At 44.9% G+C, this 116,232-nt stretch overlaps 1 protein-coding gene, 1 long non-coding RNA gene and 2 pseudogenes across 7 annotated transcripts; 1 reads left to right on the top strand and 3 right to left on the bottom strand.

The window, feature by feature from the left end:
* Window positions 1-2,238: 2,238 nt before the first annotated feature.
* On the bottom strand, window positions 2,239-3,921 carry LOC144298499 (interferon lambda-1 pseudogene; annotated as a pseudogene).
* Window positions 3,922-9,399: 5,478 nt separating this feature from the next.
* On the bottom strand, window positions 9,400-80,033 carry SLC9A8 (solute carrier family 9 member A8). 5 transcript variants are annotated; one of them, XR_013365433.1, is made up of 18 exons: window positions 79,783-80,030; window positions 79,270-79,317; window positions 77,682-77,860; window positions 71,011-71,091; window positions 56,921-56,979; window positions 51,204-51,287; window positions 46,390-46,491; window positions 45,227-45,261; window positions 40,181-40,324; window positions 34,309-34,447; window positions 32,727-32,832; window positions 25,256-25,372; window positions 22,938-23,020; window positions 20,379-20,490; window positions 16,689-16,909; window positions 14,905-15,051; window positions 13,726-14,010; window positions 9,400-13,610 (listed from the first exon to the last, which is right to left on the bottom strand). XR_013365433.1 is itself a non-coding variant. In XM_077873532.1 (17 exons), the coding sequence occupies exons 1-17, from the start codon at window positions 79,806-79,808 to the stop codon at window positions 13,903-13,905; spliced, it is 1,791 nt and encodes a 596-aa protein (XP_077729658.1). In that variant the 5' UTR covers window positions 79,809-80,030; the 3' UTR covers window positions 9,400-13,902. The 5 variants fall into 5 exon arrangements, 4 of the variants coding, with proteins under 4 accessions (XP_077729658.1, XP_077729659.1, XP_077729661.1 ...); XM_077873532.1 differs by having other exon boundaries at window positions 9,400-14,010; XM_077873533.1 differs by lacking the exon at window positions 79,270-79,317 and having other exon boundaries at window positions 9,400-14,010; window positions 79,783-80,033.
* On the top strand, window positions 78,488-86,107 carry LOC144298500 (uncharacterized). 2 transcript variants are annotated; one of them, XR_013365435.1, is made up of 3 exons: window positions 78,488-78,573; window positions 78,699-79,421; window positions 85,488-86,107. It is a non-coding gene; the product is annotated as an uncharacterized LOC144298500 (long non-coding RNA). The 2 variants fall into 2 exon arrangements; XR_013365434.1 differs by lacking the exons at window positions 78,488-78,573; window positions 78,699-79,421 and adding an exon at window positions 80,673-83,466.
* Window positions 86,108-103,630: 17,523 nt separating this feature from the next.
* LOC144298855 (glutathione S-transferase P pseudogene) lies at window positions 103,631-104,355 on the bottom strand (annotated as a pseudogene).
* Between the last annotated feature and the right edge of the window lie 11,877 nt (window positions 104,356-116,232).

Here is a 116,232-nt window from a genome sequence, read left to right as displayed (position 1 = left end):
CCCCTTGTAAGCTAGGTAGGTAGTGTTATGTATGATTCCCTTCTTACAGACGGGGAAACTGAGGCATGGCCAGTTCAGCCATGTTTCTCAGGAGTGGGACTCCAAACTCTAGGAGAAATTATTGGTGGTGATTGGCAGGCATTAAATAACATTGAAGGACATAATGAAAAAATTAATGACATCTTTAATTCTTTTGATCCATTTAAATGCCTTAAGGAGGAAGTTCTTATCGGGAAGACAAGTTCAGTGCTAGCTTGTCTGGACCAAAGAGGAAGGAGGTGTTAGGCACAGAGCCTCAGGCTGAATCTTAGCTAAGTAATCAGTTACTTTCTATTTGAAGCAGGTTGTACTGTTTTCCACCTACAGCAATGATAGATCACTTCAAAAATCAATTTAAGTGTTTTTTAAAAGCAAGATGTATGGCAAAAATCTTGAGGGCAGTATACAAGCGGCTGTGGTTCAAGACATCCAGGCTCAGTAGCAGCACGGTCTCCACATGATAGTGACCACTGCTGGGCTGGCCCTTCAAAGGCACCTCAGCCTTGTGAAATGAGCCCTCCTGCCACACCCAGCCTCTTCCAACGGCCTCAGGCCAAAGGCCCAAGTGTTGGGTTTGGTTTTAGCTACAACATAGGAGATGGCGCTGCTGGGAACGGCGGTTTCCTATAGGTGCACACCCAGCTCGGGGGAGCGGAGGAAGCCAGACACTCCTGCACCCAAAGCAGCGTGGTGACTTCAGAGCAGATTGCTTCATCTGTGAATATAAATGACAAGCATATTTAACATCATCAGGCCCACCAGCTGTCCGTTAGCTCTGCTGCCAGCTCTGAGCACCCATCTGTGGCGCCCCACATGCCTGATTACCAGTCTCAGAGGGATAAGGGCTGTGGCAGACATTTCAAATTCCTCTCACCCTTTCTCCCTTGGTAACAGAAGACCATGGTAAAGACTACCTTTCCCAGCTCTCCTGTGGCGAGGCATGGCTACATGGCTGTGTCTGGTCACTGGGACAGAGACGTGGTTTGTGTGTCTTCCAAGACGTGTTTTTCAAAGGATCTTGTCCTCCCACCCTGATCCTCCTTCCTGGCTGGAAGGGCTGTGCTGGCTGGAATGGGGCAGCCATGAAGACACTGAGGCGGAAGCCAAGGGAAGAGGGCAGGGTAGCAGTTGGAAGGGGCCAGGAAGCTTAGGTGCTTAGGAAGCTGCCATCAGACCCAGCCTGCCCTGCCCACCTCCAGAATTCTTATGTACAAGAGGAATGAGCTATTACTTTGCTTAATCCACATTTTCCCACTTTCTCATTTAAAAAACCTTTTTATTGGAGATCCCTGGGTGGCGCAGTGGTTTGGTGCCTGCCTTTGGCCCAGGGCACGATCCTGGAGACCCGGGATCGAATCCCATGTCGGGCTCCCGGTGCATGGAGCCTGCTTCTCCCTCTGCCTATGTCTCTGCCTCTCTCTCTCTGTGTGACTATCATAAATAAATAAAAATTTTAAAAAATAAAAAATAAATAAAAAACCTTTTTATTTACAAACTTCATGTACCTTGAACCTGGCTTCAACAATTTAACAGGTTTTTTGTTTTTTTTTTTTTAAGATTTTTATTTATTCATGAGAGACAGAGAGAGAGAGAGAGGCAGAGACACAGGCAGAGGGAGAAGCAGGCTCCATGCAGGGAGCCCGATGTGGGACTGGATCCCGGGTCTCCAGGATCACGCCCTGGGCTGAAGGCAGGCGCTAAACCACTGAGCGACCCAGGGATTCCCCAATTTAACAGTTTTACCAGGTTGCAGCCAACCTGGTTTCCTTTCTACCTGTCCATCCACTTCCCTCCTAAATTCCTTTGAAGCAAATTCCAGACATCTGTTTCACTTGTGAATATTTCAGTATGTGTATCTAAAAGACAAGGACTTCCATTTATTTATTTTTTAAAGTTTTATTTATTTAATCTCTACATCCATTGTGAGGCTCAAACTCACAACCCCAATAAGAGTCACCATGCTCCTCCGACTGAGCCAACTCAAGACAAGGACTTTTAAAACACCATACCATTATCACATCTAAGTTTTTAGAATTCTTTAATAGCGATGGTATGCAATGTTCTGATGTCCGGTTGCATAGAAATCCATATTTTAAAAACTATCAGTGCTCAAATAATTCTCCAAAATGCAATTGGTAGTTAGATCTTTAAATCACTTTTACCCTAAAGGCTGTCCCCACAGAGTATAGGGACCCCAGCTTTCTCTTTCTTTTCCTCTTGAAATGTTTTAGTTGAGCTGGATTTTTAGTCCTTCATAGTTTGTCAGAGATTGCATTTTGCTGACTGCAGCCTGCACTGTTGTTCAACACGTTCCGCTGTTTTCTCAGTCTCCAGAGTTGTGGCTCTTTTTTTTTTCTCCATTCTTTATATGCTGCATGTTGTACAAAAGTAGAAAAATAAACTTTACTTAGGGGTACAGGGCAGGGCTGCATAAATAAGGGGTTGAGAGGAAATAACTTAAGGCAAGGGTGAGGCTGGTGCCTGGATAAGGCCTGGGTCCCAGACGGGCTGGGGGCAGGTCCAGGTTCTCAGACGCACAGGTCTCTACTGGCAACACATTTCAGGTCCCGTGTGAGGAGGCGGAAGAGGTTGAACGTGATGGAGGCCTCGAGGCAGCCCTGGGACTCCTTGGGGGCCTTCTGGAGCCGGTGCAGCCAGTGGTGGAGGCGGCCGTGGGGCCTGGGGTCTGCTGTGGGCTGAGCCGGGACACAAGCCTGGAGCTCCGAGTGGATGTGGTGCAGCATGCGGAGGGGCTGGTCCAGGGTGACCCCCAGCGATGAGTCAGTCATGTTCTCCAGGACCTTCAGTGTCAAGTCTAGCTCAGCCTCCAAGGCCACAGGACGCTCCCAGGCCTGCAGGAGTCTCAGGTCCCTGGATCTAGGGAAGAGGCGAGAGCTGCAGCTCCAGTTCTTCCGGGAGAGCGACTCTTCCAAGGCATCCTTGGCCTTCTTGAAGGCTTCTAGCTCCCTGGGTGACAGAGACTGGAACCTGTCCATGTGGCAGCCCCTCCTGGTTGTGGTGGGTTTGGAAGTAGGGACAGGGCCGGCTCTGGTCAAGCCCAGCACCACGGTCACCAGCACCAGGACCCGAGCTGTAGCCATGGCCAACTCTCCTCTGCTTTCCCTGCCGCATGGCTCTGCTTTTAGCCAGGCTCACTGGGCAATCCCAGCTGAGGTATGTAAAGTGAAAAGGCAAATGAAAATTGGAATCTCCACAGGAGAGGCAGACACACGTAGGTGGGGCCAGTCCTGAACCAGGGGAGCACATGGGGCTGGGCGAGGCTGCCTGAGTCACAGAGACCAGGTATCCCACAAGTCCCTTCCCTGGACCTGTGCCGAGAAGGAAAGAGAAACTGAAATTCACTCATAGGAGGACGCCTGGTTTTGGAGAAGTCCCCGTGCCTGGACAATCTTCGGATTAGGACCCTCTGGGGCAGCCTTCAGCTAGCTGGCTTTGGGGAGCCCCGTACTGAGGCCGAGACCGGTAGAGGGACAGGAAAGTGGCTCCGGTGGGGTGCAGGCTGGAAGGTGCGGCAGAGAGGGCTTCCCTTTGAGGCACGTTTTGTTCACTGGGGTCCCCTTTGTCTACTTTCGCTTTGGTCACCTGTGCTTTCGGCGTCCTGTCCAAGAAATCCTTGCGAAACCCTGCGTCCCGAAACTCTTCCCTGTGTTTTCTTCTAGGAGTTTATAGCGTTAGGTCTTACATTTAGGTCTTTATTCCATTTTAAGTCTTACACGTGGTGAAAGGTAAGGGTCTAACTTCGATTTTTTGCATTTGGCTATCTAGTTCCTCCACCACCATTTGTTGAGGCCGTCCGTACTCCACTGTGTGTTCTTGACTGTCGTTGAAGCTAATTTGACCATATATGTGAGGGTTTATTTCTGGGCTCTATTCTGGTCTATAAATCTATCTTTATGCCAGTCCCATAGTATTTTGATTACCATAGCTTTGTATGTAATAGGATTTGAAATCGGGAAGTGTGAGAATCGAAAATTGTCTTTTTAAAGATTGTTTCAACTATTCAGGGGCCCTTGAGATCCAAGATAAATGTTAGGACTGTTTCTATTTCTGTAAAAAATGCCGTTGGTATTTTGATAGGGATTGCATTGAATTGGTAGAATGCTTTGGGTAGTATGGACAATGTTACGATACTAAGTCTTCTAACCCATGAACACAGGATGTCTTTCCCTTTATTTGTGTCTTCTTTTATTTCTTCCAGTAATGCCTTATAGTTTTCAGTGTACAAGTCTTTTGTTTCCTTGGTTAAGTTTATTTCTAAGTATTTTATTCTTTTTGATGCTATTGTGAATGGATTTGTTTTTGATTCCTTTTCAGATTGCTCATTGTGTATGGATAGAAGACAACTGATTTTTTATGTGTTAATTTTGTATCCTGCAAGTTGGTTAATTTCTTTTATTCTTTTTTTTTTTAAAGATTTTATTTATCCATGAGAGACACACACATAGAGGCAGAGACATAGGCAGGAGAAGCAGGCTCCCTGTGGGGGAGTCTGATGTGCGACTCGATCCCAGGACTCGGGGATCACAACCTGAGCCAAAGGCATAGACACTCAACCACTGAACCACCCAGGTGCCCTTATTTATTAGTTCTAACAGAGTTGTGTGTGTGTGTATGTGAAATGTTTAGGGTTTTCTACATATAAGATCATGCTGAGAACAGATACAGTTTTACCTCTTTCTTTCGAGTCTGGATGCCTTTTATTTCTTTTTCTTCCCTAATTGCTCTGGCTAAGACTTCCAGTTCTGTGTTGACTTCAAGTGGCAAGAGTGGGCATCCTTGCTTTGATCCTGATCTTAGAGGAAGAGTTTTCAGTCTTTCACCATTAAGTAGGATGTTCGCTGTGGCACATACACTTTCATATGTGGCATTTATTATGTTGAGGTAATTTCTTTCTATTCCTAGTTTATTAGAGTGTTTTTATCATGAATGTGTGTTGAAATTTGTTAAATTTTTTTTTCTGCATCAGTTGAGGCAACCATGTGGTTTTCGTCCTTCATTCTATAACTGAGGTACATCACACGGCAGTTGACTTTTAAGGCTTGCTCAGATTTGGGTCTGATTTGGGGGGAATAAGAATACTTCATAGATGTTGTATTCCTTCACCAGAAGGCATGTGATGTTGAATTTTCTCCCTTTGGAACAGTATCAGCCTTTAGAACTATTATTTGGTGCTTAGATCAGTCATTTCATTGGAAGTTGCAAAATGTAGATTGTTTTAGTATTCCTTTTGGCAACCAGAATACTTCTATAAAAAGAAACTTCCTTGTAGTGGTGTGACTCTACACATGTGATAAAATTGTATAGAACTAAACACACTCTCTCTCACAGGAGTACATGTAAAATTGATAGAATTTGAACAAGGTCTGTGGCTTGTACCAATGTCAGTTTCCCAGGTGTGATATTATTCTGTAGCTGTGCAAGATGTTACTACTGGGGAAACAGTGCAGGGTACACGAGGCCTTTTTGTATTATTTTTTTGCAACTTCCTGTAAGTTTATAATTATTTTTTTAGAAGAAAAAGAAACTGCCATTAGCTGTTACTTGACCATCAGGAGTAGTTTAAATGAGATAAATGCTTAATCATTTTTTATTACTATTTTTTTTTAAGCAAGCTCTTGGCCCAGTGTGGGGCTTGAATTCACAACTGGTATGAAGAGTCACATGGTCTACCAACTGAGCCAGCCAAGTGCCCCTCTTTGCCTTTATTTTTACTTAATGAGTTGATGCCTTAGGGTCCCCCAACAGTGACTATTTTTTAAAAAAGTATCATTAACTCATTGATTTCAGCATATGTGTCTATGTGTATATATATACATATACATATATATACATATATGTATATATATACATAATGTATATATATATTTAATTTCAGTATATTTTATTTTTTTTTAAGATTTTATTTATTTATTTATTCATGATAGTCACACAAAGAGAGAGAGAGGCAGAGACACAGGCAGAGGGAGAAGCAGGCTCCATGCAGGGAGCCTGACGTGGGATTCGATCCCGGGTCTCCAGGATCACGCCCTGGGCCAAAGGCAGGTGCCAAACCGCTGCGCCACCCAGGGATCCCCTATTTCAGTATATTTTAAATACTTTAGTTCTTTACATTATTGCTATTGATGCTCAGATTCCTGTCTTTGGCCAGTAGGGACCTCTTCCAGTCCTTCCTGAGTCCTTTTTTTTTTAAAGATTTTATTTATTTATTCATGAGAATACACAGAGAGCGAGAGGCAGAGACACAGGCAGAAGGAGAAGCAGGCTCCATGCAGGGAGCCCCACGTGGGACTCGATCCCGGGACTCCAGGATCACGCCCTGGGCTGAAGGTGGCGCTATACCGCTGAGCCACCCGGACTGCCCGCTTCTAGGTCTTTTTAATGAACAGAACTTACATTTTTTAAAAAACAAAATACATCATAAGTTCATATTTATACTTTAATTAAAATTTAGGACCAAGGGATTTTTTTACTTCACCTCTTTCCTAAGAATCTTGGTTCTCAAGGATTCTAGGAAAGCCATTACTGATTTTAATTTTGCCACCTATGACCAGACCTAATTTTGACTGAGAGGGAGTCTCAGTTACCCCCCCCCCGCCCCCCCCCCCCCCCCACATACAAGCGAGAAGGGGAGGGTAACTGCTTATCCACTTTCTTGGTGAGACACATTTCGCTTGTTTCCAATCAGGTGCTATTGCAAATATTCTCACGGGTATTTCCTGGTGCAAGAGTGTGTTAAGAATTTCTCTAGGGCAGGGGTGGGCAGGCCTTTTCTGTAAATGGCTAGGTAGTGAGTATTTTTGGCTTCGGGAGCCAAGAGGAAAAAAAAGTTATGTAGGTACTTACATAACAAGAGAGAAAAAATTTTCCATAATTTTTTTTAAGATTTCTAAAATTTATTTGAGAGAGAGACAGAGATAGCGAGACAGACCATGAGTGGGGTGACAAGGGAAAAGCAGACTCCCTACTGAGCAGGGAGCCCAACTCTGGGGTGGATCCTAGGACTCCAGGATCATGACCTGAGCCGAAGGCAGCCACTTAACAAACTGAACCACCCAGGCACCCCTTCCATAGATTTTCTTTTTTTTTTTTAAGATTTTATTTATCCATGAGGCACACACAGAGAGAGGCAGAGACATAGCCAGCAGGAAAAGCAGGCTCCCTGCAAGGAACCTGATGTGGGGCTCGATCCCACGACTCCAGGATCATGATCTGAGCCAAAGGCAGTTAGTTGCTCAACCACTGAGCCACTCAGCTCCCCCAATAGACTTTTAATTAAAAAATTAAAAGCTTTATTTATAGGCATTGAGATTCTAATTTCATATAGTTTTCAGGTCATGAAATGTTCTTTTGAATTTTTTTTCAACCATTTGGAGATGTTAACCATTCTTCACTCTCTGGTAGTACAGAGCGTAGGCAGGCAGGCTGGGGTTTGGTCCTCCGACAGTCGTCTGCTCCTGCTTGCTCTCCAGGGCATTGTCCTGGGAGGGGAATTCCTGGATTGAAGGGTGACAGATGTCTTTAAATTTTTTTTTAAATTTTTTATTTATTTATGATAGTCACACAGAGAGAGAGAGAGGCAGAGACATAGGCAGAGAGAGAGGCAGGCTCCATGCACCGGGAGCCCGATGTGGGATTCGATCCTGGGTCTCCAGGATCGCGTCCTGGGCCAAAGGCAGGCGCCAAACCGCTGCGCCACCCAGGGATCCCAGATGTCTTTAACTTTACTAGGCATTGCCAGATGCTTTTCTAAGTGATTCTCTCAGTTTGGACTCTCACCTCCGGTGACAGTGAGACTTCGTTTCCCGAGTGCTCTATCATATCAAATCTCTCCCCTTACTGCATTGCTCCTGTAGCTGTGGTTTCATTTGTTTTCATTTGTAATCACATTATGAAACGTGAAGATGCCGTGCAGTGTGTTCCTGAGTACTGAATGACTGTGCTTTCTGAAGGATAGGAAGGATATGCAAACAACAAGAGGTTTAGAGGTTTTAAGTTGCCATCATCCTTCCATTCAGAGAACCAAAAACTTGGCACCTGTTCTTCTGGACCGTTTCCTATTTATACACACACCATTAATTTAATTGTTAGAGGCTAATGCTATATATTATTGTTTTGGAATCTGTCTCCCTTCAGGAATTTGTATCCGTTATTTCTGCTGCAAGTGACATCCAGGGGATTATGGGGCCCTGACCTTTGTGTACGGCCCTCCCCCAGAGTTTTCTGGCCTCTAAGGAAAAACTCCCCTGCCCCGCTCCCTTCCACCCTGAGTGCTTCTCCTAGGAGTTGAGAAGAGGTTGAAATGTGAGCGAAAAATACCAGCTCCCTCTGGGGGGGCCACTTGAGATCCATTCTCCTTTTACTACCAGGACTCCCTTATCCAAGCTGACACTGCTTGGCACAGCTCCGTTGCCCGGCCTCCCCTGCAGCCAGCGGTGGCCTGAGAAGACTCCGCCACAGTCCCCCTCATTCCAGTGCCACCCATCATCACACTCACAGTTTGATTATGTAGAGAAACGATTCTCTGAACCCAGGTCTCCTCAAAGGTGGAAGAGGGAGCTGATGAAGGTGCGAGTGCCTCCCCCCACCCTGCGGCTCCCTGTCCCCGACCCCAGCAGCATGTCTGGGCACCGGGTTTGGCAGCCCGGGCACAGCTGGGTCCCAGGTGTGATCTAATCTCCCCACTTCCTTCTTCGGCTGGGGGTGGGGGAGCAGGAGTGGAAGGCGCGGAGAGGTCTAGCTCTGGCTTCCCTGCCGGAAGGCCCGCACCTGGCCTCAGCACAGGCTGTCCTACCTGCTTTCACTTTCTAGTACGTGTGTTTTTGGTCTGTGCCTGTTTCCGTAAGCAGCTTTGGGTGCCATGTGGAAGTATGAGGGGGCAAACAGACTCCAGGCGTCCTTCCGGCAGAGCGTGCCACCACCTTCCACCAGAGACACCTGCGGCTGTGTGGATTCAGAACCTGGAGGACGGACTGGCAAGTTCCTGCTTCCACAGCCTGGCAGAGGCGCATGAGGGCTCGTCTGCAGTCCCAGCAACGGGAGACCAGCAGCCCAGGGAGCTGTGGGGAAGACAGACTCTAGCAGCTGTGGGCTGGCTGGAAGCTGGGCCCATGCTAGACCCTTCTGCTTGGCCTCACATCCTCCTCACTAAGGGGCAGGGGCGGGGGCAGGGCAGGTATGACGCCCGGGGCCTGTCTGGTCCGAAGCCCACCGCGTGGCCTGGGCAACACGTCTGCCGCTGGTCCCCGGAGTCTGGTAGGTGCTGACACAGAGCAGAGTCCAGGAGAGTGGGACCCGTGTATTTGCAGTGCCACCTGAACACAAACACAGGAACTGCTCGGATCCAGCAGCATTCATTTTTATTTCTAAATAAATATCCAGTGACATTACTGTTTTCTGTTTCTGAATTCTTTACAGTCCAGTGAGATGAAGCAGGGGCTCCAGCACAGCAGCTCCTGTGCTCCCCCCCCTCCCGGCGGCCCACCTTCCCCTCCCCAGTCTGAAGCCCCATCAGGAAGAGCAGCAAATCATTTCTCAGGAACCAGGACCTAACAAATACCTCTCACAACTTACACATGGGAGGACAAAGAATAAGCCTGACCTTCTGAAAGGTCCTTAAAACAAAACAAAACAACAACAACAAAAAAACGGTACTTAAAAAAAAATCCTTCATTTTTATAAAGAAAATGAGTCAGAAGAATTCAAAGTTCTGATTAACCTTGAGAACAGATCAAGCTTGGCAGGGGCTGTTGTGGAGATGATGTGAAAGCCTTGGGGAAGCCATGAACCCCGAAACCTGGCAGCGAGCGAGGAGCCTTCCCCAGGTCTCTACTGGTTCCTTAGAACAGGGCTGGGGCTTCTAGAAGGGACTAGGAACATGAGGACATGGCTCTTCCACAGGGCTGACAGGCTCCTGGGAGCACAGGCCCACCAGGGTGACAGGGGACCTTTCTCTTGAGTGCCCGTCTGCATGTTCCCTGTCCGGTCAGGTGGCCCGGCTCCAGCAGCCGCACTCACCCTGAAGTCGGGCGAGCTCACACCGCAGCCTGGCACGACCAGCTCACCGGGAGAAAGGCCAGGTGTTTGTTTCCCTCTGGACCAAGTTGGCCAGTGGGATGGGGTGGCCCAGGGGAAACTTGTCAAGTCTTCTTCATTTGTCACATGGCCAATGGCCACAGAAGTTCCTCAATATCTAACTACTTGCGTGAGAGACGGCAGGAACCTAAGCAGGAGGGAGTGTGGCTACTTACTCTGTGTAAGTCTTCCCTTTCACTGGGAGTATTTTCATTTAAAACAAATTGCCTGGGGCTTTAGAGACTGAGTTCCTAGGAGAACAGCTTCTTAATGGTGTTGGCTGCCATATCGAGAACGAGAACGGTTCAGAGTTGGTTTCCTACACACGTCAACCAGCAAGAGAAACACAAGGTCTGCATTCTGGAGGGAAGGGGGGAGGATCACGGTGGCTTTTCTCTTTCTCTCTCTCGCTTTTAAAGTCCTAATTAATGGCAGATCATTGCTGCTGATTCTTCCTTGTGCTTGAATCAGGGACCAGTTCGGAGGCTTGCACCATTGACATCCATGACTTAGCTGACGAGAAGCCAGCCACCACCCTGCCTTACCCCCACTCTCCCCACCAAAGCAGAAATGGGATCCTGGATGTGGCCACCCTGCTGAGGACTCGGCCAAATGCACAAGCCCCTGGGATGTGAAGCTGAGACCTCACAGAGCAAGTCTTGCTGATGCCACCTCTGATGTAGGTTTCAAGGATAGGAGGGTCCCCTGCTCATCAATCTTTCCATATTTCATGGCACACAGAGGAATCTGCAGGCCAACCAGGACCTCTGTAGGCTAACTTGGGGTATTCTGGGGGAGCCAACATTCTGGGCCAGGCCCTGCCCCTGGGCCTTACCCAGGGCCTGGCCAGCACTTCTACTGTGAAGAGAGGTAGCTGGCCAGGGAGCAGGAGGTTTTTGGTTCTGCTGTTGGGCTATCTGAGCACCAGACTATGGAGCGGAGCCACCTTTCTCGTGCCTGGCCCTGGCTCAGCCCAGCCTAAAACTTGATCTCTGGGGACCTAAGATAAGCCCCCTCCTTGCCCTGTAACTCCCCACACCACAAGCCTCAGGGTATGGTTTTCCCAGGGATCCTACAATGACAGGGCTGCAGGGGGGAGCCTTGGGTGTGGGCCTTGTTGCCACATGGTTCCCCAAGACAAGCACGTCTTCTAAGTTCACTAAGCTGCCAGCTGCCTCAGAGGCACTCACAGACTTCACAGCGTTCACCCTCGCTCTGAAGTATGACCCTGTCTGTGTGCTATACCCCTCCTTCCCATGGGCTAGACCTAGAAGGAAATAAATCTGTGGGAAATTGTAGTTATGCTAAATATTTTTTTATCTATTAGGCATTTATTGCCCCCAAAAGTAGAATTATTAAGTATGCTAAAGGCAGCAGCAGCAGCAGCAGCAAACTTCTGATTTTCAAGCAAAGACACTTGAAAAAATCCACCAGGAAAATGTATCTCCATAGGCTCTGCAGGTGGCAATGGCAAAGGCCAAGAGACAGACGTGAGGAACGCGGGTTGCCCTTGTCCCCATAAGAATGGGCTCCAGCCTGCCAAAGCCTCACGTAGCCAGCAGGGGGCAGAAGAGCCTCTCAGGAGACCCAAGAGGTGCCAGGACCTGCCAGGAAAGGTGCCCCCCGGCCCACTAACCCAGGCCTAGGGGACCTTCCACTTTGAGGACTCTTCTCTACTACACTATCATTTTCAAGTCTCCGCTAAAAGTGGGAGGCGAGACCTGGTGACAGGGGGCAGTCTGAATTGAGAAGGTGTTTCCACTGCTTTATCTGTGAATTCACAGCCCCCGCCCCCCCTCCCCCCACATTTTCTGGGAAGCTATTGAGTTTGCAATGCAAGTTCCACTTCTGAGATCAGACCACGAACTTCAAAGGAGAAAGTAAATTATTTATGGATTGGAGAACACTCTAGTCTCGGATCCCTGCCCTCTTCCTCCTAGGTGTGGACAACCGTCTTCTCCTTTGACCTCTAAAAGTAGGAAATGATGGAGACAAGAATTATACATGGTATTGCTCCTCCCAGAAGGTATTAGGTGAAGTAAAATACTCCTGTTTGGCTTAAATTACGGAGCTAAAGGGGGAGGTTCCAAAAAGAGAAATGAACATATGTTAACCCTAGCAAGTACAGATTTACTTTTCATGCATAAGAAGGAAACCAAGTGCTTCCTGTCTGATTGGCCTCATACTTCCAGGAAAGGGGCCTGGTCGGGTGGGCTGGGCACCAGGGTCTCGGAGGGCTCTGCAGTCAGTTCTTCCTGACACCCAGGGCCATGCTGCCTGAGGCAGAAGGGAAGGAAACAGACCTGCTGCCAGCCCAGGGTCCATGCTGGCCCAGTGTTCCTCACACAGAACCAGGACACAACGAAACCACCCAAGAGGGTGCCGAGTCCCAAGGCAGGGACCCTGAGGTACCTAGGGGAGGTGCCACTGGCCCATAGATGGGCAAAGGCTAGTGGGTATGAGGTTTGATAAGGGAAGATGAGGAGCAGATGTGAAAGTGAGGAACTCCACTCCATCTGGATGTGACTAGCAGCTCCTCACCCTGGATAGCCAAGGGCTGGGACCACAGGGACAGGGCAGGGGGTGTGCGTGTGAGAGAGAGAGACATGTGCAAGCCTCTGTGAGCGAGTTCTGGGTGGGAGTGGCAGGGGAGGAGCACAGGGCACTGCTGCTCTGGCCCCTACTCAGGGCTTTGGTGAGCTGGGACCCAAGACGGTAAAGAACTGAACAGGGAAGAAGGAAATGCTGATTAGCAGTGAAGGTGGCAGCAGGCAAACAGTGGGCAGACCCCACAGAGCCCAGGAACTGGGGCCTCTGGACCAATGAGATCCACTGGGTGAGGGAGGGAGGTGACTGCCAGGCTCTCACTATGTAAAAGTGTAGGAATTTAAACTGAACTCCAAGACCACCGATGCCAGCTGCATAAGCTCTGTAACTCTAGCTTCTCCCTCCAGAGGGCGCTTTGACCCCACGGACTGGGCTAGCTCACCCCCAGAAACCCGATGCAGCTTCTAATGGGGTTCCTGAGAAGGACCCCTGTGTCCGGCTCCGCACCAGTGTAAACATTCACACTATTCCCAGAGGAGGGCAGCAGCTGCCTGCCACCCAGGGAGACAGCCCGCAAGGTGCCAGTCCGAGGTAAAGAAAAAAGGTCACTGGTTTTTCCTTTTCAGGGAGTGCAAGCAACAACTCAAAGGGAAGTGTGAGGTTTTCCGGATTTCTGAGCCCACCACTTAGGTCAGAACTGCTGCTGCTGAGACCAGAGGCACCTTGATGACCAAAGGGAAAGGGTGGCTGGCTCCCTGTACTGCTGAACAGACACCCATTTGGGCCACAGCAGGGACTCCTGTGAAGGCCGTGGCTGAGAACAGCAGAAGCTGCAAGCCAGGGCTCCCCCAGAACCCCCAGTCCTGGCAGGCTCCACGGCTGGTCACGGCTTTTCTTCTCAGGCACCTCAGCTCGTCAGAGGACTCTGCACCCTGGCCACAGAAGCAGAAGGGAAGGTTTACCTGGACGGTGGGTCCCTCTGGATCTGCGGGCTGGGAAGCAACAGAGCAGAGGTCTGGCTCGGGGAGGCCCGGGGACATGACCTACTTCAGAAGCAGACAGCTGGCTCCAAGGCCCAGGGACATCTGGTTTCAGAAGACCATGGCCTTTGCTTCACCCTGCTTCCATCTTCCCTGAGGCTGCGGCCAAATGCAGCATCTCCGGGGCCCCTGCTGAGCGTCTGTCCTGAGAGCCAAGAGGCCGCTGGGCGGGCGCCCTGCTCCATCACAGCAGCTCCTGCTCGTCATCTTCGGAGCCCGAGGGGCCCTGGCGCACCTCCTCATACCACTTGTTGGTGAGGGTTTTCATCTGGATGCGCCCATGGTGGAGGTCCTGGGGCAGGAGACACAAGTAAGCCCTGGTCAGTGGGTCTGGGTCAGGTCAAAGTTAGGAGGGGGAGCTGCCTGTACCTTGTGGGGGTGTGGGAGAGAGATGGGAGGAAGGGCACAGGGCCGCAGGCAACTTCAAAGTGTTAACCAACTAACTCAAGCTGGGATTCTTCTCTGGGGGGTGGAGAGGACAGGAGATGTCACTCAGAAACGGGAGTGGGAGGCAGGCTGGCGTGACGTTCAAAAACCTGGCTTCCGGGATCAGACACCCCTGGGCTCTGCTGCCACCTCTGCTGCGTCTTGGCTGTGTGACCTCAGGGCGGTTACTGCACCTCTCTGGGTCTCAGCCTTCCCAGCTGTCCAGCAAGAGAACAGCTGTAGCTACTACACAGGTTGTTGGGAAAATGACATGAAGCAATAATGAGAAACAGTCCCACAATGACAGAGACCATGACTGCCAGGGAGGAACACGGGCTCAGAAATGAAATGCAGCAGACCCAAGTTGGGCCCCCCAAGACTGTGTCACTCACAGTCCAGAGGCCAGCAGTCCCCAGGGGGATGGAACAACAGCCCTGAGCCTTGGGCCTCACTGTCTGAGGCCCCGGCATGTTTGAAATTTTCAGCTCCGATTCAGTAGCTGATCAATGTTCCGAGTCTATCATCCAGGAAAACCAAACTGTGTTAACAAGTCTATTATTAAACTCACACTACAAATGGCAGTGAGGGGGTAGCGAAGAGCAGATGCCGAGCCCCACAGCATATCCAGCTGCCGGCCCGGGAAGGGGGGTGTGGGGGAGGCGGCCCGACAGGTCCCTCTGCCCACCCACCGACGGCCCCACAGGGCCTGAGGGTGGAAGGCTAGGGACCCTGAGCCATGTGGTGCATGCTGGGGTCCCACCTCCTGAGTCAGCCGCCGCGTGAAGAAGGGGTTCAGGTACTTGGCGTCCAGCCACACGAAGCCTTTGAGGTCCTGCCGCCTGATGTAGTGGGCTTCATATTCCTCCTCCGTGAGCTCTGACAAGTGCTCTGACTCGATGGTGTTGCCCTGTGGCCGGAGGGAGGTTGTCAGCTGGCCTCTTCCTGGGAGCCCCTACCCCACCCAGCCTACCCAGCAGCCCTCCGCTTCTGGCCACCAGTGCCCCCAGCCCTAACTGTGCTTTCGAATCAGTGCAGGGCGTCTGTAGGTAGCAGAGCGCCTCCTGGGAGCCCTGAGGGAGGTGGAAAGGCTTGTGAAAATACAATGGATACCCAGAAATAAATCAGAATCATGAATAAATCAGAATTTATTTGTGGGCTGGGGTTTGGTCTGTAAGCTTTCCAAAGGTGATTCTAATGTGCATGCAGGACTGGGAATTGCCATTCTCGGTGATTTTGTTCCCAGCAAACTGAACAGGGCAGGCTCCTTTTGTCACTTATGCCTGCAGCTGCACTAGCTGTGGTTCTGTTCTGGGCAGGTGTTTGCCAGTCAATCGGTGGGGCTGGTGGTGTGTGTGGGGGCAATCTTGGTGGGAAGCAGAGAGGAATGAGAGTGACCACCCTCTGGCAGGACAGGTCTGCGAGGGTAGGAGGTCTCAGGGTCACTGGATTCATGCCAGCACAGCTCTAGCCCACTGCGGAGGAACAGCCCCACCCTCTGAAAGGAGGACCAAAGGCCACCAGGGTGTGAATGCAGGAGAAGCCCTGAGGCCACAGCCAAGTGGCCACCACTGGGGGGTTTGGGGGGAGGTGCAGCTGCGGGGGGTGGGGGGAGGCAGGGAGAATCACCCAGAAGGCTTGTGGTTTCAGAAAATGCAGCCCCCCCCCCCCCCGCCCCACAGGGTTCTCATTAGGCAGATCTGGGAAAGGGCTCAAGAATTCACATTTCTAACAAGCTCCCAGTGATGCTGCTGGTCCAGGGGCCTCCACCTTGAGAGCGCTGATGGAGAGCGTGATGGGTAAGAGCACAGACTATGGAGTCTGTGTGGCCTCTCTGTGCCTCCGTGCTCGTATCTGCAAAATGGGGATGAGCAGAGAGCACCTGCCTCCTGTGGGTGATCAGGGCGCCCTGGGACAGTAGGAGGAGAGCCTGTGGCACACAAAGCACTCCCTAAATAGCACAGCAGCTCCTCTTCCTCTGGACAAACATCCTGGTTCCCCTAAAGCCGGGCTTCAACAAGGGTGGCTGCAGGGTCGCAGGGCAGCGGCACCTGGCAACTTGCTAAAAATGCAAATTCTCTCTGGTCCCACCCAGCCCTGGAAAGCCCTAGAGCCACCACTGGTTCAGATACCCAGCAAAAAGTCTGAGAACCTATATTGGGGCTTTTGTTAAGAACAGACAAGAAAGCTGGAGGATGGGGGTGGTGGGAGAACAGCCTCTGTGAGAAGGTCCTGCTGAGCCAGCCCCCACTGTGACACCCCCTCTCCCCTGTGGACCTCTTTCCAGCAGGGCCTTGGCTGAGACATGGCTGCAGAGAGACCTGTGCTCCCCACTGAGAAAGTAGGCTGTGTCCCTTTCCCACCATGAGGCCAGAGGCTGGCAAACAACTCACAAGGAGCCTCAGGACTCCAACCTCCTTCTGAGGCTGGCAACTGGTATATGTGTGTGTAGGTGCTGAGATCGTCAAATCGTGTCTCATTTCCCCATTTCCTAGCTGCGGTGCAGACCAAGCCCCCATCCCATTCCCGGGCCCACGGGGCACTGACCATCTTCTCTGTCTTGCTGAGGTTGACGTCCTTCTTGTTCCTGCGGCGTGCCTTGGCGTCCTCAATGTCCATGAGGCGGATGAGGGGCATGGTGCTGCCGCCCAGCAGCAGGATGGTGAAGAGCACGATGATGATGGTGGTGGTGCCGATGAGCTGCCGCTTCTCCATGGGCTCCAGGTCCAGGTGCAGGCTCAGGGCGTAGGGGATGGCCCCTCGCAGGCCTGGGGGAAGAGAAGGGGGTATGAGGACATGCATAGGGCGGAGAGAGGAGAAGCCGCATCACTGACCGGGTGCTCTGGGGATACGGCCATGGCCCTGCATCACGCCAGTCGAACATTCTAACACACCCGACTAAAGAGGATGAGCTCCTCCTGTGAGGCTCTGGGGTGTAAGGAAAAGCAGGCCACAGAGAAGCGGGGCCTTAGCTCATCCCATTTCTCCTTCACAGGGTGGCCAAGCAGGTCAAATGAGGTGACCTGTCCAGGCCGTGATGCACTAGGTGTGCGTGCTTGTGTGAAGATTTACCCAGCTCAATGCTCACAAAAATACTAGCATGGACCAAGCCATCCCTGTGCATAGGTGCCAGGCCCTGTGCTAAGGGCTCCACATGTACAACCTTGCTGGAACTTCACAGGAGGCTGGTAAAGCAGGTCCTACAATTCTCCACCAGATATAGATGAGGAACCGAGACTGAGGGAATGAAGCGTCCTCCTGGGACCACACAGCCTTTCAGGCAACAGCCAAGGAAACAATTTATCCAAAGGCCCCTCGCTTCTGAAGATGCTACTCTTACACAGCTCCTGGCGGCATGACAGGCCCTGGGCTGCCCTGCTGCTGGCCAGAGGCTGTGGGGGAGCTGCGCCACTGCCTCTTCCTTACTTCCTGCTGTGGTGCCCAGCAAGGCTGCTGGCTCAGCTGAAGGCTGCACAGAGCCAGAGCTGGAGAGAGCATTTTCTAGGAAACCTCCTAACTTGCCTGGGGCCACACAGAGGGGAGCTTCCAGGAGGGGAGACCCCAGACAAGGACTTGTCACACGGTGAGTGCCAGAGAAGGGGAGAATGGGGCAAGGCACTCAGTGGAGGATCTGACCCAAACATGGAGGCTGGAGCATCACAGAATGAGGGGGCTCTGACCAAGCAGTGCAGGCCCAAGATAGGGACAAAGACAGGGGATGGAATTAAGAGAGACAAGGAGAGGGGAAGGGCACAGACGATGGCGGGATGTCCTAGGAGGGCTGTGCTACACGGTGGACGGGGCACAGGGTCTAGAATCCGGCTCCTGGGTTCACCACCTAGTGCCCTGCTTTCCGCCCAGTTGTCTCAGGCTGGAGCGATGGATTAAACTCCATCTCTCAACCTGTCACATGAGACTAAACACAGGGCCTGCCAGGTTGGTGGCCTGAGGAGGAAATGCTCAGCACAGGACAGATGTACATGCAGCAAATACGGAGTTAGCCATGCCTCTGCTGTAACACGCATTTCTCTGTTCTCCGTGGAAGGGGAACGCTGGCAAAGAAGAGGTTGGGCAGGAAGGCAAATTCAGTCCTAGACAACAAGATTGTGGTGTTTCCATGGCATCAAAGGAGGATTTCAACACGGGAGTCAAGATTTAAGAGCAAACAGCTTGGGCAGCCCAGGTGGCTCAGCGGTTTAGTGCCGCCTTCAGCCCAGGGCGTGATCCTGGAGACCCGGGATCAAGTCCCAAGTGGGGCTCCCTGCATGGAGCCTGCTTCTTCCTCTGCCTGTGTCTCTGCCTCTCTCTCTCTCTCTGTGTCTCTCATGAATAAATAAATAAATAAAATCTTTAAAAAAAAAAAAAAAAAGAGCAAACAGCTTTGGGAGTGTGGGAACTTGATGGAAGTGGAGGCCACATGATGGGTGGGCGTGTGAGAACACAAGAGCAGAAGCAGGCCTGGGGCTGAGTCCTGAAGAAGCCAGTGTTGAGGGTTTGGTAAAGGAGGAGGGGCAAGCCAAGGAAACCCCACAGGAAAAGGAAGGCAACCAGGAGCATGGCCTGGATGCCTAGGAAAGAAGATCTCCAGGCAGAAAGCAGGTCAGTAGAAAGAAGGAGCTCAAAGCCGAGGAGGCAGGCCAGATGAGGGCTGCCCTGTGCCCGCCAGGTTTTGGCTGCAAAAGGTTGCTTCGTGACCCGGGCAAGGCCAAGTTCAGGTCCATGAACAGGAGGTGAGGAAGTGGAGAAAGCAGGCGAGGACAGTCCATGTCAGGAGGTCTGGCAGCATTGGGAGACAGGAAGCAGCTGGAGGGGGTGTGCAGAGGGGTTTGGGTTGAAGTTGCTGGTTTTTTGCTGAGAAAGAAAAGAATCTTTAAGAGTTTCAATGATGATGTCTCAGTAGAGACAGAGTCTGAGGATCCAGGAAAGAGAGGGCAAAAGCCTGTGGCAAGAGGGCTCGGGATGGCCTGGGAGAAGCACCAGGGACCAATGGTCCTCACTGTTTAGAACAGCGCCCCATTCCCCACAGAGGCCTCTTCCCATGCCCACTTCTCCAAACAGCTCACGCTACTATGTAAAGTATCTGATACATTTCTGACATTTTCTTTGAAATTTTTAAGACCTTGGATCTACTACATTTTTTTTCTTCTTGGCAAAAAAGATTGAGCAAAAAGTTTCTCTTGCTATACATACATACATATCTCACACACACATACATATGTATATATTTTAAACAAGGCCTTTTGAAAGGGGAGACAAATCTGTGAGAAATTTACAGATACGCTGTTGGATAGAAAACAACTTATAAAGCACGTTGCTATACCCCAACCCACATGGAATATTTTAATTATAATATTTAAATAAGAAGGTACAAAGAACTGGATGTATTGCTCAAAAATAAATTTAAAGATGCCTAAGGATCCAGTGTGTTAGGAGCCAAAGATGAACTCATTCCCATCCTTTAAAAAGTAGAGGAATTTGCACAGAAACTTACAGTGTTCCAATCAATGCTGAGAACTCTGACTAAAGGAAAAAAATACCTAAACCTAGCCTGTCGTGCAAAAAAAGTTTCAACTTGAACTTTCTTTATTCTGAGCCCTACACTACTTGTAGGAAAAGTCAAAGCTGCTCCTTGTGCAACCTGCCCCAGGCTGCCCATCTGTCAAGAGGAACGTGAATAGACAGTAAATTCTGGCTCTGCCTCCTGTTGATACACAAACCCAAGTGAGTCCTTTGCCTTAAGCCTGGGCTTCCTCATGTGTAGAACAGATGCACATTACCCATTTATCTCACAGCATGGAGCCTGTGAGTAGTACTGTCTGGAAGGGGCTTGTCCGGACCCTGTTAACCAGGGGATTGTAGGATTTTTGCCTTATGAGGTGTGGCCGTTTTTCTTTTTGTTTAAAAATTTTATTTATTTGACAGAGAGAGAGGGAGAGAGCACAAGCAGGGGGAAGTGACAGGCAGAGGGAGTAGCAGGCTCCTCATGGAACCTGACACAGGGCTTGATCCCAGGACCCTGGGATTATGACCCGAACCGAAGGTAGACGCTTCACTAACTGAGCCACCCTGGCACCTTGAAGCGCTCCCATTTTCTTTTTCTTTTCTTCTTTTTTTTTTTTTTTTTGAGGCGCTCCCATTTTCAAAGGGCTCCAGCAGATAGCCACATGCACTCTCTATACAGCGTGTGCCTTTATAAGAGGCATTTTCCTTCCACTGTTCATTCAACATTGGACTTACCACTAAACCACATGATGAACATCATCTTCGGTGTGATTTTATGATCACGGAAGAAATTCAGGAGGTAGGAAAGAGGGAAAATGTTTACCGCTCTGCCAAACAGTACAAGTACCTGTGAAATAGCAACAAATGAAGTCTTAGACAGAAACCTCTGGTCTTTCAAGATGAAGCTTGTTGAAGCTAACACAGACCTTGTGACACACCCAGAATAAATGCAGCCTTCCCCTTGGCCATGAAAGACATGAATGATAATGCTAGGCAGAGACCCAGCTGGGGCATGTTGCTCTAGACGCTGGTTTCTATGAGTCTTGGAAAGGATCACACTTTGTACAGTATGTTGCCATGGCCAGGAAGAGAGGACTAACAAGTATTAAAGCCAGCTTTAGTTATGACAGTAGAACAAAACCAAATGCCAAGAGGCCATGCTAAAGTATCCAGAGACTAATTTAAGGGCAATCCCACTCTTTCCAAAGGTGCTCCACCATGGGACAGGCCCGAGCTAATCGTTTCCAATGGGCTAGCCCTGGAGGGACAGACAAGGCGTTCCTGCCTCTCCTATGGGCGCCCCACTCCTCAGGGAAAGGAGGAATGACTGAGAAGGACGTACACCTAATGCTCGTAAATGCTGCTCCTCAAGCAGAAGGAATGTGTAGGCAGGTTCTAGAAGGAGGTTACATGCACCCTGCCTGGACATTTGCTTGCCACAGCTTTGGGTTCCTACCCATCTCTACAGTCTTAACAAAATATAGCTTTAGGTAAGGTTTAAATCTTATTTAATTGGATGCCTAGAACTACTTATTAATTTGCTTTTTTCAACTTGGTTCTCACCATAACTAACCTAATAACATGTACACAATATACACATGTACACTTGGCAGGCTCTAAGTTTCAGGGGCAAGGAAATGGAGACAGAGGGTAAAGGACTGGTCTAAGAGGACCTAGGCAGGAAGTAGGGGAGCCATGTCCCAAACCCAGTCCGGTCTCCAAAGCCCGTGCCCTTGACCATGAGTGAGTCTAAGGTAATGCATCTGAACAGCACTAGCCACCTCTAGGAGCGGGAGGGAGCTCCCACTCCAACACATCTTCTCATTTTCCTTTTGTTCCCAGCCCACGGCTGAGGGAGCCACCTCCATTTTACCCACTGAAATCCAATCTTTCATCCCTGCACTTGTGTCTCAGGTTTGACCAAACGTGGCCCTTTTACCCAGGTACCACACTAAAGACCCTTACACTTTTGGGAAATGATTTTGGCTGTCCTCTTTTGTCCTGAAACTTGAGTTTGAAGGACAGATAACAGTGACAGAAGCAATGAGCTCTTGCTGACTGAGAGGGGGAAGCACCCCTACTGCAAGGAGAAACACTGTTTCCAGAGGATTCTTTAGCTTCTCCATGGCTCGGTTTCCCATGTGCCAAACAGGTAGGCCTCACTGGTTTGTACATGGTAGGTGACAGTGCTTAAAAAAGGTGTGCCTCTCCAATAGCTGGGTTCTGTTAAGTGGCGTTGGTAATAAAAGTTAACTGAAGATGAATTATGATAATTGATTGAGCAACAGTAAGGCGTGCTTCTCATGTGTCTTAAATTGAAGGTGGGTCTAAAAGGACAACAAAGATCGAGTTAGGGATTACAGCAAGAATCAGCAGGCAGCAGGCCCCTGGGAGACAAGCTCACAATGAGGGGAGAGACCTGGGAGCACCAGGCTAAATGCTCACAGGTCAGAAGCCATTCATGTCACTTTCATCAGATGCCTGAGGAAGCTGGACCTTTGTTTTAAATGCTAAACATTTATTTCCCCCAAAAGATTTGACTCTACTGTGAATGATCAAACTTTTCCTTTCCTATTTTAATTAGTTAATTTATGACTTAATTTGTTAGTTTATTAATTAGCTTAAATTAATATTTTAATTTGTCTCCTCTTGCTGCCCTGAGTCCAGGGATAAGCTTCCCAAACCTTCTGAATGGCAAGAATCACCTCGGACAACTGCTCTGGGTAAACCTCTGGGGAGGTAAGGGCCTGGTAATCTTTACTTTAAACAAGTGTCCACGGTTATGCTCAAAAATGGACACATCTGAAGAAGGCCACAGCAAGAAGTAAATATATGCATTATAGATTATTGAGAAAAAGTAGAAAAGGAAAAGAAATCATCCCAATTCTACAACCCCTGTGAACATTGTGCTATATTCTTTCACATGGTTTTTTCCTCTATGCATGACGTTTTTACATGGCTATGATCAAGTATGTATTAAATTCTGAAATCTGCGTTCACCACCTCACATAGAAACACAGGAACTTGTATGTTTTAGAGAAGATCATAACCTTTAAGGCCGTTTAAAATTCAAAAAGAAGCAAAAATTCTTTTCCAGGGATATTCATTCACTTAATTCCATCCCTCCTCCCTTTATTGTATGTTTATGATTTTTTTAACAAAAGAAACTTTAAACAGAAGAGTGTCTATGTAGCTGTTGACTTTGAGCAGTTAACAGTTACATAAATGAATCCAGAATATGTGGTTATTGATCTACAAAGAAGTAATTAAATAAAAAACAAGGAAAATACTTACTATGCACCAGATGACAAAGGAAATTTCAAACTTGTGAGGGAAACTAAAAATGGACAGGCCAAGAAATGCAAACACACATGTTTCTGAAACAAACCAAAGAATGGATTATTCAGCCCCAACTATTTTCTTCTAACATGGTACTCAATCATTAAAGCAAGCAAACATTTCATGTAAGTCAGAATCCACTATAACAACTTTGCTTATTTTCTGAAAAATCCTGCACCTGATGCCTCCTTGGTGGAACTTGTACTTCGATTCACTCATTCTTTTCTATCCCATGAGCCACATGTGCTTGCTTATTCAGAATCTCCTCATTTAATGAGCCAGCTGTCAAATACTCATGCAAATAAATACTCTCCAACCGGGGGAAGATGATAAATACATGAATCTGCCCATTTGTCACTGTTATTAGCGAGGATCCTGACTGCAGCAAAGTGGCAAAAATTCAGAGCAAATGACTGCAGATACCACATAACCAGTGTGGAAAGGGCCCTCGGTTAACTTCCTTACCAGGGCAGACAAAACTAAGTGAGTGACTTCACACATCTGATGCGGTCACAGATTTGGAAGAGGACTTGTACCCACAGGATCTGTAGGAAGAGAGGGGGATCTCCGACTCTTGGCTTCCATCCACGAGGCAGAGAGAGTCGGATCCCTACTCTCTGGCCAGCAAGCCCTTGTGTATCTTAAGAAAAAGCACCATATGAATTTCTAGCACTAAGCTCCCTGCTTACATCACAACATCCCCCAGAATAGGCTAATAATCAGGGAGACAAAGACTGTATTTTAAAAGAGTTGAACATCATAAAATAGGCTGCTTTAAAACATTTCAGCCATGTTTTTCTCTAAACACGTATCTTTTTAAAACAAGTCTGCAAGCCGGATAGTATACACACCCTTCTCCTCCTTGTATTTTTTCTTATCTAATATTTTTGTGATCTTTCCAAATCAGCTCATTCAGAACATATTTAGATCTATGTTATGCTTTTCCCTGGTGGCATAAATTTCACTATATTGATCTGTCATGGCTAATTGAACAAAACAAATCCTCTGTCAATGGACACTTAAGCTGCTTCTATTTCTGATGTTACCAGTTACGACAAATATCCAGGCTCAGTTCCTGAGGGTAGCACTGGAGGGTCAAAGAGCACACAGCTTTGAAACCCTGCCTGATGCTGCAATGACTGTACAAGAGATGGCATCAGTGCACATGCCTGTCAGCAAGGTCTGCTTTCCAAATGCCCATATCAGAAGTGGGTATTAGCAAACTTAAGATACGCCAATCTGATGAGTACAAAACAGACAGGTGTTTTGCTTTACATTCCTTTAACTGCGAGTATCAGGCTCAGAGACTTTAGCTAGGGCTCTGCGAGTGGGGGGCTGGGGTAAAAAGACCCCCTCGGCCAGGAAGAGACAGACCTGGATTCCAGACTCACTTCTTAGCTACAAGACTGAGGGCAAGTCATCTGAACTCTGGGCACCTGAGCGCCCTAAGGCTGCAGAAGGAAGCTTCTGCACAGCCTGCCCCTGCCTCCTAGGATGTGACGGTGTGGAACTGGTGCTGGAAAATGAGACGCACCCTACCACAGTGCCAGGGAGATGCTGGTGATGACAGCTGGGCACAGTTACCTGGTAGGCCAGTGGAAAGGGACCATGTGAGAGTGCATCCTTTGCTGCCAGATATAAACCAGGGACAAGGTAAGGGAGTACAGCAGAGTGTAGGGGAGCAAGAGCCCACGCTGGAACAGCTTCACAGAGAGAGTTCTTGTGGTGGACCCTGCCCAACAATGACTGTGCTGGCACACGAGCTCCCAAGTTACGCTCTTCGAGCCACTCTTGTGGAAAAGGGGCCTGTGGATATGCTGGGGAAATGCTATGATGTGTGTCAGCTCACAATGCTCTTGCAGTCCCCAAACTGAAACTGCATTTCCCCCAAGATTTTCCAGATTCTTGTTGACTGTTGGGTCTTGTCCTAGCTAACTCTCACCGATGCCAATGCCAGGGAATACATTTTTGGAAATGTCACTTTACAACATTACAAACATAGGAGTCTCCAAAATTCATAATTAGTAGTTCTTACTGTTTATGGTTTTAAAATTGCAGGCATCAAATGTTCTAGAAAGTTATCAGGAGTTAGGTTTACATTACAGAATCTGAAAGCCAGAGTAATAAACAAAAGATAAGGGAGTGCAGTATCTGGCTTGAAGGAATTCTGCTGCCTCTCCTGCCAGGGGAAGGCTGGGCAGCCTCCCGAAACGGTGTAGCAGAACAAAGGCTGTGGGCAGGCCTGCGCAGGACCACACAGAGGCAGAACTCACCGCACAAGAAGGCCACGGTCCGGAGGGTCTGCTGCATGAGGATCTGGGTGACTGGGGACAGGTTATGGTGCGTGTAGTGGGACATCACAATGCCCGAGAACAGGATGGCCATGATGCCTAGAGAGAGACCAAGAGGGAAAGCAGAGAGACATGAACAGCACAGAAGAGCACCTGCTATTTGATACACAAATAATATCGTATATTTTCTGCAGGTCACTGGACCCTACAGTGTTACATATATTCAGAAAAGGAAAAGAAAAAGCGAAGAAAGTACTACCTGAGGCCTCCTGGAGGCTGCAGAGAAATGCTACAGGCCCCCTATCACTGGCAGCAACCTTACCAGCTGGGTGATCTCAGGCCAACCTTCTTTACCTCTCCAAGCCTCAGCTCTCTCTTCTGGGCAGGGGACTAACAGCAGCTTCTCGTGGACCTGCCAAGGGGGTACTGGGAACAAGTGACTCTCACCCACAGACAGAAACAGGGCAGGTGAATCACTCTTGGGGCAGAAAGGGAGCGTAAGAATTGGGATGTAGAGACTGCATGGACTTTCATTTCTTTTCTAATTTTCACCTTAATCACCATAATCTTTTATTTTTTATTTTTTTAAAGATTTGTTTATTTATTCATAAGAGCCACAGAGAGAGAGAGAGAGAGAAAGAAAGAGAGAGACAGAGACATAGGCAGAGGGAGAAGCAGGCTCCCCTCAGGGATCCTGATGTGGGACTTGATCCTGGGATCATGCCCTGAGCTGATGGCAGATGCTCAACCGCTGATCCGTCCAGGCGTCCCCTACCATAATCTTTTAGATTACAAAGAGGAGTGACTAAAAAAGGATATGTGTCCTTTCCTGAAAGCTCTTCACGAGAGTCCACACCTATTGCCCACTGCCCCGATCATTCCCACAGTGCTTTGTGTGGATGGGTTCGTCTGTTACTGCTGCTCTGCCTCGGCAGCAGCAAAGGGGTCTCACTGTCATGTAAGGAAGCTGAGATGTTTATAAAGTCATTAAGTAAGCTGCTAAAATGGATTACAAGTGAAAATTTATAAGAAAAGTTGTAGCTCACGCCTGCCACTCTAGTGACAGGGATGAATGGCTGACTCGCCACTTAGAAAAGGGATGAAAACCACTGAACTGTAGTAGAGACATTGCAAGAGCTCAGCTTGCATTCTCAATACCATTCCCACAGGGGTAGGCCTGCCACCTTGTGTGACCCACCAGGCACTGCGAGCCTGTAGATGGGAGGCCTAAGTGGTGACCAATCTTCCTTCTAGCTTTTTGAGAGATACTACAAAGCTGTTTCTTATGGGAAATCTCCCAGCTTTTATTTATTATTATTTTACCTTTCTTTTTCTCCCAGCTTTTAATGATGGCAACTAACTCAAATGTTAACAAAATTTCTGTATAGATAAACAAACCACCTCTGGAGGCTGAATTTGGACTCTATGAAAATGGGTCCTCTGGCCAAAGCAAGAGTAAACAGCCAGCCACCACATTTTACCCTGGGTTAGTCTAAGATCAGAGCATCTCTTGAGTTCTGAGGTTTAAAGGAAAGAGTCAGCAGCATCAGAAGTGGGTGCAAAGGCCCAAGGGACAGTTCAAGTGTCTGCCCTATGAGCCGTCTCTCAGCAAAGGTGGCTTCTCCATTACCCAGACTACCCTTATCCACTGTAGCTGCCACCACACAGGCTGTAAAAACACCAGTGGATAAATGGTGTAAACAGGCTCACTTGTAGAGATAAAAGACATTGGTATTTTTTTTTTAAGATTATTTATTTATTTGAGAGAGAGACAGAGAGACAGAGAGCAAGTGAGTGAGAACAAGTAGGAGACAGAGACAAAGGGAGCAGCATACTCCCTGCTGAGCAGGGAGCCTGATGGGAGTTCAATCCCAGGACCCCAAGATCACGATCTGAGCCAAAGGCAGATGTTTAATTGAAGGAAAGAAGGGAGGGAAGGAGGGAAGAAATCCATTTCTAGTCTCAGTTAAATCCATTATTTTAAATGTAATGAACAATGATGATGAATAGACTCAAGTCCAAAGGCAGAAGGTGAAGGGTGGTCCTATCAAGGTATAACTTCCACTGTATTGTACCTTCCTGTGGGTAAAATATGAATTTCCTGAAGGCTGGATCAAATCACAGTTAGTTTTCTTTGTTAATTACCTCAAAATAAACCCATTTTTCTATAAAACATCCAGACTCAGAGGTAGAGTAAGAGACTCTCCATTCACACCACCTCGCCCCAAATTAAGTTTCTGATACAGGTTGCCAGTTCTTTTCCTAAGCCATAAATCTGTCTTTAAAAGGCAATGAATAGGAGGATCACATTATGTATGCAGCATGGATTATCAGCAGAGGGATTTTTAAAAGACCTCCAACACTTACCTGCCTTTGCACACATAACAGAATCCCAACTCCTGCCCAGGACTAGAGAACTCTGTGGGCCGGGGTCCCCGCCCCTCTGTCCCAGCCACGATGGACCTCTGCTCCTCCTGGAGTGTGCCAAGCTATCTCATGGCAATATGGGAGGTCAAGCACTGCTCAGGAATCATGCCCTGGGCCCTCCCTCCCTTGGCTGCCTCCTTCTCACCATACAAGCCTTAGCTCATGCACCACCTATTTGAGGAGACCTTCCTGACCCCCTGCTGCAGGACACACCTGCCCCCATGCTACTCTCTATCACAGTGCTCTGATTTCTCTCCTTCCTGTCACTTCTTCACGCCCTGAAAATTATGGTATGTGTTTGCTTACTTGCTTCCCATCTTTCTTCAGCAGTTGGGAACCTGATCTGGTCTTGTTTATGAAGGACAGCCCCAGTACCAAGGACAGTTCTCAGCCCAGGGTTGAATGGATGGATAAATGGTTATCCACTTTCTTTCTTAAAACTTAGCAATATATCTTGGGAGTTCTTTCCACGGCAATACAAATAGGTTAAGTTCACTTAGTGGCTGCACAGGATTCCATAGTAAGAGCCTACCCAAACTTATGTAATCTTTCTCTCCTGTAAATGAACATGTAGTTGCTTCCAGTTTTTTTCCCATAGGCAGTGCCACAAATAAAGGACTCCCCTGGCTGTGTACCTGTGTACACGAGGACTGCACACTCACACTTTCTACCTTTGGCCTACGTCTTCCCAACTTGGCACAATGTGTTATATCCTGGTCAATCTTGCAGATTCACCCTTCAACCTCCAAGTCCCATCCTCTGTGACTCGCCATGACAGTGGTCGCTCTGCTCCAATCCATGGCAAAGGTGGGGTCTAGTTATCCTAGAATCTTTAGAGCCAGAGGGCAAAGTGGCCCCTGAAACTGGCCTCAATAAACAGAATAATTACTGTTGATAGAGTTAGAAAAGATTCTGAAAAGGGCTAACACTTACTAACTCATAATTAGAGGGAGAATTTTTTTTTAATTTATTTTTTATTGGTGTTCATTTACTAACATACAGAATAACACCCAGTGCCCGTCACCCATTCACTCCCACCCCCCGCCCTCCTCCCCTTCTACCACCCCTAGTTCGTTTCCCAGAGTTAGCAGTCTTTACGTTCTGTCTCCCTTTCTGATATTTCCCACACATTTCTTCCCCCTTCCCTTATATTCTAGAGGGAGAATTTAATTTGCTGTTGAAGCCAGTATGTTTGTGAGAGGGAAAGGGGGTATTATTAGTTTACATGTTGGGGGTACTAGGGCCAGTAGGGTATGTGGTCACCCCAGCATGCCTCTGTCAGAGCTCTTACTTGCATCCTTCCCTTTAATCCTCACCACGAGCCTCGGGGTGGCTCTTTTATAACATCCATTTCATGAGGAGGAAGTAGATGCTCAGAGTAGATAAGTCAGTTGTGTGAGGTTACACAGCTAACGAGAGACGGGGCTGGGATTTAAACCCAGGTCTGTCTGGCATCCTTAACTGCTGTGTCCTAAACATATGGTTTGGGTGTGAGTTGGGAGGACAGCATCCTGCTCCCTGTTCTTGGGAACTGCTCACTCAGTCATTTGTGACAGGAATAGTGCAGCATGAGAAGGAAGGGGGGACATCACCTTTCCCGCTGTGTTCTCACAGCAGGACTAGAAGGTCCTCCCAACACACCCGGGCTATCCTAACCTTGTCTGTGAACCCAAAAGACAAACAGGGGCAGAGCCCAGCCAATCGCCTAGACATGGCCAAGCGTGCCCTTGGCTTGCGTGTGCTGAATTTGGCTCATGTAGCAAAGGTCCTTAAAGAAGTGAAACCCGACAAACAGAAAACACAGTTTCTTGGAAGACAAGAAAAACACACCCTTGTTTTAATCACAAATTTGAAATGGATGCACAAAATACATCTTTGCCAACCAGGTACTCAGCGTTCATCTCAAAGGGGTGTGGAGCAATTTAGAAAAACAGAGGTAAAAATAGCTAGGCTAAAGCCAAATGACTCAAAGGTAATATTTATGTAAGTGCCAAAATTCGGGACAGATAAGAGAAGGAACTTGATGACAGATACCACGATGAAATTACCCAAGAGAACTGGCTTGGGAACAAATCAAACTAAGAACAAACAAAACCATAAGATTTATAACGAGTTCTCCAGTGAAAATGGCCAGAGTCCTCTCTGCTTCCTCCTTGGCAGGATCTGCTCGCAGAGTACCCATATGTGATTCTAGAGAGTGACCTGCGGGCAGGAGATTTCTGCTCAACAGTCATTAAAAACCACTGGGGACTTCCACTTTGCTAGGCAGACTGCTGTCCTGCCATAAAAAACTAGAAAACCTGCTAGAAGATGTGAAACGAAACTGTTTTCCGATGTTGGGTACTGCAGGATAGGATCTCGGAAGGGAAACATTCCTGACAGAAGGGAAACAAAGTGGCCACTTCTGCTCCAGGCCCCAGCCCAGCTTCTGCCCTGACATAGCTTCCAGGTTGAGGCTTAGGGAGGGGAACTCCAAAACCAAGCCCAGCAGGGTTGGTCCAGCTAAGAGGAGACAGGTGAAAGGAATAGGCCAACATTCCTTTCGAGGGACTCAAAGCAGTCATAATACCAGGAGGGGGAAAAAAAAAAAAATACAGGAGGAAGGGCCACAAAGAAACAGAGCTCTGGAGAGCTACCATAGCATCCCCCTGAATCTTGTACTGTACTGGTCTGTCCATGTGAGGGGTGAGATTCCAAGAAGTTAGGGAGACAGCCACTAAAAAAGAATAGGCCAACAATTCTTGAAGCAGACACAGGGCTGGTAAGTTTGTGTTTGCCCAGGCCAGAGTGAGGTAACCTTGTAATAGATGAGCCAGGAGGGAGAGGCCTCGGTAGGGCACTGTGTTACCTCTGGGCCTGCCGACAAAGTCAAAAAATCAACCCCAAAGGGATTAAAGTGATTCTGAGAAACTCAGATACACAGCAGAAGAAAACCCCAAATTCTGCGAAGAATACAGTAAAATCTAGTATTCAACAACATCATAAAATTTACAATGACTGGTATTCAATCAAAAACTATTAAGCAAGCAAAGAACAGGAAAATATGACTTATAAGCAGAAGAAAAGTGAACTGACCAAAGACAACCTAGAATTGACAGAGATGATGGAATTAGCAAAGGAGGATTTACAGCAGCTGTTATACACATGCTCCATGTGCTCAAGAACGTAGACAGTAGGGCAGCCCGGGTGGCTCAGTGGTTTAGTGCTGCCTTCAGTCCAGGGCGCGAACCTGGAGACCCAGGATCGAGTCCCACATCAGGCTCCCTGAATGGAGCCTGCTTGTGTCTCTGCCTCTCTCTCTCTGTCTCTCATGAATAAATAAATAAAATCTTAAAAAAAAAAAAAAAAAAGTAGACAATCACGAACATGGATCTCTCTCTGTCTCTCATGAATAAATAAATAAAATCTTAAAAAAAAAGTAGACAATCATGAACATGGAGAGAAATGGATGATACAAAAATGACTTAAAGGAGGGGCACCTGGGTGGCTCAGCGGTTGAGCGCCTGCTTCTGGCCCAGGGTGTGATCCTGGAGTCCCGGGATCGAGTCCCACATCAGGCTCTCTGCATGGGGCCTGCTTCTCCCTCTGCCTCTGTGTGTCTCATGAATAGATAAATAAAATATTTTTAAAAAAATGACTTAAGGGGAACTCCTGTAGATGAATACTATAATATTTGAAGTGGAAAATACACTGGATGCAACTAACAGGACAGTGGGTGTAGCAGAAAAAAAGATCTGTGAACATAAAGACATAGCAAAAGAAACCAGGCAAAGTAAAGCACAAACACCAAAGATTGAAAACAATTAAAAAGGCCAAGTGTATTATGGGATGACAGTATATTGTTGATCATTTCAGTAACTGAAGTTTCAACAGGAGAAGAGATGGGAGAACACAAAAAAGTGTTTAAAGAAATGGGTAAAAATTTCCCAAATTCGTGAAAAGCTATAACTTCATAAAGGATAAACCCAAGAAGCTCAATGAACTCCAAGTAGAATATAAAGAGGACTATTCCAAAGTCCATCAAAATCAAATTGCCACACAACTATCAAAATGGCTAAACTTTAAAAAATTAAAATAAGTGTTGATGAGGACAGGAAGTAGCTGGAACTCTCTCATGCATTCTTGTGGGGATGCAAAATGGTCCAGTCATTTTGGAGAACAGCAGGCAGTTTCTAATAAATACTCACTGTATCACCCAGCCACCTCACTCTTAGGTATTTATCCAAGATAAATGAAAATATGCATACATGTTCGTAGCTAAAATCTGGAAAAACTCAAATCTCCTTCAAATGAATGAATAAAATGTAGTGCAGTAAGAGTGTATAAGCTACTGACAAGTGCAAAACCATGGATGTCTCTCAACAACATTACTATAACTAAAAGAAAGGAGACACAAAAGTCTATATACTACGTGATTTCATTTGTAGGACATTCTGGAAAAGGCAAAACTATAGTGATAGAATGCAGCTCAATAGGGGCTCGGGGGCAGGCCAGGGGATTGACTGGCCCTTGGCGGTCTGACCCCATCCTTTGAGTGAAGGCTCTTTAGATGCCATATTCTGGGAAAGAGGCACCACTGGATGAGTATTTTGATCTCTGCTACAGGACAGTGGGTGAAGAGAAAACATGACCATGACAACACCGAGACCCTGAATCCAGCCAGACCTGAGTTGACCCAGGTCAAGGGTCAGTAAATCCCCTTTGTTGCTTAAGCTTTTGGGAGTTGTGACTGTCTCTTGTGATTGAAAGAGACCCCACTGGGATGCCTGGGTGGCTCAGCAGGTTAAGCATTTGCCAATGGCTCAGGGCAGGATCCTGGAGTCCCTGGATGAGTCCCACATCAGGCTCCCTTCAGGGAGCCTGCTTCTCCCTCTGCCAGTGTCTCTGCCTTTCCCTCTCTCTGTCTCTCATGAATAAATAAATAAAATCTTAAAAAAAAAAAAAAGGGACCCCACTGATCTAACCTCTTTCACCAGGCAGGACAACATGCCATCAACCCCAGCAGTTCAACGTTTCTGTCACTTACCCGAGAGCGAGATTCCTTCTGCGAGCCCATAAGGAAGATAAGCAAAAATGATCATCATGCCAAACTCCAAGGAAGGCGTTTTCCTCAAGTCAATATGCTTTAGCACGTAAATAACAGTTGTCAAGGAAAAAGAACCAACGGACAGTTGATGGGAGATGTAGACAAGTCACAAAACTGCTGCCTTCCAAATATATAGGGTAAGCAACGGATGTGAAAGGCTTTTGAACATCCCAGGGTAACACATGAAAATCTGTTTTTTTTTTTTTTTTCCTTTTGCAGGCAGACTGTTTTAAGAAAGGGAATCGGACAAAACACCAACAACTGTAAATTCCTGAGACAAATGGTGGGGATTTATAAATGAAAATCAACGTAAGTAACTCATTTAAAAATGCTGACTTGAAAGGCTGACAATGTGCCAGAGCTACGGGGGCAAAGCTGGGGTTGCTGGGGCAAAGCTGAGGAAGCAGCCAGAATGAGGACAGCCCATGCTACCAGGAGGGCCTGGGCTTCCGGGGCTGCATCACCCTTTATCCCCTTCCTCTGACGTCTGATGAGACAGCTGATGGAGTGGCCAGAACTCTGGGGTAAAGTGCCCCACTGAAGGACCTTCTTTCTTTCCTATTCCTGGAGATTTCTAAACTCCTGCTCCTATGAAAGGAGAGTCTTCTCTCTATTCAAATACAGCCCACACGCCTATGCTGGGACTCACTGAGCCCATCTACTTGGCTTCATCACCGCCGAAGGTTCTCCATCCTCCCTCCCCTTAGAGAAAGATGAATATGGAGGAAAATACTGAACTAGAAAAAGTTCTTTTCCATTCTGTTTATGGTATAATATGAGAAGCTGTCAGCCAACAATAGAGCCTTTAGACTTCTGGACAAAGGAGGTGAAGGAAAATTCAATAGGACGGCAGACAAGCATGCCTGTCATAGGCAAGGGTGGCTCTTCCGGCCATCTGTGGACCAAACTGCTCATGGAGGAGGGCCAGGTGGCCAACTCCCTGAGACGCAGGCTTGGGCTCCCACAGAAATGGTCTGGTGCCTGTTCCTATTTTAAACATGATGAATTTTCTACAGCGATGAAGGTGTCATTGGCCTTAATGAGCCTCCTTCCTCCTCTGGCTGGAACAGCAAGTGTATGGGCTGTTGAACAACGCAATCCAGCGTGAATACCTTGGATGGACCCACTTTGCAAGTCTCTTTTCTGGACCTCCAGATAATCACTTTCAGTGGGATAATAAAGACTTTCTCAATTTAGTATTTTCAGAGGAAATTAATTTCCAGTTTTCTGACTATGAAAAAGGAGACAGTGGAAACGGAAAATCTTCTCTACTGAGAAGCAAGCTCCAATGGTGTGTGTGATCAAGACACTCTGAAAAGTGAGGCCCTAAACTGTACACGTCACATCTAAAAGTGGTTGGGTGTTAATGAAAGTGCTCCCCAAGCCAAAACCATGTAAAGGTCCTTCAAATGCAGCCTTACACTAAAACTGGCCTCTTAAGCAAGGGGGTGGAAATGGCTGGAAATGAATCTAATTATGAAAATCTTCTCAGCCATGCTAGTTCATCATATTAAAAGGATATTAATGCAGAGATTAAGCCAGTGAGAGTGCCGAGTGCTGCTGAGCCAAAGAACATTTTGAGGAAGTAGCCAAGGGCTTGTAAAAATGTTTGCCACCCACTGACATCTGACATATTTTTCCTTGTTAAACCTTCAGCTGTGCTAGGAAATAAAAGAAAAACAGAAAGAAGTTAAAATGTTATAGACAAAGTTATTAGAAATCAACTAAAACCCAAAACTGATTTTTTGCTTATGTGCTCCTTCATTCCTTCTGCCACTGGGCTGGGCCACTTATTGGTTCACCTACTTTGTGAACTACCACCTACTGTGTTACCTTCCAGGGTGGGGGGTAGGGGGCAGGGGTATGTGTGGGAGGGTGTTTCAGGGAGGAGAGCAGAGGACCTGCTCTGCAGGGGCTCCTTCAGCCTGGTAAGGAATATGAACAAGGCGGAAACAAATGACCACCTCGGGGAAGGGCAAAGGGCTGCAGAAACACAGGGTGGGCATCTAACTCAGCCGGGTGGTGCCCAAAGGAGTTTTCTCATGACATGCCGGCTGGCTTCAGAATTGGAAAAAAGAAGAGTTCACAGGTGAAGAAATGAGGGCAAGTGCCGCCAGCAGAGGGAACAGCGCGTGCAGAGCCAGGGAGCCCATTCTGGGAGCATTCAATTCCACACATTAGTAGAGGTAGAGCCCAGGAACGGGCCGGGGAGGGGAGGCGAACAACAGCAAGAGATAAGGCCAGAGCGGCTGTCATGGCAGACCTGTGAGAGGCCAGGAACCAAGGTCAGGAGTGGCTTTTGCATCCCGAAGGCCCTAGCGAGCCATGGGGAGTGCTTCCGGTGGTGGCAGGCCCTGTGATAAAACCTAGAATTGAAGTGACGGCAGGAACTCCGAGAGTAAGGGCTGAGGGAGTGGACTTAAGAAGACTGTTAGGAAGAAGAACTGAAAGGATTTTCCTTTCGGGATCACAAAACAGGAAAATGTCAGAAACCATTAAATTCAATTAATGGTTTTATCCTCAAAGGGAAAACCATTATACCCTGACGATGGAGTTACTCTCATTAAAGATCCTCCTAATGGATCCTACCTTCAGATGACCTCTCAAATCCATCCACTTCTCTCCCTCTCTCTCCTTACCATCCTCCGTCCTGGGCCTTATGTCTCAGGGCTCTTTCTAAACATCCTTGTCTTCCTAGGGACCAACCCATTCTCCACTTACTGGCCGTTAAAATGTACTATCTGATTGGGTTACTGGCCTGTCCAAACCCATCAACCCATCTACTGCTTTTTAGAAGGAAGCCCAGTCTAGGGGATCCCTGGGTGGCGCAGCGGTTTGGCGCCTGCCTTTGGCCCAGGGCGCGATCCTGGAGACTTGGGATCGAGTCCCACATCGGGCTCCCGGTGCATGAAGCCTGCTGTGTCTCTGCCTCTCTCTCTCTCTCTCTCTCTGTGACTATAATAAATAAATAAAAATTAAAAAAAAAAAAAAAAAAAAAAGGAAGCCCAGTCTAAGCAACACTTGACTCCGTCCACCATATATCATGACCCCATCTCCTCCTCATCCAGGGAGGGCCCCAATGTTATGGTGGGCACCCCTCTGTAGGTCACTTTTTACTGCTCCCTGACCCTAGTTAACTCCCCAGTTTGTTCCTCAGAACCCACTGTCAGTGTCACTTCCCTGGGGACACCTGCTCTGACCCCTTCACATATTATAGGCTCCCCTGGTGCTTGACTTCATGGCAAGTGCCAACGTTGTCATTCACATGTCCATCTCGATCATCATTACGCGTCCAGGGCCTAAGGCAGAGCCTGGTATGCAAAGACACTCAGTACAGTTTTGCTGGATCAGTAAACAAAACAAAGAATTGTCCATAAAAATATTTAGCTTCTTTAATCAGCGTTTCATGAATTGGTATAATTTCAAAGCAGGATAATCTCTGATAAGAGGACAGCTTGGTCAAATAATCTCAGAAAATTTTCAGCAGTGATTCACAGCTGTAGTATAATAATGGTTCTGAAAAGTCCCACAAAAAAAGAAATCTAACTTTTTTCACATAAACGTTTTCTAAACTCACTTGAATGCACAACGTCCTCCATCCCTTTCTTTCCCAACAGACCATATAGGTTAATACCCCACCTTGAGGAGTGCTGAGAACCAACAAGGGTTCTCACTGGACAAGTGTTTTTGAAGGCTAAACTCACCCATAGTTCCCAAACAGATCTGTAGGCCACTTGCACATAGTGCCCAGCCCCCACCCCTTAGAGCTGCCACGGCTGGTTCACCTGGTTCACCGGTTGGGGCCACTGCTTTCTTTTCATGCAGAGGCTCCATGGAAGTGTCTCACTGGTGAGGCTGCACTAAAGGATAGCAGCAGATGAAGGACAGAGGCCAATGGTTTCTGAACTCAGGGTAACTGAAAGTAGAATCTGGACTCTTTCTGGCCTGGTAAATTTCTACATATTTTGTTTCTCACACTTAAAAGAAAACAAGACAATGCTGCGTCAGGATCCATCTCATTAGTTTACACTGCAGCTAGAGAGCACAAAAAGGTTTCCTCTACAGCAATCGTTATAAGAATAAATGGTCATACTAACAAATCAAAGCTAAAACTAATAAAGTCAATGAAAAAACAGAAGATAGCTTTCTTGCACTTATGAAAATGAAAACATCGAAAAAGGGGTATAATTCATTCACATATTCAGTTGCAAATATAAATGTGTCAGGTCACTTGGAAAGTGATCATTTATGAAGTAGACTCTGAAATAAGACATAATTCTACCTTCTGACCAAGCAAAGCTGACAACAATCCCCTCTGTACTGCTCTCTCGCCCCCTCAAAACAGGCAGGCCTACCATGCCCCCTCTGCCTCTCCAATCTGAAAACGCCTACTGGCTCACAAGACAGCTTGGCTGAGAAGCCTCACTCCAATCCCTCAGAGAGTCTGTCTCCCTCTTGTACTCAAGGCACTGTGCTCACCTCTCTGTGAGCATCCTTCTTCTACCTTGGACTGACCTTGGCAAGTCCAGCTGGCCTCTGAGCAATAGAGGGCCTTCACCAGATGCTGAGAGTGGACAGCCAGCCTGTAGCACACCCACCCCAGCCTAGAGACCAGCAGTGGTGAGGTGGGGGCTGGACACTATATATGCATATGGCCCACACATCCAGTTTTGGGAACTGTCATCACAGGCGATCTTGGCCTTCAAAAACACTTTTCTAGAAAGAAACTCTGGCTGGTTACAGTGACTCCATGATTTCACATTTTCAAAAGAAAATAGCTCCTCAGGACGCCTGGATGGCTCAGCGGTTGAGTGTCTTCCTTTGGCTCAGGGCATGATCCTGGAATCCCATGATCAAGTCCCACATCGGGCTCCCTGCATGGAGCCTGCGTCTCCCTCTGTGTCTCTGCCTCTCTCTCCCTGTGTCTCTCATGAATAATAAAAAAATAAAATAAAATAAAATAAAATAAAATAAATAAAAAAATAAAATAAAATAAAATAAAATAAAATAAAATAAATAAAATAAGATAAGATAAAATAAAATAAAATAAAATAAAATAAAATAAAATAAAATAAAATAAAATAAAGAAAATAGCTCCTCATCCTTAACCTTCTTGTGGCAAAGAGTCCTGGAAAAGTTCAGAAAACATCCTAATTCTGATGAATTTTTGAAAACAAAACAAATTAGAGACAAAGCAGTCGTGTTGAGCTCCTAATGTGTAAAAATAACTCATGATATCACCACCAATTTGGACAAAATACTTCACTGCAAATGTTCAATACGTGCAGCCAGGACATGAGACAAAAGACAAAACCCAAAAGTTAAAGGCTTTCAGGGTAGATCTTAAATTAGAAAAAATATTGCCATCAGATTTTTATTTTTATTTTTTTATTTTTTTTAAAAGTTTATTTATTTATGATAGTCACACAGAGAGAGAGAGAGAGGCAGAGACACAGGCAGAGGGAGAAGCAGGCTCCATGCACCGGGAGCCCGACGTGGGATTCGATCCCGGGTCTCCAGGATCGCGCCCTGGGCCAAAGGCAGGCGCCAAACCGCTGCGCCACCCAGGGATCCCCGCCATCAGATTTTTAAAAGGTCTTATAGGCATGATGTATGATAACTGCCTAATAAAGCTCCAGAAATTTTTGTCAAGAGAAACATGAAAAAGCCAAAAGTGGGGAACTTGCTAAACTGATCACAGTAAGTTCATAGAAAGGAATACTCTGTAACCAGTAAAATGAGGTTATGGACAATTATTTTTCAACTCTGCTCAATGGAAGAGTTATAATACAGTATATGGGGTATAAGCCCATCTCTACAAAATGTGTGTATACTTCCAAATTGTCAACTATAATTATCTCTGGATAGTAATAATGCATGTACTCTCTCTCCCTGTTTTCTAAATTTTATATAAAGAAATGTATTACTTTTAGAATAACAAAAATATTTTAAAGTTTTTTGTTTGTTTTAAGGTCTGCTAAGCACCTCTTGCAATTAAACAACATTTGGTAAAGTTCTTCCTGCAAAAGTGGGACAAAACTAAGACAAACACAGGAAACAGTAAATGGGGGACAGGCAAAGAAGAGGAAAGGACCTAACATGAACTTATGTCCGGTGCTTTTCACACAGCATCGTATTTATTCAATCCTCGAATCCAATCCTAGGCTGGGGCATTATCACCTTCACTTTACTGCTGGGAAACACATAGCTCAGAAGGGTAAAGGAGCTGACCCAGGGTCACACAGCTGTTAAGTGGCATCAATGGGACTTGAACCCAGGTCAGCCTGATTCCAAAACCTGAGTTCAGGTTCCTTCCACTATAAAACATCATTTTATTCCGACATAAAAATTCAGAATGTCGTCTGTAATAAAGCTTTTAAGAAAATGCTGACTACAACAGAGTGGCTATGCTTAGCCAGGAACCCCTCAACAAAAGAAGTCAAGTCAGTATTCAGATCATGGAAAGTCTATTCTTTTTTTTTTTTTTTTTTTTTGAAAGTCTATTCTTTAGCAGAACACAGACTGGCTCCTAAAATTCTCTTAGCCCATCTTGAAACACTGTCCAGGGCTCTTTTCTCCAATTGCTTTGACTGTCTGTGCCTTCTCTGTTTTTGGTAAAACTGTCTGGGTCTTTCGCCCATACATGCTAATGAATGAATACCACAAAAGACAAGGAAAAGAGGAAGACAAGGACAAGAGCCCTGTGTCAGATAAATGCATCTGAGATGATCTTAGATTCATTTCTTTTTCTCAATGGCTTCTTGACATTTTAGGATTCATCTATAATTTCTCAGATCCTATCAACAAGGGTGGTAATACCCATGAACATTTGAAAGAGATTTACAGTTTCCAAAGTAGCTTTCACACAATAGCATCTCAAGTTGGGATGCCTGTTAGTATCACTAGCTTATTTTACAGCTGTGAAAAGGAAGGTGATGTGCAATAACTCCTCACTGGGAGAGCAGGGTCTCTGGTCTACTGCTTTTGTCTGCACCGAGGCTGTCCAAACATAGATCCCTCAACCGGCTGCTCCCTCATCATTTGTGGAGCCAATTAAGAACCTAAGTTCTCAGAACTACCCCAGATCAACTGAATCAGAAGCTGAGAGTGGGGCTTGGGACTACTCTGGTTAATACGCACCCCCAGGGACACTGACAAGAAGCTGAACTTGAAAGCACTGCTGAAAGGTAGGTCCTAAAAGGCAGGTTCGCCTCTGATCAGCCTGGGCCCTGACAGTATTGCTGGGGTGCCTCAGGGCCTGTCAGGACAGAAGATGTAGGATCGTGTGAACCCATCACCTAGAGGACAAGCAGCTGTACACGCAGCTGCATGGGAACATTTGTCCTTCTGATACAAGGGCACTTGAATGCCATCCCCAAAGAAAGGATACTCACTTGGTGAGGACAATGGAGACTGCATCATTGAGAATACTCTCTCCAAAAACCAGCATGTTGAGCACTGGGTCCACGTGAAGGGCATTGAAAATAGCAATAGTGGCCACTGGATCGACAGCAGAAATCAGGGAGCCAAATGCAAAGCTGGAAGAAGAGAAAAGGAAGGGGTCATTCAGAATGCTTTATCACTCGGCCCACAAAATAAACAGCAAAGCCAGAGACTGTACTTGGTATAACATGTTGGTGCACACTGGAGCTGAAGTAACGACAGGAGAAGGTGTCTTCTCTCCCACTTACGGTATCTGCTGGCAGACCCTGTGCCAAAGGCAGTAAAGGCCCACACCACAGGCAGTTGTTAGGAACGGCCTGCTTTCCCACCACGAGTCCTAGGACTTTACTGGATTGATAATGGCTGGGAGGACTTTTGCTTAAAATATACTACAGACATCCCAGCCTTCCTTGTCAGAGCAGCCTGAAGCATGATGGCCCAGGGGGGCCTCCCCTACAGGGCCCATGAACCAGAGGTGTGACCTCTGCCTTTCCCCTTGCCACCAGAGTGCCACCTGTGACTGATCATACCTGCCACTTAGATTTGCAACATAGTCAATAGTCAGCAGCAACTCTGGCGTCCTTCAAGGGGATGGACTGTAGACACCAATGCCAGCGCTGCCCCCCCCCAGACCAGCAGCGCCCCCTAATGGTGCCCAGGAAGGTGTCATTCTCTCCAACAAAGAGGTATTAATTGCCTGAAATGTTTCAGGCACCGAGGCCAATAATGACAGCTAACATTTATGTCCCAAGCACTGTTCTGAGCACTCACTACTCCACAGAGCTCACCACTCCCATGTGGGGTGGTACTATTACCACCCTGATTACATAAGAGAAAACTGAGGGGCAATGAGGTTAAGTAACTTGTTCGGGGTCAGACAGCAGTTAAGAAGTGGCAGAGCCAGGATCCAAACCCAGGCCGTCTGGCTCAGAGTCCGTACTCCTGACTGCTACACTGGATACAACAGCACCCAGAGACCAAGGCCAATTTGGAAAATAGCAAGTGTTACATGGAAGATCAGAGTGACCTGGCGGGGGCAGGGGGACAGGCCACTTAAGAGTGGCTGGTCAGAAAAGGCCTCTCTGAAGAGATGACACTTATTTAAACAAGCATCTACGAGACAAGAAGCAGATGGCAAGCCAGGATCTGGGGACAGAGACAGCAGTAAGCTGCTTCTGAGGTGGGAGTAAGCTTGATGGCCTGAGAAATAGAAAGGTAAGCATGGCAGCAGCTCCTGAGGGTGAGTGGCAGGAGATGTCAGAAGCTGGCAGGCGAGGCAGGGCCTCATGGGCCACCTCAGGAGCCTGGAAGATCTATTCACTCCACCTGTTTGTCTTTTTACCCCGAAGAGTTCTTGTGTGCCTTCCAATCCCCTCAAACAACATGCCTAGCACTGCTTTCTTTCTAGCTCAGCAGACAGATGAGGTCTGCCCCCTTCCACAACAAAACAGGGACCCCCAAGGGGGCAGACCTGGGTAGAGAAGGAAGCCAGAGACTAGCCACCTCTGTTTCCTGCCCTCTCACCACGCTTGGGAAGGGGGAGCAACTCACCCGGAACAGGCGGCAGGCTCTGCCCACTGTAGCTTCCCCAGCAGCCCTGCGCAATCACGTGAGTCTGGGCTCAGGCAGAGCAGAGCCAGTGGGAGGAGAGGCCTAGTTGCCTTGGCCAGCTACAGTTTGCTCTATAAGTCAATAATCTGGCAGCTCCCTGTGTTTGATTAATGTGAACTCGTGCAGGATAGCCCGCTTACCTCAAGGACAGCCTCTGGATCCCAAGTTGAGGAGCAGAGCCCGAAAGACAGTCTCAAGTCTCAGTTCAGAGCTCAGTTCCACACTTGCCCCGTCCTCACAGAGGTTGTCACATGTCACCTGCCTCTCGCCCTCACTGTGAGTGCCCAGGGAGTGAGTCCCAGGATCTGTACTGAGTATGGCCTAGAGATATTTGTGGAAGGCAGGCAGGAGGGGGGGAAGGAGGAAGGCGAGGGGGAGGAGGAAAGGTAACACCACCAGATGACTGCCAACCTGGGGGGCCCTGTTCCACTGGCAGCCGACTTTGAGGCCCTCCTGCTGCATTCTCGACATGGAGCTTGTCTCTTCTCCTTGTCTTTAATTCCCACTCTCCTCACTTGGGGCAAAACACCAAGGGCCTCAAGGGAAAAGAAGGTCTAAAAAGCATATTCTGAATGCCCCAAAGACAAAGGCGAGGGAGGGGGAACCTGGGAGCCTTTGATGGCCTGTGCGTTGGGGGGTGTGGCTCCACTGGCCCTTCCCTCCATTCCGGGGGACAGTGCGGCTGAGCAGACAGCCACGGTTCTCTGCTCTGCATCCACACCCCTGGTTTTGGTAACAGCACCCCAATTTTCCTTTGGGGAGCCTCCCCTCCCCGCACAGAGTTGCATGGGGCTCTAGGAGCAGGCAGGGGACCCTACTTTGGTCCAAGAGGGCCACCACCGGGCATTCCACCAGGTCATTGGGAATCAGGTTGGCCCTCGGGCAGAGCTGGCTAGAGTGGGGGCAACATGAGCCCAGAGCCATCAGCGCTACCACGTGGGACAAGTGGGACCAAGGATGAAGCTGGTTGGAAGAGTGCACAGAGACATGATGGGAGGAGAGATCCCTGGATGGCATGGACCCCAGGGTGCCGTCATGCTGGAAGCCATCATTCCAGGACACTTCAGTTCTCTGAGCCAACAACCCTTTCCCCCACACACAAAAACTAGTTGTGTTGGGTTTCAGTTGTACTAAGAGAGGCCCAGTGCCATCCTTTGTCACAGTCCCTGTAGCAACCTGAACTGAAACCAGAGCAGGAACCAGCAGAAACTGATGAATGGACAGTGAGATAGGCGGATGGAAAGATCTGGGTTAAAGCAAATGCAGTGAGACAGTAATTGCAGAGTCCAGGAGGTGGTCATTTGGGTGTCCACGGGTGTATGCTTTGCCTTTCCTCTACGTTTGAAATTTTCATAATAAAAAGTTGGGCAGAAATGCTTTGCACAAGTCATAGAACGCATTTAGCTTGGGTTGGGGGGGGGGGATCTATATCGGGACAGAGCCCTCTGGGCAGTGAGCATGACACGTCTCAAGTATGAATGACCCAACTCTTTGAGGTCGGAGTCTCAGGAGTCATGTCATTGTGCCATCAGCTGCTCTCCTCCTCACTGTCATGGCTGGTCCTTGAAAGGCCAGGAGCTAAAAGTCCAACTTAAAATGTGTTCCTGGGGCACCTGAGTGGGTAAAGCATCTGCCTTCAGCTCAGGTCATAATCTCAGGGTCCTAGGATCGAGCCCCACTTCAGACTCCCTGCTCAGCGGGGAGTCTGCTTCTCCCTCTCCCTCTGTGCTCTCTCTCTCTCTCTCAAATAAATAAATTAAATCTTAAATGCTACAATAAAATATTACATGCAACAGTTATTTTTATGTTTTCTATTGTGCAGAAGTCTGTGGGTATTATGTTTGACTTAGATGGCATTTTGAAAAATTGACTAAGTTGTCAACATTTAAAAACTAGAAAATTCACTATAAAATCTGGAAATCTGGCTTCTTGTGAAAAAAAAATTTTTTTTAATATTTAGTAATTTGGGGATCATTTTCTCACATGGTGATTACTAGGTAGAGCTGAGAAGTGGCTGTCCCCTTCAAACAGGGTGCACTGTTAGGGTCACCACTGTGGCCACCCCTAGACGCACAGTGGCAGGTCCCTCTGGTAAGCACTCGGCCAGGCCCCATGGCTGTGTGGGTTTGTGACTGCTAGCTAATTTTTCCCAGAGTATCCCCTATCTGGGGGGCAGTCACTTTCTAACAGGAAAGAGAGTATCTCCACATGGAGAAGAAAAACCCTACCTGGCTCTTATTCTGCTTTTCTAAGGGACAATTCTTTTCTCTACCTGAATGTCCCAATAAACATTGGTTCAATTCAATTGCATAAGAATTTATCAAGCAGTTTTTGGATCTCTAACCGGTTGCCCCAGAACAGGCTGAAGGACAGAATACTGTGACATTTCCTTTACATGACTGGTAGGGGCATTTCTTCTCACTTGCAAAATACTTACAAAATGCAGGGCCTTGGTTCTGCTTTATACTTCCAGCTCCTTATGGAATAGGAATGTGACTTTTGCTACTTGTTTATATATCAGGACTATCTTATAACAACAAAAACTCCAAAATTTATGTTCCCGGTAGAAAGATGGGATTGGACTGACTGTTAGCAGAGGCACATTTCCCATGAAAACTAGTCCCCAAGTTACTGAAGGCTGAAAGCTCCAGCCAGCTTGACGGGAGAGATCCGGGACTGAGAACTCAGCCCTGCTTTCTGCCCCCAGCCATACTCCAGGAGCAAGTGCCGATGGTGCAAAAACACAGACCAAGGCCATACACACACTGGACTTCTCAGAGGGGAAACCAGGCCTCACTCTGCTTGTGTACTTTTTTAGCACTAGATCTGGTACTATCCACGAGACAGTGGCCTAGGCTGTTTCTTGCTAAGTTGATTCTGGAAATTCCTGGGCTGCACTTTGAGACAACAGCTCTCAATGGAGCCATAGTAGAGCCCTTGGCCCTGCCTATTTCCCCCACCCTGCCCCATGCCTGGCTTGGCGGGAATCCCAGAAAAAAGATACCCCTCACTCCCCACCCTATCCTTCATCTATCAAGAGGACAACTTTTCATTGTGGCCACTGAAAACATTCAGAAATTAGTTGAAGATGATTCTGGATAATAAAAGATGCACTGTGCGGTGTTGAAATTAACTGACCAGAGTTATCCTCTGCAAAGCTTAAATTAAATCAATTATTTCCATCAGCAATGCTCTGACTAGAGATCTTCAAAATTCCACAATATAGTTTTGATTCATTTCACAGCCACAAGTTACTTTGGCAGAAATCACCAGCAAAACAAAAAGAGAGACTGAATAGAGAAATACCACACCCAGGAATCAATGTGGAGAAAACTATCCCCAGTCTGAAAAGCAGTCACACGGGTGTGACAGTATGAAAGATTTACCTGTCTGTCATGTTGAGTTTAGAGATTACATCAGCCTGTAAAATAAAACACACAAACACACAGACACAAAAAAAACCCCCTGGAGAACAGCCAAGAAGATTAAAATGTCCATTAGTGCTTTATTAGAAACTAATAAGGACATTAATCTTCAGTCCCCAAACCACTTGAAAAATAAAGAAAACTCCAAAGTTTTAGTTTAAGCATGCATTCAACCATTATACAACAAAAGTACGGAAAAGAATACTACATTTTTCAAGCCAAATTAAGTACAGTTTTCTTCTCTTAAGTTTATTCCCATTTGATGCTAGAAGCTAGAAGCAATGAAGAAGGCTGCATGACAGACAGATTTATTTCTGGTGCTACTGAGGCAGCAGTATAGGGGACAATCAGATGCAGTGGGCTTTGGCCAATAGCTACCCACAGAAGCAAACATATCTGACACACACACAAGAAGCCTGCCAGTCACCCAGTTGCCTGAGCCTTAAGCTTTTAGTTTACAGAACCGGGGCAGGCAAACTTGCTGCAAGTGACCATAAAGGAAAAGAACTCTGACGTGCATAGGCATGCAGAATGCAAAACTACAGATTTTACCTTTCTGGGTAGATTTGGTTTAAATTAATTCAAATTAATTTGTATTTGAAGTACAGAGTGTCCAACTGATGACACTGGGAATTGGTTTAGCAATGGTGGAAAATCCAGAGTATATAATTCTATGGGTGGACAACTTAGAATTGAGTGAACATATTCAGAATCAAGTGTGATTTTAAAAACACAAATTTTTGTTAAGAAACAGTATTTAATCCTGATTCAGTCTACTTGATAACACAACTGAAGACCTATAATCTGAAGACCTTGATGGTATATATTCTACTTTAGTTTTAGTATTCTGTCTTAAGAAATTAATGGTTTGCAAATAAGATAAAAAAAACTTTTGGGGATTATGGAGAAGATTCACTCAATTCCAGACACCAATGCTCTTCGAGGACACTTAGAAACAATTTCAGCATGCCTTTATTGTGCCTCGTAGGAGTTTGGCTTTCCTTCCAGGACAGCATTTAACCTTGAACGTGAAACCCGGCCCCACAAGATGTTCCTACCCCACCTCCCTGTACTAGCTCAAAGAATATAAGTTTTTCAGAATTTTTCAAAGATGTTTTTCTTACCTGACCCAGAAAATAAATTCCTCCACCTACTACAAAAGCGGAAATTGCTGTACCGAAGACAGCAAACAGGGTGATGGAACCAATATTTTGAAAGAAGTTACCCTGTTGGAAAGAGTAGAAATAAGAGGACTGCTTAGGGAAGCTGGTCCAGTCAATGAAGGCATACACCCCTCCCCTGGCCCTCTGTACACGTCTGATTCTCTGCAAAAGACCACCCACCTGGTTTGGCAAGCTGGTAACCTGGGAGTCTTCCCTCGCCCCCCATCTAATGCAGAGCCAGGTGCTGTGTGGTGTCACCTTCTCCACGTCACTCACATCACTACAACCCTTGTGCAAGCTGATAATGCCTCTCCCCTGGACCGCTGCAATAGCATTAACAATCTCAACCAGTGCTGGCCCCTTGCCCTTTACTCTTCAAGGCCTTCCAGAATGATCTTTGGAAAAGCCAAACCTGATTGTGCTATTGCTACCTTCACTCTCTGCCACTTGGAATGCAGCTAAAATCCAACCAAAGCCTAGATGGTTCTACCCCTATGAAGCCCTCTAATTTCCCCTTTGTTCTCTGGGTTCTAGTCACACTGGTAGCTTTTGGTTCTTGGAACATGTCATGCTCCCTGGGCTTGGGCCACTCTTTCTTCCTCCTTGCTCAGTGAACTTAAATCATCCTAAGGTCTTAGGGCAGTCTGGCTCTTCCTGAGGGAAGCCTGCTCTGATCCCTCACCCAGGTCAGATTCTATTCTATGCTCTCAGTGAACAATCACCCTCTCCTGGTAACACACGACATGGCTGAAATCTTGCATTCATTTATAGAACTATTTGACTAATGTCTGTCTTTCCCACTAAACTATATAGGCTCAGTGGAGGTGGGGGGGTGGGGGGAATGACCACATCTGCTTTTACACAACATAGTTACTGGTATAATACCTGTCAGATGGAAGATGCCCAATGAATAGGAAGGAAGGAATTAACCTTTCATATTTCATGTCTGATCAAAGTCCAAAGCTTATACAATTATAATTTTTTAATTAATTTTAAGAAGGTGCATACTTCTTAAAAAAGATTTTAGGTAATCTCTATACCCAACATGGTCTTAACCCTGAGATCAAGAGTCACATGCTCCACTGACTAGAGCCAGCCAGGTGCCCCAGAAAAGATGCGTTATTATAAAGCATGTCAAGATAATAGATTACGTGATTAGAAAATCCTGTTTGCTGTCCAGGACTTTCAAATAATCTTATTTTACTCTAGGGGCTCCTGGGTGGCTCAGTCGATTAAGTGTCTCCCTTTAGCTCAGGTCATGATCCCAGGGTCCTGGGATCAAATCTCATACAGGGCTTCCTGCTCAGTGGGGAATCTGCTTCTCCTTCCCCCCAGTCCCTCTCCTCACTCATTTTCTCTCTCAAATAAATAAATAAATAAAATCTTTAAAAAAATAATAATTCTATTATACTCTCAGTATCTTCTTCAAATATGACAGATAAAATATATTTCCATCTATACCTCATAACATTTAAGAAAAAAATATTTGAGTCCTACTACCATGGTAATTTCCATAAAAAAATTTCTAAAAGCTACTTATTAGAATCCTGTGGGCTCCACTTAGGAACAATACCAAGGATCCCTAAAACTTGACTGTGGGCACAGACAAGGAATCTCATCTTTTTGCTTAACTAACACACCAGAGACAACAGGAACTGCTATTTTATTTTACTTATTTTTTAAGTTTACTTTTAGTAATCTCTATACCCAACATGGGGCTCAAACTCATGACTCAAACCGAGATTAAGAGTCACATGCTTTACCAACTGGGCCAGACACCCCCAGGAACTGCTATTTTATCTATTTTTTTAAAGATTTATTTACTTTGGAGAGAGACCATGTGTGCATGAGCCAGCAGGGGGTGGGGGTGGGGGTGGCCAGAGGGAGTGGGAGAGAGAATCTCAAGCAGACTGCACTGAACACAGAGCCAGATATGGAGCTTGAACCACTGCTCCAAGATCATGACTGAAGCCAAAACCAAGAGTTGGACGCTCTTCTGATTGAGCTGGTCAGGTATGCCAGGGAAGTGCTATTTTGTTTTTTTGTTTTTTTTTTAAGATTTTATTTAATTATTTATTCATGAGAGATACGGAGAGAGAGAGAGAGAGAGAGGGGGGCAAAGACACAGGCAGAGGGAGAAGCAGGCTCCATGCAGGGAGCCCGGTGTGGGCCTAGATCCCAGGTCTCCAGGATCACGCCCTGGGCTGAAAGCGGCGCTAAACCGCTGAGCCACCACTGAGCCACTGGGGCTGCCCGGAAGTGGTATTTTGAAGCTCACTTCAAAAGTATGCCCCAGTTTAATACTGGTGGCCCCACCAAGCCCATCTCCTTCAGGAAGCTGCTTTGCTTCATTCATTGCAATCTGATTTGGCCACCCATGATCTGACATTCAATTACTTTGTTTGGTATATCAATCTACCATACACAAAGAACCTTAAAATAACTAGGGCAAACACAATGATTTGTTTTTTTCTAAACTAAAGGCTTTCCTCTGAGTTTTTCTTTGCAAGGAGCTGATTTATTTTGTTGTTAAAATAGATTAAATTAAGTCTTGATCTGTTTATAGGAATCTAATGCTGATATAATTTATGTAGTTGCTTAATATTAATCTGGATATGGAAATTTTACCCAAATTCAAGTTACTATTCAAGAACTTCCCTTTCCTACATAATGTAAATTTATGTTTCTCTTTCAGATAACTAATGGCCTATTCTTTATGTGATATTAATAATTTTAAAGAACCAATAGCCACCTGTCTAATGCATATTAATTGATGGTAATCTTACTGAAATTTTTATTCCAAGTCCAAATTTACATCAACAAATACAACAAGGGCAGCCCTGGTAGCGCAGCGGTTTAGTGCCGCCTGCAGCCCAGGGTGTGATCCTGGAGACCCAGGATCGAGTCCCACATCAGGCTCCTTACATGGAGCCTGCTTCTCCCTCTGCCTGTGTCTCTGCCTCTCTCTCTGTGTGTGTTTCTCATGAATAAATAAATAAATCTTAAAAAAAAAAAACAAAACAAAACAAATACAACAATATCAAGGACATCCAGAGTCAATTTCCTATCTTCTTTGGGGAGGGCAGGAAGTGAACAGAAATCTCTTGAATTCACATTGCTAAGTCACATTAATCCCTTTCTCATAATTGTCACATTTTCTGCTGGAAAGCCATCTTTCTTTTTCTAAGAAACTACTATTTTCCCTAAATTTTAGAACAAATTTATCTCCCTTCCAAAAAATTAGAAAATAAAAATTTTATATGCTCTAATACAGTAATCAAAGGGTCAGCTTTTAAGTAAAATCCAAATCAATCACCTCAACATTGTTTTGAAATATTTTCATAATCTGCTTATAGTTAAGATTTGTTTATAAAATGAAAAAATGAAAGACGTTGACTTTTTAATTCCTTCTTACTCATTTCTTTTTAAATTATCCAAGGTCAGTAATAGTTTATAAGTCTTGGGAATTTTTTTTTTTTTTTACATTAAGCTTCCTTTTTACTTTTTCTTTGAATAGCTACACAATAACAGTTTAAACTGAATCCTGACTGAACATTTTAGAATTTGGACTGTACATTTTATGCTTTAGAATCCAGGTGGAAAATTAAAGATTTAATTAATATGTTTTAACTAAAACTCTCATGACAAATTTAACTCTTGAGTTTAATAAGCTATTAAAAACAACACTGATTATATTAATAATAGATAATGTTAATAACAAGCACCCTCACCAATCATTTATTGTGATGGGTGACGCTTTGCAAACATTCCTTCATCTAGTGCAAACCTTCAAACAACCTGAGAAGTAGAATTTTAGGGGTTTTTTCATTTTGTTTTTAATTTTGACTTTACTCAGAAGACACCTGTAGGGGGCAGCGCGTGATTAGACCTACATCTCTCTGAAAGTCCAGGCTCTGTTTTCTTCAAGGCTAGGCCAAACCTTCCAGCCTTCACAATTTTTAATCACATTCACAAAATAACTGATGTATTACTAACATTTCAAGTTGAATACCCTTTTATTTTTAAAACTAAATATATTTAAGGAAAACTCATAGGCCAAAAAACAACATCCCAAACACCCCCTTTCCTTCCCCCCTACACATATATACAATACAAATCAGCTTAAAAGTTAGAAGCTCTGGCCCAGGCAGAAAGGGTCCCATTGGAAGCCAGAGGACAGAGACTAGAAATGCTGGGGCAAAGCAGGGAAGCGGGCAGAGGCCAGAGAGGCTGCTGCCCAGGCCAAGGAGCCAAGGATGGGCAGGGGAACTGTGGGACTAGGTAATGGGCCAGAAGGAGACTGGGAGTGAGGGGCTATCAGCAGGGAGCTGAGGCCCAGGGCAGGACACTGAGAGAGGATACAATGAAGGAGGCAGAGGGGCCCCACACTGCAAGCTGAAAGAATCAAAAGGCCTGAGGCACATGTCTCTGTTGTCCCAGGACAGTCTCTGTCCAACAAGAGGAGTCAATGTATCGTCTGTACACCACATAAAACCACTTTGGTGATCACTTCCTAGGCAAAGTAATCCTTTATGGAAAATGCTAATTAATAAGCCACACTGCCTGAAGCCATGAGAGCAACTCACTGACCATATATATATTGTCTGCTCTTCTCCCTATGTCAGGCAGTGCAGTCCAGCTTCTACCATGTACCCCAGGGTGTTCATGCTGAGCCACTGCAGCTAGGTCAAAACCAGCCTTTTAAAGAGCTTGCCTTACTAACATGGCAGCTACCTAGACTGGTCCTAAAGGACCAATGCATGCCTGAGTCTTACCTTGTGTAATGAATATCCTGACTCAAATATAATAGGAGGAAGCAAGAGGAGGAAAAACATATTTGGACGAAACATTTCTTCTTCCTGTAAATATAAAATGGGTATTTTCAGAAGCATAGAATTTGTATAGTTACAAAATAAATCCATCAGTAAAGAGCCAAAATAATTGTTCTCTTAGGCCCAGTGGAAGCATGCAATGTTTAAAAGAGTACCTGATGATAAAACCAGGCAGAAGAAACCAAAAACACAACAAAACCTGCATTAAGAAATGCAGGACAGGGGGATCCCTGGGTGGCTCAATGTTTTAGCACCAGCCTTCAGCCCAGGGTGTGATCCTGGGGTCCCGGGATAGAGTTCCATGTCGGGCTCCCTGCATGGGGCCTGCTTCTCCCCCTGCCTGTGTCTTTGCCCCTCTCTCTCTCTCTCTCTCTCCCTCATGAATAAATAAACAAAATCTTAAAAAAAGGAAAGAAAGAAAGAAAGAAAGAAAGAAAGAAAGGAAGAAAGGAAGAAAGGAAGAAAGGAAGAAAGGAAGAAAGGAAGAAAGGAAGAAAGGAAGAAAGGAAGAAAGGAAGAAAGGAAGAAAGGAAGAAAGGAAGAAAGGAAGAAAGGAAGAAAGGAAGAAAGGAAGAAAGGAAGAAAGGAAGAAAGGAAGAAAGGAAGAAAGGAAGAAAGGAAGAAAGGAAGAAAGGAAGAAAGGAGAAAGAAAGAAAGAAAGAAAGAAAGAAAGAAAGAAAGAAAGAAAGAAAGAAATACAGGACAAGTGATTTTAAGAGGTGACCAGCAAGAGAACCCACAGGATGAACTGCTTCTAAACACACAGTATATGCTTTCCATTCTTTTAAAAAATTTTTACAGAAAGAGGGGGAAGGAGCAGAGGGAGAGGGAGAAAGAGAATCTGAAGCAGGCTCCACGCCCAGCACTGAACCCAATGTGGGGCATGATCTCATGACCCTGAGATCATGACCTAAGGCAAAATCAAGAGGCAGATGCTTAACCTATTGAGCCATCCAGGCTCCCCTGCTTTTCATTCTTTACTAAGGAAAGAAAGTTAATTTTAATACAGAAAACATTTCAATTAAAATAGAACACTTTAAAAAATAAGTCCACAAATCGAAATCCTCTGGAAAAAAGGTAACGGTTAAGGCCCTAAAACAATCCACTTGAAGAAAGAGTAAACTCTGTGTTTAAAACAACCCAGCCTTTTCTCTGCCTGTCACAGACAACCGTGACAGAGATTTTCCTAAATCTGGGACTATGACAGAACAGTTTCCACCTGATGCCCTTGTTACTGGGGACACAGCTATAAAGCAAGGCCCTTGCCATACTTCAGATTCAAATATTAAGTACCATTAGGAAAGGTATTTCTAGAATATGGCCATCTTTGGAGGAATGAAATGATAATTCCATTTTCTATATTAGTATCTCTAATTGTTGGTGTATTGGGGGAAAAATTCGTATTGGTCCTCAAATCCAAAATGACCACACGTAATATAAAGTCTACTTACTATACTTAATTGTAAAATTAGGCCCCCTTTCACATGAGAGTTTTCATGCCACAGTCAGATTTCTTGTCCAAATCCCTGTTTAAAAGAATGGCTAAGTGTATTCTTACAAATGTACAGCTGTTACCATAAAGACGAAAATAACATTCAAAGGCTCAAAATAGAAAGCAAATGACTTCTGAAAATGCCTTATTAAGTCTTAAAATAACTGCCTGTGCAACAAGCTCATGACTCAGACTGGGACCATGTGAAAAGAAATGGGCCGATTTCTGTGTTTTGTGGGGCAACCTATTCTCAGGATATATGTGCGGTGGGACCGCCATATAGATTCTTTTGGAGTTTCAGAAACTGACCTTCTACCTTGGCCCCGGGGAAAAAAAGAGAACCCACCTGCAGTGGGTTGCACGGGTTTTACAGGCTTAATTCATGTCCACTTGGAACCCCAGAATGTGACCTTCTTTGAAAATAGGGTCTTTGCAGATGTAATTAAGGGAAGAGTCCAAAGGAGATCAGACTGGATTAGAGTGGGCCCAAAACCCAATGACAGTGTCCTTACAAGAGATAGGAAAGGACACACAGACACAGAGGAGGAGGACATGTGAAGACAGGGATGAGAAACAGGTTATGCTGCCACAGCCAAGGAACACTTGGGACCATCAGAAGCGGCAAAAGCCAATCACTGAGCCTGGATTTGCTCCCCAGAGGGAACACAGCTCTGCCAACACCTTGATTTCAGATTTCTGGTCCCCAGAACTATGGAAGAATAATCTCTGTGGTCTTAAGCCCCCCAGTTTTGCTACACCAGCCACAGGAAATACACATCCTACCTTACAATGAACAGTGTTACAGAAAGATCCCAGGTTCTTTTGGCAACATCTTCCCCAAAATGATATGAGGTAATTTTAGATGGTACCTGAGCAGTGTATGTCAAATACCACAGACCTGTCAGACTGAAAAAACCTCTTTTGATTCTTTTCCAGTCCCAATGAACTCAGACACCACAGGTTGGAGTTAGGGCGTGTAAAGCCTCTCTCCAATATGCTGATCGCCCTTTTATTTAACAGAGCAGGCTTGACCTCAGAGGCTTCAGCAGGCATCTGTATTACTTTGTTTTTATCATATTTATTTATAAAAACAATACTGGTTTCCCACAGTATTATAACCTGGTACTATAGTGTCTCCTTTAAAATAAATGTATATAGTATACCAGTGTTCACAGGAGCATTATCCACAATAGCCAAAAGGTAAGAACAACCCAGCAGCCCATCAACAGATGAATGGATAAACAAAGTGTGGTGTATACCTACAAAAGAGTATTATTCAGCCACAAAAAGGAAGGAAATTCTGACACATGCTACAGTATGAATGAACCCTAAAAACATCACTTTAAGTAAAATAAACCAAACACAAAAGGACAAATGTTGTATGATTCCACGTACATAAGGTACCTAAAGTATGTAAATTCATAAAGATAGAAAGTAGAATAGAGGGTTCCTAAAAAAACAGAAAATACTAAACAAAAAAAGAAAAAAAGAAAGAGCAGAATAGACTGTGGGCGGGGGGGACTAGGGAGTTTTTTACCAGGTAGAGTTTCTGTCTGGGATGATAAAACACTTCTGGAAATAGATAATGTGATGATTATACAACATTGTGAATGTATTCAGCTACTGAAACATATACCTAAAAATAGCTAAAATGATATATTTTATGTTAAATATACTTCACCACAACAAAAGCCTTTACAACAATCTGCTACAATATATATAAATATATATGTAAAAACCAAGTTGCTTTCAAGAAATAAATATTTAAGTATATGACAATACAGGTGGAAGGCAGGCCCAGACAGACAGTCTGGCAATAGAACTGCGCGGAGAGAACACCAAACTCCTTGTTTTTTCTTATCTCCCCCTGCTTCCTGCAGCATTCGGTTTCCAAACAGGTGTCCTGCTTCCTGCTTCGGCTTTCCACAAACACCTGTTCCTCCAGGAAGCCTGGCCCAAATGTCCTGGCCTAGAAACCTTCCCCTTCTCTGAGGTCAAGCCCAAATTGGATGGCTCTTTGGGCACTTCGTTACATTCACCACCCAACTGTGGTTTACTTGCCTGGGCTATTAAATATACTATTATTTAACATCCATTGAAAAATAAATTCAACAAAATTGACGCATATAAAACTGAAAATGGAGGACAATCTCCCCTCCTTCCCCCTGTCCCCACTACTCAGAACAGGGGTCACCAACTCAAGTGGTTCCCCAGGCCACACAACATTCCCCAGGGAGCAACTGCTGGATCTCTGCAGGGCGGCATGTGGGCCTGATGTTAAGAGTTTCTGCTTCTTCAAGGGAAGCTAGAAATTCAGGTTTTTATGTGAAATTTCCAGCATTTTATATAGATTGGCAATATTTTAAAATAAAACAATTTCTAATTGTTTAAAATCAATTCCAATTTTGAGCAACTGATTTTAATTCAAACAAAATGTGTTAGGAGGTTCCCTCTACACACCAGGCTGTATGTAGGAGTAGAGAAAGGATTACGGTCCCCTGCCCTAAAACTAGCCACTGTGAGAGTGATTAACATTAACCAGTTGTAGTAGGGCAGAGATTGGGCAGGCCCCACTGAAGTACAGTGGGGCCTGCTCAGTCTCTTCCCCAGCTGGAGGGAGATCTATAATAGCAAGAGCTCAATGTGTATTTTGAGAATCCATTTAATACATGCAATATTTCCTGAATATTATTTATAACAGTTTCAAATTATGTTTTAAGTCAGTCTATGTGGCTTGTTTTGCAAATTTTATGCTCTATAGTTTCATAGGTAAATTAATCCTAGCATCTAGGAGCTGAATCAAAATAGGAGGGGTTTGAAAAAAAAAAAAATAGGAGGGGTTTGGATGTGATAAATTTTTGCTACAAAATATTCTTTAATGTTTTGAAATTAACCTTATTTCCCTCCACACAATTTTTTTATATGTTTTTAATTTTGATTTTTTTTTTTAAGACTTGACACAGAGAGACAGAGCACAAACAGGGGGAGCAGCAGGCAGAGGGAAAGGGAGAAGCAGGTTCCCTGCTACAGACTTTTTAAAGCTCTGTACTCAACATGGATGCACTAGTTTAGGTTGAAATTTGAGTTTCAATTAGTTCTTGTACCATAAGATGATACTCACATGCTGACTTCTGTGTGAACACGCTGGTACGAATGCCCACACAACATGGTATAGTGGAGAGAATACAGAATACACAGGGCCAGAGGGTCTGGCCATAAGGCTCAACTCAGCCACTTTCTGGCTCTTTGATGTTGGACATGTCTCAACCTCTCTGTGGTCACTTTCTTCATTCATGAAAACACAGTGATGATAATATGTGGTCAATTTACCTCACATGGTTGACATGAGGACAACACGAGCTACAGTATAGAAAGCATTCTGTAAGCTCTACAGGGCTGGACAAATCTGTTTTATTGTTAGCTGGCAACAATAACCACTGATTGATATTTAATGCTAATTAAAGATTTCCTCCCCAGACAGCAGCAGGTGAGTCTAAGATTATGCAAATGAAATTAAGTAACAAAACATGACACCAGGTGCTCCCACATTAACTTGAAGCAGTGTGAGACTCAAGCTTTTTCTTTTTTTTAGATTTTATTTATTTATTCATGATAGACATACAAAGAGAGAGAGGCAGAGACACAGGCGGAGGGAAGAAGCAGGCTCCATGCCGGGAGCCTGATGTGGGATTCGATCCCGGGGCTCCAGGATCACACCCTGGGCCAAAGGCAGGCGCTAAACCACCGAGCCACCCAGGGATCCCCAAACTTTTTTTAAAAAGTCAGATGTTGGGATGCCTGGGTGGCTCAGCAGTTGAGCATCTGCCTTCGGCTCAGGGCATGATCCTGGAGTCCCGAGATGGAGTCCCACATCGGGCTCCCTGCATGGAGCCTGCTTCTCCCTCTGCCCATGTCTCTGCCTCTCTCTCTCTGTGTCTCTCATGAATAAATAAAATCTTAAAAAAAAAAGTCAGATGTAAAGATATCAACCCTAATCCAACGGAATGTTAAAAAATTAGTGGGACAATATAAAGTTTACTGATAGTCATGTAATGATAAGCCATCATAACTAACCATCAGTGTTACTAAAATTAAAGATAATCAATAAAAATTGTAAGTATGTTCAAAAATCAACAAGCAAAAAAAAAAAATCAACAGGCAAACCTACCTTCCAATTTGCCAACTTTTTGAACTCTATAATTTTTATTACTGCTCCCATGAGAATACCTAGAAGAGAAAACATAAAGTTTGACATAACTTATGATATGAGAAAGATTACTCAGGTTTATTTTCCTAGAAAAACTGATTATTACGTCTTTAAATAGCTTTTATGGATTTCCGCAAGTTTTCGATCTGAAAACCTAAGAATGGAGATCAATGTGAAGTTCCGAGTCACATCTTAGACAAACATACTATAATGAAGTCAACAATGGCAGTGGGGGGGGCATGCAGCTTGGTAACAAAAAGCTTGACTGAACAAGCCCTAAGGACAGTCTGCTGGGCACAGGAGATTTAACTGGTCAGTTTTGGTACACCCACTCATTTTCAATGTGAAATGACAGAAAGCTCACATGCCAAGTTTCCTCTATACTGCTTATTCTTATCATTTCTGAACAAGAGTCTGAGATCACTTTCTTAGATTCAGATGGCAGTTCTAGGCAGAGTATTTAGTTAGAGATAAAACCCCAATGCTAAAAATAACCTAAAGTAAAAATTCTGTGAAATTCCTGGAACAAAACAGACCATCTAAGTTCAGGCATGTTTCCTTAAGGCTGACAGGCTCATTATTCTCTCATAAAGAACCTACCAAAAATAATTCTCAAAGAAGCATCACGGGTACAATTTATGATGGCTCTGTTACTCACTAGATAAATGATTTTTAACCCTGTTGACTCATCAGAATCATCATGGGAACTTTTTATAAAATAAAGACACCTGAGCAGCACTCTGGACCTACTAAATCACAATCTCTGGTAGGGGCTGATTCAAAGCAAGCCTAAAGGCCACTGTCCTAGACCCTAAAAGTCAAAGACATCTCCCCCGCCTCCTGCCCAGAGGAAGGAGCTTTTCCCCACGAACAACAGAAAGATGAAACACACTTTGTTACTATGTCTGATGGGGGTGGGAGGAAGAGACAATACTAGAACAGAGAAGTTTATCAGGAAAAGGAAGTGCACATCACTCACTTCTGTGGGGGAGGGGGTTGCAGGTGGAGAGGAGATAAGTTTAACTTTATAAACCTCTATACTATCTGAATTGTTCCATATTGTTAAAACTATAATAACATTACTCTGAAAAAGAGACCAAGACAAAATAGATCTGGGGTGTAAAGAGAGTCAATGAATCTATTTTTGAAATAGAAGTTGTCTATTCACTTGCCAGGTGGCATGAAAGCACTGATTCCAAACTCTCCAGATAGAGCTTCCCAATTGCTTTTTTCTTACCTTTTCAAATTGTGTATATATTTAAGGACTTTTTAATACAATTGTTTATTAACCAAATAGCTCATGAATACATTGTAAAATGTTGTAAATAAAAGTCCCTTTTGATGAGATCCCACCCCCCATTGCCACCTTAGTGCTTTCTCTTCCTGCCCCAAGGTAAGCAACCATCTTGAGGAGTTTGGGAAACATTCTATCAGATCATTCTCTAGCCTCTGACATGTTTATATTTAACATACAGTACTGTGTTTATGTACATATGGCACACCTGTGTGTATTTATATAAAATTTACAGTATGTAATGTGTCATTCTACTATTTGCTATTTTGCTCAGTGTTAAATCCTGGGAGATGCACTCAGGGATTATTACATATAGATCGGCCTCATTCCTTTGAACAGCTCTGTAGCATAGCATAAAAATGCCATACATTTAACAGATATTTCTCCAAAGAAGACATACAAATGGCCAACAAGCACATGAAAAGACGCTTAACATTGTTAGGGTAATGCTAATCAAAACCACAATGAGATAGCTCTTCACACTCCTAGAATAAAAAGACAGGAAAGCAAGCACTGGCAAGGGTTCAGGGAAGCAGGAGCTTTCATTCAGATATTGCTGGTAGGAATGTAAAATGGCGTGGTTGCTGTGACAAAAACAGTTTGGCAATTCCTGAAAAAGTGAGAGTTACCATATGACCTGCAACTCCACCCAAGAGCCCAGAAAACATATGCTTTTATAGGAACTTGTACACGGATGTTCATTAGCACCATTATTCACAGTAGTCCAAAGGTGGAAGCAACGCAAATGTTCATCAACTGATGAACAGAGAAACAAAATGTATATTCACACAATGGAATATTATCTGGCAATTTAAAAAAATGGGGCACTGATCTATGCTACAACGTAGATGAGTCTTGAAAACATGCTAAGTAGGGATGCCTGGGTGGCTCAGCGGTTGAGCGCCTCCCTTTGGCCCAGAGCATGATCCTGGGGTCCCAGGATTGAGTCCCACGTCAGACTTCCTGCATGGAGCCTGCTTCTCTCTCTGCCTGTGTCTCTGCCTTCTCTGTGAGTCTCTCATGAATAAATAAAATGTTAAAAAAAAAAAAAGAAAGAAAGAAAACATGCTACGTAATAGGGGCCAGGCACAAAAGACACATATTTTGTGATCCATTTGTACAAAACATGCAGAATAGGCAAATCTATAGAGACAGAAATGGTTGCTTTGGACTGGGGAGGATGGTTTGGGGCTCATAGCTAAAGGGAAAGGGGTTTCTTTTGGGGATGATGAAAATTTTCTAAAATCAATTGTTGTGATAGCTGTACAATCTGTGAATATACTAAAACCCACTGAACAGTACACTTAAAATGAGTAACTTGTATCATATGTGAATTATATCTCAATAAATCTGTTATTTAAAAAAAGGCCACAGATTATATGATTCCATGTATACAAAATGTGTGGAATAGGCAAGTCTACAGAGGCAGGAAGGAGGTTGGTGGTTGCCAAGGGAAGGGGAAAGGAGAGAATGGGGAATGACTGCTAATAGGTAGAGGGTTTCCTTTTGCAGTGATGAAAATGTTCTGTAATTAGATAGTGGTGATGGTTGCACAGTCCTGTGAATATACTAAAAGGCACTGAATTGTATGCCTTAAAACTGTGAAGTTTACAGTATGTGAATTATACTTTAATTTTTTTTAAAGTCACAATTTTTTTTTTAACCATTCAGCAAATAATAGCTGTCTCCAACTGTTTGCTGTTAACAGTGGTCCTGCAACGAACACAATGGTTCAGGCTGCTTTGTGTAAGTGTTTCCAGAGGGCAGATCCAGAGACAGTGAAAGGCTTGAACATTTTTATCTCTTGAAAATGTTGCCAAATTGTCCTCCGAAGTGGTTGCACCAATTTACACTGCTGCTCCAGAGCATTCATTCCCACATTCTCAGCAACCCTGGACAGTCATCAGACTAAACATTTCTGCCCCACGGGATGGTCAAGAAGTTGTTACATTGTTTCACTTTGCATTGGCAGTTAATCTGCATTCAGTAATCATTCCTGATTACTAGAGAAGCTGAACCTCTTCACGGTTTCAGATTTCATTTTCAAAGCTAGTGTTTTTCTGCTCTACTAAAACTTCAACTTTCTCCTTCCCTTGTAAATGTATAATACCATGGTTAGTGCTTTGTAATTACATATGAAACAGCTGCATTCGAAAATCATTATTCTTTTTAAAAGATTTATTTATTTATTCATGAGAGACATAGAGTCAGAGACATAGGCAGAGGGAGAAGCAGGCTCCCCTCGGGGAGCCTGGTGCGGGACTGGATCCTAGGACTCTGGGATCACGCCCTGAGCCAAAGGCAGATGCTCATCCACTGAGCCACCCAGGCGTCCCATGAAAATCATTATTCATAATTATCTATTATATCTATCGATTATAATCATTATCATTCTATTGCCTAAGCTTGCTTCTATATTATTATTTATGAGGCACTAGAAAGCTTTGTAAAATACAATGTGATATTATCACTACTACTGTTACTACTATTTCCTGAGCAATCCTTTCTAGATGTCCTAGGACTAAAATATCATGCAGCCTGAGATTAGCAACTTTCTCTTTTGAGACTAAGGTTCCAAGTTAGGTCAAATCAATCTACTCTCCAGGAGGAATTCCTACCACACAACTAGCTACCAGATGGAAATAATGCCCTAGTTACAATTTTGTATATTCTTACCAGTAAAAAGAATGTAAGCATATATAATCTCAAGTTATAAATTTTTATCTCTTACTAAAAAGCACTGCTACTATATTAATATATTTGAAAGTGTACACACAAAACAGATTGTAAAAGAATGAAATTAAATAGAAACTCAAGGGACGTCTGGGTGGCTCAGTGGTTGAGCATCTGCCTTTGGCTCAGGTTGTGATCTGGGGTTGTGGGATCAAGTCCTGCATCAGGCTACCAATGGGGAGCCTGCTTCTCCCTCTGCCTATGTCTCTGCCTCTCTCTCTCTCTGTGTCTCTCATGAATAAATAAAATCTTTTTAAAAAATAAAATAAATAAAATAAAATAAAACAGAAACTCAAGTTCTTACATTTTCTTCTGCCCCCAATAGATTCTGATGCACACATCTCATTATGGACATCACTGTATTAACTAAAAACATTGGGAGCAATTCATAATTATTTGTTGACCCCCTTCTCCTACGATTTGTCACTTTAAATTATTTCTAATCCTCAAGAGAATGTTTCAGGTAGGCTCAGAGTGTTGAAGTAACCTGTGTGATGGCTCAGGGCCAGCAAGGGACACTGGACATCCTAACACTTCATGATGCTAAGACAGAGGCAGACTATACTGCCCCAGCCTGTCTGCATAGCTGTTATAGCCTATGAACCCTCACCTCTCTCCCAGGGTGCTCTGCCCTACCACCATCACTGTGCAATGTTCCTAACAATGTTACAGGAAAAATGCTTAAGATATCTTAAGGATGATAATCAGGTTGCAAAACAGAATGTAGAACATGATCTTAATTCCCTTAAAGAGTAGATATATATGTACATATATATATTTATTTGCCCTATGTTAAAAAGAGACACACACACACACTTTACATCCAGACACTGTGCTGATGTATAAGATACACATTATTTTAGTTCATTCTCACAACTACCCTGCAAGGCGATAAACCATAATAATATAGATAATATTAAGAGCAGCAGCTAATAGTCATTGATTACTTAGCAAGTCGGCATTATACTAAGTGAATTCTATGCATTACCCTGCTCAGTATCTGCAATTCCAGGAAGTGAAGACACTGTCACCTGCATTTTATAGATAAGGAAACTAAGGCTAAGGCCCAGCACCACTTATCTAGTAAATAGCAGGTCCAGAATTAAGAATGAATTATTACATCTTTATTTAATTATGTAACAGATGTACGTAATACAAAATTTAAAAGCTACAAAAGAATATTCTGTGAAAACTTGAGACCCTGGGCTTTTTCTCAGGATTTTGCTATCTGAGTAAATACATGATTCCCCATGGGTTGGGGCATCCAGAGCACAAACCCCTGAAAGAGGGATTGCTGGGTCAAGGGTACAGGCATTTTTAATTCTCTTTCCACTGGGCCCATCTGTGGGAGCCGCTGAGAATGCTGGCTGCTAAGTGCTCGCAGCTGTCCCCTACTCTGGAAAAATGCCCTCAGCTGCCAAGAGGCACCTTCTCAGGAGGTTACACCCACCCCACACCAATTCATAGACAATGACTGACAGGGTGGTGGGAGTCCAACTCCCTCTCTTTAAAGAGGGACAACCATGGTGTGGGTTCTAGTCCCTGGGCCTTCCTGGTGAGGCTAAGGCCAGACTGAAGCTGAGATCCGGCCTGGTGTTTGGCTCTTTCTCCTCCTGAAGTCTGGTTTACTTCCTTTCTTGCAGATTTGTTCGAGCACCCCTCCATAAATTACATGTCCCCAGCCCTGTCTCAGACTCTGCTTTCAGGCAGCCAACTTAAGACAACTGGTTTCAGGAGCGGAGTGGCTCTAGGAGGCAAATTTGAAAGGTGCTGTACTCTGGAGTTGGATAGCTCAGCAGCCAGCTGGCCATGAGGACCCCAGCACGGTGGTCAATCCCGATGGTTACTCCCAGGGGCAGCAGTACCACTGCTAGGGCTCCCTTGTGATGGACTGGGTCAGACACTGGGTGGGAAGCAGTGGCTCAGGCAGTGCCTGTGGTGTTGGAGAGGTGTGGGGAACATAAGAGCAGTGGAGTTGTGTGGTGGCTGCGGAAGGCCACTGATCTTTTGAAGAGAGAAAATGATAGGCTTAGACAATCACAACTTAAAAGCAAAGGGTGAGCGTCAGAGGGCTTCCCTGGCAACATGTAAGCAGACCCTCATCTCCTGCAGCTGGAGGGTTTCTAGAGCTAAAGATCAGGCCTGGGACTTAAGTGCAAGAGTGGCAGATCTCCCAAGAAAGCTGCACTCGAGAAGGAACATCCATGCCTTCTCCTGCCAGGCCTGCTAAGGAAGAAGTGGGACTTTGTGACCTGGGTAAGTTACCCAGGGGAGATGCACACAAGCACCTTCAGCCCACAGATTCTTGGAGACCGTCTGGTGGCAGAAGTGCTCCAACCTCCCTGCTGGAATACAGAGTTCTGCAGGCTATTTCACGATTACAGACGAGCCCCAGATAAGTCGAGCGCCTTATGTTAACTCCTGCTTTGTCATAACCTAGTCCCAAAGGACCCAGACCATATGTACCCCAGGACAACATGCTGATCCACTAGACTGTGGACATCACGTTAACCTGATACAATAAGCAAGAAGTGGCAAGTAGATGTCTTGGTAAGACACACAGGCTTCAGAGGATAGAAAGTTTCAGGGGCCTGCCCATCTGGCAAGCTGTTAGGGGTCAAGTGGTCTGGAGCATGACAGGACATTGTCTCCAAGTAAAGGACAAGATTTACACCTTCCACCTCCCACCACTAAGAAAGCAGTGCAATGCCTGGTAGGCCTCCTCCAGGTTTGGAGAAAACTACTTCAATCATTTACTGGTTTGTGGGAGGCTGACAGTCTTTTTTTTGGGGGGGGGGGCAGAAGAGAGGCCCTGCAGCAGGTCCAGCTGCAGTTTAAGCAGCTCTGCTGCTTTTGCATACCATCTATGGTATGGTACTAGAATGATCTATGGTAGAATGGTATGGTATGTGACATCTCAGGCAAGTCGCAATAGGAGGGCTGCTCAGCATAGTTCCCTAGGGTTCTGAAGCAAGGTCCTGCCATTTGCAGCAATTTGAAAACCACCTGAGGAGAAAACGCAAAATGCTCTTGGCATGCTATGGGGCCCTGGTACAGACAGAGTATCTAGACATGGGACATCAGATGCTCATGTGCTCAGAACTGTCCTTTAGAAGTAGGTTGCCATAACTACTCAGTTTGGGGGCTGGGTGGGCTGAGCAGCAATGTGTTGAAAGATGAAAGTGTAACATTACACACTGAGGCTTGTGCAGGTCTACAGGGCGCGAGCACAGGTGCGTGAACAGGCACCACAGGCCTCTGTGTCCTCCACAGCTGTTACGTCAACATCTCTCTCTCAGTGCTTACTTCTTGATGGGAGTTCTTCAAGACCAGCTGACAGAGGAAAAAGCACTCAAGCTTGGTTCATGGAAGATTCAGCCAGCCTCTCACCTCAGTCACTTCAGTGTTTATGCAATGGGTTCATGATCACAGACACTACAATGGGAGCTGTGCAGGGGCTCAACAGCACGAACTCCTCCTCACTATGGCTGCTCCAGCTACTACCATTGCTGGATGGATGGCTGGACAGCCACATAGACCAGCACCTATCCCCTGATGTGGTTCCATCCCTTGTGAAGACCAGCTAGCTACATGATGGCAGCTCGATTACCTCAGACCTCTTCCACCCTGGAAGGGGTGGTAGTTCATACTGACTGAGACTGGATGCATGCTGGCTGGATGTCCTTTGGCTAGTGCCATTGTCCAATGGTCCACAAATGTCCAAGCCACCGAAGTGGGATACTGCATAACAATGGGTAAACCAAGAGATTCACTTTATGGGAAAAAAAGATGCAGCAGTAGGCATGTGACCATGGATTCCATAATAGTCATATACCATGTAACACTCCATCCAGAAGCTGCCAGCCAGCCAGAGCTGTAACCAGGTCTTTTTTTTTTTTTAATTTTTATTTATTTATTCATGAGAGACACAGACACAGACACAGACACACACACACACACACACAGAGGCAGAGACACTGGCAAAGGGAGAAGCAGGCTCCATGCAGAGAGCCCGATGTGGGACCCGATCCTGAGACTCCAGGATCACGCCCTGAACTGAAGGCAGGCACTAAACTGCTGAGCCACCCAGGGATCCCCTGTAACAGGGTCTCTTAAAGAAGCTGAGGCACCAGCTTGGAGATGACATCCTGTGAAGAACGGAGCTCTCCCCCAGATTGCAATTTACTCCTCAAACCAAGGGCCATTTTAGGGCGGTATATCCCCAAGGATAAGCATGGGTATAGCACACAGTGGGTAAAGTAGGAGTGGCCCCACTCAACATCACTCTCAGGGACTCACTTGGGAATGGACAGTCCTATTTGGGGAATTTCTGCTTCCTTAGCCTGAAACTTTAGGCTCAGGGGGTTGAAAGGTCCTGGCTCCCAGAAGGTAACATTTCCACCAGGGTTCACATTGTAAGAGTTACAATGGCAGCTGCCTGGTCCCTTTGGGCTCCTTGAGCCAATAGACCAGCATGCCTAGAAACAGGCAACCATATTGGCAGGGATAATTGACCCTGATCATCATGAGGAGACAGGTCTGCTACTATATGAGGCAAAAGAAATATAGTTACTTATATTATACTCTTTTAGCCAAATGATTTTTTGAAAATGTTTTTAGCACATTTTGTCAGCTGTAATTATAGAACCAAGTTATATTATCATAAGGTAATTTTGAAAATCCAATCCTTGATTTTGCCACCTATTCTATTCAAAGATACTCTAAAAGAAGTCCTACCAGTTTGGATTAGAATCCATACTTCAGGGCTGTTTGTTTTCTGGGGAAAGCCTGTTTTATATGTTTTGTTTTTAAAGTAGCTCACATTTTCAGAGGAACATTATTCCTTTTTCCACCAAAAAGGAGAACATTTAGGTGGTGAAGGAGGAAATTCAAGAAATCAGCCAAATATAGCAACTTTCAGAATACAATTACTTAACAATCTTTCTTATTCTAAATTTGAGCTTATCTCCCTACTCTGGCGTAACTGGAAGATTGAAGTATAAAATACAACATACGGATGATAAAATGTTCCACTAAGAGAAGGAGACCATAAAACTAGGAAAGTCCAAACAAGACTCCAGGAAAAAAAAGGGAGTTATTCCAGACCAAGCACACATTTAGTTCACAGCAGTAAAAGAACAACAGGAGTTCCAAGAGGACCTCATCACTTCTGACCCATACATCCAGGAACTAATAAAAATCTGTGCTAGCACTCTTCCTTGGAATGCAACAGCCCTGAAAATCCTGAGCTTAATGTGACCATTTTGTCAATTTGACAACCAATTTTGGCCTCTGCCTCTAAGACCACTACTCTAACACCAGCAAATGAATGCCTGTTTCTTCTCTAATGAAAATCATGGCACTGCAGATTCAGTGAGAGTTCCCTGTGAGCCGCTGTAAGCTGCGTCAGCACTGGTTAAACTTTAATAGTCTAAAAAGGAACAGAAATTGTTACAGCTAGGATTCTCCCTTTGTCTTAAAAAAACTTTTTTTTTTTTTTTAAGAACTTAAGTACAATTAGAATATCATTACTACATCTGCTTTTTCCTGAATTACTTTTAGTCAATAACTCAGGGACTGAGTGATTTTTCATTCCTTTCTACTCAATTAAAGGAGCACTCGATAAAGAAATCTAAAATCTTATAGTTAAAACAAGAATGAGTTAATAAAACTAAAGGCACACAGTTAAAAAGGTGATGACAAAGGAGCACTTCGGTGTTTCCTAGTCAATGATTCCATCAAATCTGGGTTTCCTAATTATCAGCGTATTGGCATTTGGATGGGGCAAATTTTCAGTCCGTATCTGACCCCTTCCGACTTTTCCTCTAAAAATATGTTGGGGGGGGGTGGGAATCTCCTGTTTTGCTACTGGAAAGATTGTAAGCACTAGCAGATAGTAAGCAGTACAATTATTTCATTTTTATTCATTATAAATTCAGCCCAAAATAGCCAATCAGCACCAATAAAAGTAAATATGTGAACTTAATATGTTCACATATCTTAATATGGAAAGGGTGGTAAAAAGGAAAGAACACAAAAATGATAAAAACTCAAACCAAGTAAGGTCATCTAATCTCCACATATATGCCTACAAATGGTTTGGAAGAGAACGAAGCCTAATAATAAAAATAGCTGAAGTTATCAATGAAAAGGATTTTTCTTTTTCTGTATAGTTCTTTGTGCAAAAAAAAAAAAAAGGGGGGGGGGGTTTAAAGGCCTAAGCTACAGAATTCCCTAAGTATAGAAAGTATCCAAAAGCTTTGAAGAAGGGTCAAGGAAATATCTTTAGAATTTCATGCTGATACTTTTTTATAAAGAATGAGAAAAGTTGGGATGCCTGGATGGCTCAGTCGGTTAAGTGTCTGCCTTTGGCTCAGGTCATGAGTCTAGGGTCCTGATCATGTTGGCGGAAAAAAAAAAAAAAAATCCATGCTTAGCAGGGGGTCTGCTTCTGTCTCTGCCCCACACCATGCTCATGTTCTCTTCTCTCTGAAATAAATAAAATCTTTAAAAAAAAAGAGAGAAAAGTCTGGAGATTCATCTGAAAATACAATAAAATAGAAGGGGAAAATGTGCTTTTAAAGGCAGACAGTCCTTTTTTATATCAACTTTTTTTTTTTTTTTTAAGATTTTATTTATTTATTCATGAGAGACACAGAGAGAGAGGCAGAGACTTAGGCAGAGGGAGAAGCAGGTTCCTGTGGGGAACCTGATTTGGGACTTGATCCCAGGACCTTAGGACCCCAGGATCACAACCTGAGCCAAAGATAGACAGACGCTCAACCACTTACCCATCCAGGTGCCCCAGGAACTCTGAATGTTTAACATCAAAGGCTAATCATGTCTCTACATGACTGCAAACTGAAAAGCAACTCTGGGTTAGAAGAGGTAGGCTGGGAGAGTTTATCCCTGAAAGAAAGAAAACCTTTTTCTCTGGCAGCTTCATCCAGATTCTTTTTGGCACAAAACTTGGAAATTATTGAAATGGGGGATATCTCAATATTTTGTTACACTTTGCTCTAATAAGAGAAAAAAAGTTTTCCTTCAATTCACATGGTTTTATGAAATACAGAACTATTTTGATAGCTTTGTCAGCATTTCTAAGTTCTAACCAAACGTCCTCTAACATAATAAAAAATATTTTCTGGACCCCAGCACTCTCCCTGGAACCGTTCTCAGCATTCCAATCACCTGAGTTAGCTACCGGAAGTTTTGAAAGCAAGACTTACTTCCCATCAACCTTCCCATGACCTAGCTGTACATGCTACGTTATTTCTGCTCTATCAGTGAAGAAAGAAACCCTGTGGATAGAGACCCTTGGCCAATCCCCAACACCATTCCGTCCTGTCCAGGCTAGGGAGGCTATGAGGTCAGAGTTCATCCTACAACTTCTGGTGGAAAGAGGGAGAAGAGGAGGCTACTTTTCCCACTGTGATTGCTATGGTAAGGAGAGCAGGCCTGAAGCTAGGGTTCAGGAGAGAGCCTGCCTGAGAGTGAAGCCAAAACAAAGGGAAGGAAGCACTGTTGAAAAATAAAGAAAAACAGTCCAAGAGACTTGATCCAGCTAAGTCTGAAGCTAGTGCTACCTGTAGGTTTTCGGTTCCAGGGGCCACTGTGTATGCAACTCCACCCCCACCAATTTTTTTTCTTTGAATCAATTTCAATTAATATTGTCCCTTAAATAGGAAGAGTCCTGTATCAGTTAAGATGCTTTTAGCTGCAAGTAAAAGGACACCCACATAAAAATGGCTTAAGCCACAGATGTTTGTTATTTCATATAACAGGCAGCTCTAGAACTATCAATTCAACAAAAACAACACTGCAGTCAAGAATCCAGGTTTCCCATCTGTCCCCTTGGCAATCCTTAGGATTCTGGATTTTGTCTTTGAGCCACAGTGATTACAAGACATCTACCAGTGCTCCAGGCATTATATCCTCACATGACAGCATCAGAGGTATGGGAAATTTTCTTAGCGGAGAGGATAAAGTACACTCTACCTCAGCACTTCACTGTGGTCTCACAGGCCAGAACAGGGTTTCCCACTGCCTCGCTGCCTTCACCCTGTACAACCAATGGTAAAGGGGAATGGAATTATCATGATGGCATAAAGACCAGTCTTGACCTGGATGGGCCTATCTTTCTTCAGTGCACTGTGGCAAGATACCTGATCAAAATTAGAGTTCTATTTTCAAGGAAGAAGGGGGACATGGCTCTTGGGTAGGCAACCAACAATGTCTGCTGTAACTCCTAATACAAGCACTGGTGTTCGCTGACCTGCACTTTTTTTTTTTTCTTTTTTTTTTTTTTTTTTCATTTATTTATGATAGTCACACAGAGAGAGAGAGGCAGAGACACAGGCAGAGGGAGAAGCAGGCTCCATGCACCGGGAGCCTGACGTGGGATTTGATCCCGGGTCTCCAGGATCGCGCCCTGGGCCAAAGGCAGGCGCTAAACCGCTGCGCCACCCAGGGATCCCCGCTGACCTGCATTTACCCAAACATTCAAAGAGTGAAGAACATGACATTCCAAACCAAATTATAAGAACCATCGTTTCCATGTGCATAATACCTAAATGCATACCAACTATAGTTCTTATTCTGAGAAACTATGAAAACTGACCACAAAACTGTACACTCCTTGGAGTCATGTTTTAAGTCTTTACTGAATGTCCCTGAATAGGTTATTAGTTGTATAGGTTACATTCAATGTTCCTGATAGCAGGAAAAGGATGTTAATAAACGATCATCCCATTCTTAGAGCTCGAAAACTATCTTGTTAGTGAAGGTTGTTCGAATCTGCCAGGATGTGCAGCTCAAGAGCCTGCTAAATAGAGAACAGGAATTCGAGTAAAATTGTTTTTCAATTATTTACTGAAGATCAGTACTACCCAGTGGTGTCTCTTCCTTAAGATATGGCATCACTAGGGAGTTATGAGGCTTATGTGAGGGGGCAATGCAAAAGATCATGGGCAAGAACCTGGCACTTAGTAGAAACATGAGGCCCAGGGGAAACACAGGAGGAGCTGAACCAGGGTAGTAGGAATGCAGATGGTGACAAAAGAAGGTGAATCAAAGTCTGAATGTTCCATCTCCAAAGCTAACCTAAACCATCGCTGTACTGTAAAATTATTACTAAATATGCTAAATAAGACTCACAAGGCAAAGAAAATTAAGTAGAGCATCAGTGGAGATAAGGAAAAATTAAATATCATTAGTAGGCAAGTGGAAACTAGTAAGAGTAACTACAATATCACAAACTGATGAATGTCTTAGCTGACCTTAGTGAAAACTTATATACTATGCCTTAAGTACCCCCACCCACATTTTCATCTTGATTTTAATACTTACTGAAAAGTAAGGTCCCTGCACTTTCATTAACCATTTCAATTAACTTTCATGTAAGCTTGTATCTATTATGATACCGAAATAGTATCGGTAGATACTAAATTAGCCTCTAGAGGCTAATTATCTTTTTTCTTTTAATATTTATTATTGGAGGACAGTTGACATACAGAGGCTAATTATCTTAACAATTAATTGCTGCAGGAAACAAGAGAGAAATGTAAGTGAGGTAGAATGGAATGCTCCAGAAGACTTTAGATCTGACTGACATGGAAGTGAGCCACTTCTCCTTCCTAAACCATAAAGTGAGAGACCCTTCAGGTTGTAAAATTCAATGACCCTAAGAATTAAGCATCAATTGCTTGCCTTAGTTGAGTTGCAGGTCTGCACAGCCTAGTAACACAGTCAATGTGCCCCAAAGGTAGTTCTAGAAGCAGAAAGGCCTTTGAGTAATATGGGGGGGGGGGGGGTTCTACGGGACTTTTAGGAGGTCATCACCCCTCTCTGAGCTATAGTGTCCTCATCTGTAAAATGGGATCATAATACCCTCATGACAGATGGCAGTGAGGATTTAAATGAAATCAGGAATATATCATATCTCATGTGGTTCCTGGCACTAGGGAGGCACTCAAAAAATGGTATTGTTACTGCTTTTCTTATAGGATCACTGATAAGCACTTACCTAAAGAAACAACAGCAACGCTCTCTGGCAAGAAATGTAATCTGTATCGGATCAGTAAATGCACCAATATGATGCAGATAGCTGCAGGGAAAAAATAAGACATTGTTAAAACAGCACAATTTTAAGTTCAAAGCCATGGTTACTTCTGGGGGGTGCTGCCAGGAAAATGTACAAGGGACAGTGACACAAACTGCAGTTGTATTTTCAATCTCTTATTTCTTAACCTGGAAACAGATTCACAGTGTTTATAGCATTGTCTCCATATTTCTTCATATGCCTGGACTACTTTGTTTTCCAGTGGTCACTGAAAGAGCAACAGATATCTTCAGTTTTTCTAGCCTGTTAAGCCTTCTACAATCATTTCTTCAAATCTCTCTGATTCTAAGAAATGGTCAACTTTTTTGAAGTAATCAACTAGAAAACTTGAATGGTGAGAAGGAAGTCAATGAAATCAATCACTTTTATGTAAAAATAACTGCAACATAACATGTTGACACAAAGTATTTTGCTACCATGTGGTTGGTTCTCTTTGAATACAGAAGGAAGTGAGAATGTTGTATAAAGAGGACAAAGTAAGTACTTTGAGCTGATGATGAGAACAGCAAGAGCAAAAGATGGGGTGCCTGCTTCTTGGCTGGGGGACCAGGACTCCCACTGGTTGAGGGCTGCGCATGAGCCAGGCGCTACACTGAGCACTTCCCAAACACTGTCTCATTTGGCCTCCAACACCCCTCCTAACTATTATTATCATAATCTCCTTTGATTATAGATGTAAAAACAGAGGCTTCAAGAGGTCATGTCATTCATAGGTACTGCAGGATTGAGCCCAATGCCAACCCTGTGCTCTTAACCAGAGGCACCCACCACCTCCCACTCAATTGCCTTTGTTCCTCAGTCACCAAAATAAGAATAATGTCTGACTTTTCTCATGGAGGTGTTGTCATGAAAGAAAAGAAAGGAAACAAAAGGATGTGAAACTGTTTGAAAGAGGGGAGCCTGGGTGGCTGGGTCAGTTAAGCATATGCCTTTGGCTTGGGTCATGATCTTAGGGTCCTAGGATTGAGCCCTGCATTGGGCTCCCTGTTCAATAGGGAGTCTGCTTCTCCCTCTCCCTTTGCCCCTCCCCGCCAACTCGAGTTCTCTCTCACTAACTGCTCTCTCTTTCTGTCTCAAATAAATAAATAAAAAATCTTAAAACAAAACAAAACCCTGTTTGAAAGAAGTATTTCTGGACACCCCCCACCCAAAGCATACCTTCACATAAATAATTCCTAAATGTAATTTCATGGTCCAAATCCAAATGTGCATGTCTCCTTCTTTTATTATGCACCTAGGTGGTATACCATCTCATTAATCACAGTATTATCTTAACAGCACTAAAAATAATTGTTGCTTTTTTTATAAAAGGAAACGTTTAAACAATCTGCAGGGCGGTTAAGTGGCCACCCTCAGAGCCTGCACTGACAAACCAGATATCTTTAGGCCCACCAAAAACCACCAGGTGGCTAGAAAAAGGAAACAGTTGTACATAGAGAAATTTTGTCCTCCTTTCATTCTGTGCTTTAAGCTATCAATCTGTGGTGTTATTTTATTATAAATATTTAACTTAGTTAGAAAAATCCTACATTAAATAGTAAGAGCAAGAAAAAAATGTTCTAAGGCATAAGCACAACATGTGACCAGTGAGCAGGCCTATTGTCTAAAAAGGCAGGCACATAAGTAGACCGAATATAGATCTAGGGAGTTCATTCAGTTTCTGTTCTTTTTTTGCACCATGCTAGATGAAAAAATTAATTTAAAAAGCTTATTGTGGGCAGCCCTGGTGGCTTAGTGGTTTAGCGCCGCCTTCAGCCCGGGACATGATCCTAGAGACCCGGAGTCAAGTCCCACATCGGGCTCCCTGCATGGAGCCTGCTTCTCCCTCTGCCTGTGTCTCTGTCTCTCTCTGTCTCTCATGAATAAATAAAATCTTAAAAAAATAAAATAAAAAAAGCTTATTGTAATAAATCAAACATCAATTTGTACCTTTAAGAGCAAAGGGGAAGGATGCCTTGGTGGTTTAGTAGGACCCTCAACTCTCAGGGTCATGAGATCAAGCCCTGCATCTCTCTCCCTCTCCTTCTGCACTTCCCCTCTGTCTCTCTCTAAAAAAAAAAAAAAAAAAAAAAAAAAAAAAAAAAAAGCAAAGGGGAAAAACCTATCTCTAACAGAGATAACTAAATATGAGGTTCATGAATGCCAGGTAATGGTCCTCAGCCACTTAAAAGAATGAAGTATGAAAAGACCCACAGAATGGATGAGAATATTTGTAAATCATTTATCTGATAAGGGTCTAGTAACCAGAATACATAAAGAACTCTTACAACTCAACAACAAAAAGACAAACAATACAATTTAAGAAATGGGCCAAGAACCAGAATAGCCATCTCTTTGAAGATACAAATGGCCAATAAGCACATGAAAAGATGCTCAATGTCACTGATCATTAGAAAAATGCAAATCAAGACCATGAGCTACAACTTTACACCAACTAAGATGGCCATCATTAAAAAACAAAACAAAACACAATCAAAAATAACAAGGGTTAGGGGCAGCCTGGGTGGCTCAGTGGTTTAGAGCTGCCTTCACCCCAGGGTGTGACCCTGGAGACCCAAGAGGTATGGAGCCTGCCTCTCCCTCTGCTGTGCCTCTGCCTCTCTCTCTCTCTCTCTCTCTGTCTCCTATGATTAAATAAATAAAAAAATCTTTAAAAATTTTTTAAAAAGTAAAAAATAACAAGGATTGGCAAGGAAGTAGAGATCCTGGAACACTAGGAAATATAACATGGTACAGAGTTTGGAAATTCCTGAGAAAGCTATACATAGAATAACCATTTAACCCAGCAGCTCCACTCCTGAGTATGTATCCAAGAGAAATAAATATATGTCTACACAAAAACCTGTATACAAATGTCGACAGCAGCACTATTCACAACAGCCAAAATGTAGAAATAACCCAAACATCCATCAATTGATGAATGGATAAACATAATGTGGTTTATCTACACAAGAGATTATTATTCACCCATAACAATGAATGCACTTCTAACACATGCTATCAACCTTGAAGATACAATGCTAACTGAAAGAAAACAGATATAAAAGGCCACATATTGTATGATTCTATTTGCCTGAAATATTCTGAGTAGGCAAATTCCTAGGGATAGAAAGCAAAATAGTGTTTACTAGAGACTGGGGGTGGGGAAAATAGGGAATGACTGCTTTTAATGGGTACTGGGTTTCCCTTTAGGGTGATGAGAACATTCTGGAACTAGATAGTCGTGGTGGTTGCACAACATTGTAAGTGTACTAAATGCCACTGAATCGTACACTGTAAAATGGTTAAAATGGTATATATTTTATGTTTAACACATATACATTCTTTAAAAGAAAAAAAACATCAAGTAGATACAAAAAACAGTAACATAAAAAGACCTCCAAGACATTCTGCAAGATGAAAAAGCAAGTTATAGGATCTTACTTATATTAAAACAAACAAAATCCAAGCTATCTAAGCTCTATGTACCTGTATATGTGAATGTGCTTATGAACGTATATTTGCATATACACATACAAGTACACGTTTTCAAGGATATTTGAGAAAAAAACAAGAAAAGACAAAAGCTTCCATGCGGTATGGAGGACAGGGATACCACAAGTTAATATGCTTCTAAATGTTCATGCCCAAAGTAATAATTATGGAAACTATATTAAAACATAGGTATATCAATTTTAATAACTCCATTAAACTTAATGGCCCATAAAATGTATCATACAATGCTAATTGTTAACTCAATAAAAATGACTCACCATTGTTTCTTCAGACTCAAAGATCAGCAAGGGTTAAGTGTAAGTCAAATGATTTCAAGCTTCTAAAGTCAAAAGTAACTAGAGTAATCAGAGTTTTATCATCCTTCCTCAAAAAAAGGGGAGCACACACTGTAATCCTCTGACAAGCTTATAAGACATAAATTACACTTTCATTTGACTTGACTAAAATAGTAAAAAGGGGCATCCCAGTGGCTCAGTAGGTTAAGTGTCTGCCTTTAGCTCAGGTCTTGATCTCATAGGTCTTGGGCTGTAGTTACGCTGAGCAGAGAGCCTGCTTCTCCCTCCCCTTCTGCCTACTGCTCCCCGTTTGTGCTCTGTCTCTGTCAAATAAATAAAATATATATATATATAAAAGAAAATAGTATTTTCCTAAAAGATGTGCAGTGGGGAGTCTGCTTCCCCCTCTCCCTCTGCCCCTCTCGCCACTTGTGCTTATGCACTCTCCTTCTCTCAAGTAAATAAATAATCTCTAAAAAATAATAAACAAAAGTGGTTAAATGTGTTCCAGGTTGGGAGTTCCTGAAATTTAGAATAAACTATGACTAGTAGTTTCAATTCACTGCAGTTCATGTATTTAGTGAGTTAGAAGATATCCATTAGCTGTAAACTTTTTTATACTTTATCAGATATATATTGTCTGGACATCTAACATATGAGATATATAATGTTGTTGATAACACACAGGAAAAAAGCAAAAATGCCTTCAAATTTATTGAAAAAGAAAGCATTCCATTCTGCTAACACATACTGACTTACACGTAAAAAGTGGAGATACCAATTCAGACTGCCAACAGTCTGACGAGGTGAAAACAAAACCCATCTGATGCTAGTGTGACTCTAGAGTCTAGGTTTATGATCTGTTTGAAATGACAATCCAAGTAAAATACACAGCACTCATAAATACAGTTCAGACCTTTCCAGCCCCAAAGATGTGTTACCACTGCACAGGGTTTTGCCAGGATTAAAAAGTACTAACAACCTGCTTCGTGGTTTCTGTCAGAAACTAACCTTCATTGCTCCACACCCTGAAAATCACCTTGAAAGTCTGACTTACCACTTTTTATCTTCCCGTGAAAACAAAGTCACTACAAAACAAAAGTTTGCATCCAGGCCCGCCTTGTATGCTATCCTACCATATCAAACTGACAACAATGTACAGAGGCTAATAATACTCGTCCTTCAGGATTAAGGATTCAGGTACTAAAGACTTCTTGATCAAGAAAAGAACTGCTAAAAAAAAAAAAAACAAAAAAGAAAACAAAACTGCTTTTCTTTATATTCAGCTACTATCACAGAGGAAAAAGGAAAAAAAAGAAGAGTCCTTGATTGTTGAAGGAATCCCCTAGATGCAGAATTCAACTACCTTCACCAGGTACACAATTACTTGAGCATATCAGGTCCGTATGGGAGACTTCATGCTTGTGGTTTGTGTACTTTTTCAGTATTCCACTTAAAAGTCGTGTGTGTGTGTCTTTTTTTTTAAAGTAGGCTCTTCACCCAGCGTGGGCTTGAAACTCACAACCGTGAGCACAAGACCTGAGACCAAGAGTTGGATGCTCAATCAATTGAGCCATGTAGGTGCCCCCAATTTAAAGGTTTTTTAGAATCTGTGAGAGATAAGGCTGAGTCCTGGGACTTTAAATCAAGTGATTGGTTTATTAAAATTATTTGGCCATTAGCAGAATCCAAATATAAATATGAAATAAGTTCTAGTTTTCTTCAAAAAAGTCCTCAATGACATCAGTGAAATGCTCTGCACCTTTTAATCCAGTTGTACTTCCTAGTCCTCTGAAGAGACCTAATTTAATTCAAAATATGGCTCAGTATCATTAAAGAAAAACAAAATGTAAATATGCCAACTTCACTCTTCCAGGAAGAGTTTGGATTTGGGCCAAGTTTCAAGCTATTTCTTCCTTAGCTAGTCCAAAGTGGTTGTCCAGTTTCAACTGGCTTTTCTTGTCTAAGACAGCTGTCTACAGTCTCGAGGAGGCATCTAATGTATTGCCTTTTACCAAAACTTCTCAACTGATGTCTGGCAACCCAAATGTTAATCTCTAGTCTCCCCAGAAACGAGGCATGTCAATTGCTTAATCTCTCTGGGCCTAAATTTTCTCACCCGTTACTGGAGGAGGATGAACAGAACGAGACTTTTAAGTTTGAGAGTGAATCTGTTCAAAGAAAAATACTACATAAGTAAACAACAGCGTAGGTGGTATACAGATATGGGAAAAAATCATACTATGGTTGATGGGAGATAAAGGGTAAGGAAAGGGGTGTTGGATTTTTTACTCAGCAACAAAACCTTTAATTAAGCAAAATTTACATGGAAGCCTAATAGATAGGAGACCAAATGCTGCTCTGGTCAGAAAGTCAGATGCTCTCCCATTTGACTTAGCCCACCTCCTGCTATTACTACCACCACCTACACACACACACACACACACACACACGTGCACGTGCGCGCGCACACACGCACACACACTCATGAGCAGGGTTTGAAATCCACTAAGCTAGAAGAAGTTCAAGGTTCTTTCCGGGTCAAAAATCCCTTCTTCCAAATGACATCTAAGATACTACTATATAAAGAGCTCTTCAGAATTGCTAAGCTCGATGATTTAGAAAGAAAAAGGAGCACGCTGTTGTGATGTTACGAACTAACTTATCATTGTCCCTCAGTGTCTGATGTCAAACCAAATGGAAGGAAGGCTTGATATTACGTAAATGGTGGCTTAGACAGGGTTGACCTTCTAGATAACACACACAGACACTCAAGATGGCAGATGAGGGTGTCTCCACATTCACCTAGGACGAGGAGGCTGAAGAAGATGGTCATGCCGCTTGACTGTTCCTCCTGCTGAGCCTGCTCCCCTGTTTGCACAGGGAGAATGGGCTTGGCAGGGGTCGGGAGCACCAGTTTCGTAGTGACAACCAGGGTGGTGTGGAGGGTGACATTGAAACCTTCGTGAGTTGTGTTAGGAAACCTGTTGGACACAAAAAGCAGCAGGATTAGTTAAAGGGAAAAGGGCCCCAAGTGTCAACACATATACACAAACAGAAGGAGAACCTGCACAGAGGATGACGGGATTCACAACTCTTACAACCACCAGGCAGGCCTAAGAGAGACACTGATTCAGAGAATTCTTGCCTGCCATAGCAGGAGAGTACCAGGGTCTTCAGGTGCTCTGAACACAGCCACTCAGAGAACAGCAACAAGGGGGAGCCAGGGCCCATGTAGACACAAAACACTGCCTGCTCTTTGGCATTTAATGAGGGATTTAAATGGAGACAAACTGAAGTCTCATCACATTCCAGGATCCAGCGCTATTTACTTGGCGCCGTTATTTCTCCTATTTACTTTCTTTTCCTTGAATTATAGCAGCAGGTTGAAGAAGCCACCCAAATTTACCCAATTGTTGATTTTGGTCGGAACACCCCACCCCGCTTTACAGAATCCTTCTCAGATTTCTAAAGGCTCAAATGTAACCTCCTCTGTAATACTGCACCCACCCCACCTCTTATGTTCCTCCCAGTGCACACTCCGCACTTTGGGGTGGGACTGTTGTAAACTAGGGCAATATTCATATAATAACCATTGCAACTGTGATCATAACAGCTCATGTTTATTGAGTCAATGCTTCACTCCAGGAACAAGGTCACCTACAACCTCTCATTTAATGGGCCCACCAGGCCTGAGGTGGGCACTATTCCTTTCACTTTTTCACCCATGAATAACTGAAGCTCAGAGGGGTTGTGTAACCTGCCCAGTATCTCAATTAACCGGTGGCAGAATCAGGTTTGAGACCAATCGTGTAATCACAGGGCCACTGCTTTATGCTGCGGATGCCCAGGTTGGTGTCTTGTCAATGGTGCATGTGCTGAGCAAGTAGGAAATGAAAGGACCACCCAGCCAGCCGAGACACATCTGCAAAGATGTCAGGTGAGGGAGTCTGAATTCAACCACGGGGGGTTCCTTGCTACTGTTTTTACAAACCGGCTCATACAGGTAGGGCATCTATATAGCATGAAACAGGTTGTGCCCGGCGGATACAGAGACGGGCTAAAGAGTGGTCCTGGCGGGTAAGTACCTGGAGGACACGGGACCCCTTGCCCCCATCCCTGCCTCATCTTGTACACCTAGCCCCCCTCACTCTTTCTGTTCCAGCCATCCTGCCTGTCTTTCTGCTCCTCAAAGACATGAAGCTCTTTCTTGCTTCTAGCCTTTTGCACTTGCCTGTTCCCTCTCCCAACCCTCCTTCTCATCATCAAAGTTTCGACAGGCACGTCACTTTCTGCTAAGGGGACTCCCCCATCCTAACACTGCCATTTCCTTTTAGAGCTCTGACACCACCTCGCCTGCGTGCGGTCTTTTCCCCACTAGAATGGAAACTACCTGAGGGCAGCTCCTGGTCGGCCTCCTTCACTACTATGTGCCCACGGCCTGGAATAGAGTAAATGGCCAACAGTTAACGAATGAATGAAACTCAGTGGAGGAAACAGATGCGAAAAATGACCGTTACGGTGGAAGAGGAGGCGATTGGCTAAGTGTGGGGGTGGGGGTGGGGGTGGGAGACTTCCTGGAGGAGGCGGCGGAGCTCTCCCTAATCATCAGAAGATCGAAAACCGGGGAAGCGGAATTTGGGTTTCGGTTTCCGCCAGGCGCCTTTCGAGGCCTGCCCTGGGCTGTCGAGTCCCGGCACCAGGATCCGACCCCCAGGAGGCTGCGGGGCCGGGCTGGGCCCAGGCCCGTCCCTCCCGCCCTCCTCGCTGGCGCCGGCAGGGTCAGTCCCGGCCAACCGACACAAGCAGCTCCGCCTTTCGGGGCCGGAGGGCGGCCCGAGGCGCTCGCTGTCACCCGCCGGGGCCCAGCCCCGCCGCCTCCGCCGCCCGGGAAAAGCCCACTCACTCCTCTTCCGCCATCTTCTCCCCCATCCTGCGGAGCCTCCAAGACCACCGAGTTCGGAGCCAGGGGCTAGCTGGGACCGCTTTTGCTTCCGGCTTCCGCTGGAGGCGCGGGCCGGCCGGCGAGCGGGGGGCGGGGCCTCGGCCGTGAGCGGGCGGCCCTTCTGGCCCTTCGTCTCTGTGGCCTGAAGGTGGGAGGACCCGGCCCCGGCGATTTTAGGACGCCTGACCTCCTTGGGCCCCCTGACCTCCTGGCCTCGTGAAGTTTCGGCTTCTCTTCATCGCAGGGCGGAGAACCTTTGAGCGAAACTCCTGTGAAGTCATCGTGACTCACCCTGAGAGCAAGCACTCTCCACCCAGTGTCCAGGACTTGGCTAGAAGGAAGCTTCTAGTCTAGGCTGTGCAGAGGGACCCCGGGGTACACATTCCTGTCCGAGCCCCAGTCTTCCTCCTTGCAAAGAGGACTAGCCACCTGGTTCTTGCAGAATTGTGCTGTACTCTATGTGCAAACATTTACTGAATGCTGACTATATGCCCATCGTTAGTGGGGGCGCCCGGGTGGCTCAGTTGATTAAGCCTCTGACTTGATTTGCACTCAGCTCAGGATCTCAGGGTGGTGGGATCCAGCCCCGCCTGGGGCTCTGCCTTTAGCTGGGAATCTGCTTTTCTCCCTCTGCCCCACCCCCTGCTCACGCTCTCTTTCCCTAAAAAAAAAAATCTTAAAAAAAAAAAAAAAAATAATAGGTGATGATGATGCTCTAGGCTTGGATCATTCACTAATTCTTTCACTGAGTCAACAAATACTCTTTACACACGTGTATGTGCCTAGCTGTGGTTTGTGGCCTACGGGATACAGGAGGGAAGGAACATGGCTTGTTGGGGGGGGGGGGGGGGAAGAGGGACCCCATCAGGAGGGCTCCTACTCTTGGGTAAGGCTTTTGAATATGACACCACCTCCTTCCTTGCTCCAAGCCATCATATCTCGTAACAGCTGTTGTAGCTGCCTGAACTGTAAACTGTCTCACTGGCTCTGCTGGCTGCTCCTTGTGGTCTTCCACACAGTGGGCCCCAATGATCCTGGGAAAAAAAAAAATGTTTTTTTTAAGTTTTTTATTTATTTGAGTCATCCTTACACCCAACATGAGGCTTCAGCTCTCGACCCCGAGATCGAGTCACATGCTCTTCCAAATGAGCCAGCCACATGCCCAGCCTAGTGATTCTTTAAAACCCCAGTCATTACCCTACTTAAATTAAAACCACTGGTGGGGCACTTGTGTGGCTCAGTGGTTAATTGGGTTAAGCATCTGCCTTCAGCTCAGTTCATGATCCCAGGGTCCTGGAATAGAGCCCTGGTTCAGGCTCCCCATCTAGCAGGGAGTCTGCTTCTCCTTTTGTCCCTTCCCTCCCCTCCAGTTGTGAAATCTGAAATAAAGAAAATCTTTAAAAATAATAATAATAGGGACGCCTGGGTGGCTTAGTGGTTGAGCGTCTGCCTTTGGCTTAAGGCATGATCCCAGGGTCCTAGGATCAAGTCCTGCATCTGCCTCCCCATAAGGAGCCTGCTTCTGCCTATGTCTCTGTCTCTCTCTTTCTCATGAATAAATAAAATATTTTTTTAAAAAAAATAATAATAACCATAGGGGCACCTGGGTGACTCAGTCAGTTAAGTGTCTGCCTTCAGCTCAAATCATTATCCTCAGGGTCCTGGGATCAAGCCCTGCATCGGGCTTGCCGCTCAGCGGTAGCCTGCTCCTCCCTCTCCCTCCACCTCACTACCTGCTTGTGCTCTCTCTCTCTATTATTATTATGATAATAGTAAAATAAAACCTCCACTGGCTTCTAGTCTCAATCAAAGAAAAAAGACTTGGAGAACCCACAGGACTCAACAACCCAGTCCCCTTTACCCCTCTGAGGCCCCCTTTACCCGTCTGAGTTCAATCCACTTTCCCCCCTCCTGCATGTTTTTTGCTGTGGTCACAGTGGCTTCCTCTGTGTGCTTGAAACACATCAGGAACACTTCCACCTCTGTACTTGCTCAGGCCTTTGTCTAGAATACTCCACTTGTGAGTTGCCCCTTGGATCTCACCTTTTACCATTTTTGGGCTTTTTATTTAACCCTTACCTTATTCATTACACATATGCTGACCACCCTGTTTAAAATACCAAACCCCATCTCCTTCCTTTAGTTATTTTTCTCCATGACACCTAACATATTGTATGTTTTACTTCTACATTGGCTTATTGTCCTCCCTCTAGGAGGATATAAACTTCCTGAGTGCAGAGGTTTTAGTCTGTTTTGTTCTGTTTTATCTCCTGTGTCTAGAACAGCACCTAGCACATAGTAGATACTCAATAATAAATGATCATTGAACAAATAAAGAAGTGAGTTAACTCTAGAAGTGCTAGGAAACAGAGGATTTTGAGGAGTGTTCTGACCTGACTTTTATCGGGACCCCTTTGCTTGCTTGTGGGGAGTTGGGTAGTTGGCAGCCCTCTGACAGCTTAAGAGGCTTTTGCGCTAATCTGGGTGAGAAGTGATGGCAGTTTGGATTAAGGTGATGTCTTGGAGATGACAGGAACGTTTGGCTTCTCTGGGTGTATATTGAAGGCAGCATTTGCTGAGGGACTGTGTTGTCTAAAGGAAAGAGAGGAGTCAAGGATGATTTCAAGGATTTGGCTCTGAAGAACTGGGTGGAGACAAGATCTGTCTGGCTCCTACCCAGAATCTTCTGCCATCTAGACTCTCTTAGAGCTGTTGTCACAGCTAACTGAGGGAATGTGCTTAGGATCAGGCAATGTTTATTGAGTTCTTCCTGTAGGTGTGGTGCTGAGCTATTGTTTCCTTAATTCTGTACTTTTGTAGTTGTTGTTTTGAGGGAGATACTATCGTATCTATAAACGGAAGCCACCTGCCTGAAATCACACACGGGGGAAATGTTGAGGCTGGGATTCAGAGTCTGTGTTTTTACCAAGTATCCCTTGTAGCTCTCCACCACCTGAATTTCTCTGGCTCTAAAATAGGGCCAACACCTCATTTCTCTCCTTTATCACAGAGCCTGGCAGAAATGAACTGGCTCAGAGAAGATTCAGAGTCAGGTTCTCTTCTGAGTCTTCTCTCAGAAGACCCCTGGCTGGAGTCTGGCCCCTGCAAACTGGGGGTAGGATTTTTTGTATCAAGCTGCCAGCTGTAGGGCCACTCAGGATGAAAGCAGCTTCCTGAATTCTCTGAGGGCTGCCCCATTCTACCTGGCATTCCACCCACTGCCTTTGCCACAGATCCTGTTATCAGGGCCAGTTTTGTGACGCTCATTGGCATGCTGCCAAATAGGAGTCTATAGAACACCTACCCTTGGGCCTGAGGGCAAATCCCAGGCCCTTCTCACCTATTCCTGGGAACCAATCTAAAATCATTACTCCCAGAAAGGCAAACAAAGCTATTCAACACACAGATCCTGGGCTCCTGTGCTGTGCCAGGCCGAAAAGAGGCTAGAACAGGTCCTGGTTGAGTCCCATAAGTTTTTTTTTAGGATTTTATTTATTTATTCATGAGAGACACAGAGAGAGAGGCAGAGACATAGGTAGAGGGAGAAGTAGGTTCCCTGCAGGGAACACGATGTGGGACTTGACCCCAGGACCCCGGGATCACCACCTGAGCCGAAGACAGACGCTCAATCACTGAGCCATCCAGGTGACCGCCCCCCCCCATCATAATTTTTGACAGAGCCCCTCTTTGGAAGGCTGTTACAGGATTAGAGAGAAGCTCTTACCTTAGTTCTCTGTTCTTTCTGCCTTCCTACCCCCAACCTTCCTCTTTCTTGCCATTCCGGTCTCAGCTTAAATGTTATCTCCTCAGGGAGGGCCTCCCTGACCACTCAGCCTAAAGCAAGAGCCAGCAAACTTTTTCTGTACTGAGCCAGACCGTAAATAGTTTAGGTTTTGTGGGCATTCAGATCTCTGTTGCAACAATCTGACTCTGCCTTTGCAGTGGGAAAGCAACCTTAGATGATTTAAATAAGTATGGCTTTGTTTCAATAAAACTTCATGGATATTGAGATTTGAATTTCTTGGCATTTTCATGGTACTTGTTTTCAACCATTTGGAAACATGGAAACTATTCCCAGCTCACAAGCCATTACATAGAGGGTGGCAGGCTGATTTGCCCCTGGGGGGTGGGGCTGCTGACCCCAGTATGAAGTGTTAAACATAAGTGTTTCTGAGGCACTTATCATGGTCAGATTTTTTCCCCTTTCCTTTCCTCCCTCCCTTCTTTCCTTCCTTCTTCTTTTTTCCTTCCTGAGTTTATCATCCTGTTTCCTCCAGTTAGATCTAAGCCCCCTGGAAGCAGAGAGATTGTATCTCTCTTCTGCCTTTCTTCCATTCCTTACCTCTTCTAACTTAAAAAAAAAAAAAGATTTTATTGATTTAGAGAGAGAGCATAAGCACGAGCACAAGGGCGGTGTGTAGGGGTGGAAGGGCAGAGGGGGAGGGAGAGGGACAAGCAGACTCTGTGCTGAGTGTGGAGCATGACACTGGGCTCGGATCCCATGACCCCAAGGTTGTGACCCAAGTCCAAACCAAGTCAGATGCTTAACCGACTGCACCAGCCAGGCACCTTCTAACATTTCTTGAACCCTTACTCTGTACCAGGCATTGCTCAAGTGCATTATGCTCAGTGACTTATTTAATCAGTATAATAACCTAGGAGGTATTCTGATTAGCGCAATTTTACAGATGTGGAAACTTGATGTCTTGTTCCTCACTCTTTTCCCAGAGCTTAGAAAACCTGAAGCTGTCAACAAAACAAGGGGCCCAACGAAAGCTTTCAATGAATTTGGTATTTCATGTATTTTAAAAAGGGAATCAAAGTGGTTCCCATGTATGTTACTCAGGGTTCAATCAGAATAGAAGAACCAGTAGGAGATATATATTAAGAGACATATTAGAGGAATTTTCCAAACCAACTACATTTATTATCTTTGTGTTCTATTGGGAGGAAGTATTATGGGGTTAAACTCAGGGTGTTGTCATGGCTGCCTTCCTTCTGGAGACTTTAGGGGAGAATCTGCTTTCTTGCCTTTTCCAGCTTCTAGAGGCTGTCCACATCCTATAGCTTGTGGGCACTTCTACCACCTTCAAAGCCAACAATGGCATCACTCTAACCTCTGATTTGGTCATTTCATCTTCTCTGGCTCTGACTTTCCTTCCTTCGTTCTTTGAGAAGGAGCTTTGTGATTACATTGAGCCCATCTGGATAATCCAGAATGATCTCCCCATCTCAAGGGCAACTGATTAGCAACCTTAATTCCCCCTTTTCACGTAACATAACATTTGCAGAATCCAGAGATTAGCAAGTGGATGTCATTGGGAGGCCATTATTCTGCTTAACGCACCATGAGAAAAAGAAAATCTGTGTTGACCTTCCCTTTATGTTTATTGTTTAGTATTGTTTCACATGGATTTACATATGAGTCGGGGCTAATTTTTCAATGCCTATGAATTTAATATTTTAATCTGGCAGGTAACGGGTACTACAATTACTAGGTGAAAATGAAAAGGTTGGGTTTGTAGAATTCAGTGGAATCAGGTGCAACAGATACTCCTGAGAGAGTTTGTGAAAAAATACAGATTCCAGGCCTATCACTGACTTACTGGATCTCAGATGTGGGGCCTGGGAATCTGAGTTTCTTTTTTCGCTCTCTCCCAAAACAGACTCTGCTGGTGCCTGCTCAAGAGGTTACTCTTGGAGAGTCCTACTGCTGCCCACAGGCTTCCTCTCAACACACCACAAGCCAGCACAAGTGAATGCTTCCAGAACAGCCCTCAACCAGTGACTGGTGCAAGTAGAGGATAAATACCCCCATTCCCTCACCCAGAGGGGTGGGACAAGTCTGAAATGTCTGTTCTAGACACAGGTACCCAGTAGGGTTAAGCTCAAGCTGCCTGCAGGGGCAACCTGCTTGACAACATACCTACACATGGCTGATATAAACATTCAAGAGTATGACTTTGTTTTGAAAATCTGCTTTGAGGATAACTCATGAGTTTTGACCCATGATGATTTCATTATAGTTTTTTTTCCTTTTTTTTTTTTTTTTTAAGTGATCTCTGTGACCAACATGGGGCTCGAACTCACGACCTCAGGATCAAGAATCCTATACTCTACTGACTGAGCCAGCCAGGCATCTCCACAGTTTCTGCTTTGAGACAGGATTTACTTAGGGAGTGTTTTAGAATTTCCTACTTACTGAGTGTTTGTGTAAATTTTTTATCCCTTTCTAATTTTGTTATATTTTTGCCAGGTGATATAAACTAACATTTTTTTGCTTTTATGATTTTGCAGAGATTTTTTTCCTTTTAAAGATTTTATTTATTTATTTGAGGAGAAGAGAGACATGAGCGGGGGGTGGGGGGGTGGCGGGGGGAGGTAGGGCCAGAGAGAGAGAGATAAGTAGATTCCCCACTGATCAGGGAGCCCTATGTGGGACTCGATCCCAGGATCCTGGGATCTTGAGCAGAGCTGAAGGTAGATGCTTAACCCAACCAGGCACCCCAAGATTCATTTTTTTTAAAGCATAAGCCCTCAAGGATAAGGGAATAGGAGAGGAGAGAGACAACGGTAAGAACATTTTGGAGAAGAGAAAGAAGGCAGGTTTAAATGGCTCAACAGAATTGAGAAAATCCAATCCTCAGGCAGCAGAGAGGAAAGCCACAGGCCACCCTGATTTACACCCCTGTCCCAGAAAACCCTCCAAAAGGCTCTGGAATTGGTGACACTAGGTGCCTCTGAAAGTAAAATTAAAATGGGAGTGGGAGGTGGGTGGTGGAGAGGAGGGTGTGAAAATAAAGGAAATTGGGTAAAAAGAAGCAGATTTTCATGTCCTCCCAGCCCCCAACTGAATCTAGGCAACTGGGCACCTACTCAGGTAAAAGGCTAGAGGTCTATGCTGTGGAGACAATAAAACAGGAGTGTGTCTGGACTTGCACACCTCAGCATGCTTTAGGGCAGCGGCACTATGTTAAAAGTGAAAGATTCACTGGACGCTAGTCCTGGGGCTGCTATAAGGAATTACCACAAACTGTGGGGTGTCACAATAGAAACACATTCTGTCACAGTCCTGGAGGTCTGAAATCAAAGTGTCAGCAGGGACATGCTCCTTCCAGAAATTCTAGAAGAGAATCCATTCCTTGTCATTCCTATTTTGGTGGCTGTTGGCATTCCTTGGCTTGTGGTCTTATCTCTTTCTGCTCCATGTATCTGATCTCCCTCTACCTCTTTCTTATGAGGATGCCTGTGATGGTGCTTAGGGCCCACTTGGATAGTCCAGGATTATCTCATCTCCAGATCCTTAACCTGACTGCAAAGATAGAGAACATTCCCGGGTTCCAGAGATTTGACGTGGATGTCTTTTTGTGGACCATTTTCTGGCCTGCATGCTGAATGCCCTACTCTAGTCTTTCCCTAAACCTGCAGAGCTGGCCCCACTGCTCACATCCAGAGCAGCCAGGCAAATTGGATATAGTGTCCCTACTCACATGGCCCCAGAACTAGGCCAGCCAGGCCATTCATTCCATTCCAGGCAGGAGACTAGGAGAGTCTGCTCCAGAAAATCTGCCTAGACCCAGAGGAATAACCTAAAGATATTTTGACATCAGGGGTCCCTAATAAAGCTCATTGTCATAGCTAAAGTCAACAGCCCCCTTTCCAACATACACAATAATCAGCTTCTTGACTCCCTGCACTTAAACATGAACAGAAAATGAAGAAATATTAGACACCAAGGATAGCCTCTTACTTAAAAATTTGAGACTAAAACAATAGAGAAAAGTAACTAGAGAAAACAGAAATAATGCAAGAGAAAAAAAAACTTCTCAGAGAGCAACCCTGAAGGAAGAACAAGATGCTATAAAAAAGAAATATTTTGAGAACAAAGAGGGGCTCTTGGGAATTAAAAGAATGACACTAGAAATTTTTTAAATGTAATAAAAGGGTTGGAAGATAAATTTGAGGATTTGTCTCAGTAGGACAAACAGACAAAAATAGCAAAATAGGAGAGAAAGGATAAGATGTTTAGGGGACCAGTCTAAAAAATCCCACAGCTGAAAAGTAGGCACTATCTCAAAAAAGAAGAGAAACAGAATGGGGAGGATTCATGGATAAAATAATTCACAAAAATTCTCCAAAACTCAGGACATGAGTTTTCAGACTGAAAGAGTTTACTGAGTGCCCAGCATGTTGGATAAAAATAAATGCATAGCAAGGACATCATCATGAAATTTCAAAATACAAAGAACAAACTTCCAGAAGAGGTGGTGGTGAGGAATAGGTCACATGTTAAGCACTGAGGTCAGAGCAACTTTAGAGTTTTCAACCAAAACTTGGAAGCAAGAAGATGATGGAGTAATACCTTCAAAATTCTGAATGAAAAGGATTTCCAACCTGGAATTCCATACCCAGCCAAGCAATCATCAAGGGAGCAAATAGAATAAACACATTTTTCAGACATGGAAAGTCACAAAATTTCTGTTTCCCAACATCCTTCCTCAGGATGTTTTTCTGCAGAAAGCTGTGCCACCAAAAGGGGGGAATCAGACAAAGGATAATAAGACACATGACCCAGGAAACGGAAACCCAACACAACAGACAAACGAACGGCATCCCCAGAAGATGATAAAAGGAGATCCCAGATGACAGATGGGATACCAATGGGTACCAGTTCCAGTTACCAGCAGGTCTAAAGGCTCCAGAGAGATTTCTTCCAGAAGATAAATGGATAGAATTTCTGAAGCATTGGAAGGTGTTGAGAGGACACTTGGACGGTGGCACAGTTTGGAGTCGAACTGGTAACAAATACTGAGAAAGTTAGGTTGGCTTGGGGTTGGGAGTAGGGAACAAAACAATTATTAACTCAAAGAAAAATAAAAAGCTGTTCAGGAAAGCAAAGGACATCCTAGTTTACTGTGGAGCTCAGCTGTGCATGGCATTTACATAGTCACAATTATGTAAATAGTGAATATTGATCCCACCAAAATTACCATAGAGAATGGGGGATGGGAAGGGTGTGCCTCTCTGCTGGGGCCAAGAATGGGAAGGGAAAGACAGCAGAAACCTCGAATCCTATAGTGGGCAAGCAGGTTATACTGAAAACTGAAAAAAAAAAATTAGAAGTGGAAATAGAAGCATGTTATTGAGAGATATGGAATTAAACATCGAAAAGTCAGCTAAATAAAAGTGGTCAAAGTGGTTGTGTTTGGGGAGAGGGAAATGAGAGTAGGTGCCAAGTGAAGATTTCTGTTTTTAGAAAATGTGACTTCCATTTATGTGACAAAATAACCTTGATACAAATCAAATCTAAAGCCAAATAATAATAAAAAGGACAGGAATAATATGTGTTGAAATGTTGTTTTGATTAATGGTCGTCTCTGAATTTTGGCGCGGGGGTATTTTATTTCCTTATTTGTTTTTTTTTTTTTTTAACAGTTTTGTTCTGCAAATGATATAGAGTGTGAAAAAAAATACAAGAGAAAAGAAGATATTTTTAAATGGGAGAGAGAAAAAAGGCATGCCCGGGGGCAGCCTGGAAACTAGGGTTTCCATCTGTCACCAGGTCACAAAGTGGGGACAGTTGGAAGGATACAAGAGTGAAGGGGTGAGGGGTGGGGGAGGAAGACTTGACAGAGCTTGGTGACTCACGGAACAGGGAGGTGAGGCAGTGTCAAAGACAGACGTATCAAATAACCATGGCCTTGACTTCTTGTTTTTAAATAAATATGACAAGCTGGCATATTGCTAATTTATGAAAGCTGACTGGCAGTTCCTGAGTGTTTCCAGTCTTGGGCACAGTGTCAAAGGGCTTTGCTTACATTTTCTGCCTCTATTCTCACTTGTCTGCTATTTACTTTACGTAGCTGTCCTTTGGAAGCATTTATCAGATCAAGTTACTCTCCTGCTCGAACCATTCCATGGCTCCTCATTTTACTGGGAACAAAACCCAAACTCTTCTTAGTGGCTCTCAGGGCCTGGTTTGGCCTGCTTCCTGGCCCTGCAGGAGTCTCTGATACCCCCTCTTATACCCTTTCTACCAAACCCAACTCACTGGGCTCCAGCTCCACTCGCTCAGCTGCTCCTTGAACATGCCAAACTTGTCCCTGCCTCAGGACCTTTGCACAAACTGATCCTTCACCTATCTTCTTCCAGATACTTTTATAACTGCCTCCTAGTCATAATTCAGGTCCCATCACCACTGTCACTCCCTCAAAGGGGCCTTCAGCAACCACCTTGCCACCTTGCCCCAACCAGTTATTATTTTTCTCTCTTGGCCTCATTGCACATAGCACTATGCATCATATATGCTGCTTCTTTCACTTTTTAAAAATGTTTTAAGGGCAGCCCAGGTGGCTCAGTGATTTAGCGCCACCTTTGGCTCAGGGCGTGATCCTGGAGACCCGGGATCAAGTCCCACGTCGGGCTCCCTGCATGGAGCCTGCTTCTTCTCCCTCTGTCTGTCTCTGCCTCTCTTTCTCTTTGTGTCTCTCATGAATAAATAAATAAAATCTTTTTTAAAAATTAAAATGTTTTAAGAATTATTATTTTGACATAATTCGCTTAGTGTAAACTTTACCCTTTACAAGTGTACAATTCAATGGCATTTACTATATTTGTTATATTGTGCGTTCACAATGTTATCTGATTCCCAAATGTTTCCACTGCCCCATCAATAAATCCTGTGCCCGTTAGCAGTCATCCTCACTCCCCAATTCCTGTGGCAAGCACTAATCTATTTCTGTCTGTATGGATTTGCCTGTCTGAACATTTCATAGAAATGGAATCATGTATGTGGCATTTTGTGTCTGGCTTCTTTCTCTTAGCATAAGATTCTGTTTCTTTTTAAAAACTTACTTCCTTATTCATCCCCATTAAACTCTCAGGAGCTCTAATACCTAGAAGAGTGTCCAGCATAAGTCATTAAATATGGATTAAGCATCTCTTATGGGCTATGCACACAGTTGCACAAAAAATCCTCTCCAGGGAAACTTTCTCTACCCTCTGTTTATCTCCCAGTAATCTTCAAGTCTCCCCTAGTACCTCCCCAGGGTGGGTGATGGGCTAAGGGTTAGTGGGCTGGTTTGGGGAAAGTCTACCCTTTCCTGGCTCGGGAGACATGGTCGAGCTCTTCTAGAAAGCAACACTTCACACCAGCACGGTGGTCCCCACCAAGACTGAAACAAAAGAAAAATCCCAGTGAATACCTGTTTCTAAGGGGGTTCCCTGTCCTTTTGGTTCTTATTCAAGACAAATCTGTGCAGTTAAGATACTCATCTCCACCAACAGCAAGCAAGGAAACGTCTCGGATCTCAGTCCTATGATCACAGGAAATTGAATTTTCCCAACCACCTGGATGAACCTGGAAGAGGATTCTTCCCAGAGCTTCCAGATGAGGAACAGACAGACAGAAACCTGCCATCTTGACCTCAGCCTGTGAGACCCGAGGCATAGAACACAGCAGAGCCTGCATGGGCTTAGGACCTAAGAATTCTGAGCTGGATGTTTAAGGAAAAAATCTGCCTTGTGCTTCCGGTCCCCAGCTGAAGGCAGGCTTGCTTTGAGGACCCCAGGACTGGCTGGCTGAGACGGACCAATGGGTAGATAGAGAGTACCATTAGAATAAGAGCGGAGAATCCAGACAGTGCAGCTGGTTCAAATCCCAGCACTGAGGCTTATGACCTCACCTTGTCATCTTGGGCAAGTTAGCCCTCTAGTGCCTCAGTTTCCCCAGGTATGTATTTCAGGATATCATTTTGGATTAAGTCAGCCTCCTATTCATAGTGTTTAGAAGCATGCCTGGGATATGATAAATACTTTATAGATGTTTTGCAAATAAAAGTAACCCCCAGACCAATATTTGTGTACATAATGGGGTGACTACTTCCAAGTGGTGCTGGAACCATTTACTGCTTCTCTTTGATTAGAAATACTGGTTGGGAGGGGCACCTGGGTGGCTCAGTTGGTTAAGCCTCCAACTCTTGATTTCAGCTCAGGTCATGATCTCAGGGTTGTGAGATCAAGCCCTGTGTTGAGCTCCCCGTTTAGTAGGGAGCCTGCTTAAAAATTCTCTCTCCCTCTCCTGCTCCTCTCCCTGCTTCTCTCTCTCTCTTCTTCTCTCAAAATAACTACACCTTTAAGAAAAGAAAAGAAAGAAATGCTGGTTGTGGTGATATCTTACCTCATTTGAAGACCAAAAGGGAAATTCTTCTCTATTTCCTAAATAGGGGAGAATTAGAAAAATCCCAATTATCCATTAATAGACAGTAAATACAGATACTGAAAATGATGATTCATATCATCATCAGTGATGATGTTGAAAGAAGCCTGCCCTCTGCCTTGACCATGTAGTGTAGTAGTTAGATTCACAGGCCTTGAAGCTAGACCCCAGCTTGGCCACCTACAGCTGTGTGAACTTGGCTGAATCACTTAATTGCTCTGTGTTTCAGTTTCCCCCTCTGTAAAATGGGGTTGATCATAGTGCTTATCACACAGAACTATTAGGATAACATGAGTTAATACACAGAGAGCAATGAAAACATTCATTGTAGATACTTAATAAATTTTAGTGATTACTGTTGAATAAGAATAGCACAAATTCACACTAGTGTTTATTTTTTATTTATTTATTTATTAATTTTTTTATTTATTCATGATAGGCACACAGTGAGAGAGAGAGAGAGGCAGAGACACAGGCAGAGGGAGAAGCAGGCTCCATGCACCCGGAGCCTGACGTGGGATTCGATCCCGGATCTCCAGGATCACGCCCTGGGCCAAAGGCAGGCGCCAAACCGCTGCGCCACCCAGGGATCCCTCACACTAGTGTTTAAATATATGTCTGAGTTGAAAAAAATCTACGAGATAATTTATAAAATGCTCTAAGATCGACTGTTTATCACTTTTCATGCTTTTCTGTATTGTCTGAAATTGTAAAATAATAACAATTCAATACTACTTTTGTAATTAGAAAAAAAAGCTTTTAATTCCATTTGGGAGTGGAGCGCTTAATTAACAACTCCGCACTCCAGAGTTGAGGTGATCACTGCATTATTATTATTTATTTATTTTTTTTGTCCTCACCTTTGTGTGTTTGAGGACTGTTTTGCCTGGGAAATTCTTGCTAGAACATGAAGTCACCCATGTCTGCTCACATCCTCTCTCTGTGAATCGGGATGAGCCTGTTAAAGCCTGGGAGGTTCTCCATCCCCATGCCCTACTCTGTGTCACGGGGGAGGAGGTACTGACCCACCCAAACCCTGGTTCATTTGGCCCACTTGCCCGTCCTTCCTTCCTTCCTTCCTTCCTTCCTTCCTTCCTTCCTTCCTTCCTTCCTTCCCCGCTTCCTCCCTTCCTTCCTTTCTTCCTTCCTTCCTTCTTTCCTTCCTTCCTCTCTCTCTCTCTCTCTTTTTTATAAATATTTTATTTATGTATCTATTTGAGAGACAGAGTGGGGCAAGGGGCACAGGAAGAGAGAGATAGAGAGAGAGACAAGCAGACTCCCCCCCTGAGCCGTGAGTCCAATCCAGGCTCGACCTGGGGCTTGACTCCAGGACCCTGAGATGGTGACCTGAAGTCAGACGCTTAACCCAACTGAACCACCCAGGCAGCCCCATTTGGCTTTTTATTTCATTCACAATTATTCAACAGGGCTTGAAAGCAAACATGGCCCACCCAATCAATAGTATTCCATGCATTTGAATAAAAGATTGAGGCAGATTCATTATCTATTACCCTGAAAAGAAGTTTGTGATCAGACTGTTCAGTTAAATGAACCAACTATAGAATATTTATTCAACAAATAGATATTGAGTATTTAGCTACTCTGTTCAAGGCACTGGAGACACAGCACTTATAAGTAGAGAAAAGTCCCTGCTCTCATAGAGCTGACAATCTACAAGAAGAGAAAGACAGTATACAAATAAACAAAATAAGTTAATTTGGGTAATGAAAAATGCTGTGATGCAAGAAAGTAGGACAAAGGTGGAACTACTAAGTGGGGTGATCATGGAAGGCCTCTCTGAGGAGGTGGCATTTGAATTGAAAATGTACAGTGTGATTCCATTTTCATAAAAGTATTCCTCTATGTATGTGTATATGTCTGTTTATTAAAGCATAGGAAAAATAGTCTGGAGGGACACTCACCAGACTGTTTGCACCTTTAGCTCATTACTTCTAGAGTTCTATTCTATTTGTTGACCTGAACAAAATTCTCAGGACACCAAGCTTATTTGGACAGGCATGGTCCTACCCTCAGAGGACTACCTCTTTCTCTGATTCTCCAACTTAACGGGGCTAGACTGCACTATGAACTCATCATTGCAAGTAACAGAACCTCCTAGTTTAAAGCAGAAGTGGTGTACCTGGTTCAGGCATGGTTGGATTCAGGAGTTCTGCAGTGTCAACAGGCCTCTGCCTCTCTCATCTTCCATCTCTGCTCCCTCTTCTGTTGGTTTCAGTTTCAGTCAGGCTCTTCCCAAGAGGTGACCAAGAATATCCAGCACTTCCTAGCTTCTGCTCTAGCTCAGCAATCCTAGAGACAAAAGAGAGCACCCTTTTCCTGGGCAAAACCATCAGAATTCTGGAGCTGCCTATCATTGATATATTTTGCATCACATGTGTTCCCTGAACCAATCACACTGGCCTGGTTGGGGGTGATGCAGGTATCTAGGTGAGGATAACACATCCCCACCTGGAGTCAGAAGGAGGAATGTCCCTCACTTGGACCACATCTACTGGAAGGAAAAGGTCTACCCAAATTGCTACTGGAAAGTCAAAAACAAAACACAACAAAACAAACAAAAAAACTCCAGCACAGATTGAGCATTAACTATTTGCCACACAATAATGACATGGCATAGGAGCTCTTATAATTTCCATTTTACATAGTACAATTGAAGGTCAGCAACTTTTATAAGGTCACACTGCTGAGAAGTGGAGAAACTGTTTAATTGAAATCTGTCTGATGTCCAAGACCTCAAATGGTGATGACGATGATAATTACAGTAATAAGAACTACTGTTTATTGAATATCCAGTGTGTGCTAAGCTTTGCAAGCATGATCTCATTCCATTCCCTCTGTAACTCTTTAAGGTTGGGAGGACTGTGCAGGTGATTCCTTGACCTCCGTTTCCACCCAATCTAGTACCCAATTAGTCTGAGCCAATCATAGAATTGCATCCCTTTGCCAGAGACTGGTTCAAAAATGGGCATGTGACCCAAATCTGGCCAATGCGAAACAAGGAGACATCTGCCAGGGAAGTTCTTCCTTGCTCTTCCAGCAAAGGATCTGAAAGGGAACCTATTTTGCAACTGGACATGAAAGAGGATGCCTGTGACCCTGATAGCTCTTGGCAAGTCATCTTGTGCTCACGAGGCAGAGCAACCTTAGAATGATACCAACTTGGGTCAGCAGAACAAAGAGATGGAGAGAACCTGGGTCCTTGATGATAGCATTAGGCTGCTAGATCTATCACTGTCTTGTAGTTGGCCTGAGCTGGATATCCTGTAAGGAGTGGCAGGGTAGCCTGTCCTGGCTAGGATACTTTGAATTTAATTAGCTGCTTCTTTCTAGTGAAAGACATTCTAATTGGTTTAGTATGGATTTTTAAAATCTGTATTAAACAGATGGGGAAACAGAGGCTAAGAGAGATCAAGTGAGTTGCCCAAGGTAGCACAGGGAGTAGGCTCTGAGCCAGGGTTTGTCTGATTCCAAACTCATCAAGCAGTCGTTTCCCATACAGTAGTAGCTTTCCTTCTGCTGGATGCTTTTTAAGTGCCCTAACACTGAATCCTCATAACCACCCTGTGAAGTAAGTGCTTTTATTATTCCCATTTTGCTGATCGGAAACATCCGTGGGAGAAGGGAGGCTGTTTAGCAGATAGGCTTTTGGATCTGAAGCTTTGCTTTTAGGTTTATGATTCAGAGCCAAGGGCAGACAGTGGTCAGGTGGAAGGGAATGGGGGTGGGAGTGGGAAGTAAGGAAATCCTGGAGGTTGCAAAATGCTGGGGTCTTGTTTCAATCCCGCTGAAGTGTTGAACCAGGAGGATTGGAAAATAGAGCCTCAAACTCACCTGTCCTCTCTCAGGGTTGGCTCCTAATTTTAAATTTGAGTAAAAAAAAAAATACATGTAGGGAATACATCACCACTTCAGAAAAAATGGCAATATAGTCACATAGTAAGCTAACAAAATTCAAAAATCTTACCCATACTCCAGCTGTGTAAGCTGGATAGTCCATGGCTAGTCAGGAAAGCCTCTCTGAGGAGGTGGCATTTGAGCTGAGGCCTGAAGAATGAGATGGAGTTGCCATGGGAAGAGTGTTCCAGGCAGAGGTAATAGCACGTGCAAAGACCCTGAGATGAGAGTGAAGTTGGCTGACTAAAGGGACAGGAGGGCGCCCAGTGGAGTTCACAAGAAGCAAGGAGAGGATATAGGGGAGATAAACCATAGTTAGATCACAGAGGAGAAAGTGGGTTTGGGGCCAGGGAGCTGCTCATGTATCCAGCACACAGATGACAGGCCAATAATATAAGCAGATGTATTAGTAATCACCATGAAGCTTCTGGGAGGAGAAGAGGGTGTGGGACTCTGCCAGTTTGGTCCAGGACATTGTTACCAAGAGCCTATCCTCTGCCAAGCTCTGCCTGGAGTTCTGGACTCCAGGATCATCTGCTTCAAAGATCAGAAATTCAGGAGCAGCCAAGGCTAAAAAAGGCATTTTTTCCCCCAAAGAGGACACCTGACTCGCCAACAAATGGATGGAAAGATCCTCAAGGTCTCTCCAAAGTAGGCAATGAAAGTTCAAAAACTTACTGATGTTTCACAGCCAGAGACAAGAATTTGAAAATTAAAAAATACCAAAGGACAGAAGAGTGGTTAACGGCCTCTCTGGGTTCACACCACACTCTGGCCATTCCTAGCTGAGTGACTTGGGGCTAGTTACTCCACTTCTCTGTGCCTCCATTTCTCTATCTATCAAATGGGAATGATAATTGTTTTTACCTCAAAATTTCCTGGGAGGGTTACAGGAGTTATTTCATGTTAAATGCCAGAGAGTGTCTGGCACATAATCAGTGCCATATATGATAGTGGTGTATTATTATTGGTGAGGAAGTGGGGAAATGGGAACTCTCGTACACTGTGGTTTGGCACACTGAAATGCATGCTCTGTGTGAAAGTCACCCCATTTCCAGATATCCACCCTAGAGAAGCTCTAGAAGAAGATGGGTGTGGGTGTGGTAGCTTCACCCCATGATAGGCCAGAAGTGGAGTCAACTGGATAGGTGTCAGTGGGTAAGTAAACAGTGACATACTCCCGTAAAGGAATTCCAGTGAGCAGTAAAATGAATAATCTAGATTGAAATAGGTCTTTATGATGTTGAATGAGAAAAAAAACTTTCAAAAGCAAATTCTTAGTACAAGACTGTTTATGTAAATGGTAAAGCCACAAGACATTTTATTTCATGTCTATGTAATAGCAGGGGTGATTTTGAAAGATTTATCAATTGGCACGATCCAGGCACCCACCAGTCAGAACAGAGAGTGACCATGGGGATCCCGATGGGCAGGCCATGGTTCCCATTGGTCCTAGGATAAAGATGTAGCTCCTCTGTCCTCACCAGCTCTCCTATCCTCCTGTCCCTTTTCTGACCATTCTGTTGCTTATAAACTCTGTGACATCAGGCAAGTTGATTAATCTCTCTGGGCTTCAGCTTTTTCATGTGTACGATGAGAATAATGGTTGAAAAAGCATAGTTTCCCACGTGCCAAATATTCAGTATAATCCTCATAATAACACTTTGTGGTAAGTTCTCTTATTAGCCCCATTGTGCATATGTGGAAGCTGAGGCATAGAGAGAAGTCTGAGAAACTTGCTCTTGTTCCGTAGAGCTTGATTTATAGAATTGTTTCAAATAGATACTAAGTGATAATGTCAAGAGCTTAGAAAAAGGTCTGTCATGAATAAGTGTTCAATAAATGTTAGCAGTTGTTATTATGTCACTGCCCTGCTCATGTGTCTTTGGTGGGTCACATTGCCCTTAGAAGACAGTTGAACTTCTTGACATGGACTACAAAGTCAGGGGCTGTTCCCTTCTCACCCATCTACCTCTTACCCCCCTGTTTCCCCTTGTTCACTGTCCTCCAGCCATCTGGCCTTCTCTCAATTCCTCCCACAACTCTCACCTTTCCTGCCACTGGACCTTTGCACAAGATGTTGCCCCTTGCCTGAAATGCTGTTCCCTCCTGCTCTTCTTTTACCTGGTTAGCCCTTCACAAGTGACATACAAAAAAAAAAAAAAAAAGTGACATACAGTGAGACCTCTTTCAGGAGACCCTACTGGAAAGGATTAAATCTTCCTAGTCTATGTTCTCATAATTTCTAAAATTTCCCTTAAATAATGCTTTCCCCTCCTGGAATTATTTCATTCATGTTGACTTTATCATTGTTGTGAGCCTATGACAGGCACTACAGACCTGCCTATCCTACTCTATCCCAATCCCATTCTAACATGGTTTCCTGTACTACAAAGGCTAAAAAGTGAAAAAATATATTTCCCAGACATCCTTGCAACAAACAGGAGTGATTTATGTGACCTGGGATACCCTGGTGAAGCCCTAGAGACAAACACAAGCTTTGGGATGCCAAGTTGTGACATCTTCAGGCAAGCACAATGGTAGGAGTATCTGGTCCTTCTAGGGAATAGTGGGGGGGTGGTGTCCCATCAGCCAATCCCTAGCTGCTTGAGTCCTGAGTTGAGGTAGCAGGCAGTAGTGACATTTCTGTTGGAACAGCTCAGCAATGAGAGTGGGTATTTCTCCTGGCTCTGGTGCTTCTATCTATGCCATTTATGGTTGTTTGGCATCAGGGTACTTCTTGAAACCTTTAATAAATCCCTTTCTGCTTAAGCTGGCTCTAATTGATTCTATTGTTTTCAATTCAGTACATAAGCACTCCATGGATATTGGTTGAATGAATGAATGAATGAATGGTGACCTCTTAGGAACCTTCCTGTTCCCGTTGCTTTTATCCCCAGAGGTAACGTCACAGGCCTTGGATGTGTACTGTTCCTACAAAGGTCAGGGGCGTGAAGACCGTGGAATGTCTTATCACTGGCAGGACAGAACAGTGAGGTCTTACACATGAAAGAGAGTCTGCGAGGGAGCTGGGGCCCTATCTGGGGCGGCGGGGAGGAGGGAGAGGAGGGGTGGGGGTGCGGGTGCGGTGGGGCTGGCTAGGGCCTCAGCATGCATGGGCTCAGGGAAAGGCTGAAGTGAGAAGGGAACAGGCGACGTGGGTCACTGAGCTGTCCCAGGGCCAGCCAGGGGCATTTTTTTTCTTCTCAGGGCCCTTTCTGCTTTGTATACCAGCAGGCCAGTGTGTGCGCTGCTTAACAGCTGAAAAAAGCAAGTTGTTAAGAGGCAAATGTGTCCAAAGAATGCTTGAACTATGTGTCAGCCAGAGCACTTTTGACTGTGAGTACAGAAAGTGATTTTAGGAAATGCTGAGGTTGGGTTCCCACAGAAGCAGATCTGAGACAAGGATGTGTGTGCGAAGAATTTATTTACAACATGATCATCGCAGGTGGGATCCCTGGTGGGGGAATCAGGGAGTGAGACAGGGCAGAGAAGAAGCAATAATGAGGTAGGTTACTGAAGCTCAAGCCCCTCTGTGGAACTCCAGGACTCAGAGTAGAATGGACTCAGAGTAGAATGGTCCTCAGAATCATCCACCCGAGGCTCAGGGGAATAGGGGTATTTATCCACCAGCTCCTGTCAGTCCTGGTAAGGCTGCTCATAGGGACGGTGGGCCCCCCACATTCTTAGCCTGTTTGTATTAATCTCATGTGGGAACAAAGGCCTCTGACAGAGAGCCCCGGGGTTGGAGATTGGCAGCCGCCGGGTCGTTGAGCATCACCATGACAAGTGCCAAGGGGATTTGGGCAGAGGACCAACATCATCTGCTATGCAACATCATCTGCCATGGTGACGTCAGCCAAAACAGAGCCATATGGACTCCGGGAGAATAACATGTACAAGGATGCTCTGGCTTCAGGTACAGCTAGCTAGACTCAGGGGTTCGTCAGTTCTCAGAGCTGAGTCTCACTGTCTCCCTAGTGGTCACCTTGAACTTCAGGCCCTCATCACACTCTTCCAGAACAGCAGAAAGAAAACAGGGCAATGCCAGTGATTCTAAAACCCGAGGACTGGCTTACTGGTCCACGTGGGGTGTGTGCCCATCCCTGAACCAATCCCTGTGGGCAGAGGGGTGAGGTGTTGTTTGGCCAGCTTAGGGCACCTGGCCTGCCCTGGAGCCAAGGATGGAGTTTGCCCCACATGCTTCACAGGGTTAGGGAGTAGAGAAGGGGGCTTTTGGGTGCTGTTACCAGAGATTGGGAACTTGATTCTGAGTAGATAACACCAAGAGGACAGATGTCGTCCAACACTCTCCCACCACCATGCAGAGATGAGAACCACACCCCAGACGGGTAGGAATTTGTCCAAGGTCACTCATTCTGACAACGGCAACCTGGCTTCTGTCTTTATTTATTTATTTGAAAGAGAGAGAGAGAGAGAGAGAGAGAGAAAGTGAGCACAAGCACCAGGGGAGTGGCAGAGGGAGGGGGAGACGCAGGCTCCCTGCTGAGCAGCGAGCCCAGCTCGGGGCTCAATCTTAGGACCCTGAGATCATGACCTGAACCAAAGGCAGACGGCTTAATCACTTAACTGATTGAGCCACCCAGGCGCCTTCTCAGTAGTTATATTTGAAAGATGCACATAAATGCTAGGTCCTGACACCACCCTGCACTGGACTTTGGAATCAATACAATAAAGTTTGTTTTTTGCTTTTATTTTAAAGATTTCATTTATTTATTCACGAGAGACACACAGACAGAGGCAGACACAGGCAGAGGGAGAAGCAGGCTCCTCGCAGGGAGCCCGATGTGATGAGAGATGAGACTCCATCCCAGACCCGGATCATGCCCTGAGCCAAAGGTAGACACTCAACCACTGAGCCACCCAGGTGCCCTACCTGCACCTAGGAATAAAGTTTAAATCTTTATTCTCGTGCCTTCCTGGGCTGTGCAACTTTAGATAAGTTACTTAACCTCCCTGAATCCCGCCTTCATCATCTGTGAAGCAGGGATAAGGGTATATTCCTCATTCAAGGGCTGGGAAAATCAAATAAAGCACAAGCACAATGTTCAGCTTAAGCGAGTGTTCAATAAATGGTCATTTTATCAATAAGAAATGTGTAGGTAACATATAAGAAAATGACTCAGAGGTCAGATAGACCTGGGTTCAAATACAGACTCTTCACTTCGTAGCTGAACAAATTATTTAAGCTCTCCATGCCTTAGTCTGTGACTTGGAAGCAATAACAGTTGCATCCCACAGAATGGTTTTGAGGCTTCAAGGAATGGCTGGTACGCTGAAACCAGCCAAACAGAGTTATTAGGTTCCCCTTTCACATGGAGTTTCTGGAGAAGAGGTGAGGTCAAAAGGCCATTGCTACAAACATAATGTCATGCAAAGAAGTAATAAAAGAACTAGTGCTGGATGATGCCATTACGTGAAGTGAAAAAACAGGCAAAAATAACCATTGGTGTTGGAAATCAGGGTTATAGTTACTGTTGAGGGTGGTGGCAGAGACTGGAAAGGGTCTTCTAAGGAACCAGGTATATTCTGTTCCTTGGTCTAGGGACTGGTTACCTTAGTGCACTGCCTTTGTGAAGGTGTATTGAGCTATCACTTATGTGTGCATTTTTCTGTATGTATATTACATTTCAACAAAAAGTTTCTTCCATAAGGCATCTGTGGTCTATTGGAAGCCGTTGGTGGCTGAGGGGTCAAGGGGCAGAGGTGAGGGCATCCTTCCTTGCCAGCCACTGCAGTTTCTGTTTCGTTCCAAGGTACAGGCATCAGCTTCCCCAAATGCTCCACTCCTGGAACCTCTGGCCAAAAAATCCCCCTTCCCTGTGATGTGGCCTGATAACCACATCTGGGGCCAATCTGGTCCCAGCCAGCCTGACTGCCCATGTTATCAGCTCCTGGACTGTAGGACAGACTTATTTAGACAGGGAAATTTCAATAAGTCACTATGAACAGCAGCCTCAAATCACTGATCTCATAAGTGGGATTAATGCTATTCATTTTTTATTTCATGAATTCAAACTCATTTTGGGTGCCCACTATACATATAGCTCTAGGCAAGTTTGTGTTTGGTACAAAGATGCTACATTCTTCATTTATTCATTTAGGCAATAAATATTAACCGAGCACCTTCCAGGCACTGTGCTAGGTACTGGGGGTGCCCAGTGTAGAAACAGAGGTATTCCCCACTCTCTCTGAGCTGACTTGTTAGTGGAGGTTTAGATGGTGATCAGTGCTATGGAGAAAAATGAAGCAGAGATGGGGGTATGGAATGTAAGGCATGTTTGGGGAGGTTGCAATTTTTGTTCAGGGAATGCCTCCCTGAGGAGGGGATATTTAAGCAATGACCTGAAGAAGGAGAAGATATGGGCCATGTAGGAGAAAACATTCCAGCCAGAGAGGAGTGGTGAGCTCAGGTCAGAGAAGTTGCAGGGCATCAGATCCCTCAAGTCCTCGTGGGCCAAGGTGAGGATTTTGGCTTCTTCTCCAAGTGAGATGGCAGCTATTAGAGGGATTTAAGCAGGGAAGGGATGTGGCCTGGTTCTACCTTAATGTTGGCTTTTGATTTGAGAGTAAGTTACTGAGGAAAAAAAAGCAATGAGACTAGTGAGCAGGCTGCTGGAATAAATCCCGATGGAAAATGATAGTGGTTTGGCCAGAAATGGTGTCAGTAGAGACATGTTGATTCTGGATGTATTTTGAAGATGGTATCAAAAAGATGGGTTGGGATGGATGTGAGGGAAGAGAGACAGAGAGGAGTCCAGCATGGTGCTCAGATTTTTGGCCTGCCCAAATAGGATGAGACATTAAGAAGGGACTGGCCAGGTGAGAGAAGGTCAGAATTTGGATTTGGGGTGTGTTTTTTGAGATGGCTGCTAGATATCTAAGTGGAGATGTGGAAGAGGTAGATGAATATCTGATCCTGAAGTTCAGGAGAGAGGTTTGGGCTGAAAACATGCATCCCAGGATGTCATGTTGAGATGCCACTTGAAGCCAGGAGTCTGGCTGGGGGAAGGTGTCTGAGAACTGAGCTGTGGAACACGTTCAACATGATCAAGGTCAGAGAGATGAGGAGAAGCAGCAAAGGAGCTTGAGCAGCAGCAACCATCACTAAAATTATGCTGACCCATCATTATAAAAATAAAAAATAACCTTGGAAAATATTGTACCAAGATGGGATGCAGCCTAAGATACTCCTTTACAAGAAAACAAAACAAACAAATGTGTATATTTCTATAAACAAAAATATATAGCATATATTTTTAAATTTTTATTTATTTGTTTATTTGAGAGACAGGGCATGTGCACACAAGTAGGGGGAGGGGCAGAGGGAGAAGCAGACTCCCCACCGAGCACAGAGCCTGCTGAGGGGCTCTGTTTCAGGACCTCGGGATCATGACCTAAGCCAAAGGCAGATGCCTAACCAACTGAGCCACCCAGGTGCCCCGAAAAGTATATATAATATTTTAAAACCATCACAGACTGATTCAGGCAAAAAATTAACAATGAATGCTTAATCTTAGAGCTCAGAGAAATTTATGAGGAACAAAATATTTTATTGATCTTCTACATTTCCCCCCAACAGCTTATGTATCAATTTTTTTTTTCTCACTTGAAAATTTTATTGGTCAGGGAGAAAGGAAGTCAGGCAGCCCCCCCAGCTTCCTGCCCAGGGTTCCACAAGCTCTCACTGCTTCCTGTTGCCATTGATGGGGCGGTTCACGTGCTCGGGGGACAACAGGAATGCCTTGAGCTTGGGTCTGGCGCTGAGGCGCGCCACATAGGCCGAGAGCAGGGGGAAGGAGTCCAGGCAGCTGGGGGCCAGGACCTGGTGAATCAGCAGCAAGTCCAGCAGGTTGTAGTCCGCGAAGGAGATCTGGTTGCCCACGATGAAGGCCTGGCCCCCCTCATTCTGGGACAACAGCATTTCAAAAGGCTTCAGGTAACCTGGTAGTGCCTTCACATACTCCTCCTTTCCTGCCTCATAATTAGTGTAGATGAGGAGGGCATATTTGCAGCGGAGATCCTCCACACCATCATTCACTACATCCAGCAAGGCCGCCTCCTGCTGGTCCTTCCCGTAGAGCCCAAGGGAGCGGCCCAGGTGTCGCAGGATGGCATTGGACTGGTACAGGGTGAGGTCTCCATCCTGGAACTTGGGGAGCTGCCCGTATAGACAGGAGGCCTTGAGTGAGCCGTTCATCCAGGTCTCCATGGTCACCACCTCCTCCTTCCAGCTCTGGCCCTGGTCAGCCAGCAGCATGTGCATGGCCTCACAGCGCCCTCGAACAGGGAAGTAGATGATGGTGTAGGGTGGCCTGGTTGCAGCGCGGGTGGCGGTGGCGGTGGTGGCGGCGGTAGCAGTGGCAGCGGCGGTGGCAGCAGAGCTCTTATGTATCAATTTTAACGAGAGCTATACCTTCACCAGGAGATCAAAAGCCACATCATCAAGGAGAGGTGACGGACATGTCTCCCCAAATGTGACTCCCTGAGAAAGACACACCACTTAAGTCATATTTCAGTTGGGGATGCATAACCTGAATCAAACTGGAGCAGATTTTGCAAAAATGATCACACCAATCATTTGCAAAAATGATTTTGTATTTTGCAAAAATGATCACACCAATATTTATCCCTCCCAAGTGCTTTTCTTACGCTGTGACATTGACATGCCTCCTGCAGAAGTGGAGTCCATGTTCCCTGCCCTTGAACCTGGGCCGAACACAATAATTTTCTCAACTAATAGAAGGCAGTGAAAGTGCTAGTGCATGACCTCCAAGACTAGGTCATAAAAGGCAATATAGCTCCTTCCATTCTTTCTCTCTTACTTGGATGCTTGCCTTTTCCAGCCCAGCCACCATATTGTGAGGAAGCTCAGGACACATGGAGATGCCCTATGTGGATGTTCAGACCAAAACCCAGCTAAGCCCCAGCCAGCAGCCAGCATCAACAGCTGGATAGATGAATGAATAAGCTTGATATTATTACAGGCTTCTCCACTATGCCCTTTCTGAATTCTTGTTCCGTAGGAATTTGGGGTAATTTGTTTCACAGCAATGTGAAGCAGACAAATCCTAAATGAGGAACAGTCTATGCAATAATTGGACTGTATTCTTAAAACATGTTAATGTCATAGAAGACAAAGAAAAGCTGAGGAATCATTCCAGACTAAAGAAAACTGAAGAGACATAACAACACAGTGCAAAACATGGTCTTGAGCTGGATCCTGTCCTAGAGGGAAATAATCATGTAAAGGACATTATTGCATCAGTTGACAAAACTGGAATATGGGTGGTAGATTACAGGATTATATCAAGGTTAAATTTCTTGAATTTGGTAACCATGCTTAGTTATATAAAATAATACCTTGTTCTTAGGAAGTATTATGCTGAAATTTTAAGGGGTAAATGGTGCATGATATATGTAATCTATTTGCAAATGGAAAAAATAAATACATTTTAAAAGATTTTATTTATTTATTTGAGAAAGAGATTGAGAATGAGTGGGGGAAGAGCAGAGGGAAAGAGACAAGCAGACTCCCTGCTGAGTGCAGAGGCTGTTGAGGGGCTTGACCCCACTGCCCTGAGATCAAGACCTGAGCCCGAATCAAGAGTTGGACACCTGGGACACCTGGGTGGCTCAGTGCTTGAGTGCCTTGTCTTTGGCTCAGGGCATGATCCTGGGGTCCTGAGATCTAGTCCCGCATCAGGCTCCCTGCAGGGAGCCTGCTTCTCCCTCTGCCTATGTCTCTGTGACTCTCTCTGTGTCTTTCATGAATAAATAAAGTCTATTTAAAAAAAAAAAGAGTTGGACACCTAACCGACTGACCCACCTTAGGCGCCCCCAGAAAAATAATTTTTTTCAGAAAAATAAATATTAATAATGAATACATATATTCACATGAAGAAAGAGAGGATGATAAAACACACATGGCAAAGTATTTTCAAAATTGGTGAATGTGAATAATGGGTATACTGGAATTCTTAGAATTATTCTTGCAATGTTTCTGTAAATTTGAAACTATTTTGCAACCCACAATTGTGGTGTGTCTCGGGGAGAGGAGGTGGTTGGGGAAAGGAACAAGGGAAAGAGAGACTGATTTTTCAACCTTGTGTAGTTTTTATAAGTATGACCTAGCCCCATAAATAAGTGAAGAGTAAAAAAACAACAGAAGTTCATGTATTAGACACCTATTCTAGGCATTGTGTGAAACCACTTACATGGTTGAGATGATTCTCATTTATTCCTTTCAATGATGCCCATTGTGTAGAGGAGGAAACAGGCTCAGGGAAGGGAGGTAATTTGACCAGAACCAGACATTAATCCAGGTCATCTCATTTCAGAGGCCTCAAAATCAGGTGGGCGGGATCTTTGCCTTTAAGGAGAGGAGATTTCTCAAAACCTTTGTTGTTTAAAGGAAATAAAAAAGCATATGGCTTTTAGCCCTATGGGTGTGTATTGTCCGTCGTGAAGATTATTAATTTGGGGTGTAGTTATTTGATCAATTAGTCACTCAGCAGACATTTATTGAAAATCTTTACTGGGTCCAAAGGCAGGTTTACCATGATTTACCAGTACTGGGAGGTATTAGGAGTTCTAGAGTGCTTCAGGGTCAGTGAGGGGCAACAAGGGTACCATCCGGAAGCTTTTCTATGTAAATTGTCTAAAGAGATCTCAGAAGTAAGGGTCCTGACTCTCCAAGCATCCAGTAATTTGAGATGAGCTATTTTTTCCCCTCTGTCAATAAATACTTTAACTATTTAATATTTACAGCTTTGTATTCTTTTTCTAAAATTGCCTGAACTTCAGAACCCATAACCACCAAGAGTCAGAGACGGAGCTTATAGTGTGGGGTTGAGCAATTATAATTTAGTGACAGATGCTCTGATGGGAGAAGTAGAGGCACTGCGGATGTTCATGAGCTAGTCACCCGAGAAGACCCAGGGCTGTCTCTTCCTCTTCATGGTTGCTTCCACACTCCTGTTAGGCCAGCAATTCATGTTTTTATTATCTGTTTTCCTGCTGTCCCCAAAGTGGCATGGGTAACGAGATGGCTCAGCAGCACATGTGTGATCATAGTGGTAATTTAATGACTGCTGATGGTGCACTAGGCACCCCTCTAAGCACTTCACCAGATTCATCTCATTTACACCACTGAACAGCCCAGGGAGGGACATAGGACTGTTATTGTGATCAGTATAAAATGGAGGTTTTACATGTATTAAGACATGTGGAAAGGTTTAATACTTGGCCAAGGTCACAGAGCTAGCAAGTGAAGGAAGCAAGAATCAAACCTGGGCAGTTGGTCCATGGTCCCCCAATTGTGGCTTGCACCTGTCCAGAATTCCAACTATCTTTTGGGGACCGACTCGCCCCCAGTTCTGACCATGTGGTTTGGGTGGAACTGACCATATTTTTTGGTTCTAGGGTGAATCATGTCACACCCAGTCCTGGATCATCAGAACAACAACTTGTCCTGACATAGTGAGTAGTGCAAAGGCCATCCAGGCCAGGTCAATGAGGACTCTCCCCCAAGCCTTTGCTGAAACTCCGCAGTACTCCCCAGGGTGGCGGGGGTGTTTAAGAGTCAGGCAGCCTGGAGCAACAAGGCCATCTTTGTCACCTGCTTGAAAGGAAGGTAACACAGGCAAATCTGAGCATGACTCCATTGATAATTCTGGAGCTTCTGGTTCTGCCATGCCTGAAATGTCTGTGAGCCTTTCCATTCTGCTCCCTTCTCCTTCGGTTGGCTCAAGCTAGTTAAGCACAGAGTAGCAGATATTCAGCCTGTGGGCCGCCTGGGTGGCTCAGTGGTTGAGCCTCTGCCTTCAGCTCAGGTTGTGATCCTGGGGTCCTGAGATCCAGTCCCGCATCAGGCTCCCTGCAGGGAGCCTGCTTCTCTCTCTATCTGTGTCTCTGCCTCTCTCTCTGTCTCTCATGAATAAATAAATAAAATCCTAAAAAAAAAAAAAAAATTCAGTCTGTCCTCTCTTTTTATTTTTTTTTTATTTTTATTTATTTATGATAGTCACAGAGAGAGAGAGAGAGAGGCAGAGACATAGGCAGAGGGAGAAGCAGGCTCCATGCACTGGGAGCCCGACGTGGGATTCGATTCTGGGTCTCCAGGATTACACCCGGGGCCAAAGGCAGGCGCTAAATAGCTGCGCCACCCAGGGATCCCTGTCCTCTCTTCTTAAAAAACATTTTCTTTAAAAGCTTTATTGAGATATAATGCACATGCAATATAATTCACTCATTTCAAGTGTACAATTCAAGGGTTTTCTATATATTCAGAGCTGCACAGCCACCACCCTAAGAAGAATATTTTCATCAACCTAAAAAGAAACCTTGTACCCATTATCAGTCACTCCCCATTCCCCTCTAACCCCCACCCCAGCCCAGCCCCTAGCAATCACTAATTTACTTTCTGTCTCTAGATGTGTCCATTCTGGACATTTCATATAAATGGAACCACAGAATATGTGCTTCTTTGGGGCTTGCTTTCACTTTGCACATCTTCAGGGGCCCTCCATGGTGTAGCTTTGTGTCACAATTTCATTCCTTCTCACGGCTGAATAGGATCCCTTTGTATGAATAAACCACATTTTTGTGGGGGTGGGGGGCATCCATCAGCTGTTGAACATTTGGGTTGTTTCTACCTTGGGCTATATATAATAAATAATGCCACTGTAAACCTACATGTGCATGTTTTTGTGTGGACATACAGTTTCCATTCTTGGGTTTATACCTGAGAGTGGAATTGCGGTGTGCTATTGTTGGTAATGCTATGTTTAACCTTTGCAGGAAATGCCAAACTGTTTCCCAAAGAGGCTGTGCCATTTTACATTCCTATACAGCAACAGATTCTTGCTGTGTGACTCACTTTTGCTGAGTGACCCTGGTTAAGTTGTATCAATTCTCTGGGTTTTGGTTTCCTCTTTTCTGAAATGGCATGCCCTATAGTGAGGATGAAAAAGAGATCGTGTGTGTATAGAGCAAGTGTCCTAAATCTGGGCCTCAGTTCTCATCTGTGAAATGGGGATAACCAAAGCACTTCTCATGGATTCTTCTCAGGAGGAAAGGAGACTCAGCTGCTAGGGACAGGACACACTCACCAAAAAGTGGTTGTAGATCTGGTTTTAAAGGGATTCCCTCTTCCCAATTGAACAAAACTCCCGAACATCTGTGTGCTATACACCCGGCTTGTGGCTTGTATTAATGTTCCTTTGATTTTCAAGTTGGAATTCCTTTGCCTTATGAAACTCTGGAAGAGTTGTTGTCTAATCTGTGACGATCAGCTGACATTCAGGAACCCACACAGTGGATCAGTGGAATGACATGATCTGCTGATGAATGACACATTCGCTGAGATATAGAAACTGTGCCAAGCTTGAAGCCAGAGAGTGTGAAAACCCCATGACTGAGTCATGATCCTGGGACTGGGATGGGGGTGGAGAGGTGGGGGTGGGGGTGGGGAGGAGCCTGGCTAAAATTGCAATTCCCTGAAGGCATTCCGCCTTTCTCTCTGACCTCATCACTTCCTCTCCCCTTCCCACAATACTTATGGGTCAAACTCAATCACTCACATTTTCTGGAAGCAATGTTCTTCAGACCTTTGTACATGCTGTTCCCTCTGCCAGGTGCTCCCTTTCTGTTCCTTTTCTCCCTGTCACCTGCATAGTCCCCGCCATTCTTGAGTTTTCAGGTTAGAGGTCAACTTCTCCAGGACGCTTTCTTTCTATCCTGGGGATCTTTTATCTTGCCTGTATTGATTTTCTCTGGATCCGAAAACAGCATCTCAATTTCCTGTTGGGAACCAATACTCCGTCCCCCAGCGCTTACCCCTGGGGTTCAAGGAGGAGTCCCTGGCTCTATGGGTGAGCCTGGCCAATCAGCATATCCCTCCCCCCACCCCCCAGGGATTGGTTCCTCAAGGGGCACAACATTCCTGCAACAAAGGACACTTGGGGGCACCTGGATGGTTCAGTGGGTGAGCATCTGCCTTTGGCTCTCAGGTCATGATCCCGGGGTCCTGGGATCAAGCTCCGCATCGGGTTCCCCATGGGGAGCCTGCTTCTCCCTCTGCCTACATCTGCCTCTATTGTTAGTAAATAAATAAAATCTTTAATAATAATTTTTAAAAAGGACCCTTGGAGGTTCCCGCTGGCTGTTTTTGCCAACAAGTGCAGAAAGCCTCTGGAGGAAGGCTGAGCAGAAAGATGGTGAGAGAGAATGAGAAAGAGATAGAAGAGATAGATACATATTTTGACATCATTTGAGCCCCTGGATCCAGTCACATGTGAAGGTAGTTTGGCATCATGATTTCTCATAAACCAATGACTCACTTTCCCCTTCTTTATTTCACTAGTTAGTGGAAATTCTGTCACTTATAAAGCCTAAGTCCACCTGACTAGCAGTCCCGGGCCCCCAGCACTCCCTGGGCCACAGTGGGTGCCCTTCTGGATTTTCTTTCTTTCTTTCTTTCTTTCTTTCTTTCTTTCTTTCTTTCTTTCTTTCTTTCTTTCTTTCTTTCTTCTTTCTTTTTAGATTTATTTATTTATTCATGAGAGACACACAGAGAGAGGCAGAGACACAGGCAGAGAGAGAGAGGCAGGCTCCATGCAGGGAGCCCGATGGGGGACTCGATCTTGGGACCCCAGGATCACACCCTGGACTGAAGGCAGGCGCTAAACCTCTGAGCTACCCAGGGATCCCCCTTCTGGATTTTCAAAACAGCCCCTGTTTCTCCATTTTCATTGCACTTACTAGATTATGTTCTAATGATCTCTTTGGTTGTAGTGCCCATGACACTCAAGGAGCAGCTGTCCCTTGTTTGCTGTTGTATCACTAGCACCTAGTCATGGCTGGCACATAACAGCATCTCAGTAAATTTGATTTTAATTCCTTTTTAAAAAATCGCAAACTAGTTCACGATGGCATACATGCAAATATGCACAAAACAATTCAAAACTTTTCTATGGATCTGCATGAATACGCACCGAAGAAGCCTGGAAAGAAACCACCCATGAGTCACAGTGTGAGTTACCTTGCATCTTGGTGGTTACCAGAGGAATGTACTTGGTATCACTCCTTATTAAAAATTAATTTAGGGCAGCCCGGGTGGCTCAGTGGTTTAGCGCCGCCTTGGGCCCAGGGTGTGGTCCTGGAGACCGGGGATCGAGTCCCACGTCGGGCTCCATGCTTGGAGCCTGCTTCTTCTCCCCCTGCCTGTATCTCTGCCTCTCTCTCTGTGTCTCTCATGAATAAATACATAAAATCTTTTTAAAAATTTTAATTTAAAAACAAAGCTGAACAAAGGAGCATGTGCTGTTTGCAATATTGAAGGTATACAATTCAAAAGGGTATTGTTGACGAGTTACCTTGCCCCTCCCAATAATCTTTGTTGACTAAAGGAATCAAAAGCATAAATAGTTGATGAATAAACGATGGAATAAGAAAATGGTTCTGTTCAGATAAACCTCAGTTCAAGATGATCCTCCCTAGCCCCCAGCCCAGTGGGCCAGCTGGTTTCCCTGAAAGTCTGGGCCTTGGGCCAATGTTTTATTTCTTCCTGGGATGGGCCCCTGTCTGGGAGTCCTTTTTCCCTGGAGCTTTGAGAATGGCTCACAGGGTTTTGCACGGACAAGGAGTCCCCTAGTGACCCCGGAGGGTCGCTTTCCGTACCTTAAGCTGGTGGATTCTGGATAGAGGCTCCAGTGGGTGGGTTGTCAGGGGGAAGGAGGGCTCCTGTGTGTCTGTGTGGCCCGTGGCTGATTGCTGTTCCCCAGGAAACAGCCTCCAGCAGAGACATTCAGTCCCCAGCTGTAACAGTGTAGAGAGTCTGCTGGCCCAGACTATGGGCTCAAGGTCCAGTCTTGCCAATTAAGCTGCTGTGGGGCCTTTCCTATCTATAAAATGAGGGAGATATGTACAGACTCTGATGGGTACCTATCTACTAACCCATCCTGCCCCTTCTTTCTTGCTTAGAGAACCTCAATTTGAGAGTGGGAGCTTTGGATGGCCATGGGTTTAAGGGAGAAGGCTGGGTCTGTATCCAGCCCTAATTTTCTGTGTCTGAATGCACATACATATGAATCTTATATAGCCTAAGAGAATCACAGTAATGCCAGGACACCTCCTTGCTAGTCATGGGTTTAATTAAACATGTAATAACATTCTTCTCATTCTCTTGTGGCTTTGGGCTTAATTTCACTTAAATTTTTCCTGCATCAGTTTCTTCTTTAAAATGGGAATGGTTCTCACTCTAATGTTTGCTGTGGGCCTTAAAAATAACCCAGCTAGGGCAGCCCGGGTGGCTCAGTGGTTTAGCACCTGCCTTTGGCCCGGGTGTAATCCCGGAGACCCAGGATCGAGTCCCACGTCAGGCTCCCTGCATGGAGCCTGCTTCTCCCTCTACCTATGTCTCTGCCTCTCTCTCTCTCTCTCTCTGTCAAATAAGTAAATAAGATCTTAAAAAAAATAATAACCCATCTAAAAGACCCAAGGTACAGCAAAAGTTAGAGTAACAGTTCTTAGACACACTGTCAGCTTCATTCTGTTTGAGGACACCTTGGATTTTTTCATAGGCACTCAGTGAGTGACAGTTTATTCACTCTATTTGCTAACCCAGCTAATTCCATCTGGAAAAGGTATGAATCATTATGATAAAAGCAGATTTTGTTTGATAAACAAGGTAATTTCAAAATGTTGGGGGTGCATATGAGGCAAAAAGCTATACAGACAGAGGACAGGACCTATGAGTTACTGAGAGCTGCTGGTGTCTGGAAGTTGTTGATATCTGGAAAGCCACCTTGTGGGAAATATGGAATTGCTGGCTCCATCTCTAAAGATTCGGACGCGAGGGATCCCTGGGTGGCGCAGTGGTTTGGCACCTGCCTTTGGCCCAGGGCGCGATCCTGGAGACCCGGGATCGAATCCCACGTCGGGCTCCCGGTGCATGGAGCCTGCTTCTCCCTCTGCCTATGTCTCTGCCTCTCTCTCTCTCTGTGTGACTATCATAAATAAATTTAAAAATTAAAAAAAAAAAAGATTCAGACGCGATGGGTCTGAGAAGGAGCTGAGACCTAACAAGGATTTTAACAGCTGGAGAGTTTGGGACTCACTGTTTTTAGTGAGTTTTTTTAGAAGACTTATTCATTTATTATTTTAGAGGTGGGGAGGAGTCAAGGGAGAGGAACGAAAGGGAATCTCAAGCACAGAGCATGACATGGGGTTTGATCTCATGACCCTGAGCTGAGATCATGACTTGAGCTGAAATCAAGAGCCGGGTGCTTAACCTACTGAGCCACCCACGCACCCTGTGAATCACTTGTTTTGGACATTAACTCTAATCCCCGACTTTGCCCTTTACCATTTAGACAAATCCTCCTATTTCCATACCCTGGTTTTCTCATCCGTTAAATGATGGTGATATTACCAGCCTTAGGGGTTTGTAGGACAGATTAACAACTGTGGTTCTCAACTGGAGTGATTTTGTACCCCAAAGGACATACAGTGGTGTCTAGAAACAGTGTTGGTTGTCTTAATTGGGGGAGGGCACTACTAGTGGGTACAGGCCAGGGATGTTGCCAAACATCAGTGCACAGGATGGGCCCTACAACAGAGAATTATCCAGCCCTAAGTGTTAATAGTGCTAAGGTCAAGAAACTCAGGTTAAATATATTAATGTGCCATGAGTTGGAGGCCAAAGAGACTATTCTATTGCCTTAGCATAAACACAGTTGCCCGCAACATAAGAAGGCCTTCTCTAGTGCAGGAAAACAGAGTTAAGTGGGTGTGTGGAGAAGGTTGGAGAGCCAAAGAGAGATCTATTGTTCTGTGAGTGGTGTGTGTGTGGGGAATAGTGACAGTGATGCCAGAATCCGTGTATGACCCACTGGGAGAAGCCAACTGGCTGGCAGAGGATGCCAGGGCCTTCACTGCAAGCTGCATTTGTGTGATGAACTTGAGGTTTTTATGTAGATGATATTTACAGCTCAATGAGAATGACTATATTTTCCAAATTGCTTATTGCTATGCTTTATATAATATTAAGAAAACATCAATGGTCTCTATCAGTGGACCTGAACCAGGGGTGATTTTGTCTCCTAGGGGACATGTGGCAGCGTCAGAAACATTTGCAATTGTCACAACCGTGGGGCAGGCTGCTGATGTTGAGTGGATAAAGCCAAAGGACGCTGCTGAACATCCCACAATGCCCAGGATAGGACCACCCCCACAATATTATTTGGCCTAATATGTCAATTGTGCAGATGTTGAGAAACCCTAGTTTATACTAGGATACTATTGTTATTGGGGTCTAAAAGCCATCCCCAGATATCAGGGGATGATGGGGGACAGGTTTAGGGGATGGAAGTGGTAACTTGTTTTCAGACAGGTCAAGCAGTCCCTGAAATCATTTGGGAGCTGGAAGGGAACCCTAGAGGTAGTTCAGAGTGTTTCTTGAGACCACAATACATGCCATGCCCTCTGCCCTCTGCTGACCATAAGGGTGAGTTAGAGGGAGTTTCTCTCAGCTCTGAAGAAATGTCCAGTTAGCTGCATGACAGACACTAAGGATTCTGAGGGGTCCAGAGTCCTGACTTTGTTCCTGTGAGACCAGCAAGTGCTTTCTCTACTCTGGTCCTTCATTTCTAGCTCTGTAAGCCCTGGACGCCCAGGGCTAAGATGATCAAGAAACAAGACAGTAAGACATGGGGGGATTCTGGGAGCAGGACAGTTCTGGCATCACTGGGGTTCCCAGTGGAGGACCAAGGAGGTCCAACAAGGAGGACAGAACATAGGCAGAAGGCCTGACCTCCTTTTATCCAAAGAGGAGGTGGTGAAGGGAAAGAGAAGGTTATTAGGAGGAGGAAACAGTACAGAGGATGCACTTCTCAAACTAGGGTCTCAAGTGACATGGGGGATGGAAGCATTGACCAGAACCCTTTTGACCCAAACCGGGATGGTCAGTTACTGTGCACAGTTACTGTGCTCGAACTGCCCATGTCCAATCTCCTGACCTGGCCATCATCTGAACCTTCGATGTATGCTGGCCCAGACTTTATCTCTTTGAGGACTTAGGTCGCCAGGGACCAGACCAGTTTGCTTTTGCATACTTACTCCTGGGAGCAGCTCTCAGATGAGGATTAGCAGGAGCTGTGCCTTCAACCCTACAATGGGATAACTCCAAGATGCCTGTTCTACACTAGCTCCCAGAGACTCCTGATGGGATTAAGCTTCAATTGCCCACAGTGTGTCTTGTTCCAAGACACAATGACTGCTTTCCTTTCTCTGTTTCATTCCCTCATGCCCCTAATGGTGCTACCTGGGATCATCTCCCAAAGAATCTCCTTGCACTTGAAATTCTTGTCTTGGGGTCTCCTTGCAGGGGAGCCCAAGCTAAGGGATGCAACTAACTTCCCCATTCCCAGGTCTTGGTATATATGATTGAACTTCACTCCTGCAACTCCAGGGTGGGCATGTGACTCGAATCTGACCAGTAACACCACTGGATGTCTTTGGCTACAGTGGTTGGTTCAGGGATAGCCATGTAAACCCTACCCTTCCAACCCCCTCAGGCCAATGGCAGCTTCTTCCTGGACTTCTGGTGAAACAATTGAGAATGAGAACATTCTTCTGCTGTGGTTCCTAAATTGTTAGGGTACCGGCTTGGGGAGCTAACGTCCTCTGATGATGACGCCATCATAGAGAACAGTGGCACTAAGATGAGGAAGAGAAGTCAGATCCTGGTGGCCATGTGTGCATCCCTGGTTCTAGTGCCGTGTAGAAATAATTTTACATGTCATTTATAGCGTGGGGCATCCTGAGCCCTCCTGTTCCCCACAGGCAGGCCTGCTTCCCATTGCTTCACAGATTTGCTCTCCCTCTCTGGCCCCTCAAGTGACAGGGTTTGTAGTCCCTGGGTTTGGCTGGGAAATAGTTCTTGCCCGAATGTTCTGAGTTGCTTTAGCAACACTGTGGAGCAAGGGGAGTTACCAAAGTTTACAGTGGCAAATAACTTGATTGAGAAATCAACTACTTTTCATTTCCTCCACTCCAGAGTCATTGGGAAAGAATGAAAGGTATTTCCCCTACTCTTTGCCAAAAAGGTAGCTGGATTTTGTGATCGGAAGGTCTGGATTGCTTTTACCCCCAATTAGAATAACAGACCATCCTTCCCCAAGGTCCTAGAGTCTCAGATTGTGGGGGGTAGGACCACCTACACCGTGGGACTTGGAGGAACTTGTTCCAAAGTAGAG

The sequence above is a fragment of the Canis aureus genome, chromosome 26, assembly GCF_053574225.1.
Source record: "Canis aureus isolate CA01 chromosome 26, VMU_Caureus_v.1.0, whole genome shotgun sequence".
Taxonomy (NCBI): Eukaryota; Metazoa; Chordata; class Mammalia; order Carnivora; family Canidae; genus Canis; species Canis aureus.
This window is presented reverse-complemented; position numbering and strand designations above follow the sequence as displayed.

Coding starts and splice junctions, on each gene's coding strand:
- SLC9A8 (XM_077873532.1), bottom strand. CDS start 79,808: ATGGGGGAGAAGATGGCGGAAGAGGA. Junction 45,262..46,389: donor GAATTTATTTTCTGGGTCAG/GTAAGAAAAACA, acceptor TTTATTTTACAG/GCTGATGTAATCTCTAAACT. Junction 32,833..34,308: donor CTGGCTTAATCTCTGCATTA/ATATCCTTTTAA, acceptor ACTGTTATTTAC/GTGCTAAAGCATATTGACTT.